General features: G+C 39.0%; 2 protein-coding genes across 3 annotated transcripts; both read right to left on the minus strand.

Moving 5' to 3' along the window:
- Positions 1 to 26318: 26318 nt before the first annotated feature.
- Positions 26319 to 50450, minus strand: ARL5A (ADP ribosylation factor like GTPase 5A). Of its 2 annotated transcripts, XM_039223895.1 has the most exons (6): positions 50104 to 50450; positions 38508 to 38568; positions 37705 to 37852; positions 35849 to 35932; positions 30389 to 30540; positions 26319 to 27286 (listed from the first exon to the last, which is right to left on the minus strand). In XM_039223895.1, exons 1-6 carry the CDS (start codon positions 50147 to 50149, stop codon positions 27238 to 27240), a joined length of 540 nt encoding a protein of 179 aa, XP_039079826.1. In that variant the 5' UTR covers positions 50150 to 50450; the 3' UTR covers positions 26319 to 27237. The 2 variants fall into 2 exon arrangements, with proteins under 2 accessions (XP_039079826.1, XP_039079827.1); XM_039223896.1 differs by lacking the exon at positions 35849 to 35932.
- A 10212-nt stretch (positions 50451 to 60662) lies between these two features.
- On the minus strand, positions 60663 to 96223 carry CACNB4 (calcium voltage-gated channel auxiliary subunit beta 4). The gene is made up of 8 exons (XM_039223897.1): positions 96167 to 96223; positions 94315 to 94395; positions 92965 to 93023; positions 83481 to 83590; positions 78565 to 78716; positions 76556 to 76651; positions 63526 to 63711; positions 60663 to 61060 (listed from the first exon to the last, which is right to left on the minus strand). Exons 2-8 carry the CDS (start codon positions 94357 to 94359, stop codon positions 60800 to 60802), a joined length of 909 nt encoding a protein of 302 aa, XP_039079828.1. The 5' UTR covers positions 94360 to 94395; positions 96167 to 96223; the 3' UTR covers positions 60663 to 60799.
- Between the last annotated feature and the right edge of the window lie 24500 nt (positions 96224 to 120723).

The raw sequence follows: 120723 nt of genomic DNA on the forward strand, positions 1-120723 counted from the left end.
CTACATGGCAATGAGAAACAATGAAATCTGGCCACGTGTAGCAACGTGGATGGACCTTGAGGGTGTTATGCTGAGTGAAATAAGTCAGGCAGAGAACAAATACCATATGTTTGCACGTATAGGAGGATTAGGAGGAACTTGACGGAGGAACAAGGGGGAGAAGAAGGGCGGAAATGGTGGGGGAAAGGGAGAGAGGCAAACCATGAGAGACTCTTGAATGCTGACAAAAACTGAGGACTGATGGATGTGGGGGGGAGGGGGGGAGGGGCATGGAGGAGGACACTTGTGGGGATGAGCACTGAGTGTTATGTGGAAACTAATTTGACAATAAACTATTTGTAAAAAAAAAAAAAAAAAAAAAGAATGAGGGGCCAGAAAAGGCCTTAGGGATCATCTAATGAAGTCTGAGCTTCCCATTACACAGATGGGCAAATTGACATAAACTAAGCCTAGCAATATAATGTCTTGGCCCGAGTAGAGCCAGAACTAGCAGTCTGTTCTCCAGAAACACTCCAAGTCCCTTACTGCTATTCCACACCAGTATGTGGAGGACCTTTGCTCTCTTCGCTAGCCTCCTCTGGTCAGCGGTCCAATGGAGGAAGGCCAGATCTGAGGAGTTTTCTTGCTAAACTAGTTTGGATTTTTGAAGACCTTAATTCTGAAATGGGAACCCCAGATTTTTGGCTTAGCCACCCTTTTCAGCCTTCAGCCTGGCCTCTATGGAGCATTCCCAATATCTAAGCCAACAAGCCATTTTCATTGCCACACCATGTTTACAGTTTGTTGTTTTGTGTTTTCTTTTCTCAGATCAAGTCCATGGACTAAATAGAGAGGTGACCTCAAACAGTTGGGCAAACACAGCTGTCAGAAGCCACCCCTGTGCATCCTGGGAAAGTGGCTGGTTCTCCTGCAGTAACACCCAGGAGCGGGCTCGCACTGAAAGGTCATTGGCTACCAAATAGCAAGCTTGCTCTGAGGCGCGTGAGATGTGACAGTTGTTTGGAGCCTACTAATGCTGGTTTTACTCAAGGGTTTGTTTTTTGACGCAACCAAGGATTATTATGACTACCACCATTTGCTATTTATTGAGTGTCATGGTGTAAACGGAACAGGGAATGTGTCCATCTTCAAGAAGTAGGTAACAAACACAGCACATGCGCTAGGAAGGGGACTACACTGTGTTCTGGCCAATCAACAGATGACCCCAAGCTGCCTGAGGGCCTCACGCATTACACAAACCTACTCCACCTGTACCAGCGTGGGTGCTCGGACTTTCAAGGGCAGAAACGTGTGTGTGTGTGTGTGTGTGTGTGTGTGTGTGTTGGGGATGGAGGGTATTGCTCGGACTTTCAAGGGCAGAAACGTGTGTGTGTGTGTGTGTGTGTTGGGGATGGAGGGTATTGGCCATAGCCTGAGCTATGGCTCTAACCTCTTTTATTTCCAGAGGGCCACATTGGTTTAAATCACAGCCAGGAAAGAAAAGTCCCCTATAATAAATGCAAGTAACCATAGACCCAGAAGGAGCCAAAAAAAATGCTCATTCTGAAAGACTGAAAAGTAACTCCAAACCCCATAGCACCACAGACATTATTGAGAATTGGAAAGAACTCCAGTATCGTCCAATCCAATCTCCCTGTCCTCCCCACAACATTCAGATAAACATTAGTGCCTTCTTGAAACGTTCCAGAGTCTGGGATTCCTCAACTTTGTGAGGCAAGTTTATCAGCAGTGCCCTACTTTGGTTCTGTAATTGTTCAATAGGAAATCTTTGAGTGGCAAGAGCTCAGTCTAGAGTAGAAAGAAAAGTAAGAAAGAATCAAATTCTGCAGGGTCTTGTAACTTAATACCATAAACAAAATCAAAAGAAAATAAATTGGTTTAAAAAAGGTGCAATAGTTATGCGAATGGGGTTAATTTCCCTCATATACAAAAGCACTCATGTTAACAACTTGAAAAAGGAATTCAATTTAAAAAATGAGAAAGGCTATGAATAGGCAGTTCAGAGGGAAGAAATATACAAAGGACCAATAAACAAATGAAAAGAGTTTATAATCTCATACATAATTAAGGAAACACAAATTGAAGCAATAAAATGTCATTTTTCAATGCTTGACTAACGGTAAATCATTTTATAATACCCAGAATATGGGAAAACAGGAACTCTTACGATTTTTGAAGAGGAATTTAGTTGTCTGTCAAACTTTAAAATGAACACATCTTTTGAAATTTAACTCAGAGATATATTAAACGACTTAGATGTCCATCAAGAAGAAATTAGGATAATAAACTAAAGTCCATCTAACATGGAATACTTACAGCTGTTAGACTGAATGAGGTATATTTATTTGGATGAATATCAAGAGATATCTAAGTTACATTAAATGAAAAACACAAGATGTAGAAATGAGAGGGTGTGCCTGTGTGTGTGTACATGCTTATACATTCAGAGAAATTTCTGCAAGAAGACACAAACTATTAGCAGTAGTTACCATTTATTTAAAATTCAAAATAAGCAAAAGCAATACTGTATTTCATCTATAGATACAGACACACACAGCAAGTAGAAAACGTGCAAGGAATGGAGACATAATAATATAGTTTAAGTTTACCAAAAAAAACGAATGAAATTGGTGAGGGGCCCCTAGGAATTTTTAAATATATTTTAATGCTTTATTTCATTAAGGATATATCTGTAATGTTCTTTACAAATATTTGAAGGGAAAAAAGAATTTAAAAAAAAGACTCATTTGACTCCACCTGTTAACCTTTATAAAATCTTAAAATAATCAGTGATACAGTAATGACTCATTTTATTTTAATGTGAAAGCCTGTAGTGAGTGGGGATTAACATTTCTTAGAGAAATTGGATCTACTCAGAACATTCTTGTTCTAATCTTTCTTGTTTACCAGATTTTTTTTTTTAATACAGTCTGAAAAGAACAGTTGTGCTTTCATAGTGTGTTTCTGTTTGTTGTCAAATAACAACTGATATTTTATCAAGTTAGTAGCATTCTTAGTGGCGGGCAAATCATCCTGGGAACCTCTTACCTTCCTTACCTCTGCCTTAGAAATCTCTCACCAAAAGTACTATTAAGTCATGGATCCCCAACAAAATATTACTGGCAGATATTCTTTGAAACCTTAGGGGTGGGGTCTTCATTTTCTGGAGAAGTCAAAATGTTAAAATTGTTCACTCTGAGCCGTGGGCTGCGTTCTTGTATCCGCAGTGAAGAATTCTCCCTTAAATATTCTAAATTCACTCCGGCTTACAGATACCCCACTGATGCTTCTGGGAACCCTCCATACAAAATGATATACCATTCAGATCGCTTCTAAGAGCAAAAAGATGGGCTTGGTAGTCATTGTCCTTTTGTCCTTCTGATTCCGGAATTCAAGGTTACAGGAGATAAAAGCCTTGAGCAATGAAACATAATCATTAGTCAAATGTGGGCAGGAGATAGTTTTTGCTTTGGATATAAGAGTAAGTGGTTTGTCTCTTTGAACTAAACACATTTTACTCTCATAGTATTGAAATTGAGTTTTAAATATACATAATGGATTTTTCTCCTGAGCACTGTGCCATGGATACAATGGTGAATAATGTTTAGTGAGTGACTCACATCTAAAAGTCACTTTTTAGGGGACAATTGCCTTCCCCGAAACCTGGGTAAAACTTTTTTTCAGTAGACAGCCTGGTTATCTAGTTCCAACTTCCGAACTGGAAGCATGGGAACAGGCTCCAAATTAGCCGAAGGAATTTTATAGAAGAAAAAAAAAAATCCATGTTACATATTCTGCCACCGACAAGCCCCAGGAACAGTATGTTTCTGCAAGATCTCTGCTGGTGTCTGGACGCGTTCCATTTTGAGATACTCTGCTGGCAGAGGCCTTCACAGCAAAGCCTCCTGCCCACTCTCTCCTCCCACTCCGGCAACAAAGCCTGTTGCTCTTTGGCTGGCCTCTGCTCTCCACGGGCATCTGGAAGGCAAGGGCTTTTGCATCGACGTCCGCCTCCCTCTGGGTCCGGTTGTCATACTCCTCCATCCAGGGCACTCATGGTCTCCCTGCTGTTCCAGGTGTTAACAGGTAAATGAAGCCGCATCCTGTTGACTTGACCAATGGGTACAGCTCTTTCCCCCAGCTCTTAAAATAAACCTTTCTTCTGAAGCTTTGCATTATGTTTATCCAGTAGCTACCATATATTGGCTGTTAGTACGCTCTAAACCTGCACTGTCCACAGAGAACCAATAGCCACATTTGGCTACTAAGCACTTAAAATATGATGAGTTACGGGGTGCGTGGGTGGCTCAGTCAGTTAAGCAACTGACTTTGGCTCAGGTCATGATCTCATTGCTTGGGAGTTCAAGCCCCGTGTCGGGCTCTGTACTGACAGTTTGCAGCTCAGAACCTGGAGTCTGTCTCCATCTCTCTGCCCCTCCCCACTCATGCTCTGTCTCTTTCTCAAATATAAACGCTGAAAAAATTTTAAAATAAAATGAAATATGACGAGTTCAACTGGAGTTGTGCCACTAAGTGTAAAATACACAACAGATACTGAAGACTTAGCACGAAAAAATGTAAAATACCCCATTAGTAATTTTTTCATTGATTACATGTTGCAGTGATAACACTTATCATATACCGGGTAGATACAATACTTTACGGTTTCTTTTTACATGCTCTCTCTCATGTGGCTACTACGGAACTTAAAACTACAGCTGTGGCTCACATGTTTCAATTGGATGGCATTACTCTGGATATGTGTTCATTCATTCATCCTTTAAATACTTACTGAATGCCTACCAGGGTTCAGGTACTAAACCAGGTGCTAGATGTACGGTGGGGTTTGTGAAATAATCAAAGCCTTTGTCCCCGTGAGACAGTAAATAGAAAACCAGGAAGATGAACAATCACAAAACCACATGAAGCGTAATGAAGAAACATTGCAGGGTGTTGCAGAAAAGGGTCAGAAAGTGAGACTTATTTATCTAGAGGGAGCAGGGAAGGTCCCACCAAAGAGATGGCATTGGTGCTGGGACTGGACAGTGCGTTCAGCCAGACATGCGCAGAATAGGAGGAGGAGAAGTTCAGGAACAGAGATGTGCAAGTCCATGCCCTGAAGCTCCTAGGGCACTGTTGGTGAAGGGGTCGCTGGGTATCATCTGCGATACCCAGCGTGAGGCTGCTCATGGGAGCAGGGGCAGAGGATGTAGATCTTCTAGGTGAAGGTAAGGAGTTGTGACTTTACTCAAGGTAGAATTGGGAAGCCAATGAAAAGATTTAAGAAAGTTGGAAACTTGGTCCATTTTATGCTTTAAATATGTTCTGGTCATTGTGTAAAGAACAGATTAGGGGGCTCCTGGGTGGCTCAGCTGGTTAAGTGTCCAGCTCTTGGTTTCAGCCTAGGGCATGATCTCACGGTTCATGGGATTAAGCACTGTGTCTGGCTCTGTGCTGACAGCACAGAGCCTACTTGGGTGGGATTCTCTCCCTCTCCCTCACTCTCTCAAAATAAATAAATAAACTTTAAAAAAAAAAAAAGGGGGGGGGGAAGGAACAACAGAGGATGCAGAGAAACTAATTTAGAAGCAATGGAACAGTCCAGACCAGAGAAGGCAGTAGCTGGTACTAAGGCGGTGGTGGGTGCAAGTACATTTCACTTGTCCCGTAGGCCCCTAGGCTTTTGACTTCAAAGGAATATAAAGACAATAAAACACAAATATATTAATAACCATATAATGCTAAAGGTATTAATAACTACAAGAGTCTGGCTCCCTTCCTAATATTTCTGAGTAGTGGAGGAGAAAAGTCACATTTTCCTGGCGTTTCATCTTGCCACTCACTGCTGCTCTCTGTACTACCCCAGCTTGCCCTGAACATGACCTTCTCTTGATTCCCCAAAGCAGTGCTAATATAAGTCTAAGGAAACTGTACAGCTTTGTAGAAGACGCAGGAAGCTCCAAAGGAAACGCAAACTTCACTTTATTATCCACTCTGCCTGTTGCAAAAGAGCACTCTAGACAAGTCCTCTGTCTGTTTTTCTCTAGTTCCAGGGTCCAAATACCTTTTTTGGGGGTTTCAGGGAAAAAATTTAAAGTACCGTAACTTCATTAGTTACAAGTTACCTTTACTACCCACTTTATCTCAACCTCTCACATCCAGGTGGGTGCTCAGCTTTGCCACTAGGAACTAAATTGTCCATTGATACCCGTTCCTAGGCAAAAGGGTACATTTTCCTCTGTTGAAGTCCTGTCACACAGGAGCACCTGAAATTAGGTTTTTAAATCACATATTCCTCCACACTTGTATGACCTTACTAAATCCTCATACAAGGTAGATGCTATTCTCGTTTGTGAACAACAGCAAAGCTAAAAGAGGTGGCTAAGAGAACAATTTGCTCCAAACCATATACAACCAGGAAGGGATGAAGAGAAGATTTAAAACTCAATCTAGCTGGAATGCTGGCCGCCACCAGCCTACAAGTCCCCTGCAGAGACGAGGTCATAGGGCAAGGTCAGTTTTCTCCACACAGCTTCACCATCTACTCCCCTCCCTTTTGGAAATCCACTTTTCACCTAGATGACTAGAAATTTAATAGAGAACAAATATTATGGAATCTGTATGAGCAAAAATACATTCCAATTTAGTGCATTCTCCTTCCTAAGAACAAAGTGGTGGCTGTTTTACCTCTCAAGGACAAATTCTGTGTGCCTAGAACTTATTCTACCTAAATTTAAATAAAAAGCAATCATCTCCTTTGGGGATCCCAAGTGAAATTATGCCAGATGGCTATTCCTTGAATTCTAAGTGAGCTTAAGGAAGGGTATGGTCACATTATGTGTATTGACTCATTCTTCACATCAACTCTAATAATTTGTTGCTATTAGTATCCCCATTTTACTCAATTTCTGAGAAGAAATTAAGTCTCAGAAATAACTCAACTTGCCCAAGTGTACAGTCTGCACTTTGTTTCAAAAATATGCAGACGGGGGCACCTTGCTGGTTCAGCAGGTAGAGCATGTGACTCTTGATCTGGGAGCTGGGAATTTGAGCTCCACATTTGGTGTAGAGAGTACTTTAAACAATAACAAAAACATGTAAACTTCTGAGGCTGTTTAGTAAGACAAGCTGTACAGAAACCTGTGTGAAGGTCAGTCCCCAAAGCCTCTTTCAGATAATAGGGCATCTCAAAAAAGCAAACATCAACTAGGTATTATTAAGGGTCGGTGTGTTGCACCATTTAATCATTGATGTTTTATTTAATTTATTGCAATTGAATGAATATGATTTATTCATTTGCTCATTTAGTCATTCACTGATTAGCTGATCTATGCCAGGTGGTGCAAAGCACTGAGGATACAAAGATTAATGAGAGGCTGACTTCAAGTCCACTGTCTTCAAGGGACAAGCCTGGCAGAGTGAGTCATTCTCCCCTCCCTGTCCTCCCAAGCCTGGTACTTCCAAGGCTAAGGTAAGAGAAGGGACCTTCTGTACTGTGACACAGACAGCCGTTCTCAGTGGCAGAAAGAAGGCTCGTGTCAGCAGGTGTGCAACCTTCTCAGTTTGTTTTTCAGATTTTCTTTTCTCAGGTCAGCCAGGTAGCGGTTTCCTTGCTCCTCTTCCTTTTTGTTTTAGGATCAGAAACTCCTCTAGCTAAAAGGAAACCTGAGGGGATCAGAAAATGGCAACTGATACTTGAGGTTACAGTGCCCCGAGGGGTGGAGAGGCTGTGAAGATCTAGGGGAAGAGAACAAGAAAGGAGGAAGAGACCATCCAGGAGGGAAGAGAGGACTTGAGAGAGGGGACACTCTAAGTTGAGTGTTGGGCGTGGTCTTGGAGAGTCTGCACCCACAGGTGCTTCATTTTCAGCAAAATAATATTATCTTGTTGAATTAATGTTGCTTATTTGCATGGTACTTATAGTTTTAAAATTGGATTTGAAAATGTATCTTGGTTTAAATGTATAAACAATAAACATCATTTATAAAGTTTACTTGATTTAAATGTGTACTGTTACGTGGAATTTTAATAAAAACATGGTTCATTAAATTATTTGATTTTCTATTTTTAAATTTAAGGCATAATTTATATACAGTAAAAATTCCCCTTTAAAAAAAAAAATTCCCCTCTTTAGTGTAGAGCCCTGTGAATTTTTACAAATGTATAGTCATGTGGCCATCACTACAATCAAAGTAGAGAGCAATTTCATCTTTCCAAAAATGTCCCCCATGCCACTTTTTTCTTCTGTTGCCTCCTGTGACTCTTGCTAGTTCCTGATATGTTTTGTCCCTTAATTGTGCTTTTTCACAAATGTCATATTAATGGAATTGGAACATTGGGTAGCCTTTAAAAATCATCTTTGGGGGCACCTGGGTGGCTTAGTCGGTTAAGCGTCCGACTTTCGCTTAGGTCATGATCTCGCGGTTTGTGGGTTCGAGCCCCGCGTCGATCTCTGTGCTGACTGCCAGCTCACAGCCTGAAGCCTGTTTCAGTCTGTGACTCCCTCTCTCTCTGACCCTCCCCTGCTCATGCTGTCTCTCTCTCTCTCTCCTAGAAATAAATAAAAAAAAAAAAAACATTTAAAAAAATCATCTTTGTTGAGGTATAATTGACATATAATGCATCGCACATATTTAAGGGCACAATGTGATGAGCTGACATATGTATAGTACATGCATAAAGCTATCATCTCTGTAAAAATAATGAATGTATCTATCATCCCATGATGCTTCCACATGCCACTTCATAATCCTGCCTCCCATACCTCCCACAGCTCCAGGCAACTACTGACCTGCTGTTACTATAGATTGCTTTACATTTTCTAGATGTTTATGTAAATGGAATCATGGAGCATGGAATCTTTTTTTGTCTTGGATATGCCAAGCACAATAATTTTGAAATCCATGCTCGTTTTATGCATCCTTTTTATTGCTGGGTAGTATTCCACTGTATGGCTAGAGCACAAGCTGTTTCTCCATGCATCTGCTGAAGGACATTTCAGTTGCTTCTAGTTTGGGACTATTGCAAATAAAGCTGCTTTGAACATTTGTATACAAGTCCTTGTACGGGGCATAGATTTTCTTTCTTCACTTGGGTGAAAAACCTAGTAGTGCAATGGCTGAGCCACACAATAAATGTAGGGTTAACTTTTTGAGAAACGGATAATCTATTTTCCAGAGTGGCTGTACTATCGTATATTCCCACCAGCAGTGTATGAGCTCAAGTTCCTCCTCATCCTTACCAACACTTGGTTTAATCAGTCCTTTAACATTAGCAATTCTGGTGGGTAATGGTAACTCCTTGTGGTTTTATTTTGCATTTTCCTAATGACCAATGCTGTTGAACATCTTTTCATGTGTTTATTTGTAATTTGTAGGTCTACTTTAGTGAAATGCACATTCAGATCTTTTGACTATTTGTTGATTGTTAATCTTGTTGAGTCTTGAGTTCTTTATGTGTTTGGGATACAAGTTCTTAGATATGTGATTTACAAATATTGTGTCCCAGTGTGTGGTTTTTCTTTCCCTTATCAATGTCTTTGAAAGAACAGTTCTCAATTTTGATGAAGCCCAACCTGTGAATTTTTTTCTTTTATGGCTCATATTTTGTTAATATAATCTAACAAATCTTTGCCTATCTCAAGGTCACAAAGATGTTCCTCTGAGTTTTCTTATGAGGTTTTATAGTTTTTTAAAGTTTTATAGTTAGATCTATATTCCATTTTGAGTTTATTTTTTTATAGGTCCAAATATGGATCAAATTTCTTTTAAAATGGTTCACGTGAGGGGCGCCTGGATGACACACTCAGTTAAGTGTCCGACTTCAGCTCAGGTCATGATCTTGTGATTCATGAGTTCAAACTCCACATCAGGCTCTGTGCTGACAGCTCAGAGTCTGAAGCCTGCTTCAGATTCTGTGTCTCCCTCTCTCTCTGCCCCTCCCCTGCTCACACTCTGTCTCTCTCTCTCTCTCAAAAATAAACAAACATTAAAAATTTTTTTTAAATGGTTCATGCGAACTTAAGTTTTAGAAACACTGTAATATATTTCTCCAGAGGCTTGGCTGACAAGGGAGGGAAGTGCTAAGTAGTTAACAAGAAGAGGGCATAAAGTCAAGAGACATTATAATGTTTTTATATTTGTAACAGGGAGAGAATTAGATGTGGTTTCAGATGTAAGGATGGAGCCATTCAAGAGAAAGAGGTTTACAATCTAATAAAGATCTTGTCAAAACTGACCATGACCATCCTGATAATCACATATATATTCCCAGCCTCAAGCACAGAGGCATGTGCATAGCAGGTTCAATAAAATGTTTTGGAATGAAGGAAGCAAACATTTAAGGAATAAATACAAGAGAATATGGAACCAAGAGTACAGTTATGGAAGGAGCCGTGAATCAGTCTTAGCGAGTAGAGGGAACAAATTCCCAAAAATAGGCAAAGGAAGATAAATACGTAGATAAGAGGGTAGGAAAATCAAGACGTTCTTACCCCAGAGCCTTGATTTTTTTTTTTTTTTTTTTTAATTATGAAGCAAAGTTCTACCCACTAGGGATAGAGAGAGGGAAGTGGAGATGATCTGACTGGTCCGCTGAAGTGTTGCAATACCCTCACAGGAGGGAGGAGGAGCACAATGAGCTGAATTAGGTGCCTTGTGAGACAACTCTGTTATTAATGCATCCACCGTATCAGGTAAGGATATTTCCTCTGTCCTCGAAGAGATAAAAACCTCACCCCAACCAACAGAATGACACTTTAATGACAAGCACTTTGGAAAGTTCTTGGGTTAGTGACGGGTTGCAGGGAGGCATTTTGAAGGAAGAACCCTTGCAGAAATGCCCCTCATATCACATTCTATAGGTAACTGTGTTAAAGTTTGCTCGAGAACTCGGATACTTTCCCCTTTTCTAAGCTGTTCCTTGGGTCTAACGAAGGCACTTGTAAAAAGTGCCTTTTCAGATTATCATGCCCCAAATTCCTATGTAGAAGCAGGAATTTCTAATTTCTAATTCTCTTTAATTTCTTTCAAACTTTTCCCAGAATCCTCTACATGGAGTTGTGGAGCCAGGACCTTCCACAGACTCCAAGAGAATCGGGGCACAGCCTGTGGGAAAAATGATGCCATTATCTTACACGAAAGAAACTTTACTGTTGGGGACCTCCCTCCACACAGAATCTTGGCTTGGCTTTTGCAAAACCATACCCAAAATGTTTCATTAAAAAAAAAAATTAAGATTAGCAACATTTGGTATTATTTTCTCATTCCGTTTTCTCCCTATACCTGTTGTCTTTCTCTATTTTGTTGTATATGAACTTGTTTTTCTCACCATGAGACACCTGGGAATATTAATTCAAATAAAGACATCCATGTAATTCTAAAATTATGAATTCCACACTAGTACACTACATTGATGTACCATTTAGAAAACACTGTATTTTGGGAAGAATATATTCGTTATGACTGAATAAATACATATGTCTTTGGTGAACAAAGATGTCATTCCCCTGCTTAAAATCTTCCAATAACTCTCTACCAGATTAAAAAAAAAGTTTTTTTTAATGTTTATTTCTGAGAGAGAGAGAAAGACGGTATGAACAGGATAGAAGCAGAGAGAGAGGGAGACACAGAATCTGAAGCAGGGTCCAGGCTCCACAGTTAGCACAGAGCCCAACATGTCCACTGGATTTGGAATAAATGCCAAAATCAACTCACAGTAGAAGGCCCTCGGTGATATGGCCTCTCTGTCTTTCAGACCTCATCTCCTCCCACATATGCTCTAGCCATGGCCTTCATTCTCCTCAGACGTACCAACTCCACTCCCACCTGAGGCCTCTGCACTTTCTGTTCCCTCTGCCTGGCATGTGGTATGGACCCTCAGAGGACTGCCTATTTCTCCTAGTTAAGGTCACATTTCATTCCCAACCTTGTGGGTTCTACATCTTAAAAATCTCTTGAACACACAATTTTGCCTTTGAACCCACACACTCTCTGCCACATCTCTTGGCTCACATTCTTACCATGGTTCCACGAACCAATCCACCTACATTGTACTCCTTGTATACCACTAATGAGCTATATTCCTTCATACTTTTTAGGCCAATCCACCTACATTGTACTCCTTTTGTAAAACTAATAAGCTATATTCCTTCATACTTTTTGCACGTATGCATACCTTTTGCATGTATTTTCTCTGCCTAAAATTGTTTACTCCTTCTTCACCTAGTTATCTTACCTGCTTCTTTCACAACACAGCTCAAATGCCATCTCCTCCCAAAAGTTCCTCTTGATCTGTCCCCAAGTAGGAGTTAACCAACTTAAATGTATTCTCTATTGTGGTATTGTAATCATGTTAATTTGCCCAAATGCCCTAAGTGACAGAGCGCAAACCAAACCACACACTTCCTGTTAATTAGGGAATGGTGGGAAGTGAGAAGTGGATACCCAGCAGGGATTACACTTTTCAGCCAACTTTGCATCTCAGTGGTGGCTACCTGGCTAGCTCCGGCCAATGGAAGGTGAAAGGAAATGAGGCATTCCACTTCTAGGGCTGAAGCCTTTAAGAAGCAGACATACCTCCTCCACATTCTCTGTCCACTTTCATGAAGGCTCAATGCAGATGACAGCAAGGCTCTCTGGATGGTGGGGTCGTAAGATGGAAGGACCTGGCCTTCACAATGGAACACCTGCCCTGGACAATTATGGAAGAAATAAACAACTTTAAGGAACCTCTGACTTATTTTGTTAAAAAGAACAGTTGTTAAGAAGACTATGCCAAAAATAAAAGAATTGGTTTATAGGTAAATATATGGAAAATTAGCCAGCTGAATTCAGAAGCATCTGATTGTTTTTGGGGGATTTTTGGTTCTTGATACTAAAAGATTCAATAAGCTTATTTATGCTGTTCCAATATTTGAAGGAAAGAATAAATGTTTCAACAGCTACAAAAAAATCTCTAAATACAGGTTAAAAGTTTAACTCAGAGCTATTCCCTATCCATTTGCTTTCGAACAATACCTTAGAATAGTTTTTAATCCCATTATTGTTGAGTGGCCATGGAATTCAAGGCACACATGCATTCGGAACATTAATTTAAATGTGTAATTACCGGAAATCATCCATTTGAAATAGTGAGGTAATTGTTCTACTAAGTCTGTCATTTAAAGTCTATTGATATACAGCAGTTTTGTAACACTGTAACTGACTAAATAACTTCACTAGTATTTTAAAAGAGCAAACTCGAGAGTAGAGTTTCATGAGTTCAAATCAGGACTTTCTAAAATTTGTAGGTTGGGACTCTGAAAGGAAAAACACTTAGCGGTAACAAAGGTGGAAGGAAAAAAGAGGGGAAGAAAGAAATAAAGGAGAGGTCATTCTATTTAAGGAGGCTGTTACTTACTTTCCAGGATTATGAGAAGATCAATGGTACTGATACGGGAAAATTGGGAAGGAAGCAGGAGGTGGGTGGTTCTGACATACACATCACATTTCAGACATCATCTGAACAATCACACAGCGAACATGAGTCAGTAGGTGACATGAGTCTAAATAAAGAACAAAAGGTCAAGGATGGTGAGGGAGGTTTGGTAAAACCCTGGACGACTTCAAGTAGCAGAGCAGTGCCATGTCTTGAGAATTGCCCACGAGGCAGGAGTGAAAAAGTCAGTAGACAACATATGAAAAAATATCCCAAGGGAAGAACCAAGCTTGTTAGCTTAGTACCTAATGAAAGGGAGATGCTCTGGCACAGATACACTTCTTACAACTCTTTGGGCCATTCCAAGAGTACATAGGTCAGAAATCTTCTAAATAGAAGCAGAAATACTTATATCTGTGGTTTTTTACACTGTACAAGCTATTTGTTCGTAAGCCTTTCCCACCAGACTAGGCAACCCTGGAACATAGGTGGTTTCATACATGACCCCTAAGTTTCTAAGACATAGTAGGTACTCAGTTATCTACTGAATTTTATTTTGCTACTGTACATAGTAACCCAAAGCGTATATTTTTGGGCATTAGAAAAGGGGAGTGAGGAGATACACACAGAATCAAAAAATCATCTACAGCTAAAATACTGTCCTAAGAAAATTAGATATGTACTTGACGGATTTTTGGCCAGGTCCATCGAATGCTACTCACTTCATTTGTTTCCTTTGAGCCAAGGAAGGTGGGAATTCTGACTCTGCTCTCATGCTACTGGGACTCATGCATTTAAATGCTTGTCAGCCTGACACTGTGAGGCAACAGATAACTAATGAATACCTCTGAAACACATTTCTTATATGTTTTACATGAAAGTAGCAATGTAGGTTTAAATTCCAGACACCTATATAATTCCCCACCCCCAAGGTCTTAGTCTAAACAACTTCTCCAAAAAGCAAAATTCCTAACACTGTCCCCTTTTTCTGAATTCCTAATGTAGTCTATGCAAGCTGCTTATGCTTACACTTTAAAGAGGCAAAAATATTTTAAAAAACACAAATACAAGGTTTCCTTTGATTTTAATGAGTAGACTTCAGGCTCACTTCCTTTAAAATATTGCCCCTGAATTGGAAATTACTTCATGGTCTTTTTTTAAGTGAGCTCTCATCCCAGACTGACAGAGCCAGCTGCAGCATTGTGCTGTCTATGGAAATGATATCATCAGCACTCTGTCCTTGAATAAGACCACAATCATTACATTTGGCTCCTTTTCACATAGCAGGAACTGAAGAGATGCTTGTTTATAGCAACAGTATTCAGAAAGTTATCATTTCTGCACTCTATCAGTTGGCAGCTTAAAATCAAAAGAAAGTTTAGCATGAATTACCTGAATCCCCTTTTAAAGTCAAAGTAGGTTTTTAAAAAATTTTTTTCTTTAATGTATTTATTTTGAGAGAGAGCAAAGGCTTGAGCAGGAGAAGGGCAGAGAGAAAAGGAGAGAGAATCCCCAAAGTAGTTTTAATTATAATACATTTAAGACATTTGAAATAATTACTGTTTAAAGCATTTGCTTGTTTTCTAATTTTCAGTGTATTAATTATAATTAACTTTGATACTAAGTCAGAGTAGAAAATTTTAGGAAATAATTTATTGTTTGCTTATATTCATTGTTCATTGAATATATTTATTTCTTATACTTCTGTGTTCCAACTTGTTATAAATAATATTAACATACTGTTAAATATTTGATACTAATAACACAGCATAATTTGATACTAATTATAACAATGTGACAATAATCAAATTATTAAAAAATAATTTAAGTTATAATTAAGTCATTTTTATACCTGATACAAAACTTAGACTGTTCCCACAATCCCATTCCTTAGAGAAAGCCATTATTAACCATTTGGGGTCATTCCCTTCTGACTTTTATTCATATTTCAATTTTGCTTTTTCACAGAAGGGCTCTTATATTCATTTTAAGAGGTGGCAAATTATTTTGTCTGAATCAAATGACAGTTTATTTAATCATCAAATAATAAAAGTAAAAACTAAATATTTGAGAGCCATATTCACCATGAAAAAATGTATAAATTTAAATCCCATCTTTTATTAAAAGTTCTCATCTGACAATTAGTAAAAGCAGTCCATTAAACTATAATTTTAAATACAAAAATAAGCAAGTGATTTTATAATCTGAAAAAAAATTTTACATTTTCTTAAAAAAAAATGACTACTGCTCTCCCTAAAGAACATCACTGAAGTTTTATTAACATAAAGCCAAAATGTTAGCACCATTTATATGCACAGTAAGACCATTAACTTCAAACTTATCATTTCTATCTTTAGAACGTCCATCTTTTCCATTTTTGCTAAATTATTTTCTGACTTTCAAAGACTGATTGTGAAACATTAATAAATTTAAAATAAATGTAAATATTTAATTAAATTTAGTTTTAATTAAACTGCTCCTATTTTCACCCAGTAAATATTATAACTGACAGAAAATGCATAGAAATAAAACATCAACGTTACCTGTTTTCTATACAAGGGTTCCACAGAATGACACTTGTAAAATAAAGTGGTATTGCTAAAAGGGTTTTTGAAAAAGGTGAAACTGAGGTCTTAGAGCACTGGAAAGATGCATAAAGTCATGCATACAGGGACAGGAGGCCTACGCTTACAACCCAGGCTTTGGCCCGAATTCCCTACTAGAAATAATACTTTTTTCTAATTCTCATTGCATTTTGCTTGTATCTTTTAAAAATAAACATCTGAGGGGCGCCTGGGTGCCTCAGTCGGTTGAGCTCCGACTTCGGCTCAGGTCATGATCTCACAGTTCGTGGGTTCGAGCCCCGCATCGGGCTCTGTGCTGAGCCCGGAGCTCAGCTAGCTCAGAGCCTAGAGCCTGTTTCGGATTCTGTATCTCCCTCTCTCTCTGACCCTCCCCTGCACACACTGCCTCTCTCTCTCTCTCTCTCTCTCAGAAATAAATAAAACATTAAAAAAAATTAAAAATAAAATAAACATCTGAATAAAGATTATCTGTGCTCAAGAAACCCTCAAAAGCAGTGAAATATCAAGATAATAAACTAAAACAGTGGTTAATCTTTAAAAAAATTTTAACGTTCATTTATTTTTGAGATTGAGAGAGCGTGAGTGGGGGACGAGCACAGAGAGAGGGAGACCTGAATCTGAAACAGGCTCCAGGCTCTGAGCTGTCAGCACAGAGCCCAAAGTGGGGCCCAAACCCATGAACTGTGAAATGATGACCTGAGCCAAAGTAGGACACTTAACCAACTGAGCCACCCAGGAGCCCCAGCAGCTAATCTTTTTATATCCACAATTGATGAAAATTTTGAATGATCAAAATCATTCAACCTTGCACTGGAGACTGCAACTGTTATTGTATTTGTTAATTATCTTTTTATTAATTATCTTGATCTCTCTTCATAATGTCCCCAAATATAGTATTAGATGAAAAAAAAGAAACAAAACCCAAGCATCTCATTTACTTATAAATGACAAATTATTTTTGCATTCCTTGCCATCAAGATGATTCTAAAAACAAAAATGACCCAATACTGCTTTCTAATTATCAATGTAATATGCTTGATATAGAATATTTAGGATACACAAAAGCATAAAGAATTAGAAAAATACCAATCATAATGCTATTGCTTTACAACAAATATTATATTTTCTTTCTATCTTTTTTTCTATACTTATTTTCAAACATAATTGAGATCATAGTAGATCTAAAAGTTTGTATCCATTTTTCCCACTTAACATGTCACAATCATTTCCCTAAGATATTAAAATCTCTTTGTAAAAACATTTTAATCATACATGTTTCATCATATAATTTAATGTATCCCTAAATATGTCAGACATTAATAGATGGACATTGAATGTATTTTTTGAATGAATTAGCATGGGACTTCCAACATTTATTTTTATATCTGAACTGTATTCAATGTAGGGCTTAGGTAGGATCTGAAAGAAAGGTAAAACCTTATGAAAACTTAAATCAACCATTTTTACTGATCCTGTCACATTAACTATAATCCATTTATTAAGAGAAAGTAAGGAATAGTCACTATCACCCACTCGGAGTACAGATAGCAATATTCTACAACCATGAGCTATGTTAGTTTCCATCTTCTCCACACAAAAATTCTGTACAAGAGGCACAAACATTAAAGAAAGCCTGACATATTCAACTAAAATTTTAAACTTTTATGAGACTAACTTAAGACACCTTAAAAAAGGTAAAAAGATTAATGACACATGGCAAAAGATTAACATTCTTTAAGAACTTTCACAAAGCCAGTGCACAAAGGACACAGAAATTTTTATATAAAATGACCAAAAATCTATAAAGATATTCAAACTCAGTTATAAACCACGGAAATGTAACTATACAGGTGAGGCATCACTTTTTACCCAGAGATCAGCTGAGACTTAAAAAAATGAAACAGGTATCACTCAAAATAAACAAAGATGTGTTCCTGCAACTTAATAATTTGTTCATCAAAAGCAATTATCCTGCAAGAGATGATGAAATGGGAATTCAGTCACACTTGGGAAAGAGTACAGTCTATATTATTAAATTGAATATGAGCTTCCTGTAAGACAAAGAACCTTTAACAGAAAAGTAAAAGAACTAGCATTGAAGGCTGAGAGCCGTCAGCACAAATGACAACTCTGCACAACAGGTTAAAGACCGAAGATGACAGAAACTTGCATTTTGCTGACTGGGGAAAACTGGTGAATATCCAGCACAACCTGAAATTCCCTGGGTAGAGTGTTGTGACAAACAGGTTAATGTAGCACAAACTGTTTTAATATTAAGATGACCATGTGTTTGAGTGGAGAGCTGACCAGGAAGTGGGGAAATGCTGGGGAAGACAAGTGGGCAGTATGTCATAATGTATTTTAAAAATCCATACACTTTGACACAGATATTCGATATGGAGGCTGAATGAAAACTAAATTCAAGTATTAATTGCAGTATTGTTTTTAATGGCGAGAAATAAGTAACAAGTTAATATACATCAACAGAAGACTGGTTAAATAAATTGGGATGACCCAAAAAGCAAATATAACATTAAAAATAATTTTTTATATGTGAAATATGTCTATAGCATATTGTGGAAAAATTACAGGGCATTTTAGAATTCTATGTTCAAAACACAAATTATACATATCGATCCCAAAATGTTGATACTGGTTTTCTTAGAATGGTGAGATGATGGATGACTTTAATGTTCTTTTTGCTTATTACATCTCTTTTCTGGTTTTCTTATGTGATTTTTATATTAATAAACATGTTTATATGCTATAGTTATAAAAATTAGGGGGCAAACTGGTTAGTCTGCAAAAATCATGATTAAGGGCTAATATATTTACTATTTAAAGGGTTTGACTGACTTATAATTAACTTATAAGAAAAGAAAAACTTATAAAAAAAACACTAAAATTCTAATAATGAAAAGAGTGAAAGAATACAAAACTGAAATACATAGAAAAATGGTATCAATCAATAATTAAGTGCAAAATAAGACAACATGCTTATCCTTTTATTTAAGTGGAAAGGGTTTTTGAAAACCCACAATATTAATTAAATATGAATAGGCACTCTCAAATCCCATGTCATTTAATCCAATAGTTGCACTTCTGAAATTCTAGCCAAAAGAATATTGCTAACTATGAAAAAAAATACTCTATGAACAAAGCTTTCAGTAGGATATGCCCATCACAATGTCCCTTGTAAAAGAAAATAATGAAAATACAGCGAATGTTATTTAGGAATCCAAAACATAGAAGCATCCAAACATTGGAACTGCTTCAAAAAGATTTCATCCATGTTGATATAGAATGATTCACTAAAATGTAAGGCATGTAGTGATGTGAATAACTGGTCATTGAGGCAAGTCAAAGTCAGAGAGTCACAAAAGGTTGGTACCAGTCACAAGGAACCAATTCACAAGGATGTCAGAGGCTATTTTATATTGTGAAAATTTCATTCTTTCATGGAACAAAGGTTACTTAGTAGCAAAAGGGGGACACTCCAGATGTGAAAAAGAGAAAAAGGGCATCAAGATCGGGAAGATGACATAGATTTTTTTCCGAAAGAGCTGTTGTAGGGGCGCCTGGGTGGCTTAGTCGGTTAAGTGTCTGACTTTCGCTTAGGTCACGATCTCGCAGTTCCTGGGTTCGAGCCCCGCGTCGGGCTCTGTGCTGACTGCCAGCTCAGAGCCTGGAGCCTATTTCAGAGTCTGTATCTCCCTCTCTCTGACCCTCCCCTGCTCACGCTGTCTCTCTCTCTCTCTCCTAGAAATAAATAAAAATGTTTAAAAAAAAAACAAACAAAGAGCTGTTGTACCATTTACCATTTCAATGCCTGTAGATGCTTACAATAAACTCTGGTATATTCCTGACACTCCTAGCTGTAGATCCATACACATTTCAAATAAATAAAATTTGTATACACTTACTGCACTGCATGATGTTTTTAGGTCAATTTTAAGGAAATAAATGATTTCTATCACAAAAGCTAATGAGAAAAACACAGTCCCTTTTGAAATAAGGCAGAATTAATAAGAACTGAGATAAGAATTAAATCAAGCATTATGTTACAATTACATAGGTAAGAAAAACCTATCCGTGGGGGGGGGGCCCACAAAATATTAATAGTTTGTTCATTCATTCATCGACACATATCCATCCAACACCTGTTACATGCTCAGCACTGTGCTCAGCTCGGAGGGCTATAAATTGGTAAACACAAGACTCATAATCACTGGCTGTTCTGGAGCTTACACTCCAGTGGAGGGGAGATAAGACAATTTTCAAATAAGCATATGCAGGGGAATAACTCCTCACCCCCAACTATTTTTTCTTCATTTTTCTTGTTTACTGTCAATCATTCTCATGAATGTTCACTTTAATGATACTCATTTTAAATGACTGGTCTTTTCTCATATTTTAAGACAAATTAATCATATAAACTGGTCATTGTTTATCTAATTCATGTCCAATTCAAATATCTAGATGAGGGGCACCTGGGTGCCTTAGTCGGCTGAGCGTTTGACTTCGGCTCCGGTCATGATCTCACGGTTCGTGAGTTTGAGCCCCGTGTAGGCCCCTGTGCTGACAGCTAGCTCAGAGCCTGGAGCCTGCTTCAGATTCTGTATCTCCCTCTCTCTCTGACCCTCCCCTGCTCAAGCTGTCTCTCTTCTCTCAGAAATAAATAAAAAAACATTAAAAAAAACCCCAAATATCTAGATGCAAAAGATAGAAAGCTCTTACTTATTATCTAAGTTCCGTAAGTCCCTAGAGAAGATGAGGACAGTCTTTTTGTCATTTGCATAATGGAGCTATCATATCTCTTCAATTGCCTTGGCAGATCCCAGCCCTGGCCAGTAACTAAAGCTATCAAAACTAAGTCTAAACACATTCAGAGAATAAATCAGAATAAAAACACTGACAACACAGATGTGTGAATAATAATTATAATTAACCCCTTCTAAAAGAAAAGGTATATGTAATAGTACATAATAGAGTAACAATTTAACCCATCTTCCCCCCCCCCCCCGTCTTTTCAAAGCATAAAGCAGAGGCAACACTTTATCCCAGGTTAACATGCAACTTAAAAAAAAAAGTTAAGATACATATTAAACATGGAAATTCAGCAGTAAAACCTTATTTGTCATTTTCCCCCCAAACATAACACGATTCCTTTATTTCTTAACAAACAAGGCCCTACCACTGGGCACCTGACCAATACCTTACATTTCTGGAGCCTGACAGTTTAGTGGACACAAGAACACTTTTATAAAGTATATTGAAGTAACACATCTGCAAAGCAGGTGATCAGACTGCTTTACCAATGGAGAGGTCTCTACTTCAATCTGCCACTACCTCCCAACCTCTGCAAAAATGTAAATATCCTCCAGCCATCCACGAAGTTTTCCTGTCAAGAAGACCCTGAAGCATTATTTCCCTAGGTATCTAACACATCAGCAGTGATGGAACTACAAAGCACCCACATGCTCTAAGATCCTTAGATCTTATTTGGAATATTCCTTGAGTGTAAAATTTTCTTAGGATTCAGAGAAACACATGTTCAAAAAAAAGATAAAGAGGTAAGACAAATTTTTTTGCCTCTTCATGCATGCAAAGCTTGACTTAAAACCTTTTATCATATTAGAAATTCCAATACAACAAACCTAAAAACTTTCAAAAGGTTCTCTAATTTCTTTGTTGTATTGAATGTGGCTTCAACTATGTCAATATATACAGAGCTCAATTTGGGTGGGGTAGATAGACTACTGAGAACATTATTTTCATCTAGGCTTCTTCGGAAAATACGATAAACAAGGAAGACTATCTGTAAGAATGTGTCATATTTAAAATCAATACTGTTAGTAAAATGTATTTTAAGCACCAATGAAAATTAGTGTACGTTTTTCTCATCTCTAGCAACCAAATGAGCCCTTCCCTCCTTAGACGTAATTATAGCTTCTTCCTCAGTGTGTTCTCTTGAACATTAACCCAGAAAATATCTTTAAAAGTGCTCTGCAGGTATCACCTCCTCTCAAAAAACCGTAGAGGGACATAATATAAGAAAAGACTACTCCAATCTAAATGACTAGTTTAAGCAAAAATAATTAGAAGAATTCTGTGTATCACCAATGTAAGAAGTTCTGGAGAAGAGAAGAGTATACAGTTATTTAAAATCATGTACACAGTTCACTTTTCCATGCAAGACGATTTAAAATATAAGCACAATGTAGTTGTAAATCACGGAAAATACAATCATGTCTCTGCCCCCAGGATTTATAGTTGCCACTCTATGGTCAGAAAAAAGGGAGGAAGGAAGGGAAAAGAAGGAGGGAAGGAAATATGAAAACATAACAGCAGTCTATCAAATATTTTAGTTTGCAAGCAGAATCTCAACAAAGAGGAAGGATTCGTCTTGATTGACAAAATGGATCAAGATCTAAATGGTAAACTCAAAATCACCAACCACTAAGTATGAAGAGAATTAATAGGCTATTCTTACACGACCAATAAACTTCTACTCAGGTTTTAAAACACACAATACAATCTTCTGTGTGAAAACTATTAAAAAAAAAGAAATAAGAGTTCAGTTTTCTAGCCTCTGCATTAACTAAAAGGCAGTAGAATATTTTCATTAGGAAAGAGAAAAAAATGGCTTTGCTCATGTTTCCTAAACTATGGTTTGTTATTTAGTTCTTTCCCCCTCCCCCAAATAAAGCACAAATTGTGACTTAGAAATCCTCAGGGCTGTGTCATCAGTACTCCAAGCACATATAATACCATAGAAAACACATATAATTTATTAGATGGACTTAAAAACCCACACAAATCAATTTTAGGCACTTCTTGGGTACAGACTATGGGAATCTTCTTTCAAAGAACAGGGTATCTAGCAGGCAAGACCATAAACTTTAGTTTCTGCAACAATACAACGACGACTAGACAACTGATTTAAAAAACTGCATAATTAACCGACTGTATCCTGTTACAATTTCTTCACAATTTCACACACCATGTTAGAATTTAGTAGAAACAGCCATTTTTTTAGCATTGAAGGTTTTAAAACTCTCTTTTCCTTATATCATCGATAGGGTCTTAAAACTATCATATATTCTTTGAGGGAGTATGATATAGAATTTCTTTTTTTTTATAAAGGTATAACTTTAAATTAGTATTTCCTATATTGTGTCTACATCTGTACAAAACCAACACACGATGGTTGATGATTTTGATGTCCTTTAAAGCCCATTTCAACAGGTTTATTTTGTAAAGACAGGCTTCTCCTTACTACTTCTTTTAGACATCCAATGTTTATCTGTGTTCTTTAAGTAAACATAAGGGGAAAAAAAGAATGTGGGCTATGGTTTTTAAGGATATCTTCAGGTTAAGTACTACATGTAAATTTGGTTTGGCATCTTTTTCAAATCAACTTTTGGTAATGGGAAGATAACATGCACATCATTTAATCCCTTCCATGACTAACTAGCAGCTTAAGGAGATGACAAAGTCTAGGTCATTCTGTTATCTTTTTGAATCTGCTTTTCAGCATTTGAAGCTAAAATTAAGAAACATTAAAATGTTAAATACAGTATGAAGGATTTTACTATTGGCTTTTATATGCTGCATATACAGCAAGCCAGTCTTCTGATATACCCTACAACCCTGACAATACACTATAATGAGCAAAGTACAAATCAACACATCAACCCAGTAGGGGGAGCCACAGCAAAGAACTAGAGAATCTACTGAGAAACTAGTGGTTTGAGGAACACTGGCTGTAAGGCAAAGTTTAGAATACTACCTCCAGGACTGAGAAACATACCTTCACTGACGGTGAATGAAGATACAGGAGAGCAAGGAACGGCTAAGCAATGGCAAAGATCCTGAGGCAGGAAGTTTTAGATTATGTTTGGACAGTTGGGAGGGGTTAAAGTTAAGTCATGCAAAGAAACCTTGCCTCTACCCAGCCTTGAAAGAGGGACTGATGCCAGGATACAACTGAGCAATTGAGACATGACCCCAAAGTCCACAGATAATCTGGGATGTGCTGCTATCCTCTCTATACAAAGTAGAACACACTACAGATATAGTCCCAAAAATGTCTGCAGAGAAAACTAGAAAGTTGTCTACAGTTTTTCTATTTACACTAATATAAACAGATTATGAGGCTGTCTGTACTGTATGTGGTTGCTGTAGTCACAGCAAGAAATGTAAAGTGCCTATGAAAGAGGACAATAAAATCCCATTTCCAGGCATCTTAATTCTAGACACTCAGACAATAAAGAAAAGAACATCTTAGGGACTTCCTGCCTTTACTCAAGCTCCCTGTACTTTTCTGTAACTACCTACTAGGCACTTCTTAAAAGCCAGAAAACACACTTTTCTATCTCATGCCATACTTTTAAAACCACTTTAACCATCTGCATTAAGATTGCCGGCCAGCAGTGCTAAAGCACTTTATTCTTCAGGCAAAATGTCATATTCCATACCCACCTCACCCTGTCCCCCAAACCACCTGCCTTCACTGTATTCTTTGCCCATCGTGAGTGCCGAAGAAGTTAGAAAAGAACGGAAAATTTTCAAACTAGACTTCTCAATATAATGTGTAGGACATACTTTATAAATGTTATTATCACAAAATTAAACACATTTAAATGCTTTTAGCATATGGTTACTTTTACCAAGATATCAAGAATATTTATATGACTTTCAAAATTAACATCAAACACAGGATATTTCATCCAACCACATGTACAGAGGTATGAAGCTCTGTTCTTCTCAGAGGTGAGCGCAGTAACTCTAAACAAGACAACTGTTTCCCAAAAAGTAAGTAGCATATTAAAAACCAAAAGCACTGCCCTTCGCTTAATTCTATTTAAACTACATATAAATTGCCAATATAATTATTCATAAGGTTCTACATCATATTTGGAAAGAATACTGTTAAAATAATCTTTATGTATTTTTGTACATGAATTAAAAAATTTTCCTCATTGTAATTTTGGTTTTCTGTACACGTATATAGGTACAACTTTATTTCTAATGGTTGGCCTAGAAAGGAAGAATGTAACAAAAAAAACAATGTTTTGTAAATGTAGTATAAGATTTCATGCATTCTCATGATGCCACGTCAGTAACCTACTACACTAAACCAACTGTAACAATGTAGTGCATGCTTGAAACATCCAATTAAGAATAAATTGTAGCCAACAGCTTGTCGACAAGGGAATGTGCTGGTATATTGCTGAACTCCTGTGGCAGCAACCCACAAGACTAAACCATGAAAACACAAATTAAAAGACAGAAAGGGTAAAAGATGTAGATTTGCTGGACCACTTTACAGAATATTTACCTCTGATGAAAATGCAACATCTGCAAAATAGATTTGGGTTTCTAAGGGAGTTTTTAATATAAAACAAATATCCTAATAGTGATTTGAAAAAGTATGAAAACATATGAAAAAATAAAGCTTAGTAATTTAGAATTTACTTTTGTAAAAGCAAGTTGACAAATATTAAAATGTTATACTTGCATTATGAATATTATAATATAAATATAAAACACAAAACATCCACTGTTAAACACTGATCTCCCATGCCTGACTTGGATTTAGATACTGAGTATCTTTTACAGAAAGAAACTTTTAAAGTTTTGTCAATGCTTGTAGTATATACTATTATTCCTCATCAAAATCTACACAAAATCCAAAAGGCTCGTATTAAAGGTGGTTACTTCTTTTCTTGAATATTCTAAAACATGCCAGCTTGGATCAGCGTTCGGATTTTCAGGGCATGAAACATACACAAAGAGAGTACCCAAAATATGTGTGAACACATTTAGGATAAGTCTGTTTATAATTACCACAAAAATACTTTCAACCTTCATATCTTTCCATTTTCAGTGAAAAACAAAATACCCTAAAGAAACATAAGACATTTGGGGCCAAGTTACTTCTTTGCAAAAATAATGTACCATGTGTTGATCAACTTTTAAACCAAACTCTTAAAAGCATTTAAAAATTGTATTTTATAGTTGTCAATGTATTCACGTTAGTTAGTAAGAAGGTGAAAAAAAAAGAAAAGTATAGAAACAAAAAATCTCAAACTATCCCAACTCCAGAAATAAGGAATTTCCAAATTAAGAAATAACCTTTGTTACTTAGAAAATAAGTTTTCTTTTCATCTCAAACTCACTCTAAATGCTTGACAAATAATTCAACACCTAAGAAGACTCTAGGTAAATTATGTGATAATATTTATAGTGTGATACTTCTCTGGGTAGACATATTTTACACAACAGCTTCCAATTAATGCTAGGGAAAAAAAATCACTTGATAATTTTAATAACAATTAATGATTGACTGATTAATGGATTAACAATTTTCTCAGTAATCCAGATGGCATAGATCCAATAAAGGTAACAAGAACTGCTGAATGTGAAATGCTGTCCGTTCATAACACTAAGCCAAAAATTTGCAGATACTCCACTCAGATTACATGTTTTCATGTATGTAATTTGATCAACAACAACAAAAATAGCTATAAAACATCGAGCTTTCTCCTTTTATCTTTTTTTTTTTTTTTTTTTTTTAACAGCAGCTCAATGATTTTGGGGTTTGGTTAGTACAATACAGAGAACACAGGGGAAAGCACAAAATGGCACTTAACACCATTGCCAGTACTCATCTCATTACGGTTATAACTAAGGATATTATTACTTTTTGTGTTATTTGCTTCTCTTTAGAACATAACCCAAAGCCATAAACTTGAACTTGAGGTATATACACAATAGATACACAACCTTATGCAAAATACTTTTCATAAGTAACATTACATTTTAAAATATCAGAAACTGAATATCTGTGCTGATTTGTATTTGACTTAATGGAACAAGAGAACAACATTCATCTAGGGAGGCTTATACTGACAATAAAGCTCTTAAAGTTAAAAATGTCTTCCTCTCCCGTTGTACTTACCGCAGGCTACACAATGGTCTGAGAGGATTCATTATGAGAAAAATAGCAATCACAGCTTTAAAGATCTTGCTTTGGAAGGGACTAATGAGAAAGCAGATTGGAAAGTGAGACTTCATCTTTGTTCTCAAAGAAGTGGTCTTAATTTTTCTTCTTATAGAAAAAGTTTAAATCAGTTTATTATAAATATATCTAAACCATTAATTTTTGCAGCTTTCAGGTAAAGTCCAGCACTTCGTTTATACAAAGTCTATGAGAAGAGGTCAGTAGAGATCATCTAATCTTAAGTCGTGACATCATCCATTCAAGTCCTTGGCATAATCTATAAAGAATATAAAATCACTTGATTAAATTCTCAACTAAAAAGCTATGAACAGCAAACTAAAAGAAGATACCATTTTTCGTTTACTTAAACAACGATTAAAAAATCAGTAATACTCAATGCTGGTGTTTTTGTGGTGAAGCCATACTCTCACACACAGTACATTCATGCTTTTTTTTGGTTCTTTTTGGTCTCTAGCACCTGGAACATTGCCTGACACATAGAAGGAGCTGAATCATTATACAATGAATAGCCAAAGAAATTTAGCAATATGTATCAGAAATACTTAAAACATCAATACTCTTACCTTTTTTCTACTTCTAGAAATATATCCTAAAAAAAACCATCAGACACAAGGATAGGTTGACATATAAGACTGTTCAAAGCATTTTTGATAGGTAAAAGTAAAATTTAACTACCCAGAAATTAAATTATAGAACATTCGTAGGATGAAATATTAAAAACTTCCTTTCAAAGACTATATTACAGTATGACAAAATGCTCACGATATAAATGAGGTAAAAGTGGCAGGATACTAAGCTAAACATGCAGCTGAGCTGCTAAAACAAAGTATACTTATAATATGTATATTTCATCTATATATTAACAAAACTTGAAGGAAATAAAATCTCTTATCACTAATACTAGTTACTGTGGAACAAGGCGTAATTGAGCACAATGCAAAATATAGAAAGAGACGTTAATTACGATAAAAGAAACTAAATGTTTAGCAAGAGGAAAATGTTTGTACATACTATAAGATAAAGACTATTATATCATTATCACCTATGAGGTTTGATAGGTATGAGAAATCATGCTACCACATTTAATTGAAAAACACCAGAACTCAGATTTTTGTGGAAGTATAATCTAATAATATAAAAGCAGAAAAAGAAGAAAATACAATGAGGTTAAAAAATGGTTATTTGTGTGTTAGCCCACACTTTCCCTCCTGTTATTAGATTCCTTACTTTTCAACTACTGATAGGAGGGGTGCCTGGGTGGCTCAGTCGGTTGAGCGTCCGACTTCGGCTCAGGTCATGATCTCACAGTTCGTGGGTTCGAGCCCTGCATCGGCCTCTGTGCTGACAGCCAGCTCAGAGCCTGGAGCCTGCTTTGTATTCTGTGTCTCCCTCTCTCTCTGACCCTCCTCTGCTCATGCTGTCTTTCTCTCTTTCTCAGAAATAAATAAAACATTTAAAATAAAATAAAATAAACTACTGATAGGAAATGGTGCAAAAAACAAGCAAACGACTCCAAACTGTTAAATAAACAGTAGTTAACTAATAGCAAACTAGAAACCATGCTAAACACTTAATATCCATTATCTTAATCTTTACAATGTTGAGACCAGAACACTTCCTACGCTACAAGGGGGAATCCAGGCTTAAAAGATGCTAGCAAATGGCAGAGGTGGGGGTCAAAATGCCAACCAATACTAAAACCAAGAATTTAGATCAAGGTGGCTAGACTGCAGAAGGAAAACATTTTCACCAAAACCAAACATTTCGATTTGATAACACTCCAAACGGAAGCCCACATAAACCAAAAACTGGAAAGATAAACAATCATTCATCTATTTCCTCTTTTAAGAATGAAATGCCAAGGTTCATATCTATCCTCATTAATGATATAGTTTCCACACAATTACTCAAAGTATATAAGTCAAATCATCTACCAATCCTAGATGATCCTCTTTGCTGTCAAATTTATTCAAATCAGTGCTTGTGCTTAAAGACCTTTGGTAGACAAAGACAATATATAAAGATATGTCTATAACTATAAATGTATCTCAACATGTATTAAAATATTTGACAAAGAAATATGTAATGGATAAGGCATTTTTTACCTAAATGAGTATGTGAACAACTGGTATTATTCGTAACTTTTTTAAATGAACATATTTGCTTTTTTGAGGTTCTACTTATGCTCTATCAAATGTCTGTCATCAGGTAATAGTGTCTTCTATTTCACTAAGATTCAGCTTCAGCTCCAATTTAATTCTTTTTTCTCTGCTTTTAAATACATACATGAGGGATTCTAAATAGAGGTCTTAAATTTGGGGTTGAGGTTCTTCTGATGTTAGGTAAGAGAAGAAGCTTGAGGCAGAGATAAGAGCTAGGTAAAGTGGGGAAAGTTCCCTTCCTCTTCCTCAGGGTGAGGAGTGAACCAATATAATGGGTTTCTGAAGCTATCTATCTATCTCTGCCCCGAGCGTCTGTCCTTTCCAAGTACCTGAAGAACTTCAACCTCAAATGTAAGACCTCTAATTAGAATCTTCATCTCCAGTTTATTTTTCACTGCTTTTCAACACATACAGATACACCGTATTTTGGAAAAACAACTACAACAAAAAGCTTAACTTCATCTTTCTGGCTCTTTATCCTATTTCTTACCTCCTTTATTCCGTCTCACCTAATAGCACTCTCTCCATCCTCCTGATCTTTGACCTTACGTGTGACAATGCTGACAACTCTCTTGAAGTCCTTTCATGTCTGAGCATTAGGGCAAAATTCTACTGTAGGCACCTACCTTTCCTTCCCAAACCAGGAACGTTCATGCCACACTCTCTCCAATTCTAACTTTTTTTTTTTTTTTTTTTTTTTTAAGTGCAGCAACGCCCTCTTGACAACACTGGTGGCAAAGTGAGTACCCTCAAATCAGTCTCACATTTGAATTCTTTGCTAGTTCAGCTTCTTTATGGATAAAATGCAAACTGAAGACACCTGGTCCACCAGATTGTTACCAGGAATAAATGATACACCATATGAAAAGCACTGGAGACACAGACTTGCTACAATGTTAAGTCCCAGGATCAGAGCAAGAACAGTTTCCTGACTTGTCCAGCTCTCCTTCACCCACATTTCTCTGAAGCCCTACAGCAACTCTATCATCTACATGTTCACAGGGATTTGTTCAGTATGTTCACATGTATTATGTGTACATTATAGGTTTTATGTACAGAACCAAGCCATAAACTCTTATATGATTATCCCTTACATTGTTTAATACATGGCAGCCTTAAATAGTTATTGACTTTCAGAAGAAATAAATACATGTTCCTAAACTAAACACATGTTTTCTGAAAGAAAGACCTCTTACCCTTCGCCAGTCAGAGCACAGCATGCCTGGATATGCCACTGGTGATCTTTAATAGAAGTTAGTTTCAAAAACTGGGAGATTTCTGCTACAGTCATGCATTCTTTAACATCTTGTTTATTAGCAAAAATCAGCAATCCAGCTTTCCTTAGGTCCTATAAAAGCAAACAAAACTGTAAAAAGGCCAGTGCATTTTTTTCATGGATTTCCCAACTTAATTAAACAAATACTTTTGACAATATTTTAACCTAGAATTCCTTAACTACCTGACATAAAAGCATCTCACGGCTCTGATGCTGATAGATGGTAAACTTACTATATGTGCTGCTGAAGCGAGCACAGATAGATGGTAAACTTAAAACTAAACATATTTTAAATAAACACATCTGTATTTGTATGGATTTACATATTTCTTATAGGCCCAAGTTACATTTCTTATGGTCCTAATTGCTATATTTAACAAGTCATGTCTTCAAATACATATTTACCCCTTCCCCTAACCCCAAGCTAGGTTTCCATGGCTAAGAGCTACTCTTTAGCATGGCACTCAAGAACTTTGCAAAATTTTACCCCCACCTCTTCTTTATGTACCCATACCTAAAGCTAGTACTTTCTAGGTGCTTAGGAAACAAACAATGTATGCCTTAGGGCCTTAGAATTTAATTCTCAGTTGAGAGGTGCTTTCCTAAACCAATCCTGTTCTTCTGAGACCTAGCTCCTCTTTGTCCATGTAGATTCCTTAGATTTGAATACTCAATGGGGTCATTTTGGACTGGCATTAAGCTTATTAAATTTCCAATTAGACATAAGTTCTACCACTTCTATGCTCTGCCTCTGAAGCAAATTCTTTAATCTTTCTGAACTTGTTCTTCATAACATTTGTCAAGTATCTAATCCGAGCAAGACACCCATTATGTTAACCATTTTCCAAATAAAATCTCTTTTGATCTTCACAAGATTCCTGTAAGGTAGGCCTTACTATCCCCATTTTATACATAAGGAAACTAAAACTCAGCAGTAAGTAACTCATACAAGATTATACAGCTACTCAGTAACAGAACCAGGTTTGAGCTGAGATCTTCCCACTATACCTGCTGCCCCTCATCTATAAAGTTCTGAGACTACCACCTACCTCCTGAGGATATAGTTTGAATGAATGAACTACTACATGAAAAACACTCAGTTTAGTACCTGGCTTTAGGTAACAGTTGAGTAAATGTTAGTTCACTTACTGCCCTGAAAATGAGGATCACCTTTACCTTTGTGCATACCCCAAACTGACTGGTCTAATGTTTTACTCACAAAGCAGGCCAATGGTTGGTTAGTCATCGCCTTTTACTCTATCCCATCCCCCCCATCCCATTTTTAAAGCTGAGGACTTCCTTGATAATCTATTGAAAGTTATGGACCCTTTCCTCATAAAAATGTATATATGCCAAAAAAAAAAAAAGTTTATATGTGATTTTCGGGTGTATAGATACTCTAAAGTCCACTCGTGGATCCGAGGTTAAGAACTCATGATGGATGCTCTCAACTGATAGATAAAACTCTCATAAAATTATATGTATATACACATATGTACATATATACACACATATACATACATATGTATGTATACACATATTATATACATGGAGAGATACTGAGAAAACGAAGGTTTTGGTGCTGTGCTTAAAAGTTTTGTCAACTGTGCTGAATGAATGACATCTTTATAGGATACTTTTTTTTCAATCATATGTATATGTATTTGAAACAAGAAAGTCTTTAGTAGATACAAACTGACATTGCTCCACATTATTCTTATGAGAACACAGTTTCAACAATTTTTATGATTTTATTTCTGAGGTCAATAAAAATATAAGTGGTAAATTTCTTATTTGTTAAAAGGAGTTGTGCAAAATGTTTTATATAACAATCAGGACAGACTTTTAGTCACAGCGCCCTCTCCAGGCTGGCAGCTATGCCACCATGGCTAATGACACCTGAAAAGCAGCGTCTGAAAGGGATGCTCAGGAATGTTAAGTTTTAAGATTTTATGTTCAATTTATTTCACCATGTTCGGTTCCCCTGTCTTATACACAAGGCAAAAAGTTGAAGGGATGGACTCTAACTAGGTCATTTACTATATTCATTATCAAGGATCAAGTACTTTTTCTCCTACCCTAAATGGAAAATAGGATACTTATCAATAGTTGATATGTGGCTGAATCACTGAGTAGATGGACTTTCCATGGAATGTAATTCCTATCTTCCTATCTTTCAGGTTTCAATTCCTCTTACTAGTGAATGCTGAAATCTTATATAGGTAAGGATTGCTACTGTTGGCTTGTTCAAAGAGCACGTTTCTGATATTAGAAATACCTGGCACGAGTGAGAGCACAAAGTTTATGCGATTTTATTTGTATATAATCTATACTCATCACTCTTAATGATGAAATTATTTGAAGAAGCCCCTGGACTAAAAATTGGAAAAAGAAAAAAAAAAGCCATTTATTGAAAGATTTAAAAAAATCGAATATAATTTTTCTACATTTCACAGGCTCTAATTTTTTTATTTGCAGTTCTTGTTTTTTTCATTTTTTAAAGTGTATTTATTTTGAGAGAAAGCGCATGTGCACGTGCACACAAGCAAGCAGGGGAGGGGCAGAGAGAGAGGGAGATTTCCCTGCAGGTCCTGTGCTAACAGTGCAGAGTCCAAAGCGGGGCTTGAACCCATGAACTGTGAGGTCACGGCCTCAGCTGAAACCAAGAATCTTAACTGGCTGAACCACCCACACGTCCCAGGTTTCTTGTTTTAAAAGAACAAATACATAAACAGCTATTTTCCCTATTTCTAAGCAGTATTTAGAAAGAAAAAAAATCTTCCTTTACCTTTTTTATAAAATAACCTCAGGATCAATTATACATTACACTAACAGAAAAGAGACATGCTGGATTAAGGGTGTTCATCAAATGGACTTAGCAAGAGGTCAAGTACAAAGTGAACAGTGGTGATTTTTATTTATTAGTCATTTTAAACTTTGAAAAACCCTCTGCTACAGATTATTGCTAAGAGTCTAAAAATATTTTTCCGTTTAGTCAAGAAGATGAATAACGGCAGCACCCCCAAGACATATTTACTTAGCATCTTCCATATGCCATATGCTATTGTCAATATGTTTCTCCAAGCTTCATTTGCGAAGATAATTCCTAGAAGCTGAGTTACTCCAAAGAAAACATCATATACCCTTTTGTGCTTGGAACAATTTTAAGATGCATGACCTTCAAAGTTTTGCACTTCATAAGATGAAGCTTTCAGAAATATTTAAAATCATTTCATAGTTTTGTATTTAGTAATATAGGTGAAGCATCATTATTAGTGATGACAATAAGATTTTGTTGGTAGCTATGGTATATATGAAACATCTGATTAACCCCATGTCAAAATTTGTCTTTCACTCATACAGTCTCATTCTTTGATCCATCTGCCCCTTTCCTCAATTCTGCCTATTTGGCTCTTCGACCCTATTAATTGGTTTAATCCAGCTCCCAACATCATTTGTAATTCCTTTCTTCTCTTGACACTCTCCCCATTCAGTCTCTTTCACTTTCCAACTAGGCCTTATTTCTGTCTTATTTTCTTCTTCTTAGCAAAGAGCCTGAATACTGAGAATACTTAAGTTCAAATCCTAGCTCTTAAAAACCTGGTCAAGTCAAACAAATTTTCAGAGACTCAGTGTACTCATCCATTACAGATGAGTAACATCCACAACAGATGAAGTGACCAGCTCAATTTAATGTCCCCAGCTAGTAAAATTCAATGACTCTGAGTCCTACTACTAAGCTCTTTGATCCTGCTATATATTGGCCAATGAGAACAAGGATCAAAGAAGAAGACTATCTGTTAAGAGAGTAAAGAACAGAGCCAAGATACAAATACATTTGTGTCTTCTTTTTCTCCTTCCTAAATCTTCATAGAACAATAATTCCTTGGTGTAAAATACAAAGGGAAAATTAAAACAAAAAGAAAATCCTTAGTCTTCTACCTTTTTTATAGTTTATTTTTTGTTTCCCAAACAAGAATCAAAATTTGTTAAATACATAAATAGCAACACGAATTATCTTTCTTAAAAACCCAACAAGGGGTTTAACAAAGCTGCCAGAGAATCAATCCCAAACAGTGGAAGGTGCATGTTGGCGGACGTGATCGCCACATGGAAAACAGAACTTGAGTTTATACAACCACTGTATTGGGTGTCCTTATGTCTTGAATGGATGCCTGAAACATTCCAAAATTCCTAATGCAAACCTCAAAAACAAATCATCAAATCGATATTAAAATTAATACAAAACTTCATTATAGAGATATGCCAGTTTTTTAAAGCTTTGTTAAAATTCCACTAAGATTAACAGTTACATATGTAAATCTAAATATTAATTTTTCTATTTCTACCAATAAATACGAGTGTACCTCGTACCTATAAATAAGAACGTAATGTCTGCGGGGCGCCTGGGTGGCTCAGTCAGTTAAGCGGCCATCTTCGGTTCTAGTCATGAGCTCACAGTCTGTGAGTTCAAGCCCCACATGGGGCTCTGTGCTGACAGCTTGGAGGCTGGAGCCTGCTTCAGATTCTGTGTCTCCCCCTCTCTCTGCCCCTTCCCCTGCTTGCGCTTTGTCTCTTTCTCTTTCAAAAAATAAATAAACATTAAAAAAAGAACGTAATATCTGCAGTGAAAGATATACAAAAAAATCAACTGCTACTACAGTAAATATTATGACTTTATAGTAACTTATTATCATTAATGATATATTGTTTAGTTTATTTCATTTTTAAATTATGTTACCCATAATATTTCTCAAAGACTAAGAAAGTGTGGCTAGTCATGTAGTTTTGTTTAGTCAAAGGGACAATATCAGAGAAACATAAGAATGACAACATATACCACTCTGATAACTGACTTATACTCGAAACTTACTAAGTGCCCATGAGACCTTAAAATCTCATTTCCAGTGATAACCTTCTGTGTAGTTACCTATATAAAATGCAAAATAAAAGCTAATTTAGGCCTTTTCACCCAGGAAAACTTCTAGACCAAATTAACCTAGGATAAAAGAAATAGAACTCTATAACTGACTCCACAATCTTTCTGTTGTTTCCAGATACACTTCCAATTTGGGAAGTGTCAAAATTATAAAGCAGAATGGCCAACAGATAAATAACTTTTTTAAAATTGTGAAGTAGGGGCACCTGGCTGGTTCAGTCAGTAGAGCATGTAACTCTTGATCTCTTTATCATGAATTCAAGCCCCACACTGCGCCTAGAACTTACTCAAAATTTTTCTTTTCAAAATTAGTTTTTTTTTTTAAAAATAACAGTAAGTAAATAAATAAACATTTGAAGTAGTATCATAACGAGAAGAGTAGAAAGAACAAATGTGATAGCAATATCGCACACACACACATAATGCCAGAATTCTACTTACCTCATGGGCTAACATTTTATAGAGTTCTTCTCTAGTTACAGAAATTCTTTCTCTGTCTGTACTGTCCACAACAACTATTACAAACTAAAATAATTACAAAGAAATAGTGATTACACAATTTGATATTTATAAAATTTATAAAGTACTTATTTGATTTAGAGACCACAAATACCAAGAAATTAGAACGTTATGCTGTGGTATTACTGGAAAACCAGAGGTAGTGTGAAGCCTAAAGGTTTGATCCACTTTTAATTCAAATATCATTTGCTAATTTTTAAAAGAAAATAAGAGAAATGAGAATACAATGCTAAGACTATTAGAATATTCCATTAGTATTCTAACCAATATACAACATGTTTGTTTCTAAATTAGTGTCTTGAATGTTAACGAGCTTGTATCCAACTATGTGCACCACAGTCAATATGAAAAAAATACAATGAAACGAATATAATGTTGTATGCTAATTAGACTTTTATAATACTAAATTTTAGACATTTCTGCAGACATTATTTATTAATATCAATTTGAAACTCTAAAAGGGATGATATGGGAGTAATGTGACAGTTAAATCAACTTTTAAAAATCAACAAATTGAAAGAATAAATCTATTTAAATCCATGCCTCTCTTGTTTATATAAATGATACTTGCTGCCTGCAAGCACAACTCTTTCTTAAACTAATGATGAGACTAGGGTCAGAAGATGTTGTGAGACTTGTAAGGGAGCCGAGCAGGACTGAGCTACACTGCGCCTCTTCCTCACCCCCACGAGCACCAAGAAACACCAGGGAAACAGGAGTCGAAATATTCGCTTTATGATGGCACTGGTGATGCCCAAGTTACCTCTAACTGCTTATAATGAATAAGCACTGTTTATTTTTTTAAAACCAGCTTTTCATTTCCAGATAAACCACTGTTATTAATTTCCAGGGTCTTTTTCACTTATCAGATGTCATTAACCATCGGCCGAAGGCTATGAGAACTGATACTTTTCCTCTTCTCTCACTTGACACTTACTGATATGTAATACCCTAAGACCTGTCCTATTTCAAGGCATTTTAATAAAACTGTTAATTTTTAAGATGTTATCATAAATTTAATACTTGCAGCATTATACATAGAAATACTAACCATATATACTTTTCCTTCTCCAAAAAACATGATCAAATGCTTAGCAAAGTTTCAGGGGATTAGGTCATTAGAGAAGATTAATAGTGTCTTAATGACATAATATTCATCTTTATATACATTTGGAGTTTTATAATCAGTACTACAAAAACAACTGTCATAGCCTTTCAATTTACAAGTTCTATTTAACAAAGTTCTCAAATGTCATAGGTCTGAAATTTCCTCTTGGGAAAGAATATGTAAATAAAAACATATGATTATATCTAAATTGCTTTATAACCAAAAGAAGAATTCTTTCATGTGCTATTGTGCTGCATAAAAAAAAAAGATAGTAAAGGTGTGGTGAGGATTCAAGCCTCCAGAACCCTCTCATTTAACTAGGATTTTCTGTATGCAGACAAAAGTACATACTAAGAGAGAAATAAAATGACAAACTGTGAGATGGAACTCACTAAAAACAACTATTTAAGATGAGTTCTGGGATCAATACATAATCAGACTCATCAATCACCCCTTCATTCCAATTCTCCCTATAGAGAGGTTCAATGAGAGTGGATACATAGAACAATAACCCTGAAACAGGGGAATCAAAAGTAGAGTTTCCACCATGTTTAAACTCTATTTTTATTAATATCCTGGGATACTTCAGATTAATTATAAGAGTTCACATCTAGAAGATGTTTCCCAAGCATTCTGTTCTTAGAAATTTTAGGATACTAAGAACCATTACCTCTGTGTTAGTATAGTAAGTGTTCCAGGAAGAACGAAGAGACTCTTGACCACCAATATCCCACATTAAGAAACGTGTATTATTAATCACTATTTCTTCTACATTACTTCCAATTGTAGGTGATGTATGTACAACTTCATTCATAGAACTAGGGGAAAAAAGTTCAAATATATTACGATTAGCAAGGAAGCTAGATTGTTTGAGTATTTTGCAATCAAAGGATAAATCAGCATCATGGGTTTTTATATTTTATATCCAATGGCCCTTTTCTACTAGCTCATAAGAGTAAGGTAAGGGTTGGGGTACCTGGGTGGCTCAGTCCTTAAGCATCTGACTTTGGCTTAGGTCATGATCTCACAATTCATGCATTTGAGTCCAGGTGGGCATGAGCCTTGTTTTGGGGGGAGCACGAGGCCCACTTCTCTCTCTCTCTCTCTACCCCTCGCTCACTTGCGCCCTCTCTTTCTCAAAAAAAAAAGGAGTAAGGTAAGAGTTTAACAGAGATGGAACTAGGTAGTGGACTATCTGGAATACTCTAGATTCAGTTCCAGAAACTATACAAACAATATTTCTCTACTTTCTATAAGTACAAAACTGAACAACATGTTTTATGTCATATAAATTTCTAGCTCTCCTAAAACAGTTGCTTAAGTCTGGCTCCCAGTTTAGTGTCAACCTGACTTCTTACAAAATATTTTAGGTTCCATATAATTATTTACTCCTTTTGTTAACTAAATATTACCCAGGCAGAAAAAAGTAACTATTAATGATAAAATAAAAATTTTTAAGTAGTTAATACTTACAACTGGTAAAGGATGGTAGTTTTCCCTGCATTATCCAGCCCAACAATGATAACTTTGTGCTCTGAAATAAAGAAAACACCAATCATTTAGTAATTAAAAACAAAAGTAGGCCATTTAAGTTCTAACCGTGAATTGTAGGCATCAACGGGGTATACAGTGAGGTGGGGTGAATTAAAAAGAAAAAAGGTCAGCCTTTAAATCTGGTTGCGGAAGGCCAGGTCTCATCATAGATAATCGTTAACTATCTGAGTACATTTAGACCACAGAGTTGTTCTAACATAACAACCAAATCTAAGGATGTACGGCTATGGTGGCAGTGACTCCCTCTCTCTGGGCTTCTATGACTCCACTTTCTCCAAGTTCTCTTCCTCTCTCTCTTGACATATATACATATATGAATGTGTATGTATGAATATATATATATATATTCATTCCCTCCCATGGAGTCCTCTTCCTTGGGTCTTCCTTTAAAAGCATTCATGTTTCCCAGAGCTATCTTCTTGCATTTTCTTCACATTTTAGCAAGGCGCTCTTAGGGACCGTCTATTTCTACGCTATCTAAAACTATTCCAAAGACAGTGGTATGTGGAAGAAGTTATTTCCAAAGACGGTGTCTGGATATTCATGCACCCGAAGAGTCTCCTCCCTTCCCTGATCCCCTGAGAATGAATCTAAGCTAGTCCTAAGACTCACTTTTATCCAAACGAATATAGCAGAAGTGATGCTCTGTGACTTCAAGCCTAGATCATTACAAACCTTACAGCTGCTGCCTGGCTCTCTTGGACAACTACTCCTGGAGTAAACCAGACACCATGTAACAAACCACTATACCCAAACTACTATACAGATCAAGTCACAAAGCCTAGCCTAACCATGTGGCCCGACCCTGTGGAGAGAGATCACCACATGGTTGCCCCCAGCCATTCCAGCTGAGATGCCAGACACACAAATAAAAAAGCCATCTTGAATATGCAGCCAGGTCAAGTTATAGATGCTCTAGTTCTAGCTGCTAACCGCAACCAAATGAGAATCTCAAGCTAGAACTTCCTAGCTGAGCTCAGTCAAATCACAGAACCATGACAGATAAATTATAAATTATTGCTTTAAGTCACAAAATTTAGGAGCAGTTTGTTACACAGCAGTAGATAACACAAGCACTATGGAAAAAGACATAATTATGTGATGCTGGGCAAATGACTTATTTCTCTAATCCCTAAGTTTTCTCACTATAAAGCAGGGACAATACCTATCTTTCAGAGTTGTATAATGATTAAGATAGCACATGAGCAGTGCCAACTACTAAGAAAGACCGCTCCTAATCCATGTTCCCAAATCTCTCCTAAACTCGAACCTATCTAGTGGATAGACACAGTGCCACTCAACATATCCCAAACCCAACATTCAAATCTTTTTCTAATTCTATTCTACCTAATTTGCTTAATGGCGTTACCATGAATTCAGCTGCCCCTGGTGCTTTTCAATCTTTCCCTCAACTCCAACAACTAATTTGTCACCAAGTTCTATGGATTCCACCTCAAAAACATTTCCTGCCTCCTTTTGACTGTCCTAGTTGTAGTCCTTCTCATTTTCTACTATAAAACCTTCCCTAAGTGGACTGTCTCCAATCCACCTTCCCACGGTTTCTACAGTAATTGTCCTATACTATAAAACTGATAACACCACTTTTATTGAAATGACAGCTCTCCATTTTGAGACATGGTACAAGTTCTCAGCCTTGTAAGTAAACACAGTCATAACTGACTAAGGTTTGGCTTTATCTCTCACCACTACCACCAGGTATCTAGGCTGAAATTCAAGCCATTCATTCTCCCCACATAAGCTGCCATATATCTTCACAGCAAACATTTCTCTACCTCTACTCCGTTTTCCCTGAGCCAGGATTATCTTCTCCAATTCTCCATTTAGGGAATTCCTACTAATCTTTTAAATTTAGTTTCCTCCCTGGCCGCCCCCCCACCCCCCCATCACTTTCTCATGCTTTTCCACAATATCTCTAACTGGCACTTATCATTAATTATTTACACATACACTAATCTTCTCAGTCCAATGAGGCATGCTTTAAGTGTGCAGATCCCAGGCTAATCATCTTTAAAATCCCAGTAACTACAACTTTTCCTGGCGGAAGGTACTCAATAAATATTGAATTAATTAATATTCATTCTATAAATAATAAATGTTGAGGATTATAACACCTCACAGTAAGGATATCTTTGAGAAAAAGCCTTTTCAATGAGACGGTAGAAGTTTTCTAATAGTTGCCATTTACCGTGGAGGGGAATTCCTCCTATTATATAAAAACAGGAAGATCAAGTAAATAGAAAAATTTAATACAATCTATTTTCTCCAATCACTCCTTTCTCTGAATAAAGGGCAAGCAGCTTAGGACCAGTAGCGTTCTAAAGTGACATGATCACATCTCACCCATATGGGTTCTGAAAAGCAATTTTAAAGATGCAACGATTTAATCTCTAGAGACGACTAGGGTAAAGGAACTGAGAAAGTGATCAGATACAAAGATGATACTTATTTTAAATAAAGAGTTAATAACACAGTGGGCATGCTAAGGGAAGTTCAACTGAATGACCACCAAAAGGCCTCATCAGGTGATGTGTCTCTGGTGAATTTACCTAGTGCATAGCCCTTCAGCGCCCAGGTCCACAAACTCAATCCTGCTAGTACCTCAGAGTAGACAGGGCTCACAGAAGGCAACTCACAGAAGTGACATATACACAAGAATGCCAAAGTGAGTAACATACAATGAGACCAAATGTTCAAAACTACCTGGCAAGTGCAGTCCCTCCCTAAGGAAAAGTAATAGGATGGCCAGATTACTTGGGGAACATGGGCTCCCATCAAAGGGAGTATTTTATAAGCTGTAATGACTGGAGATATCCATCTTCACATTAGGGCCATACCTGCAGCAGGGCCAGATTAGAGTTCTTGAAGCAAGGTACCTTTTTACCTGGAAAGTTTTTTAAATGCGTGGCAATTCTGACTCTCTAATTCTGTATTTTTCTATGTCCCCAAATTAAGCATTCTTCTTTTAATGGTGTATCTTTTTTTCACCTCTATTAATACAACCACCTATAAACATTTTAATTAAGCAGAATTCCCTGATCTCGGACTTGGATGAAAGTTTTTAGCTTTCCACTTGAATACTAATTTTTAATAATACCATTCTCAAAATGTCAAATATTTTTAGTTTCAGGAATATCATTTTCTAACCTCCTTAGTTTCAGCTGGACTAAATTTAGACAGACTTGCCAATACTCAGGAAGAAAATGCAATTAATCTGACCAATGTGAGAAATATCATTCTGAAAACAGTATAAAATTAATAGGGGCAAAAAGAAACAATACAAATATAGGCAAGAATCTATGACAAGTAACTGCAGACTGACTTAAAAAAAGTAGGTGCGTATAAATAACATATACAGTGACCCCAAATACAAAAAAGTCCTTCACCACTTAAAGAAGTTAAACTTTTATTCTAACCGTGCTTCCACTTTGCAAAGTATTTTGCTATACTTCCTTTGTAACTGCTATCAGGGCCTGTGGTACACTGTTTTGAGCATTCCTACTGAACCCCTTAACAGTTGAAGACCCCTTAACAGCTGAAGATGAATTTTATTTTATTTTTATTTTTAAATGTTTTATATATTTCTGAGAGAGAGACAGCATGAGCAAGGGAGGGTCAGAGAGAGAGGGAAACACAAAATCTGAAGCAGGCTCCAGGCTCTGAGCTAGCTGTCAGCACAGAGCCTGATGCAGGGCTCAAACTCACGAAGCGTGAGATCATGACCTGAGCCGAAGTCAGACACTTAACCGTCGGACACTTAACTGACTGAACCACCCAGATGCCCCGATGAATTTGATTTTAAAGGGGGATGGGAGCCACTTGGTATACCTGAGCCATAAAGTAAAAGATAGTGAGAATGAGTGCTATCTTTTTGTCATTAAATGAGGTGTGATACCTGAAGCATAAGAATGATTTAAAGATTTGCCTCTAAAAAATTCTAAAAGGAGTTTCTAGGGGCACCTGGTTAAGCGCTGGTTAAGCATCCGACTCGTGATTTCGGCTCATGATCTCGTGATCAAGAGACGCTTTGAGCTCTGCTAGGGATTCTCTCTCTGCCCCTGCTTGCTCACATGCGTGTGCACAAACACACTCTCTCTCTCAAAATAAATAAACTTAAGAAAAAATAGGGGTGTTGGGGTGGCTCAGTTGGTTAAGCATCCAACTTGGGCTCAGGACATGCCTGCAGTTAGTGAGTTCAAATCCCCTGTCGGGCTCTGTGTTGACAGCTTAGAGCCTAGAGCCTGCTTTGGATTCTGTCTCCCTTTCTCTCTGCCCCTCCCATTTCCACTCTCTCTCTCTCAAAAATGAACATTAAAAAATAGTAACAATAAATAAATAAAAGGCATTTCAGTACATATTTTGATAACAGCAGGTATATAGGTAGAAAAGCTCTCCAGTCTTCTAAAAAGCTTTTGGGGCACCTGGGTGACTCAGTCAATTAGGTGTCTAATTCTTGATTTCAGCTCAGATCATGATCCCAGGGTTGTAGAATAGAGCCCAGTATTGGGGTCTGAACTGAGTGTAGAGCCTGATTAAGGTTCTTTCTCTCCCTCCCTAAAATAAAATTATAAAAATAAATTCTTTAATAAAAGGAAAGAAAAGAAGAAAAGAAGAGAAGAGAAAATAATAGCTTTTAAGGTGAAAACTTACCTGGCTTTGTTTTTTAAAACAGTGTCCTTATTTTAGCCACACCCCATAGGACTTATTTCCTGATTCCAAACATAGTACTTTTCTATCACTTCTATAAAGCAAGACTAACTAGACAAAAAAAAATACTACAGAAAGGTTCTTTATCATACCTGACCACAAGTTGAACATAAGGAAGGTACAACTTCTGTGAACAAAACCCACTGTACAATAACACACAGACATAAACTGAGATAAAGCACATGGCAGAAGAGGCTCATACCAGAGGATTCCATCTTCTCATAACACAAGTTAGTTGCCTGCTGAGGACAGGATGAGATTTTTACAGCCACTGCATAGAATGAGCTAGAGAATCAATAAGATGAAATTAGATAACACATCCTGTGGTGGATAAATATTTAAACTGCTAGAAGTCTGTCTTCAGTAGTGCCTAGAAAAAAAAAAAAAAAAAAACCATGCCCGGAAGAGAGCGGATGGTGGTGGATAGTAACAGATGAGAATTCTTGTCTGACATGGTGGAAAATAAAAGAAAAGAGCATCAAAGATGGTGAGAGGGGAAGTAATGTAGAAGGTTAGACCATTCTCCGTACTGGAAACCTCCTTCTTCTATTTAATTTTACAACCCCAATAAATTCCTTTGTCACCTACAAGTACATAAATATGCAAACATTCCTCCAAATTCTTAAGACATAACAGATTTCTAAAGTCCATCAAGGGAATACAAGCTAACATAATTAAAAATATGAGGTTTTTTAAATGGTAAAAATATTTTTAAAAGAAAAAAAAAGAAACTCCAATCAAATGTGTGCAGCACCTGGAAAATCTCCAAGGAGCTGCATGTTCTATGGGGCAGTTTAAGATCTCTTTGGAGGGCATTCCAATGAGGAATCCATGATGCAGAAGACCTACCCCTTTTCATCCCACACGAACACCTACAAACCACATTCATCACTCACTTCTATCCACCCTTCTCCCCAAGATTTGTCTGCATGCTGAATTTTTATGTGTTTTTACAAGAAAGCACCAATGGCTGTTTAATTGTTTCCTAAGTCTAAGGTACAGCATGTGGACCACAGCGAAAACTACAAAATTAAGACATAACTGTGTAATTGGCTCAAAGATAAAGGTGCCAACTTCATGGTGAAAAGCCAGTTTACTACCAACAGTAGGGTCAGATTATTCAGATTTTCTAATACTGTATCAACTTTCTTCAGAAATTCTTATACTCCTTCACTACCCCAGCCTGTTCCTCCCATTACCAAGATGATCAGAAGTCTATGCAAAACCCAAAGTTGTAGCCAAAAATAGCCACTCCAACACAAATATTCTATAAAACCTAAAACATAACATGCATTGTAAGAGATAAGTTATTATGGGCAAATGCAATAAAATTTTGGCTATTCCAATTCTTTGATGCATGTGATTAATTACGAGTTTAGTGTTTAGTATGACTTTTCTTTTAGAGTATCTATGCCACAGAATTCTTACAGTTATTCAGATAAGCCAAAATAACTACACATGGTTAAAATGCTTGGATAGAATTTGGAATTATCATTTAAGCTTCAGTTTCCCAATCAATACTTTACTGTTTGTCATGAAAATTCTCCTTGTTTCTCCTTAATTTCCTTTTAACACACCCAGACAGCCTATCAGTTCCATTCATTGCCAGGTTCTAAAACTCAATTTATATGTATTCCTCCAACTACCAATCAGTAAATTAAATGAAAAGATGTCACTGTCATCCTGAGGGACTTACATCTCTGTGAATCATACCAAAGTCAAAAACCACAAATGCTAAGGCAGATAAATTGAGAGTCATCCTGACACTTCCTTTTCACCTCATTTTTACACTACAAGAAACCTTAACTCTATCTTACATAGAGGAAAAAATCCACTTGTCACGTTCTCTATCATTCGTTCTTCCAGTTCCTACCACAGAACCTGGAATAAAGCGTTTGCTTAAAGTATGAATGAACAAATAATCAGATCTGGAAGATATAAAGATTGGAAGAGAAATATCCGATCAAGCCACTTTGTATTAAAAGTTTAAGTTTCAAAATCTAAAAGTATCATCAAGAAATAGTCTGGTTTTTGTTTTTTTTAAATTTTTTAAATGTTTTATTTATTTCTGAGAGAGAGAAACCCTAAGCAGGGGAGAGTCAGAGAGGGAGAGGGAGATACAGAATCTGAAGCAGGCTCCCGGCTCTGAGCTAGCTGTCAGTACAGAGCCCGACACGGGGCTTGAACCCACGAACCGGGAGATCATGACCTGAGCCAAAGTCGGACGCTTAACTGACTGAGCCACCCAGGTGCCCCCCAAAATAGTTTGAAAATAAACTTGCTATTTCTAACAATGGTAATAAAGTTTGAGGGAAAAAAATACTTCTCTTTCAGACTAAGAGGTTGCTGAATGAAAAGCAATGATCATACGTGGCAAAATCAGAGATGCAATCAGGAAAGAGAAACCACATGGTAATCTGAACTTGCAAGGTTTAATATAAAGAAAATAACTGGGGCACCTGGGTGGCTCAGTCGGTTGAGTGTCTGACTTTGGCTCAGGTCATGATCTCACAGTTTGTGAGCTCAGCCCCACCATCGGACTCTGTGCTAACAGCTCAGAGCCTGGAGCCTGCTTTGATTTCTGTTTCCCCTCTCTCTGCCGTTCCCATACTCACGCTCTGTCTCTCTCTCTCTGTCAAAAATAAATAAATATTAAAAAAAGAAAAAACTATTAAATGGGATCAAAGTAATGAGGGCTTGGCTAATAAAAAATAAAGACTATTGGACTGACAAATATAAGGAAAATCGACTATAGTTACGGGCGGAGATAGAGCTTCCCCAAAGCCCGCTGGACTGAGATGCAGACCTCATTAGAAGCCTTGGTTGTGGCTCACTGAACAAGTAGCTGTGGGGGCCTGCCAGTGAATCTTGCTGGAAATCTTCCCTCCAGGGTGTTGGGGAAAAGTTCACTGAGAGGTATTCATTTTGCTGGAGGTCCTCCAGGATGAAATCAACTGAAGTGGGTGCTGGAAACAGCTGGTGATTGCTAACCACTGTGCAAGGCAGGAGCCAGTCACTAGGAAAGGTGTTCACACTCCCAAAGCAGAACTGAACCTGCTGAAAGCACACCGTACCCAGGAAGAAAACCTATTTCCTCCTTCAATGTCTTTCCAATACTTTGTCTACTGATAAAGTTTAATATTGTGCCAGCTGGCAAAAGAAAAATATTTAAAGGATCCAGCTCCATATCTGGAGTGCGCAAGAACGATGATTATGGAGCTAAGTTTTATTACCATAGTTCATCTCTTTGACCATCGAGCTTCCATATATGTATGCTTTTATATACTCCCATACAAAAATGCCCAACAGCAGCAGGGGTGGCTTTCCGGGCACCAGGCTCCAGCAGCATAGGCAGCTTCATCAGCATTCATTCTTAACTTACTCCTTTCCTAAGAGCCAGTCAGAAGAATATAGGCTATCAATAAGGAAATTTCACAACTTAGTCATAGTTCACACAAATGACAAAGTTCTTCCGTTGAGCTAACATGAATCCTTCTTACACAAAGGTTTTTTTTGTTTATTTGTTTGTTTTTAAAAAGCACTTACTATGGCACTAGATGATCCTGGTTAAAATCCCAAGTCTCATAACTGTAGTGCCTTAAGGAAGTTACTTGATGTTTCTTTGTCCCTATAAACTGGGGAGAAATCTTCCTCCTAGGGTTGTTGTGAAGAGAAAATCAATTGCAATGAAGACGAAATCAACTAATCTGCATCGAACCAAACCCTGAAAAAGTCAGCAAATGTTAACTACTATTGTTTCATCTCTAGAGACGGAGTTAGCTTATATTCTGTCTCCCCACATCAGAATGAACCCTCCATAAAGGCAGTGAGGATTTGTCTGTTTTGTTCCCTGCTTTGTCTGTACCACCTTCAACAGTAACTGGCACAGGGGCGCCTGGGTGGCTTAGTCGGTTAAGCTTCCGACTTTCGCTTAGGTCATGATCTCGCGGTTCGTGGGTTCGAGCCCCGCGTCGGGCTCTGTGCTGACTGCCAGCTCAGAGCCTGGAGCTTGTTTCAGAGTCTGTGACTCCCTCTCTCTCTGACCCTCCCCTGCTCATGCTGTCTCTCTCTCTCCTAGAAATAAATAAAACATTTATTAAAAAAAAAAAAAAAAAAAAAAAAAACAGTAACTGGCACAAACAAGTGCTCAAAAGTATTTAATAAACCACTGATCTCAAAACCTTCTATACTAAAAGACACTAGTGACAATTCTCCAGAGTCCTAAGGTTATAAAGAATTATAGTTTAGTAACTGAGAAACAATTAATGAGGAGGGGAATCAAAGAAAAAAATTATGCCAATTTCTCCTTTAATCAGACACATACCTGTAACATATTTCTTGTGTTTTAACTTGGCATTTACCAGCAGCATGACCTAGGAAAATTATTCCACTGGAACCTCAATTTTCTCTTTTGAGGGTAAAAGAATAACTACAAAGAACTGTTGAAACATTTGTTTTTCCTTTAAATAATGTATACAACATCTAGGACAAAGTTTCTATTCTATTGAATTTAAATATCACCTAAAGGCAATCTCTGGTTTTTCAAGTTTGAGCAGTATGCAATTAGCTCTCACTGTGCACTCAACCAAGCTAAGCTTAAACTGAAAAAAATTATTCTAAAGGTGTTTCAGAAAAAAGGGATATGGCATAATTTAAGTTCCCTCAGCATGGCCAATTCTGTAATCCCCTAAAATCTTCCTTCCAAGAGTTTATGTGAAAAGAATATAGAACAGTGTTCTGTACCTTCTGAAGGTAAAATAAAGCATCCAAAATCTAACATATATATCATAGCTCCAATTTAAAAGCATCAAAAAGACCACCAAGTATCTGGCATTAGATTTAATGGTGAATATTCTGAAATATGACCCTACTAATTAACAACCACATCACTCAGCAGAATAGTTCATTCACATTTTCAAAATATTTTGACATCTAAATTCCTAAAACTTAACTTCATTAGTTCCTCTTACTATTAATTTCCCAACACTGTAATAAGAGTCCAGTCAAAAATAACCACAAAATACAGGGAACAAGAACACCACTATTAGCAACTTTTAGTAGCAACAGTGCATAACACCCTTATTGTTTACTACTTGCAGGTAGCTGTTGGCAAAGCTGTAATTCATTCTTAAATTACAGACACAATTTTATCACTGGCTCAAAATACAAAGTAGAGATACTTCATTTTTCTCGCATGACTAGAGCTCAATCAACGGGCAATATAAATCTCATAGCAGAACTGAAATACTAGCTTTGCTTAAAATAATACAAAAATTATGGAGGTTAAAACTAGAATAGATCCCATCTGCTAGAAACACTACCAATTTTATAGCAATGTTAGTTCCCATTCTTGAGACCTAGAGATTACCTTTTCAAGATCTGCAGGCTCCACAGATCTTGACACTCACTCATTCAAGATCCCTGGTGTTCTACATTGAGAGTATCTAGACCCAAGAGGTTAAATGACTGTGTCTCACTTCCCCTCTCCCAACAGAAACAGCTAACCAGAGACAATGCAGATTAGAATTAGTTTTCTCCATTTGAAGAAAACTTCTCGTATCAGAAAAATCATTTGAAATATTGCTCTTCCACCAAGTGTCATGTGATCTACACTACCATTTTTTTTTCTTTTAAGATACACAGCAATCACAAGTTCCAGTTCTGCTCCCTTCCCATCATCTTCTTATAGGAGCAGCTGGGTCATGAAGGAGGAAGTGGGGATACATTGGACATAATAGATGTCACCACTCATTCAAGTCTTTATTGGAAAACTTTGGGATGTGACATCACCACCAGCTCACCCAAAACAAAAAAGCAAACTTAAGTTACTGACAGCAGAAATGATAAATCACCTAACTGGAGTTAAAAAGAAACAAAAAGAACACCACTGACTACGTATAGTGTATCTCACTGACTATGGAGTCTTTCTGCAAAAGTTGTATCATCTTTCCTCAGTTTTAGACACTCATCTTGTAACAAAGCATTTCAAAACAATGTTTCAGTTTAGAAGAACAAGCATCCCTGTATGATGATATATTCTGTATGTAGTAACTTGCTAGTTACCTACATAAGCAAATGTTTCATACGGCATGTTTTCAAACGCTTTCAGTGAAACACTTTTAACATTTTTCATCCAGCCAAAAAACCCCTAAACCCTCCACTTAAATAAGGAACACAAACAGGAAAATGATCTTAAGCCTAACCTTAAACACAAATATGAATATGGGAAGCGGAGAGAGGTTCATCACCATTCGGGATGCACTAGTCTCCCCAGAGAGAGGGATGGAGGTACAGGGAGACCTCATAAATCGAGGTGTACTGGACAAGTTAAGAGCGATCCCTCATGTTTTCCGCATTCTGCAACCCTCCATCGCTCAGTGGTGCGGCTCGGGCCATAACCTATAACCTTCATCCCAGAGGACCCCAGCATTTCTACGTGGTGTCCAAACCCAATTGCTGCAAGAAGAAAAGCTACAAGACAGGCCAGGCCGTGCCACTAAGGGACGTGGGGGGGGGGGGGGGGCGAGCTTTTCCTTTCCAAACCGAAATCGGAGCAATGGGTGCATTTGCAGAATGGATATCGTAAGAAGGTCTCTCAAGAAAAAAACATTCCCGAACTCGGGAGTAGAGACTGAAAGCCCCCCGGGCCAGCATCCACGCAGCCCGAACGCGGAGCGGAGACCGCACGCAGCCGTACCGCCCACACTCCGGAAGTATTCGGGGACCCCCACCCACCCCGCCAGGGCTGACCCACGCCCCCACTCGTTAGCCCTTGGCCCGCACCCCTCACCCTGGTGATTGAACAGTCTCCATATCCTGGTGAAGAGAATTCCCATTCTTGGGCAGCAGACCCCCCTCCAGCCACCCGGGCCGCCTGGCCTGCCCGGGCTTAGGCTGAAGGGGAGGAGAGAGACGCGCCGGAGCCTCCGCCTCTGCTGCTGCTGCTCCCGCGCTGGCCGCCAGCTCGCTTCCTGGGAACCGGAGGGAGGCCGAAGCCCAGGCCGCCCTGCCGCGTGCGAGGCCCCGCCGCTGCCGCCGCGGCACTCGCCTGGCTCGCGGACATCGCCGCCGCGTTGTCTGCGACGAGCCTCGCGGGCCACCGTCCTCCCCCAGCTCCTCTCGGGCGCCTGCGGTGGCGGCGACCACGCGGGCGGGGGAGGAGAGGGCTGGGACGAACGGGACAGGAGGGCGCAGGCGCGCGGCCGAAGGGGCGGAGCCTGAGAAAGGGCGCCCGCTTGGCGGTGTTTTACTTGCTTTTCGAAAAGACCTGTAGCCTGCGGGACCGAGCCCGGGGATCCAGGCAATGCAGGCTGCGGGTCGTGACAGATACCTCTTATCTGCTTGCTTTAACGTCCTTGCCAGTTTCATGTTTTTCCTTGCGTTTCCTGGACAGAGCCGTAATGCAAATATGTTGAGTGCCTAGTACCAATCCGCAGTTTTTCATACACACTACAGCGAAAGTTCCACGTCTCACCTTTGCGCAAAGACGTGGTGTTCTGGGAGGGAAGCTTAACATCTCTCTCTCTCTCTCCTCTCCATCCAGCTGAAGCCAGTGGCCTTACCTACAGAATTACTTACTGCAATTAAGGTTTGCGCCTCAGGGCTCTTCCGTCTCCAATCTCCCTCCTCTTTTTTTTTCAGTCTAGCCCCAAGCAACGATTTTGTTCAAGTCCCTCCTAGGTTAAAAAATCTGCCGTAGGAACTAAAACTGAGCAGCAGAGTCCAAATACCTCAGATGTTAATTTTTCTCCAGAATATGACCCCAACTAGCCTTTCCAGCTGGAATTTCCGTTATTCCCAACTGGCTAAGCAGCCGGTCAAACGTTTTCCTCTGCTCCTACAGTCTCCTTGCCCGGACACCTAGAATAGCTATGTCCCATACTGTGCAAGTGTCACATTGTATTTCATCAACCTACTAGTATGGGATATTTAGTTCGAAACTAGAATAAAAGTGAACCATTAGGTTACTTGATAGCAAGAGTTCTCCTTCCAGGTGTTGTCTTTTATCTAGGTAAATTGCTTAATCTCTCCAGGCCTCACTTTTCACATATGGAAAAACAGTAGGTTTGTCCCTAAGGTCTTTCTTTGATTCTTTCTATTCTCCTTAACTTTGGTTAAGAGAGAGAGAGAGAGAGAGAGAGAGAGAAGAATATGGGAAATCTATAAAAGGCATTTTGAACTTCTGCTCCTTCATGCTCAAGATCTGAATGAAATTAAACCAAATCAACAATAAACTACGTCTTTCCACCTCACATCTACTAGCCGTACAATATCTTATCTCGATATAGCAAAAAATATTAGTAAGACCTTGACAGTCTACAGTTCTTCTTAACTGGACTAAAAAATTTGTACTGTAAAACAACGAGCAGCATAGAGGACTGAAATGTGTTTCTTTTTAAACAACTGCAAGATAAAAGTCCTTTGACTTCTTTGGGGGCTTTTGGTTAAAAAAGCCAAATTCATTTTCTTTTTTTAATTTTTTAATTTTATTTTAGAAAGAGTGTGTGTGAATGGGGAAGAGGGGTCCCAAAAGCCAAATTTAGAAGTGACATATGAAAGGAAAGAAAATTACGAATCCATTTTATGTTATGCTTATATTTACATAATAAAGTACTCTCTAGGTTACTTAGAAAAACAATATTTTTTGCATAGACAATTTAAATTAACTCTTAACATTAATATTTCCATTCTTGCACACTGTTGGTGGTACTTTTGGCAGATCTTAAGACATTTTACAAACTCGCCACACATCTCTTTCCACGTATTAAATGGTTATCATATCCATATTTACTTGCAAAGTTAGGGCTTAGTCTGCCAGATTATTTCTAAGTGGCTCTCAAAAAAGAAGAAGAAGAAGAAGAAGAAGAAGAAGAAGAAGAAAAGGGAAATTTGCCCAATACAATATTGTCCAACTATAGGACCTTTGTGTGAGATATAAATTTGGACCACTGTGTAAGTACAGTAATTGGAAATGTTTGTTGAGTAGTGTGAAGCTATTTGTGAAAACAAATTCCTTATAAAATCTTTTAAAGAGTATCCATGATTACAGTAATGTGCAAAATGTCACGAAAGAGACTTCTGCTTCCAGGTATGGGAAAGTGGGATGGTCTAGAATTGCCCTCTGTTATCATTAACAAATAGGAAACGAGACAAAATGTGGAAAACAACTGTTTTCAGATATTGGATAACATACAGCACAGGATTGAGGCATGAATGAGGTGAGTCTAACCATTACCTGGATTTTCTGCCTGGAGGCAATGCCTAGCCAGTGACAGTGGGGGTGGGAACTCAAATTGAGTCTAGCAGTCTCCTTGAGTTGAAGACAAAGATCAGTGTTCCAAGGTATCAAAGTAGCTAGAATCAAGCAGACTGGCTAAAAGGAGGGAGCTATACAGAGAAAAGCTCCAGAAGCCTGCTTAAGTTGAGCTACTGAGTCTTTGGCTGTTAATCAACCTGGACCGGTGCAGAAACCCGAGACTAGCCAGTAACAATTTCTGAGAAAAGAAACAAGTACCAGGGAGCTGTAAAACATGTAATTCTCAGAACTTCCTAAGGACCAGGGATGATCTGAGTACCCATTCTGTCAGTCAGAGTGAAGAGAACTCACTAAATATATGGGACATTCAGTAGACACCCCCAGAGACCTTGGAAGAGAAGCTAAATAAGCCTATGAAGAAATCTCACTCTAGACCAGTCCTAAACGAGCTTAAAAACAAACCTTGAGAGGATCAAACTAATCTACAATTGGCTGTCAAAACAAGTCCAGCATTCTTTTGGAGGAATATAAGGTCAAGTCATCCAGAATGGAGTATTTCCATTATCTTGAATCCAATAAAAAAAATTACCGAAACTACAAAGAAACAAGTGACGGTGACCTGTAACCAAAAGGAAAACTGCTTTACAAAAACAGATTAAAGTACAGGCAAGTTAAGTGATTGCCCCAAGCTCATAGCTGGTTACTGCCAGATCCAGGCTTTGAACACAGGCAAGAGTTATGGCTTACAGTTTAATCACTATACCAATCTGCATGTTGTATGACAGGACAAACAACATGTTTGTCCACAACCCTTCCTATTAGTAGAGGTTTGTTGATGACCAAAGAGGTGGCTTCAGGCATATGGCCAGTTTAATGGAGCCATTGCACTGAGCTGCAATTATTCTATTTGGGAATTCCGGATTTTTGGTTTAAATGCCTTAATAGATAGGACAGCCCTACATAATATTTCTCCACTAATTTAAGTACCATTCATTCAGTCAACATTTACTGTATTCCAGCATTGTTTTCTGTGTTTCAAATGACTACCAGCTTAAAAGCTTTTGATGTATGTATTTTTTAGACAAAAGTACTTTGCAGAGAAAAGTTACAATGACCTTTGTTTTCCTCATTTGTAGTTGGGTCTAATAATCTATGCCCTGCCTATTTTCCAGCGTGGTCAGATGGATTAAATGAGATAATGCTTGTGAAATAAGTTGGCGGCAATAAATCACTGTGTAATTCTACTGCATTGATAATAATCAACATAGTGTACATTTCTTTTGAACTTTTTTGCTCACTACAACGAGAAAAAAGTCAAATGCCAATCAAGTCACAGCGTGGTTGACTGACACAGGGCACATGAAATGTCAAGTCATAAGCTATATGCCATCAATGGAATGCTTATGGATGGAGACAAGATACTTTTGGAAACTTCTGATAACTGCTACGTTAAAGTAATCATTTAGGGATTTCTCATGAATAATAAACTTTATCTAGTTTATTTTTCTATATTGTATTCAATCCTACTTTACACATATATTGTAATATATTCTGTGTGTGTGTGTGTGTGTGTGTGTGTGTGTAAGCATGTAAAGGCTTACTTTACATGCTGTCTCCTAATATAATACTTCTTTCGTAATAAACTCCTATACCCTAGCAGAGTATTCAGGAAATCGTCATTTAGTTGAATCTGTGTTGTGGAGGTAAATGTTTAAGACTTTTTTCTGCAAGAGGTATAGGAACATACCTCCAGAATAATATAAATATCTCTAGAATAATATAAAGGAGAGGTATAACGCTGATTTCAGTGTTTTCTCATTTATTATATAAAAGAAAAAATTAATGCAGTTGATTTGTACACATTTAAATTCCATAAAACAAATCCATAGAAATTAGGATACTCTATGCATGCACTCTGCATTTTCTGTTAAATGTTTTTCTTCACAAAAATAACAACACATTTTTTTCTTTAAAGCCACTAAAGCAGAGGGAGAACAAAACATGCAGCACTGAACACATTTGCATAGTATATTTTACCCAGCATGCCTTGTAGAATGCTACACATTTACCTATATAAGAAAAATAAAAGGGGATAAATTATTAAAATAAATAACTAAAATTTAAGGAAAAGAAAACATTATTTGACAAAGGCAATTTTTTTTTCCACTTTGTAGCTGGAGATATAGCAATAGCTTGGGATATCAATAGCCCTCAGAGTAGTGGGGAAAATCTTTTTACATCAATTTGCCATGTTTAGTTTTAGTATTAATAAATTTATCTGTTTTTCCCTCCCGCCACCCCTTTAAAAAAACAACTAATGGTTTTAACTTATGTTTCAAAATAGTATTCAGTACAAAACAAATTGAAGGATCCCTAAGTACTTTTTTGTTGTTGTTGGGACATCTGTATTTATCGTTCTGACTTTAGGCTGTGAAAAACAGAAAACATTTCAAATATGTCCAAAATGCAGAGGAGCCCTATGAGCTCACTTGCCATACTTTTTGTAGTTGTTACTGAAGGAGCAGAAATAAGAACAGTAAATATAATGTGAGTCTTATCACAAAATAACATTTAATAAGTTTTATGCAAGGGAATAAAATAAAAGAAATTACATCCACAGGTTGCAAGGCTATGAAGTAAATTGCTGGAAAAGTATCAAGCAGCAAGTTAAAAAGATGGCAGATGAAATAAATCCGATAAAACTTAGAATGAAATCTATATATTTTTAAAAAATACAACTGCCAGATTTAACAGTGGATTTTGTTGTTAAGTTTGTGCTATAACAAATGTGCTTCTTTCTCCTCAATCTATTTTCATATTATTGGCAAAATATATATCTTTTATAATTTTGTACTGTACAATATATGGTTTGCTACATTATTTATTTTTCTACTGCTAATGCAGATTAGAAGTAATAACATAGATTTATTTTGGCAATAAAATGATTTCCTTTTAATAACGTCCCAGAAAATATCGTAAGGCATATGAAAAATAGTATGCAACAATATAGCATTAACAATCCTGCATCTTTAACACATCCCTATGCATACAGAAGTCACACTGACTTCAGTTAAAAGTGTGTGAAAATGGCATGCAAGTAGGGCAAGAGTGGCCCTTACATAAATATAGACATAGCCATTTGTTAAGAAATTTGAGTGTTCAGAACATAAGAACACTTATGAAGTATTGAAAAGCTAGAGGCCAGCCACTTTGGGTTCTCCCATAGTTCACATTTTAACTCCTTCTGATTTTCAAAGAGGATGCATTAGTGCACTCCCCACACCATTCTAAATTCATCGGTAACATCTTCTACCATGTTTCGGCAAACACTTTACATACATCACAAGAAACAAAGAAAGTTTCGTATGTAACCGTGACTCTCCAACAGTCTTGTTATTCACTCTTACTTAAATGCTTTTCATGGTACACGGAAGTTACAGCCCTTGTTCAAGAGTATCTGATGAGATATTTTCTAGTTTTCTTATATTGTCCCTCAATTACAGGAAGCATTTGGGATTAAACGATCCACAAGTAGATAAAGATAGTTGCTGTAAGAGGATGTATTTCACTGGAGAAAGTTCATTTTAATAAAAGAAGAAATCTTTAAAAAGTGATTTTTGAATGCTGTAACTCTCTGCCCATATGAACCAGTTTCACTATTTTGACTAACTTGACTCCTTAAGTCAACAACAAAAAAGTTATCCTTATTGTCTGCAGACAACTATCTTATTGACTGGTTTGATCATAATTATCATTGAAAAGAGGAGGCCTGTTCTTTGTCCTATAGACACAGTTTGAGTAAGTAACTTAGTAACAAAGTATTAAGAATATTTAAAGATATGAGGAACTAATAAAACAAATTTTATTACATAATCTGCTATGTTTTCATTCATACAGTCATCCAAAGATGAGTTTTATATAATTAAAAAGAAAACAATAGGCAACACTGTCATGAAACACAAAGACAGAAATATAAAAGAAATAAGGTACATTCCCATTAATTTAAAATATTTGTACGGAATTTGCTCCAATGACATGGGAGTCCAAGATAATGCATACGTTCACCTAGTAAATGGCTGTCCACGGGAGACATTAAGGATCAACAAAATTTGAATATTCAAACCAGCTGCACATAAATTTCAAGCCTCTGAATCTATCCTTGCAGGCTTAGAGCTAGATATTATAACAAATTGCACACAATGGCAATTCCCTTGCAGTTTGTTTTGCTCCCTATGATGACCGATATCTTAAATTAACCTGTGTGTGGGTAAACTGTGAACCAATTCAAAGAAAACTTCACTAACATGGAAGAAATGAAGGGTGACAAGAGTATTTGGGATACAGTTTAAAATTTAAAGGGAAAGTATATTTTAAGAATTTATGCATTTAGTTTTGCAGCTGGGTCAGCAGTTAAGAGTGACAAATTTGATCACTACTTATTGAAAAGTGTTTTTCTCTTTAAAGACAGATTGTCTTCTCTAGAGAAGAGGTAGTATAAATATTAATATACAGGGCAACTTCTATAGTGGCATTACATCATTTTTATTTTTTAGCAAATATCAAAGTAAAATTGTATAACTGAAAACATACACTAGCATGCAAATTAAAGTTGCCTAGAAACATTCTTAACTGACATCCTGGGTCTCAACAACATTTTATGATATGTTCATTCAGAGTTTAAATTTGCAAACCACCTTTTGGCATAATTTCCTTCTCTCCCTCCCTTTCACTGACCTAGCTTCCTAGTATGAATTTTAAGGCCCCCACACAAAAGACAAGTTCAAGTATGCAGGTATGAAAAGAGGTTAACATTCCAAAAATACATTTTGCAAACAACAACAATAATAATTAAAGTAATTAACAAATTACTCAAAGGGAACAAATAATTTTCTTAGAATTTGTTATATTAAAAAAATTTCATTTCCTTAAGGACTAAGTGCAATGACATATCATCACATAATTAAGACTCTCTTATTAGGAAAGACTATCAGTCTAAATTGTTAATTTCAATTTTCTTTCCAATAGAACTGTATAAAGAGAGAATAATCAGTCATTTATAAACATTTCCAAGTGTTGCTTTAAATATTGGCGTAAACAAGATAACATTGTTGATTATAATATTGGAGTTACATTATAGCCTTGAGAATTAACATCAGGATTGACAAATTGCGTTCCCTTTTTTCCAGAACTACATTTCCACATTGTCACAGGTGTCTACAATGTCACATGTTTGCAGACTGAAATTACAGAATATGTAACTTACATATTCTGATATTATATATACTGAAGTTACAGAATATGTGATTTATACTACAAGTTAAAATAGCCTCAAAACATTGTAAGACTTGTTCCTCCTGCTTATCATTTGCTCTTTTGAAATGAAGTCAGTTAAAAACAAAGTATTTGAGAAATATGTATTTTTCAAAGGTGCTTGATATGCTTGGCAAAAATAAAACTTTCATTTAGTATACATGTGTACTTAAGTATCATTTACACAGTAAACTCTACACTTAAAAAAAAGAAAATGCATATTTCTTTTTCATTTGGAGAAGATAAACCTATTAATTACAAAAGAAATGGAAAAGAATATGCTGAACCAAAGTAAAAATTTGAAGATATCCATCAAGAAAATATACATTATACCCTTTCCAAGATTGTTAGCTTTTGATTAAGAATGCAAAGCAAAACAGGTACAGACACTTGATGGTAAATGACAGGTTGGTTTTGTGCACAGATATTGAATGGGCCCCTCTCTTTATCAGCATGACATGGAAGACTTAGAAACAAGGCTTTGAGAGGCTGTTAAAAACAAGTGATTTTTAAAAGGTGAAAGAATATGGTAATCTTGCTGACTAGGAAATATATGTAAATGCTGTTGCAGCTACCTGCCATAAAATGTAAATATCTTAAAGTAGTTAAATGACCGGATTGCTAATGCTACTACAGAAAAAGCTGAACAGCTGTCTAGTCTAAATTTATCACCTTGATGCACTCTTTGCAATTAAATACTTTAATGCGCACAAACAAGAAACCAGCAGAGCATATAGAAAAATGTTTTGGCTAATGTTCTTTTTCTCATGCAATATGTGCTGTACATGTAATAAATATATTTTCATTTGCTGGAAAATGCTCTTCTGTGCTCTAACGAAGTATTCAGTAATGGCAGGTTATATGTTTATTAAAGTGCCTAATGGATACAGCTCTTTTAAATGTCTTAACTGAAAGTTCTGTAAGCTTCATTAGATGACAAAAGAACCTCACGAGCCAATCTTACATGGTAACTTTTAGAATTTACTGAGCTCATATTTTAAGTTGTATCAAATATGTGAAATAACCTACATAGTTATAGGCATCCTCATCACCAGCAAAACAGGTTCATAATGGAGTATGCACGGTGAACAGGAGGGGAGCGAATGTGGGAGGTCACCACGGGTATGAAGAGATATATAACTAATCAAGAATTTGGAACTTATTTTCATGATCAGGAAAATTATTAAACTGGTGCATGCTTTGAAAGCCTAAATATTGAAAAGCTTGGGAGGAAAATAAGGTAATAGAAATCAATGATTACTGTTTTCAAAATGCAGGCTTCATGACATGTACCAGTTAGAAAGGGATTTTTATGCCTGGTCCTCCGGGGGCTTTAGAAAAATGCATGCATTGTGGACTTTTAGAAACAAGAGGCTCTTCTGAAAGATATTTGTATACTGTATAAAAGGGTCAATTTTCAATAATTCCTTGGATCATAGTGAATCTAAGGCTTCCTTGATAATATAAGACAGAAGGTCACTAATTTTGTAATTACAACCACTGGAAAAATTGTGAAGACTTAATAGGTGAAGAGGAGTGTTCATTAGAAATAAGGCAGCTCAATCTCCAAATTCTTTATAATTCTTGTCAACAAAATTGCTATAATTTTAGTGAACAGATATACTTCAAATCCGTGAGTTTGCTTTATATTGCAAGGCTTTAAGTTCATCATTTTTGTTTTCACATTTTTCATTTCATCATTTTGTATAAACACAGTTTTCGATCTCAAAATTGAATGCTTCCATATAAAAGTTCTTAGCAAGATTATAAAGAATTTGGGGGAGGGCTAGAACATTCACAGATTGAAAGACAGAGACTGAATGAAGCAATGAAGCAATGGAAAGATATGCAACTGTGCTGGCAGGAAATAAGGGCCCCGTGTTTGTGGTTAGTTGGACAGATGAGTTCCCATCTGGAGATGTTTAGCTTCGCACTCAGGAGGCTCTGTGCCCATCCTTACTGTGTGACTTCAGATTCCTGCATGTTGTTGTGTATGTAGTTGTACTCAGATTGAGTAAAGGGGAGACAACACCCCTTTTTCCATTTCCCATGACCAGCTATGATTGGGCTTCTTTATGTTATTCTCTCTCACTGCTAAAGAAATTTTGAGGTGTTTTTTGTTCTTTTGTGGGTTTTTTTTTTTTTGCCAACTTCAAACAAGCTTAACAGTAGTGACTAAACAAAAAGCAAAACACTTTGAATACAACAGCTGTGCCAGGAAAGAAACAAAAATATTAAAATCTGAGGAGAGTGAATAATTTCTGCATTAATTGGAGACCTTTTTTTTTTTTTGGCACTGTCAATACTTTTGGTAAGTCTGAAAAGCCATTCCAGCAACATTAACATATATTAAAATGTTTATACATTCCGACTTTAAATGTAAATTTAGCTTCCATCAAATACATACCATACCTGGATTTTGCTTCTTTTGGAATTTTGATTTTCTTATTAATTAGGTTTTTGGTTGTTTTTTTTTTTCAGATTTTTAAATTGACTACAACATGCTCAAGTAGACTTTCTAGTCGATTCACCCAAATTCCAACAGGAATTGGATTATAAATTGGTTCCAACTGGAACTGGTCATTTGGAATTTCCAGCATGGGAAATTATTTTATATGTGCCTTGATAAGTACCCTAAATTACAAATCGATGTGTCTAAATCTAATGAAGAAAACAAAAGGTACTGTTATGTAAATGCCGAGCTTAAAAATATCTATATGACTGGGCATCTAATAACCATCTAGACTTAAGGGCATAATGTACTTTTTTTTTTTTTTTGCCCCTTACCTAGCATCAAATGACAGCGGCCCACAAGCACAGTTAACACTGTGCTGTACTTGCCAAGTTAAGATGATTGGTTTATCCTAGCAGTGCTATGGCAAATTGTCAACAGATGAATTTTTTGTTTGCTTCCGCAGACTCAAAGCCTATGTCGGGAGTCATGGCTATATCCCCCAGGCGATCCTCGGTTCCTATGGGGTTTGTAAGTGTCCTGGTATGAGTCAGGGTAATCTTCTTCCACAAGAGGGTAATGATCTCGGCTGTGCTGGGAACTGGAAGACAAGCGGTTCCTACTCTTCCGAGCCCTTTCATTGTGATAATTTTCATCAGAGGTCATTAGACTTCGTCTTTCAATTGGAGAGTTCTCCGTGGAGTGGTTGCTGTGCCTCATACGCTGACTCTATATAAATACCAGATAGTTCAGTGATTAAATCATGTCAGCCTCATTCATCTCATTCATATTTATATTTAAATATATGTACAACAGTAGGATATGTACAATAAAATTCTGAATATCAGGCTTCATAAGGCATTTTGATGCACAAATGGTCTGCTGAAATGATCTGGTCTATTTCATTTGGGACACAACATTGCAAAGACACTAAAATGCTGATAGTTTATGAATTTAACTACATGATGCTACATGACTATGCTGCCTATTAAAAGTAGAGAATTGGAAGTTAATTGCTGAATGGAACTTATTATATCTAGGAAGACTCAATAACTCCACTTCTACTGCAAAACTGAGGATTATTTTCCTATCGGGAAATAAGTTAAAGTTCAGAATAGCATCTGCTATTTTCTCTCTTGAACTGATAAAATCTTTCTTCTCCTAAAGTCACACATTTCACCTTTATCTAGCTGAATGTTCCTTGTACCCTAGAAAATATTTTCATGAAATTATGATTCGTGCTGCCCATAAAATAATGTGTTTGTTTCTTCATCATACATAAATATTAAGTCTCTCAGCAATATTCTTTCCAAAGGAGTGTACAATAATCATAAGGAGCTGGCTAACTGATATTTGCACTTCTTGCTTCCTCAACTGAAATGTCCTGCAAAAATTATCTTCAGATATAAACTAAATTCCTCTAATACCATTCAGTATCTTCAGACACTTACTTGATGGCTCAGAAAATGTTATTCAACATTTCTCTTTAAATCATGGGAAAACATGTATCATAGCTGTGCCTGTCTACTTAGGTAGGTCACCTCTGTTAAGAAACAGGATCCTGGGGCGCCTGGGTGGCTTAGTCAGTTAAGCGTCCGACTTTCGCTTAGGTCATGATCTCACGGTTCGTGGGTTTGAGCCCCGCGTCGGGCTCTGTGCTGACTGCCAGCTCAGAGCCTGGAGCCTGTTTCAGTCTGTGACTCCCTCTCTCTCTGACCCTCCCCTGTTGACGCTGTCTCTCTCTCTCTCTCTCCTAGAAATAAATAAAATATTAAAAAAAAAAAAAAAAAAAGAAACAGGATCCTGATGAAACCAAGGACCTAGATACATTTCCTCTAAGGGACACTCATCTTCATGTGGTGGGAAAATCATTCAATAGGCAGAGCCTGTGTCTTTCACCCCGGCCAGGAGGCTGACAATTGAATACCCTTGGTAACTAATAGAAAGAAGAGGCTCCTGAATAAAGGGCACATTAACTCAAGTGAAATGTCCACTCTAGGCAGATGTCTTAGAGTCTTAGAGTCCAGAGTGTTATATTCATAAATAAAGTACATTTCACTTCTCCTTACATTATAGAAGCATATTGCTTAATGCATCCATTTCTCACCCCACAGTATACAATTTAGATCCGACCCAAACTAGTCAGTGGATATGCCGGATCAGCACACGGGCAGTGAAACCAGGCAAGAAACAGTCCTGGCGCATACATATATATGTGCATTGCACTAGTACATTTCCCAGGTTCCTTTTCCAGCCTCAAAAACTATTCATTTATAGGGCAGTTTTCTGCTTATAAAGATGAAGTTTTGTAGGAGAGTAATACAGTTATAATACAGCATTTCAGAGAGGGCCCTTCCTCTCAGACTTAACTTTACATGGTCTATAATTATGATTATCATTATAACCCATTATTATAAAACTAGTCATGATACAAGAGAGCTCAAATGGCTAGATGTACCTCAGCCAGCTGTGGGTTGGGCTCCACTCCAGCAGCTTCTTGATAAATGATAAATAATAATTGATGTCAAAAGGCAAAATTCACTTTGTATCCTAATGCCTCGGGCTCCTCACATCTAGCCGAGTGCAGCACTAGAACAGCAGAAGAGCTGCATCTGTCCCCAGCTTCCCTAAAGGACACCTACCATAGCCACTGACCAAGATGGGTCCACACCCCCCCACCCCCCAAGAAAACTCAGGAATCTGTCACTCTTTCCAAACAGAGTGACTCTACTCATGTGCACATTCTGTGTTGAGGAAGATAGGGGACAGGCCCTATGGGGCACGATTAGTTAAGGGCAGTCAAAAGGTCCATCTGTCCCAAAATATCTTACTTAGCTTGCCATGGTACCTTACATTGCCACCAACGTATCATCTTTAAGAAGTGACCTGGAGAAGTAATGGACAGTTGTACTGAGTAGGTAAGAAGCGTCCTGGCAAGGTTTAGACACAGGAGGGATTAGTTTGTCTAAGCAAAAGGCATACATGTTAACTCAGAGCAAAGTTCTATGGACAGTGCCTCTCTGGGGAACTCTGCCTATGGTAGATCACAGAGAAGTTTGGATTTGTTTTTTAAGATAATGCCCACATCCGTTTCCCTCTTCAGATTAAGGATAATCCCAGTCTTCATCCCAATTAAGTTCTCTGCAGAATCTCCAGTGTAAGACTGTAAAAGCATGAGTGGAAAGTGGCAGTACCTGTAACCCGGAAATTGCCGTGGGATATGGTGAGAGTGCAGTTGAGCCCAAATTCCTTCCGAGCAGGGGGGTCATGGGGGTGCTACTGGTTGTGTGGGTAGCACGCCAGTATGCTTCGAGGTACTCTCCCAGATGTTCACATGCATCCTCCAGCTGATTTTCATCCAATATAACATCAAACATTTCCTGTAGGTGACAAGGCAAATCCATTTTGCTTATACTTCAGGTTCTAAGCAATGAAACCTAAAATTCCACTTAATGCAGATAATAGCATCACGAAAACATCTACTGGCCTATACCAGATTTGAGAGGCTACGCTGGCACTTTCTAGAGTTAAAGTCCAGTGAGGAGCTACACAGTTAACCAAGCGCAAATTTGGACATGGTCACAAAAACGGGAGTGCTCATTAAATATTTAGATCTTTCATTATTTAGAAGAAAAAGATGACGTGACTGTAATAGTGTTATAGCAAAAACATATTCATATTTATCCATATATTCCTATAGAACTCAATTATACTTATTTCAGAATATTAATGGCACTAAAAGAGGCGTTTTAAAAATATTTTGGGCAACGACCATATCATGGGAATAACCATTTCACCTCCCAAAATAACTATGTTGAAGGGAACAACCTTTATTAAGGTACTTTTCAGGGTGTTTGTGAACATGTTATCCGTCTCATGATAAAACAATATGGAAAGAAGATTCAGGATGAATACTAGAAACGCCCATTACAGTGGTTTCTGCTACCGAAAGATGATTGTGTGAAATGGTTAAAAAAGAATAAGGACCAGGAATATTTGATTGTGGGAGGGAAGGGGTGTCACACAAGAAGTATTTGGTATCCATGTTTCTGTCAGGAAGGACTTTGTCCAACATCTGGCCTGTAATCAGGAAGTGTTCTTCCACCCCAGGGGAGCAAAGTGGCACTTCAGTGCCCCTGCAGTGTGGCTGGGAACGCACACAGGATTTACCCCGGACGCAGATTCCCTGGTGAGACAGTCAGAAACCCATGGCACCTCATAAAGAGAAAAGCTGTTCCACAGCTAAGTGAAACCACACCCCCACGTTTCAGCTGCTGCATTCACACCTTCCGGCTCGCAAAATCTCCACCACTACCTGCCTGCTTTCACAAGCTCATCTGCCGAAGGCAGATAAGAGCCTTTCACTAATGAATCAAATACAGGGTTACTGCCATCAGCACTGATACGGCAGCTAGACTGTAGGCTCACGGAAATTGGACGACTATGAGGTGGTGGGAGGTCAGCCGACTCTCTCTCAACTGTGTGAGGCTTCCCTTAAGCAGAAGGCACCATGGAAACAATCTCCCAACATTTAGTATTGGGATGTTTTCATCACACTGATCTCTGTTGAATATTTGGACCCTAATTTGCAAAGCAGTTTGCAAGTCTTTGGTGCAGTGAGAAATGTGTAGCAACTAGGCAAAAAATAAGGTGACTTCAGTCCAAACTGACTGCTGTTTGAGAAGACTCAGCCAGTTCAACTCATGTAGAGATTTTCCTCCTTATTAGTAGATTTCAGGTGGGTTTTTTTTTTTTTTGTATATTTTATTTATTCATCAAATATTTACTCAGGACCTATATTGTGCTAGGTATTGTAAGTATACAGCAGCCAAGAAAACAGACATCATAGCTCTGCTTAAAGAAGTTCCCCTCTTCTAGTGGGAAAGCCACATATTAAATTCCTTAATACTCCAAGTCACACTGGGACTTTAATTTAGAACAATATAGAGACCGTTAATGTTCTGAGCTGCAGCTTCAAGTTCTGAATTTAGAAGGAGGCCCAGAGCCACATGTGAAAGCTGAATTTATAAGGGAGGGGAAATTATGAGTAAACCAAAGAATTCTAGCTGTAGAGGGAAGAGAATAAAACAGAGAAGAAGCAACAGAAGAAAGAGACTATGTGGCTCATGACAGAATGGAAAAACAGCTTATTCCTACCGTGTCAGTCAACATATATCCATATAATAAATCCCTGGTTCCAATAAAGTAACTCAAAGAAATTTCTGCCTCTTGCAATCAAAAGCCCCTTCCCCACATTAATGTAACCCATCAAATGTCAAATCTGAGAAGTATCCATACTGCTCTGATAGGAACTTGCATTCTCCGACAGCTTTGCAGCACTAACTTGAGTGGGACAAGAACAGGCTTACCCCAAAGAGTGTGCACAGACTCGGATGGAAGGCACGGGGAGAAGAAAGTTGAAACTGGGCAGCCCTGGAACAAAGGCCCACTCTGCCAGCCACTCCAGGCTAACACGGTTTTCTAAATCGTGTGTGTGTGGAGGCTGCTGTTTACGTAACTTCATTCATGTTAATTGAGTTACTTACATAGGTCTCATTCTATAATGTGCGTTCTCAACAAGGTGTGGTCTCAAAAACTCAACTGTTCCTTTCATCGAGTCCCAAGTTAAAGAAGCTCCAGGGACACCTTAACTGAGGGTCCTGACTGTCACAGTCAGGACAACAAAGGCCAGAGAGAGCAAAACCAGGTAAGCAGCCCCCACGAAAGGGTATTATTTGAATCAGGTTTATGTCCGCTTGGCTGTACCACAGGCTACACAGTCATGCTGCAGATACAATTAAGTATACACTTTATTACAAGTAATTTTAACAAAGTACTCCTCTTTGCCAGTGGACAAAATGTGTATCCATCAGCACGCTGCTGTTTGCTCAAGCCTCAGTCATTTCTAGGAAACGATGCTTTTGCACCTGCTAAACAGACAGCTATATGATGGAAGATGATTTGAAACTGCTTTTATGCTTTCAAAAGCACAGAGGAAAGCAAATTTCAGCTTCTGAATGAATACTGACATATGCAGCTTATTTTCAACTAAGAAGAATTTCACAGCCTGTATATCTGTGACAATTTTTCTTTTCAACCGTTGAGGAAATAACACAGCTGATTAGACCAGAGTGTTAGAAAGTGAGTATAAGGGCATAAAATTTTTAAAATATTATACATGAAATTCAAAGAGAAGCAGCCCCATGAATTATGCAAACCGGCTTTGCCAATTTTTCAAAAATGATAATGGCTCAAGTCTAATTAGTTCCTTACTGTGCAATATGTGAGGCCTCCAATGTGGGATATGGATTCAGAGAGTTATCTCATCAGCAGAAGAGGGTGTGGGTAATGGGACAGTAGTCACAGGCAGTGAAGAGGGACTCACACAATGATACCATGCCCTTGATGAGTGCCAGAGATAGGGTACCACCAAGCTTTTGAAGCTCTGCCATGGCAAATGCCTCTGATAAACTGTGATGGGATATTTTCTTTAGATGAAGTGGGCAAAAATAACGTGGCTGCTAAAGTAAATACACAGTGAGCACAGGAGTCAAAACAAACCATTGGAAAACCAGGCATAGTAGGTCCCTTTTCTGGATAAGCTCGTACAGGCACATGAAATATTAAAGCATTATCAAGAAGAAAAGTGAAAACCAGGCCTCCAGCTCACCCAGTTGCTCAGAGAATTAGACAACAGGGACTAGAGAAAGGAGGAAAATACCGATGCTGAATTGAATGGAAATGAAGAAGACCTGCAATATGTTTTTTTGTTTTTTTTTTTTAGTTAAGTACTTAACAATGATCTGTCTGGTTCTCCAATGATCTGTCTGGTTCTCCACCCACAAAGTTTCCTGAGAGGCACCTGAATTAGGGCAATCAACTATTTTCATGTGCCCAGGGCTGACTGTTTTTGGGTACTTGGGACTATCAGTGCCCAAATCTGGGAAATCCAGGGGGAACTGGAATAGTCGGTCTCCCTAGTTTGTACAGAACATAGAGCATTTTTCAGTTCCTACACTGAGAATTGGAGCAGGTTCCATTTACTTCTGGTACATTCTTTGGAGAGAGGAGATACAGAAACAGAGTCTTTCGGACTATGAAATTCATCCTTTCTAGCATAGACGGGAAAGTCTCATTAAACCTAACATGTAATTTGTAGACAGTTTCACCTAGCAAGTTTAGCAAGTCGCTAAGCATTTTCTATTAAAAAGTTTATAAAACTTAGAAATTAATTTTGCAATTTAATTTTAACTTTTTTTTTTTAAAGCTGGTGCATGACGTAATACTAGCTAGTGAGGAGATTAAATACCAACTCTCCCACGGTATATACATTGCTTTACATTTATTTGTTGTACATAGATAAAACCTTATGTGGGTTTTCTATTTCTAGGAGGAAAAAAATAATAGGGGTGAGTACACTTATCTTTCTTTGACTCTAGAATACAGAGATCCTGAATCTGCCACCATTAAAAAAAAAAAAACAGCTGGAAAATACTATTCAGTAAAATAAAGTGGCTGAATGATGCTAATTATAAAATAACTAGCCAATGTTTCTTTCATATCACAAGTGCATTGTTGATATTATTAAAGCTTTTGAAGTCCTGAGTACTGAACTCACTGGCCAACTAGTGATGGGAAACTGGACACTAAATTCAACAAATCTTGAAAGATTTAGGAGGTCTTATGGGGATAGGAAAGCCTACCAATATTGTGGGGCTCTAGCAGTTCATCTCAGGCATAGTTTCCAACTTTAATAAGCTGAACAGGAAAGATAATCAGAAATCTTGCCACTAATTTCAGGGGCAGGGGACATGAGGGCAAAGAATATCAGTGGCTTTGATCCTTTGTAGTTCCTGTCTTAACAATCGATGACGTTCATTAATGGACTCACACACATTTCCTCACCACCCCCTTCCATCCTGTCCATTCCTATCCTTCAAAGGTTATAGCCACATCTGCCAGTGTTATCGTCTGAGGAAGAAGCACCCAGTGTTTTTGTTAAGTTCAAACTAATCCAATGCTTTAACTCATAGCACTGGTGGGAGTGAACTATCCGTAACTCCATATATCCAAGTTGGGCGGCTAAAATCCCTACAAGAGAAGTCTCCTTTGGATTGAGAGAAACTAGATCCTCTGTGGCCTTGTTTCATGAAGGAAACATCTCAAATTGATTACTGTCTTTTTGAAAAGCAGTATTATGAATTAAACTGTGGGTGTCCAGAGGCTCTGTAATAATGAAAGCACCAATGGCAACAGTACTTTAAGTAGATGGATGAATCCACACGATTCTAAATAATTAACATAAAATGGCTGGAAGAGGGCAGTGGAAAATTACTACCATGATAGCAATATGATCAAGGATACGGGGCACCATTATTCACTTCAGAGTGCTTGTATTTAATAGAACAAATCTGAGTCTGTTCAGCAGTGGAAAATAAAGGTTGACAGAAGAGAATTCCTATCGTGACTGTAATGTTAGAGGTTTGCAGGACACCGTGGGGACATGAGCTCCCCTCTGGCAGAGAGAGCGATCAATGTCATTTTACACGCTCAAAAAAATTACTCAGCTCAAAGAGCCACAGGGTCATCTTATGGCAACACAAGCCAGCTTGTAACTAAGTAGGATTAAGGGATTACATTTCATTTATATATTCAATTGTCTGCCTGTCTGCTTTGCTCACCATGTATTATGTAGCTTTTAATACTACAGTACTGGGCCAATTTGAACTTTGGCCTTCTTAAAATGTACCATTTTCAATTTCTCTGAAAAGGACCAGGGTACCGATACCCAGTGAAAGCAAAATGAAGTCTAATCAGGTAGTGTATAGATGAATATTCCAACTATAAATTCAGGCCAGTAAGATTTTTTTTAAAAATGGGTCCTAGCTTCACTAGCCCACCTTTTGTCTGCATCCCACCTTTTCTTCTGTGAATCCAGGGCAGGCAGTGAAGCAAAGTCTTTCCTCTTCCAGAGTAGAACTGGGCTGTGGCAGATTCAAAATGGCCGCATATTTTTTGGTGCTCCCTGCACTGAGATGGAGGATTTATCTCCTATCTCCCTGAATCCGGGCAGCTTCTGTGACTCTTTTGCCTGGCAGAACACTGTAGAAGTGATGCTGTACTGTTACCTAAGGTCAATAGCTAAGCTTAAGAGATTGGAATGTGTGGCTTTTATAGCCCTGGGAGCTGCCATGTAAGAAGCCTGTCTCCCTGTGGGAGAGAGCCGATGGGGAGGCCCTGAGACTATGTGGAGAGAAAGAGGAGCTGGCTAAGCCCAGCCTTCCAGCCACCTCCCGGAAGGAACCATGCCAGCCACCAGCTGAGTGCCACCAAAGGCTCATTGTTTGAAGTCACTAAGTTTGAGGGAAGTTTATTGCACAGTCATGGATAAACAAAACATCCTAGAACAAGGGTGGCAACTTTGGTGCAACTTTGGTGGGGGTGGCTACAGGCCTGCCTCCTGCTTCCATAAACAAAGAGTGACTGGAACACGTGCATTCATTTACACGTTTTGTGTGGCTGCTTCCCTGCCACCAAAGCAGAGTTGGGTAGTTTTGTGAAGAAGACCATAGGGCCCACAAAACCGAAAATACTTACCTTCTGGCCTTTACTGAAAAAGTTTGCTCACCCCTCTCTTAAATGAAGCTTCATCAGGGTGCCCAGGTGGCTCAGTAGGTTGAGCATCGGACTCTTGATATCAGCCCAGGTCATGATCTCATGGCTTTGTGAGTTTGAGCCCTATGCTGGGTTCTGTGCTGACAGTGCAGACCCTGCTTGAGATTTTCTCTCTCTCTCTCTCACTATCTACCCCCCACCCCCAACTCAGACTACCTCTGTCTCTCTCAAAATAAGTATATAAACTTAAAAAAAAAAAAAAGAAGAAGAAGAAACTTCACCTGTGAAACCAAAGCTTCTCTTTCTAGGAGAATATATAATAACCAGTTTGTGGCCATTCACTATCTGATGCTGACTTTGGCCAAGGCTTATGTTCTTTGGAAAGCCAGTTCACCTCTCTCGGTCTCAGTTCCCTCCTTTAATAATGAGGAGGTTGGACTGGATCAATCCTCTAGAAGTATTCCGCGAAACACTAGATCTACAGGATGCTCTATGGAAAAATGGTTCCACACTCACAATTTAAGGGAAACACTGTATACTATCCTGATGGAGATATAGAATACTCATTAGTATATTAAGGCTTCTGCAGTAGAGAAATCAGTTCATCTTTGTTTACAGAAGTGTTGCCTCAAACATTTTTGCTATCAGAACTCTCTCTCCATAGCACCTGCTGACATCACATGGAGACCATATTGGGAAGAACACACTCCAGGAAATACTACCCTGGCTGCTCTTCAAGGTTCCTTTCTGCTTCAACAATCCCTGAGTCTAGGATTCATTTTTCTGGCTACAGAGAGCTGAGTTTTTTCAACACTATTTTAGACTTCCCTTTCTAAAGACTGCTGCCTTTAATTTCTCAGCAATGTGCGACTCTGCCAGTATAACTTGCTGACTTTTCAGATTGGAGATGTAGTGGCCAATTAAGCAAGTTGTAAACTCTCCTAGAGGAACTAAAATGACATAGTGATCACCAGGCTTTCAGGGACAATTATAATCATGGTCTTAAAGCAAAGCAGGGACACATGCAGACACAGTTTTAGATTACTACTAGTTTTTATAATCCAAAGATTTTTTCTCACATGTGCCAACATAGCGTGTAAAATTCCTTCTTAGCATTACAAATGCTATTCAAGCAATACCAAATGAACATGTTTAATAATGTAAACCATGTTTAGAAAATATTAAATACAAAGTAGCCTTACTTATTCAGACTGCTTGTTTAATATTTCAGGTTATCTGATCAATTGCATAAAACAAGAATTTGCTGCTGAGGAGAGCCTGGGTAGCTCAGTCGGTTGAGCGGCCCACTCCGGATTTCTGCTCAGGTCATGATCTCACAGTTCATGGGTTTGAGCACTTACAGTACGGAGCCTGCTTGGGATTCTCTCTCTTCCTCTCTCTCTGCCCATCTCCCTAATGTGCACGCACGTATGCCCATGCTCTCTCTCTCTCTCTCAAAATAAATAAACTAACAAAAAAAAAAAAAAAAAGAATTTGCTGCTGAGACATAGAGCAAGGCTGTCTCCCAAGTGCATGAGGCTGTGTGAGATTCATGACATATAGACAAGTCCTAAGGCACCTCACAGTATTATTTGCATTTAAGTGTGCACCTATAGCTTCTTGGTTCCAGCCATTTTAGAGGTAACAGATGCATTATATACACAATTATTCAATTGTCAGCCCTCTCAGAAGCTAAAATGCCTCAATTTTAATAGGACATGAGTATTTTCCCTAATAATTATGAGGAATAAATGTTAACAAACTCATTCGCATAAAAAGCTCAAACTAAAAAGAAACATGTTTAATTCACCTAGAATGTATCTCAAGCAATCACTTTCTAAGACCTCTAAGGGATACCTGGGTGGTTCAGTCGGTTAAGCGTCCAACTTCAGCTCAGGTCATGATCTCACAGTTCGTGGGTTCGACCCCCGCGTTGGGCTCTGTGCTGACAGCCAGCTCAGAGCCTGGAGCCTGCTTCAGATTCTGTGTCTCCCTCTCTCTCTGACCCTCCCTTGCTCACGCTGTCTCTATCTCTCAAAAAATAAATAAAGCAAAACAAAACAAAACAAAGCAAAACAAAAACATCATTCACCAAAACTTGTGTATAACCTAAACCAGTGGTTCTCAACCAGGAGTGATTTTTTTTTCCCCTAAGGGACATTTGGCAATGTCTAGAGACACTGTTGGTGGTCACAGTTTGGAGTTGTTACTGGCCAGGGGTGCTGCTAAACACGTAGGACAGGTTCCCATAACAAAGAATTATCCAACCTAAAATGTCAATAGTGCTGAAGTGGAGAAACCCTGATCTGAACCACTTTTTTTGGCACAGGTGGAAGCACACGTGACTCCTGATCTCAGGGTCGTGACTTCAAATGCCACATTGGGTGTAGAGACTACTTAAATAAATAAAACTTAAAAACACCACTATTAATCTGTAAGAGATTTACAAAGTAGTATCTGTAAGGATATTTGTGACCTACCAAATTGCCTGCTAAGAGCTGATGTAGTCAACTGCTATCTATTTTTTAAAAAGTGAAGTGTAGTTGACGTATCTTATCAGCTTCAGGTGCCGGACATACTGATTTGACAATTATAGACATTACAGCATGCTCACCACAAGTGCAGTTACCATCCGTCACCATACAAAGCTAATACAAATTATTGACTACATTCCGTATGCTGTACTTTTCATCCCATGGCTTATATTTATTTACAGCTGGAAGTCTGTACCCTGTAATCCCCTTTACCTATTTCACCTGCATCCTCTCTGGCAGTCTTCAGTTTGTTCTCTGTATTTGAGTCTGATTCTGCTCTTTGTAGCCGACTGTAATGTTATTAGATTGTACAGTCCTTGAAGGCAGGAACATGCCTTTGAATCCCTAACAAGGTAAAAGGCCTAATCCATAAATAATACTTGCTACATGTAATCCTTGCAGGTGAGCCACAATGAATTGAGATGACCAAATATTTTGAGTTTGTCTGATTTAACCATATGGTGACATGGATACCGTGTCCTCAGACATGCTCACGGATAGTTCTGGAGAAGTATCTATCTTAATGACATTTTGAAACCATGAGGATATCACCTTCCTTGACATATATTCTGCCTTTTTTTTTTTTCTTTTTTTTTAATACTCTCTTCTTCCTTGGGCTCCATAGCCTTCATGGTTTCCCTAACATCTCTACACTGATTACTTCCAAAATCTAGATAGAATCAGTCTTGCAGTTGAGAAGGGTCTTAGACACCATGTCCTTCAGACTTCACCAGAAGAGATTCCTCCCACATCTTGACATCTGTTTCTAGAGGCCACTCCACCTCCACCCTAATTCCAAATGAATTCAGTGAGAGACTAGGAGCTCAGTACTTAGAAAGTCATCCCATTCTTCCTGGTGTTTGCATTTGAGTAGACTTGTAAAAGATCTTGCTCCTGGTGGAGGAGTCTGCTCATTCTGTCCAGTGAAATTAGGCCTATCTGCTCTCTAGTCAACACAGATCTGCTCCCAAAACTTCTGCAGATCTTGGGGCCACCTGAGGGTCCTCACAGGACTAGGCTGCCTGCACAGTGTAGACCCTTCTACACTCTACTCTGTGAAGGTAGATATGACCAATTTTGAGATATTAATCTGTGTTTTCCCTTTCGTATTTTCCCCCTTTCTTTTTTACCACTCATGCAGGTGGCAGGGTCTGGGCTTCCTTGCTCAGGGCGGAGGATGGGGAGGGCAGGGGGGTACTACGGCAGGAAATTGCCAGCTCTCCATTTCCCTTCCTGGGTTTTGTTTCCCAAAAGCCTAAATTGGTTGGAGAGGGGCACTTGGGTGGCTCGGTCAGTTAAGCATCCAACTTTGGCTCGATCCATGATCTCATGGTTTGTGGGTTCGAGCCCCACATCAGGCTCTGTGCCGACAGCTCAGAGACTGGAGCCTGTTTCAGATTCTGTGTCCCTCTCTCTCTCTGCCCCTCCCCCACTCGTGCTCTGTCTCTCTCTGTCTCAAAAATAAATAAAACCAAAAAAAAAAAATACAATAAAAAAGGACTGGATTTAAAAAAATAAATTAAAAAAATAAATTGGTTGGAGAGATTTTGCTAACTGACTCAGGAAACAAAAGAAGGCGGGGATGCTTTTAGATACAACAAAAGCAAAGAGGAAGTTCCGTTAATAGCAACAGGAGGGGAAAAGAGGGAGACACCTCCCCTCACCCAGACACAGAATAGGAAGGAACTCTCTTGCCATGTCCCAGAGAGGAGGGGCTTATCTAAAGATTCCCTGTTCCAGATGAGGTTTGAAGCAGAACATCCAACCTTAAGGGCCACATAGACATGGCCAACAGTTGTCTGAATTGGAATTCTATCCCCCAACTCCCTCAACTTCCTCATCAACCACTCCCTGCCCACCCCCCTGCCCAGTTCTTTGTTCTGCCCTGAAGAGATGTCTTGTACAGCAAAGTTGGCACCAAAGATTCATCTACACTACACAGCTCTGTGTAGAGTGGGACAACAAACAGGTTTGTTGGAGTCAGACAGATCTAGGGTTGAACTTGGGCTCATTTACTAATTGTCACCTCCAACAAGCTTCTTGATCAGGGACTTAGCTTTCCCTTCTAGAGAGTAGGGATAGTGTTATCTACTAGGGTAGTCTTAGAGGTCCATGCTCAGATTTCCTGGAAAACTTGTAGTCAGCAAATAGCCTGGGGCGGGGGTTAGAGGGCCGTGGCACCTTCCAGAACCACTACAGTATTCAGGTCAAGGCCATGCTCTCCACAGGCTGCTCCTAGCCAGTGCCTGAGCACAGCATGGGGACTAGAGCCTGGACATTTCTGCCAATGTGTGACAAACATGGAAGAATGCTGCATCTCAGTCTGAGACTCCTTCTCTCCATTTCTCCTTCCTTCCTCCTTTCCTTTCATGAGATCAGACTTAACGTCTGGTTGGAAGGCTTTCCCGGCTTGTTCTGCCCCCTTTCTCAGGCACTTTCTCCAATAAATTTGCACTTCTAACTCTATTTAGGTGTCTCTTCCCAGAAGGCCCAAACTGATGCAAGTCTCTTTATAAGACTATTCTAAAAATTGGAAACAATAGCATAGTTCCTAGTTTTTGGTAGCTGCTCAATAAAGGTTAACTTCCTTTAGCTGATAAGGATGATAGAGTTGGGGCTGGGTAATACATTCTTCAATACACACACAGTGCTTTAACCATACATTCCATTTTGCAAGTGGGCTTCATTCATAGGCCATGTGTAGTTACACTTCTTAACATAGCACTCCAGACTCCAAGCTATCCAAATTATCTGTGGACCAGTAACCAGGTGTGTGTACAGGTGGGTGGACTGTGAGGGCCGGAAACTGGCTTTGAGGCCAGATAGATCTAATCTAATCCTAATTTGCTGTGTGACGTTAGCAAAATCATTTAACTTCTCTTCAGTCACCTCATCTATGAAATGGGGATAATATTGCCTAACCTTACTAGATAACGGTGTAGATTAGAGATAATCTATGTAGCATCTAGCATAGTATCTGGCCTATCCAATAAAAGGATGCAACATATTCTTATCACCTTTCATTTACTCACTCATCCAAAAAATATTTACTGACAGGTTAGGCATGGCACAATGCAAAGTACATCCAATAATTATAACAGAAACATCTACATGGTTCTTATTATGTGCCAGTTCCTGTTCTTAGAGCTAAGATTCACCCGTTGAATCTTTATACCAAGCCAGTGAGATAGGTACTTGCTGAAGATTACATAACTAGTGTGTATTTGAACAACAGGCAATTTGGCTCCAGAATCCATACTTTTTACAGCTCTGCTGTCTTGTCTCTCTAAACATCCGAATAAGATTTTATGCTTCCACAGAGCATAAATGATCCTTACACAAGTACATAAAAAAATCTAGTGAATCAACTCAGTAGGAAAGACCGTTATTTCCTTTAGAGAAACACAGGCACAGAAGTAGTAAATCAGCAGAGCAGGTGTAGACACTGATCAGCCCCTGGTGACCCATATGATAGCAGTTATCTCCCCCAACACCCACCCAAATCTCTGCCATTTTCTTGGCTTCCAACTCAGCAGCTGTTTTCTGGCAATGGCACTAGGAGCAGAGTTGCTATATGATTTTTCATCTTACTTAACCCTGACCTCTTCTTTATCTGCTATAACCACAGGGCTCTTCTTGTTCCCATAAATTCTCAACCTGTGAGGTTATATCTTTTCTGCCTACTGGAACTTCCTGGCTGAAAAGTTAAAGAAAAGTCAAATCAGTATGTTTTATTTTTCTTCTCTTTTCATAAAAGTGTCAACATGACCGGATTAAGCAGTTTGCTGAGCGTATGCAAGGTAATCAAGGTAGCAGGCAAGGACATCAGACCCTGAACATCAGGTTAAGTTCTTACTACATGGCAGACACCACTCATTTCCAGATGCCTGAGTGTAGCCAACATGACAGCAGCAGTTAGTTTGAAAAATGTTTATGACAACATGTCATCACCATCATTCTAGAACAAAAATGACAACGGTAATATGAAAACAAATAACAGCAACAACAACAACAAAAAACACTACTGTCTCCTGTCTAGGCAAGAATGACTAAGACAAAAAATTACAGTACTTACTGGGGGACACTGTGCAAGTTTATCAGCTGCCACCAGTTGAACATTTAAGTGTTTACTTTGGGACTTCCCTCTAGATTTAATCAACCGCTGTAAAACCTGAGAGAAGAAGCCATAAATCAACAAGTTAAGAGAAAACTAAAAAAAAAAAAAAACAACCCAAGATCTTTTTTATAGTCTGTTTAGCTCTGAGTATTAATAGAGAGGAAATACAATATGAAAAACCATATATGTAAACTCTGTAATGACATCACCCACTTACACTGGCTCTCAGTTATAGTGGATTTGACGTGTTCATCCTACTCTCGTTCTGTGGGAGGGCTTGGTGGGATCTTGAGTTCCCGCCCTAGATATTACCCAGAGATTTCAAAGAGAGCCCTGCAAACGTGTAGGAACTGATCTGTACCAGGTCATTTATGTCCATATTCAGTTAAGTAATATTTTAGTCCACTATCTTAATGTCAGAAAAAATATCAGTCATTAATATATTTGGTTCTTTTGGTCATTGATAATTATTAAGGTGTTCCAGTTTAACTTTACATTAATAAGATGATATTATGATAGAAATCTAGGCAAAATATTTGTACTGGCATACTGCTACATACAAACCAGTGAAAACCTGTGTCATTTGGGCACTGTTATAACTGCATTTGCCATATACTCCCCTCTCCCTGACTTTTTTTTAGCTGAAACAGGGTCCTCCCCCCAAAACAGTACTAGTCAGTGAGGCTCTATGATACCTTAGTGTATATGTCCATAGATGCTCCTGTTCCTACACTTAATGACCCCCTAGTGACTGGGGCAGGGGGTGATAGAGGTCAAAATCTATTCTACTGCAGTGAAGGGTGCTTGAATCTCCTTCAGTTCTGGACCATATAGACCTCCGGGTGGTCAACGCAACTTCAGTCCATTATAATGGTTCTCCAAAGGCCCAGGTTTGGTCAGGATTCCCAAATTCACTCCGTGCAGAATCAGTGCCCAGAGAGATGGAAAGCTGAGGGGTTAGGGAAGGGCATAACTTTCTCCACCTGTGAGAGATGACTGGTTGGAAGCTGAACTGGCATTTTAGCACTAAATTGCACTCTTGGAGGCACTGAAAATAAGCAGTACCTCTCTAGAATATCTATTTCATATTAACTTATTAAAATATCATCACTTCTTAAAAATGAAAGAACACTCAAATCAAAAGAGACCAGTTTGAGGCTGTCTCACTTTTATTTTTATCTACCTTTGGGGCATACACATGGCAGATATCCCATTATATTTAATCACAGCATATCTTCTTCCTTAAAGAAGCCAACCCAAGCATATATATACACATCTGTTACTTTTCCATAATAGATTCTATACAGTAATGTTTGACTTTATATATGATAAATATAGATTCCTTTCTTGAACTATCTACTCTCTCAACTGGGGAGAGAATATAGGTGCTACAAGAATCAATATTACCCAAGACATTTACTAGGACAGAACATAAAGTCTCTGAAAAGCCATACTTCACTTTTTCTCGCCTTTCTTAATTTTTTGTTTCTATTATACTCTTGTAAAACCGCCCGGTTAGGGAACCACAACAGACAGGGATCTTCTTTAAAACAATGGCTATTCTTGGGGCGCCTGGGTGGCTCAGTCGGTTCCGCGTCCGACTTTGGCTCAGGTCATGATCTCACGGTTCGTGGGTTCGAGCCCCGCGTCAGGCTCTGTGCTGACAGCCAGCTCAGAGCCTGGAGCCTGTTTCAGATTCTGTATCTCCCTCTCTCTCTGACTCTCCCCTGCTTGTGCTGTCTCTCTCTCCCTCTAAGAAATAAATAAAACAAAAAAGTTAAAACAATGGCTATTCTTTATTTGCTATCTTTGGATTTTTAGAAGCTGTACAGACTGCAGGAATTAAAAGCTGCCCATTAAAAAGGGTTTCAATAAGGTATCCTCCTTACTAACAAAAAAAGCATAGAGCAAAGAATATATCGAAAGAAATGAGCTTCTAATCCTTAAGGAAGAAATGAGGTAATTACCTTTGGAGATGAAACTTTGACATGAACAATAATTGGTGCTAAGGAAGTCTTTATAAGTTGTGCTGGGTGATTGATGGTGTCTGCATCAAGAACAACCAGTTGCAAAGATCTTGCCAACTCAAAGATTCTTTCAATTTCACTTTGTACTTCCGCTAAAATGAGAAATTATACATAACAGGACACAGTTATTTTTATTAATTAGTTCTTCTACTTAAACCCATTTAAAACCTTTTGGATGTTTGTCTATATTGCACAACAAGGACATTCTGAATTTCATACTTCTATTAACTTAAGATCTTTCCTAAAGAGAGGGAGATGGGTTGAGTTTTCCATAAAACCAAAATATTGGTGGAAAAAAAAAGAGATGGCTCTCTTGACTCACTTCTTACACTTGCCCTGATGTTTAGCTATTTATATAACTATGTTGTTTTTGATTGTTGCTTTATTCCAAAGAACTTTTATTGTAGCTAAAACCACAATTAGGAAAGAATTGAAATACATGCAGAGCAACATTGCATGGAAAGCAAATTACACTAAAATATTTCAGCTAATCAAGAATTTATACATTGATATTTTATGACTTTTTTTTAAAAAATCCCACAATTCATATATTTTGACTGATATGCACATTGTTGTATCCAGGGTTAAGTGTTCTGTTACACTTACATTAACATATTGCTATGCTTTAATTCAAGTATTAGGGCCAGTACACTGTTCTAAGGCATTATCTTCAGTATTAAAAAGAAAAACAACTAAGGCCAATTATATTATAAATGCTGCCATGCCTTGAGAATGCAATCTATTCAACTGGTTCTAATAACCAAGCAATCCAAATCTCTGTGTGAATCTGGTCAAATAAAAAGATCTAGTTATTTGTCTGAAGCACTCGAGCTATTTTTAAAGCAAAACAGATTACCTATATAAATAATAGGTAATATGGTTTCTAAAACATAAAAAAGCTTTTTCACATATATTTTATAAATCATTTGATTTATTGGGTCATGTCCAAAGTCTGAATTAGACTACTTAATTTTCAGAGAGATGATCTTTGGTTTGCTCTTTACCTATTTTTATTTTTGGCCTATTTATTATAGGCATGATCCAGCAATGTGGTAATCTCATTTAAATTACACAGGACAAAGTTACCTAATTTAAATTACTTCAAAGATGGTCCAAGAAACAGGTGATGTTGCTTTAAATATACTCATTTGCTTTTACCAGAATGTCATGATTTGTTTTGCTTATCCAGTATACATTCAAATTCATGTCACCCACCAAAAGTTTCTCCCTTCCATAACCAAACATACGGACAAGGTGTGTGGGACCATGGATGTTCAAGACTATCATGCAACTCTAATTTGGAAGGCTCTGCATAAGAGCATAAAATTCTTATTTCCCACCAAATCACTGATGTTTAATGCATGATTTGTATTAGAAATATGAAATCAGAGAGTCAACATAGCTATCATTTTTCATAGTATCCAATTCCAATGGTCTAAAAGATTTCACGTTACTTTTGAATCGCGACTAGCTCTCAAGGTATCTATGTAAAGAATCTGGACAACTAGGCTTATTTGCAAAATTCTTCTGAAGTCACATACTACATTTGTCAATAATAAATAACATACTTGTCCTTTTTTTCTCACATGTCAAAAACATTTTTTTTTAAAAAAAGACATCTTTTTTATGAGAGAAGTTTGGAAAATAAATTTTATTTTTATTGTAGTAGATTTTGGCCTCAGGCTATTGGGGTGTGTTCTCCATTTGTTGTTGTCACTAAATGGCCAGTAGTTTAAGGCAAACTCCTGGCCAGGACTGTTGTACAACAAGTCTGTGCTGCTTTAAGTTTCAAATCTGTATATAATATTTTCTCAAGTAGCAAAAAGGCAGTAATGAAAACTGGATTGCTCTGGTATCAAGAACCCTTGAGGCACATTGTGTAAATAACTCAGAAATGCCTGGGCCTTATTTACTCTACACCAGCAATGAGGTAAGTGTGGTTTTTGACCTGTGCAGAGGGCAAGCGCATCTACTGCTTAGCCAACACAGAACTCTTAGACAATAGCATTCCAGCATGAGTGGAGAGTTGCTCGGCAAGCAAGCCAGGAGGCTGCAAGGCGCTGTACTATATACTAGAGTGGGTCCATATTTGGATAATAGGTATATAGAATTCAATACATAAACTGTCTGAGAAAGAGAATGGCATATATATCTACATAGCTCATTTTCTTAAAGAAAACCTTGAGGCAAGCCCAACAATCCTGACTTTCCATGCTGATTCTCAGAAGGTTCCAATGGAAGTCTCACCATGATCTTATTCCAGAAAAATGGGGCTCTGAGAAATTATGGACTATAGTGCTGGAGGGACCTTGATGAACACTTCTATAACTTGACCATAACTGATCTAGACCCACCTCTCTCTAGCACCTCTGACACCTGGATCTTTCTTATATCCAAATGCTTAAACTACTTCAGTGGCTCCTTTGGGTTCAAAACAACGTTTCCCAAAATGAATACCCTGGAACACTAATCCCATAAGATACCCTAAGGGGAAAAGAGACTTTTTTTTTTTTTGCAAGCTATAATAATTTCTTTTGGAATTTCAAACGTGCATTAATTACCCTTTGTATCTTAATGGCTCTTCGAAGTCTTGCAGTAAAGAAATCTGCCAATTGTTTAATCCAAATTTCCAAACTTATTTGACTAAGGAAAACAGTTTGAATGTAACAACAATTAGAATCTTTTAGAATCCACATTTCATAGAATCTACCTTGGAGGTTTCTTTAGCAAGGCATACTAGAGCCCTAACAAGCTGGCCTCAACCCACTTTTTCAGTCTCTCCCCCTGTTACTCTCAAACCATGCTCCCCACTCTCCTTTTTTAAGTGTGCTGTGCACAAACTACTTCTTTATCACCTATGCAGTGTTTTTGTACATGCTGATGCCTTTGCACATTCTTGTCTTCCATGAAGAACCGGCTCAAACAGAACTTCTTCGAAGTCTTCTCTTTCACCTCTTACTCCCCACCCTTCTTTCTTTATACCCTTAGCTCTTTGTTCATAAATCTATTATCAGACCGTATTTTAACCATCTGTCCTTTCTTTATTTCTGTTGGCTTATGGGTAAGATACTTTGTCTTTGTTATGTTTGTACTTACTAAGTCTGGCATAATTCATGGCATATAACAACCACCATGTGATGAGGAAGTCTACAAATGTGGATAAACAAGCAGGCAAATGGATATAAGTGGCTCACATAGTGATTATTATTACAGACTCCCATTAAATTAATTCCGATGGCTATAGGTATATGGATTTACAAAGCCAAGGGAAAAAACAATGAACTGACATTCACCTTGTTTCTTCGTCAATATTTATACTAACTCCATTCCACGGACTGAAACAGGTGACTAGATCACACAGAATGACTTCAAAGAATATCCATGATACCCTTGACTGGTGTAGATGGTTAGAGTCAGGCAACCTTGCTTATGCTTTTAAGTGTTTTTAGTCTCTCATTATACATCTGAGGAAGGAGTAATTAAAAGTCAAAGGCACTTCGTGGAGCAAGGAGAGTGGAAGACGTAAGAACAAAGAACAGATGCTTGTTTAAGAAATCTTCAATCTAATTTGGCATCCTTGTCTCCCACAGCATTTAACTTTAGTCACCTAATCTGATTCATCATCATCAATTCTTCCATTGTTACCTCCTCAAGGCAAAAATTACTGTCTTAGAGTGTTTCACTCCATATGTGAGGGTTCTAAATACAAGACTAAGGAAAGAACCACTGATGTCCAAGCTCTTGCCTTCACACAGACTAACGACTATTCATTCGGTATGTTTAACATTCTTTTCATAAAGCAATCATGCAGCAAACATTTATTGAACAATTACCATGTGCCAATCCCATGCCAGGTATATACAGAGGATACTTTCTAGCCTCTTTCCAATTGGTACAATTCTTAGTGCAGGGTCAAGGTATAGCCTTCGAGAAATTCTTGATGGAACGTTTAGGCATGCAAGCTATCTTGGAATTTTTTTGTGTCTATCATCACCTCAGTAATTTAAGAAAATGTAGTGACATAAAGGCCATTATCTTTCCTACTTTGCTCATGAGGGAGGAGTCAGTAAAACAAACTGCCCTCAGAATGTGAATGCAAAAGACTCTCCCAGAAATTTATAAGCAGACTGCACCACTCTTGACAATCATAGCGACCACAAACAGGCTTTTGAGATGAATGTCACTATTCCCCAGCAATGGGGACTTGTTTCTGTGGATGGTGATTCCATCTTCCACAGCCCTGCTCATAACATGGCCATTACGTAGCTAACCACATAAGGCATTTTTCCTTTCTCCATCATGGTGAATTTCCATCATGGTGAATGCTTTCTAACTACTGCTCCAGGAAAGACACATTTAAACTCCCTACATGTTATTCATGCCCATTGCTATTTCCACTTAAAGTTGTGACTCTTCTGGGTACTATCAGCTAGCAGCAGAAGCAATACTAAGACACCATTATCTAGCTTTCTTCTAAAGATCTGAGAAAGTTGAACATCTCATTTCTTTTCACGTGAGCTGTGAATCAGGTATGATCTATCATTAGCCTCATTGAGAAGCTTGGGCAGAGTAGAGATGAGTGGTTTCACGTGGTTAGGCAGTAACAGACCAGGGGAGCCCACTGAGGATCCTCCCACCAGACTACTGATTCACTAATTGACTAGAGCTGAGAGAGAGGAGGCTCTGGCTGTTGAAGGGTTTTGCTCCCTTCTCTTCCATGGATAGCATTCTCTTCGGTTAATCAGCACTTCCCCATTCAGAATGGGGAGCAAATTGGAAAAGACATTCACAAGGAAACATGTGTCATCCCACTCTGAAAACATAGCTTGGAGAAGTACCATATTTGAACATCTTACCTAAGCTGGACCGAGTGTTTGAACGTTCAATTATTGCTCGCTTGCTGGGATTATTTAGGACAGACCTCTTAGCAAGAGAAATGTCAGCTGTCACTCTTGTTATTGATATCCTATGAATAGGAACACAGAACAGAACAAGCCAGTAGAAGTGTTATGGGGCTCTCAAGTGATTTATAACCACAGTATTTAATAACCACTCTACATACTGCATTGTAACCTCAGTATAATGAACATTTGCCACAAGTATTTTAAACAGGCTTTGGCTAGTATTAAAATATAAGCCAGGTATAATGGAGGAACGTTCAGGCTATTTAACCAAAACGAAAAACAAACCTGTGGTTACAAACAAAGCCCTTCTTCCACTACTGTCTACCTTGCCATATTCTCTTTATAACACACATTGCACCAGGAGGGAATTAAAACATGTGAATAAACCGTGCTCTTTCCAGGAAACCGCAATACAATTTCCCTACAATTCAGTCACTTTGCTCTTGAACAAAGCTTTCAGGAACTACAAATGTTCTGCCCAGGCGTATCAACCAGAGGGGAAAACCCTCTTTGTTTTCACCGACACTCAACCAGTCGGTAGTGATGTTGCATTCCTGGTGCTTTACAGTTAATTCATGATACAAGAAGCATTTCTCCACGAGCCCAAAGGAATGTTTCATTTAGAAGAATATGGAAAATAGGACTTCTGCACGCACAAGATCTGTCAGCATATTTGCTTAAGACTTTGAAAGCATAAAGTGGGAAGCCATAAAACACTGTAGTTGAGGGCAATGTGAGGATTGTGCCAGGATTCTGGCAAGTCAGAAAGTTTCCTGCAGTTATTCAAGTGAAGAATAAAGCAAAGACGTTGCAAATGAACAGAGAGAGGAGTCTATCTGCATATGATTCATCAAATAAGAATCTCTGGAATTTACAGTCTTAAATTTCTTCTTTCAAACCGGGATTGATCAATTTCAGGCTATTATCTACCTGTAGAATGCAAAGCATGCCTCTCTAAGCCAGTTACTGCCACCGTGGACCTTTCTCCATTCTCATTTTCAGAGCTTTGGCAGAGTTCTGGAATGGAGACAAGAGAGTAGTGCCCCTTCCCTCTATGCTCAGTGCACCCATTTGCCTTCATTTTTATATTCCTTTAGGAACTGGAGCAGGGAAGAGGTAGAGTTGTTATCCATTACTGAGTCATCATTTTGGTAAACTATTAGCACTCTCAGGAGACTCTTCACCTGACTTCAGTGACCCAAAGCCTTAAGGAAAACTTAAAATATTCCTTTTCACAAATGGTTGGAAATTGTTTCTTTAAAGCCACAAGCTGTCCAAAAGTTCTGATGCCATTTTAACAAAAGCACCTTCTTGTGTCATTGTATTGGATTTATAAGCTGTAGATGGTCGGTGAGTTTTAAATTCTTAAATTTTTTAGAATCTTTAATCACTAGTACATTATTTGAGGCATCTTCATATTATCTTCTACAAAAACGAAGAGTTTTGTGAAATACGTCCAGGTCACCAAAAACACTGAGGGGAGGCTGAGTTGACAGAGCTCCACCGTTCCTACCTTCCATGTCAGGCAAACACCTCTGCATTTCTGTTTCCTACATTGGGGTTTTATATATGATTTCATGTAAAAAACTGTTCAACTGCTAAAAGACATTGGGAAACACTGGTCAAGTACAACTGCTTCATTTTACCAAGAAAACGGAGACAGAGAGGAAGTTCCACATGATTAGTTACAGACTAAGAAGACCTGAAACACAGGCCCCCAAGCACCAGGCCAGTAATTAGTCACCTGACTGATAAGTCTTTTAGAGTTTCAGTTTTCTTCTCCAGACACCCCAAAGCCCCAGATGCATGCCAAATCATCAAGCACAGGTGTCATCGATCTTGGGCATGAGCAGAGAATTGGTCAGGACTTCTGTGAGGTTAAAGTCAAGTGGACCCCATGTCTGAGTCTGCATTACTCAGTTGGCCTTCAACTTGAGGTGTGAAATCTCATAGGCATCCTGTGTTCACAGCTTCTTTTATTTACAGAATAGAGATTGTTCATTTGTGTGTGTGTGTGTGTGTGTGTGTGTGTGTGTGTTGTTTTAAGGAGAGAGTTGCTGGTTAGAAACATACAAATTCCAGAGCAATTCAAATTTATGACTGGAGATGATGGGTTAAATGAAAAGCAGAATCCAACTTTCTAAAATAAAGACTTCGGAGGGCCCCAAAAGTCTATTCTGCTTATGGGAAATAAAATTTTCTAGTTCTTTTTTTTTTTTTTTTAAATGTTTATTTATTTCTAGGAGACAGAGAGAGAGACAGCGTGAGCAGGGGAGGGTCAGAGAGAGAAGGAGTCACAGACTGAAATAGGCTCCAGGCTCTGAGCTGGCAGTCAGCACAGAGCCTGACGCGGGGCTCGAACCCACGAACCGTGAGATCATGACCTAAGCGAAAGTCGGATGCTTAACCAACTAAGCCACCCAGGCACCCCTAAAATTTTCTAGTTCTATACAAGCCAAATAGTGAGCCTTGGTTCTTAAAATTTGAAAGGATTACCACCATACCAACACATAAATAGTTTTATAAGATTTTACAAGTTTTACAAAAAAGCAAACAATAGCACACGTGCACACACACACACAGACAAATACACACACACACACACACACATTCATACCTGCTTCATATAGTCTCCAAAAAGAAAAAGGTATGCACAATATAGGGTACTTTTTCTTGTTTTATTTGTCAACAAAATACCAGCGAATTTGTTAATACAAGTTATTTCTTAATAAAAGTACACATGCATGCATGAAGGAGCTCAGGACAAGTTAGACACAGACTTAGAAACCCCTTTGGTAAGAAAAGGCAGAGGCTTCTGTTTTCTGTTGCAAAGATACTTGCTCTTATCAAAATCAAAAACCAAATCCAAACTATTTTTTTTTGTAAAGACTCCTCAGAAATATAACTGCTTTGGGGCGCCTGGGTGGCTTAGTCGGTTAGGCCTCCGACTTTCGCTTGGGTCATGATCTCGCGGTTCGTGGGTTCGGGCCCCGCGTCGGGCTCTGTGCTGACAGCCAGCTCAGAGCCTGGAGCCTGTTTCAGTCTGTGACTCCCTCTCTCTCTGACCCTCCCCTGCTCACGCTGTCTCTCTCTCTCTCTCCTAGAAATAAATAAAACATTTAAAAAAAAAAAAAAGAAAGAAATATAACTGCTTCTAGTTTATATACTTCAAGTTTAATATATTTTAAAAATATACTTTATATACTAGTTATATATTTTTATTACTTGTTTAACTTAAAAAATGCCCTTTCTACTTCTTTTCTTGCTGTGCTCATTCCTTCCAGTACTTCCACGCATCTTTTTTGATATATGTTTTCACAAAGTTCCCTAGGAAACTTTTCTGGGAGGCAGTGTTAGTAGTTACTGGCTACTAGATTAATGCTAACAGAAGTTCAGCTCCTCAACAAACTGGGTTTCGAAGCAAATGTCACTGAAAACTAACAAAAACTGTTCTCTAACTCTAGCAAACCTGAACCCCAACTGTTCTTTATTTCTGTTTTCAAATTCATCATACCTGATGCAATCTATCATGACCTATAAGTATTTGTTTCTTGTGAAAAGATATTACTTTTAGTTGTAACATAGCCATTCAAAAATAATTAGTACTTCAGGTCGGTTCAGAACAGCTATCAGGTCCTTCTATACTCTAAGCTTGCTACATCTAGTATGCAACACTGTTAGTGCGCTAATTATAAAGACAACAAAAGCAAACTTTTAGTATTCACAGAGAAGAGTATTCCAAAGAACAGAACAGTACACTGTCAAGAGGACTGGGATGGAGGCTATACATAAACCTGAGTATTCTTCCTGGATCTTGCTCTAGCTGGTTGTGTGACCATGGACAAGTCAGATTAGCATCAGAATCCTAATCAATAAAATGGTGATACTGATCAGAATGACTAAAATGAACAGCTCAGGAAACAACAGATGTTGGCAAGCATGTGGAGAAATGGGAACCCTCTTGCACTGTTGGTGGGAATGCAAACTTGTGCACCTGCTCTGGAAAACAGCGTGGAGGTTCCTCAAAAAATTAAAACAATAGAACCACCCTATGACCCAGCAATAGCACTACTAGGAATTTATCCAAAGGATACAGAAGTGATGATTCATAGGGACACATGTACCCCAATGTTTATAGCAGCACTATCAACAATAATCAAACTATGGAAAGAGCCCAAATGTCCATCAACTGATGAATAGATAAAGAAGATGTGGTTTATATATACAATGGAATACTACTTGGCAATGAGAAAAAATGAAATCTTGCCATTTGCAACAACGTGGATGGAACTGAAGGTATTATGCTAAGTGAAATAAGTCAGTCAGAGAAAGACAGGGATCACATGTTTTCACTCATATGTGAAATTTGAGAAACTTAACAGAAGACCATGGGGGAGGGGATAGAGAAAAAACAGTTTCAAACAGAGAAGGAGGCAAACTGAAGGTTGAAGGGGGAGGTGCAGAGGGGAAGGGAAAATGGGTGATGGGCAATGAGGAGGGCACTTGCTGGGATGAGCACTGGGTGTTGTATATAAATGATGATTGATGGGAATCTACTCCCGAAGCCAAGAGCACACTGTGTACACTGTATTTTAGCTAACTTGATGATAAACTATATTTAGAAAAAATGAAATAAATAGAATAAAATAAAATAAAAATAAAATGGTGATAGCAGCATTGCCAAACTATCTTATGGGGCTGCCAGCAGGGGCAAATGAGGCAAAATATAAAAGTGCTTTATCAAATAATTATTCATAGTCCCCTGTGTTTGATAGGCACATACATAATATATGCAAGACAATTACTAGAGATGTGAACACTTGAAGGGGACAGTTTCTTTATATCCTACCATCAAAAAATGGCAGTCCACCACGAACTCTCCCACCACCAGAGTCAATGGAATTTATATAGATTTTGAGGGGAAGAGAATCAGGTCAATAGGTTGTAATCAAAACCTGATAATTTAAGTATTCATGTTTGGCATTAAAGTGTTCAATTACTTATCTCTAGTGTTTAACCACCGATGAGTCTCCACTTAGAATGGTAGAAGAAGATGATAAGAGGTAATACTGATTTTGAAACAGAAGGCGCTGTGTTGCTCTTTTCCATTTGCTGACGGCAGCTACAAGTTGTTTTCATTCTGCCATGACTTGGCTGCTCTGTGAAAGCATCAAGGGTTCCCATTGCTGTTTATAAATAAATACTACCTCTCCGAGTCTCCTAAGTTGTATTCTCAGCCTCTTTTCTTCAAAGTCTCAAACCATTTTTTAAAAAGTATCTTCCCCCTTTATTTTTACTTTTGAGAGAAAGAGAGAAAGAGTACGAGAGGCAGAGGGAGGGGGGAGGGAGAGAGAGAATCTCATGCAGGCTCCACACCCAGGGCAGAGTCCTGGCACAGAGCTCAAACTCAGGAACCATGAGATCATGACCATAGTCGAAATCAAGAGTCAGACACTTAACTGACTGAGCCACCTAAGCACCCCTCAAACCCTTTTTTCCATTGAGTGGCCTTTGGCTAATGACTTCCTTTAACTTTAGATCTTATCTATAAAGGTTACAGGATTTTTGGCCACAATCACGTTGGTTACAAAGTTTTTGATAACTGCCATAAAGCTGATCTGATCTTGTCAAAATGCCTACAGCCAACAATTTTATTGGAGTTTGAAATGATTAGCGTAGTTCAACAAATGGCAGCTGGTTCGACTGCTTGCTATTCTGACTATGAACCCGCTGTTTTGACTATGAACGTATATTCAACCAGCTAAGGAAACCTCGTACCAATACCTCAACTTTCCCCAACAAATGTTTGTGGTAGAAAGTGAAGAGAAAAGCTCCACACGCTTGTGAATCCTGCGTGTTCACCAGGCTGATGCCATTGTACCAGCTGGTTAGCCTCATGTAACTTACGATCTGTGCAGAGGCACTGTCACCACATGTGGATTATGCATGTGGATGAGGGTTCCTCAGGAACTATTTAGTACTATGCCTTTCATTTTTCTTCCACGTATTACAGTTAGGCCCTACAGAAGCAATCACATAAGTAAAAATTGGGTAATAAGCAGCTCTCAGTTGACTCAAATAATTTCTCAGGTATCAAAACAGGGCAAGTATATGATTTTGTAACAGTCAAGCTGCTGAACTTTAATCCAATTCGTTGAATGACTATCTAACCAGGATCTGGAAAACAGTACTGAAGAAAGCCTCTTAGCCAATGGATCCCTTTTTTGCTCTTTCTGAAAAATAGTAAGACTTTCTCTGGACTATTTTGTCTAACCGACTGCATTCATAGCCAATGAAACACGGATTAGGTTTCCATTAGAACATACTGTTTATGCTGTATCACTGTGCTAAAGCCTTCTGTGTAATTGTTCTCTTGGCTGGTTTCGGTTAAAGACTACTTGTTGTTTTCACTCTCTTTATTAATTGGTAAAACAGAATACAGCAGATTGCCTTAGCTCAAAATGTAAGCTATTTCCCACACAGCAGATGTGTCAGAGTCGGCGTGAAGCTACAAGCACATGGCTTCTTCCTTATCAGAGTCTACGTACCCTCAACTAATAAATTCATCACTGGTTTTTCTGCAGCACTGCCCTCTTATTATCTGACACCAAGTCCACTTTGCTACTCCCACCTTTCCTGTCTATCTTCTTTCAACTCTGCCATAAATCAGAGCTCTCCAGCGCCGACTCTCTTTCTCTGGAGATTACTTTTGCTGCTGTTTGAATCCTCCTCTTACCTCTGGATCCTCTATTGTGCCATCAGACCATACGGAATGCTTGGCAGTGACATTTTAATTCTATTTTACTAAAACTATCTTCAACAGTGTGTGTGAATGCTTGATGTGGCAACTTTACTTGACTCAAAACAAATCTCTGCTGTTACAATCAAATGCACTTCCTCTTTCTGGGCCTGAAAATTGAGGAAGGACCTCAGATGCTTCATTTTTGAAAGTAGTAATTAAGCCATTCACTTTCTTTGTAACATTTAAAAAATTCCCCTCTTCTGTTCCCTTAGGTCCTACCTTTCAGACAGTTAAAAACATTGTTGTTTACAAGGATGTTATGTGGTGACGGAAACAATCTAACACAAACTGGCTGTGTTATGGGATGGGATTGTTCAGCTTGAGGACTGTTACAATGGTCTCAGCTCAGAGCTTCCTTAGCTGAAGACACCAGGGGCTAAAACCATGTGACTTGAAGCACAGTTTAGGGAAGTGAGTAAGTGTGTGAGTGTGTGTGTGTGTGAGTGTGTGTGTGAGACCAAGACCATAGAAGACTGAACCGTGAATGTTAGCTGTCAACAAAGCACAGACTGCTGCATGAAGGTAAAGGGTAAGGCCCAGTCATCAGAGGCAAGACCGAGACCAATGCTATTAAAGTAGAGCTGGGAGTTCAGCTGTTCTTTGCAATGCTTTTTCAAGAAGTTAATTCCCAATAACCAAATATTCTCAAACAGGAGCAGTTTATCCATCTCTTTGCGGTTGCTGAAGCAAAGAGATTAGAATAAAAGAACTTTTACATTTCTTTCCAACCCCCATATTCTGGTATTCAGTGCTTCATTTGTTTTCTTTGTGACCACCTCATTGTGTATCTTCTTTTTTAAAAATGGGGGGAGGGGAGAAGGAGGAGCAGGATAAACCCAAGGCTTTATTAGTAAGCCTTTTGGGTGCACTAGATGAATGTGGCAGAGATGGTTATTTGTTCAGCAAAATCTATTTCCTCTTCCTCCTGAGCCATGGCTAGACTGTATTTCCTAGTCTGTTTTGTAATTAGGTGTGACATGTGACCAAGTTGTAACCATGAAAAGTGAGGATCCATGTGCGTCACGTCCAGGCTGGCATGTGTCTCTCCCCACCAGCTGACCAGAGACCCACCCCCCTAAGGCCAAGGGCCCCAAATGATGGGTGGAAGAAGCTTTCTGCCCAATCCTCCTCTCTCTCACTCTACGCCTTCCTCCTAGCTGAGGGACACCTGTCTCAGACTGTTAAATGAGCAACAGTAATCTCCCACTGTGTTTAAATCAGTATGTATTTGGGGATCTATTTATTAAGGCAGACTGGCACTGTATTAATGTACTCAGCCATTCACATAATGGCTCTGAAGCATTCTGATTTCTTGAACTAAAATCTCAGTTTCTTTGTATATAGTCCTAGAAGCTAATGAATATTTTAAGCACAATTACCCAGAAGGCTCTTCCTTTGACAAATGTATACAGTTTGTACTCAAAGCACTGTTTGCTTTTTTCTTAAAAATACGATATTTTTCTTTTTTCTTTTTTTTTTAAATTTTTTAATGTTTGTTTCTTGAGAGAGAGAGACAGAGACAGATGTGAGTGGGGGAGGGGCAGAGAGAGAGAGAGAGAGATTGGGAGTCACAGAATCCAAAGCAGGCTCCAGGCTCTGAGCTATAAGCACAGAGCCGGAAGCAGGGCTTGAACGCACGAACTGCGAAATCATGCCCTGAGCCAAAGTCGGATGCTTAACCGACTGAGCCACCCAGGTGCCTCAAAAAATACCATATTTTTCAAAATGCATTTGATGCTCTTAAAAAATACTTGGTAAGTTGGATGCGTGTACCATACTTCTCAGTACACACTATGTACCTTTTCTTCATTTCTATGAAGTCTTTGCTATTTGCATGTGGTTATTTTTATAAGGAGTACGTTCTGCATCGTGAAGGAGCTTAGTACTTAGTATCAAGTCAGTATAGACTTTTTTCCATTTTTCTGCAAAACACAGGAACTCTTTCTAGACATTTTTCACAAAACTTAAATGACAAAAGTATTCGATGGCTAAAGAATGAGCCATATGAACAATAGGATACATGCAAAATACACCAATAAACTACAAGGTGATTTCTGGTGAAATGAACCCAGAACTAAGTATCCAAACAAGTACTATGCTCTACAAAACAGTCATTTAGGGAGGCTTATGAAAACATTTCTTGCACTCTTCTTTTGAGAAAATGCAGCACTTTTATACCTTCATGTGATACACGTGTATGCATACACACACACACACACACACACACCCATGTTCACACACACACACACACACACAGAGTTCCCAAGTGATACTACCAGCTTGACCGGCAAGTCACGATATTCATCAAAATATTCTATATTTTCGTTAATATATTGCATAAAAATAGGTTTGGTATGAATTCACTAACAAGAAGGAAATAAAGACAAACACATACATTTAATTAAAACAAATGGGTTATTTTCCTTCTCAAGGTCCTTTCTCCCTTGGGGATTCAAGTCTATACTTCATAACTTCATATCTTCAGAATTCTTTCATTGTATTCTTCCCTGAATACTGAGTTAACTTTTAATTAGAGAACTTCTGCAACCGCTGGAAACACAGATCCACAAATCAATTTATCATACACGTTCGGTTAAAGGAAAATAAAAATACAAAAACATCTGTATGTCTCACCTCCCATCAAACCTGTGCTTCAGGAAATCAAAGAGGGCTTTCTGCATCATGTCTGTTACCTTTGCAGAGGTGAGAAAAAAAGAATGAGGCAAACACACGCAGAGAGACAGAGAGAGAGAGAGAAGTCAAAAGTGGGAGAGGTGGAAGGGAAGGGCACTTTGAACAAAGACCTCACACAGCCTGTTGTCTCGGAGGGATAGGGCAGGTTATCCTGGAAGGCTTTTTCATGCCTAACCACTTACATTTGCTCAAATTTCCCCCTTGGTTGTCCTCTAGGGTGCTGAGGAAAGAGCCAGCAGTGTTCACTAGACCTAAGGCCGACTCCCTTCCCTTATTAGGTTTTAGAAGTGCAGCCAAGAGACCACAATAGGCTGGCTTTACTCGCAAGTGCCGCCTGCCCTTGGTTCTCCTGAGTGGTGCTTGTCTCCAATGAGGAGCAGCTAGAGCCCTTCCCGCTAGCCCTGGGCTCAGCCACTTGCTCTGTGCATGTCGGTAGAAATTCTCCATTTCTATAGATCACTCTCCTTGCTTTTCCTCTGACATTCCCCACTGAGAGGCAAAGGGGAGGGGGAGAGGAAGGAGGGAGGCAGATTTTAATGTCCCACCCCACTGAGTGTTATCTATGCTAGTGAGAAATCAAAAAGGCAACATCTGAAATGTAGTACATCTAAGCCTTCTCTCTTTTCCTTCTTACGTGGTATTATGTAATCTCTGAACAAGTTCATTAATGCTTTTCCTTCTATGTGTCCTTGAGATAAATAAGAGAGAAATATTTGGTGGGATATGCCATCATCTTGAGCACCCAGCAAGGGGAGTTTGTTGGTGCTTTGAAGGTTTAGGTTTGCTGGCAGGTTGCCTACATTGTTCTCTTGTGTTGTTCACGCTCAATTATTTATTTATTAATTATTATTATTATTATTATTATTATTTTAAAGTGAGCTCTACAACATGGGGCTTGAACTCACCACCTTAAGATCAAGAGTTGCATGCTTTGCCACTGAGCCAGCCAGGCACCCCCATACTTGATTATTTCTAAAAGTAATGGGAATGGTTGAGACACATATTCACTTTGGATTTAATGCAGAGCAAACCTTGACCAGAACTTTCCATCATAAATGTTTTAAGGGAGATATTTCTAAGCAAAATGATACATATAAAATAAGAAGCCTGCCAGAAAGGGAAGAAAGAGTGAAGGGCCACAGGAGCCCCACACCGTGCCACCCGCCTTCACATTTGGGGAATTGGCTCCATCGGTACCTCTATGCAAGCAGACCCCGGAGGAGCAAGTTCCCAAGGCTGCCTCCTAGGTTCTTGATCAAGAACTGAAGCATAACAGACTGGTATTTGTACCTCATAACCCTTCAGTGACGGCCCCACTAACACCACCGGACGCATGGACGGCACAACATCGTAAGGAGGGATGTGCTCCGTCTGAAAAAGATGATTGGACAGCGTGACAAGGTGAGGCTAAGCAAGCCTTCTCAACAGCCATAGCAATCGTAATTCTCACGTCAAGTGCAAAATGATTACCACAGGTCCCCACCAAGGAGGCTCATCCCTTATTCTATAGCCATTTGGGTCACTGAAATGGAACATGGCAGGCATGTGCGGATAGGAACCTTAAAGCAAGATGTAAAAAGGAAACACAACTTACCACTTTTTGCTTCTGTTTTGCTAAAAGACAACAATGAGAGCCATATCAAAATATGTAATCTCTGTAAATGATAGCACATGATTTTAAAAGATGGAAGGATGTACCAATTTGTCCCTATAATTCTCATCATGTTACTATTATCCACTCTGTGGAGCACTACTCTATTACTTCATTCTGCATGAGACAATTTTGAAGACAAATGAAAAAACAGACAACTTCTCCCCGTACGAATGACCTTATATCCTGATTTCATGTTGGGTGTGGAGGGTGGACTGCATGAAAACACTAGAAGCTCTGGGCAAGTCATAGGCCATACGTCGTTTCCTGCTACACACAGCATACAGTGTGGCCGAGAACAACTTAGAATAAATACAATTTGATAAAAAGGAATTAATAACAATGATTGGGGTAAAAATGATCACTTTAATCACGAGTTATTTTTGGATTTGTAATTTTGATGAACCATGGGAAAATTCTGCAGTCGTTTGTATGTTCATTAAGGTTTTTGCCTACTTTCTGGGATACTGACATACTTTTCCTACTATGCTGTTCTTAATTTCAAATACATTTCTAACCAGTTACTCCTGTTCTTTCTTGTCTGTGATAGTGCCATGCTGCGATGACCTAAATGTCCAACAAGTGGGGATGAGGCAAAACACGTTCGATACCTGATTAAACTGGTTTTGTTTGGCCATCAAAGTGGGTCCAGTCCATTTGTGGACAACCCAGAGATCTAGTTCAGTTCAGAACCCAAGATATGAGGAAGGAATCATCCAAGCAAGGACCCAGCACTCAGAACTACGTCAGAACCAATCACGTTTCCTGCAGTTATGGTAGGAATGGGCTAGTTATGGGCTAGACGTTACACTTGTCCTTCTGAGTTGGTAATACTGGATGCCCTAAGGCAGCATCAATTCTGGGCCAGAACAAATTAGACAATAGGAGTCAGGGAACGTGGTAGAAGGAAAATTCCTGCTTGAATGTCTCCATAATTATCAAATATATAACAACTCTTGATTGGACCACCACTGTCCCTTCATTTCCATGAATTCTAGAGCTTGGCTATCTGCTTTCCAAATAGAAATGAGGTCATCTGGACCCGTTTTCTGCTTCAATTTTCCCAATCTCCACAGCCCAGGCTATACCATCTTAAAGTTCCCCAGGGAGACTGAAATAGAGCATTTACTTGAGAGTCTACAACTTTTTTTTTCCTTTTTAATTGGCTTTCACCATCTTAAAGTCTGTTGGGTTCTTGGGTGGAATAATGAACTTGCTTCAGATTGGTCTGCACAATGGACAGTTACTGGCTGTGGGGGGTAAACAAGATTTTTCAAAATTAGATTATAATGATTTGAATTGTTAGTATCACAAGTACCTTTTAAATCAAATCATATTACCATAGAAAGCAAATGAGCAATGAAGAGTTAAGTAGAAGAATCTTTAAATCAAAGCCTTAAGTTATTTCCAAATTAGTAAAACTACTGTATGTATGTTCAAATACTAAGAAAAAAGACATTCCACTAAAAGAAAAAAACCTAAACCTCTCACCTGTTGATGTGGGTGTTGCTCGAAATGTCCCTGATACCATTTCTCCAAGACTTGAAGAAGAATTCCCACTGGATTTCCTAGGATATAGAAAAGGAACTTAGGACTCATTCCCCAGATTCCATGAAAATAGAACTTGAGAGTACAAAGCTTTATTTGGCCTAAATTCTACTAAATAATTCAAAACACACCAAATCCTGCTTTGGAGAAGAACTTCAAGAATCTGTCCAAATGTTGTCTTTGACCTATTTCTCAGAGAAAGTGAGGAACAAACTGGGACCTGGAAATACTTTGCAAAAGTATCTCTCCTAGTTATTCAATCCAGAAATTAGGCAGAAAAATCACTGACAGAGATACGCTTGTGAACTGATGCTTAAGAGCAGTCACCAGTGCACTAGTCGGATGTCAAACACAGCTCAAAACAGCTATAAGACCTAGAGGAAAATTTTTTTTTAAAAGTGACTTTATGGGTGGTGCCCAGGTGGCTCAGTCGGTTAAGCATCTGACTCTTGATTTCGACTCACATCAGGATCTTACTGTTCCTGGGTTCGAGCCCCATATTGAGCTCCATGCTGACAGTCAGTGTGAAGCCTGATTGAGATTCTCCCTCTCCCTCTCTCTCTGCCCCTCCCTTACTAACAGTGTCAGCTCTCTCTCAAAATAAATAAACTTTAAACATAAATGGGAGTCAGAATTAAGAAAAAATGGTAAGGATTTGGTCACAAAAAATATTATTGGTGACCCATTGGGCAATTGTTCCGTTGGTCTCCTTGTTGCTTTGGAAGCTTCCCAGGAGCCCACAGAGGCCCTTTGGGAACCCACCTTCCTACTTCTCCAGTGCTCTTCACTTTCAGTGCTTGAGAGTATGGTCTTTAGGGTCAGAACTATCTCATTTCTCATCCTGGCTTTGCCACTTACTAGTTGTGGAAACTTGGCACATCATATTCCATATTCCATATTCTTTGAGCCTTAGTTTCCCTAGCTACAGAAGTTACACCTCACAGTATTGTATAAGATCATGTCTGTGAGCTCTTGGTTTTACTCCTGGCCTGTCACACACACACAAAAAAAGCTTTTATTTAAATGTACATAATAACATTATGAAATAGTAATAATAAAATAACAACTTTGGAAATGATATAGTTCATTTATTATTTCATTCAACAAATATTTATTGAGTATCCACTGTTCTAGAAGCCAGGAATACAACAATAGGGGCAAAGACAAAATCCCTTCCTCACAGGGACAGATTTTTTTTTTTAATATTTTTATTTATTTCTAGGAGAGAGAGAGAGAGAGAGAGAGAGAGAGCGTGAGCAGGGGAGGGTCAGAGAGAGAGGGAGAAACAGACTCTGAAAAAGGCTCCAGGCTCAGAGCAGGCAGTCAGCACAGAGCCCGACGCGGGGCTCGAACCCACGAACCGCGAGATCGTGACCTAAGCGAAAGTCACCGACTAAGCCACCCAGGCGCCCCTCACAGGGACAGATTTTGCTGCGGGAGATATCACTATCAAACAGGTGAACAGGTAAGTACATAGTATTTCTGACAGTAAAAACTGCAATACAGAAAACTAAGTCAGGAGAGAGATAGGAAGTAAGGGAAGGGAAGTGGGTACAATTTTAAAGATGGTGGCAGAAAAGGGGTCACTGAAAAGATCGTATTTAACAAAGATCTGAAGCAGATGAAGGAGTGAGCTGGTGGAAATATGAAGAAAGGGGTTCCAATAAGAAAAAACTAGCAAGAACAAAGGTCCTAAAGCAGCAACATGTGTTCGTCGTGTATTTAAGGAGTAGCAACAGAGACAAAACAAGAGAAGAAGGGCTAAGAAGAATTAATAATTAATAATATTATAGGCATGTTATATACTAAAGAAGATTGATAATTAAAAGTGGGGCTAACTGTACCTTTGTGATGTTTTACCACTATTTAAGAAGTTCCCATGAAGACAAAGGCAAAAGGGCTCCTCTAAAGAACAGAGGAGTTTTTGAAGCAGAAAAAGATCCAATGGAAAAAGGAAGTGAGAGTCAAGAGAAAGAACCGCTTCTATTTTAGGTCTTTCAAAAAATGGAAACACATATTAAATTCATGCTTCAATGTAGCTTCTCAATATATGCAGGTTCAGGATGATTCTGATTTCTTTTCTCAGGCTTTGCTTATATCTTTGGGACCTACAAACACCTGCACTCTGAGATTTTTGCGGCTATTTCGTGAGTGTACCACAGGTTACATCTGAGGTTAGACCGAGTCTAACCATGATCAAGAGATGGTAGGTGCCGTGATTGGAGGCGATGTCTCTAGTCTTGGGATGGCGCCCCATGTACCACTGCATTCCATGCCCACTTGAGAGAGTCTCTCTGAAAGTTAACCAGGAAGAGCCCTGATGCCAGATCAGGTCAGGTTCCCAGTACTGGGAAAGAATGCCCCATGATCCTCACCGAGGAGAGCTTTAATTTCCAGGAGGCTTTGCTGAGGCCACAGACAAGTCTCCACTGTGGAATTCATGTCAATGCCAGTGATGTCAGGCTTTAGCATGCGGTGGGGAGAGTGAACTCTCTGAAACCCCTCTGTGTCAATGTCAGAAACACCTCGTACACAGAAAAGTACCTTTTACCCTCAAAGCATACATATTTAACCTAATAAGCAAACTTGAAAACATCATCTTATTTTTCTACTCACCTCCCAAAATAAGTTTGTAAGAAGGAAGGAGCCTTACCCTCCGTGAAAACGTCCCCTTTTCTGTTCTTGCTGAATCCGTATGTTCTCCAGTCTAAGTGGACTTGGGATGAAGCCAATCTCACAGCCTTCTTTTACCAGCCTTCCTATCCACCAATCATTGTTATATTTCTGGAATGCAGAAATAAAACTGTTATCAATAGTAATTCACTTATCTTCACATCCCATTAATTAATTTCTGGGGGTCAGAAGAACCAAAAATACTGTTTACATTATAGTATACTATATTACATATACACACTTTATATTATGTTATGTTATGTTATGTTATGTTATACATATCTGAACTGTATTGAATAAAGCCAAAGTCTACAAATGTTTTATCTGAAGGCCCAGATAGTAAATATTTTAGGCTTTGGAGGCCACATGGTTTCTGTTGCAACTACTTAAATCTGCTATTGTCACATGTAAGTGGCCACAGACAATAAGCAAACAAATGAGCATGGCTATATTTCAGTTAATCTTTTCTTTCCAAAAAAGACAGCAGGCTTTAATCAGCCTGCAAGCCACAGTTTGCCAATCCCTGGAGTAAAGTTGGGTTCTAATCTTTGGATTCCTTTGGTCCTTGTCAAGAACCCCTAGCCACTTCTTAAGGAATAGATAGTATAAGGAAAATTATGCATCAATGTAACTGGAACCCTGGAGAACAAGACAGACAAGTCTGAGATGAAATACATTCAACTGTCAGTTATTTTTCAAAAGCTCTCAGGTAAAGATTCCACAATATTGCCTGTAACCTACTCTCATTGGAGAATTGCAATCTTCCAAACACAGGTTTACAAATTTATTTATTTATTTATTTATTTATTTTTACAAATTAAGGTCCATCTCACTACCTGCTGAAAAAGAAGCCTACTCTTACAAAAGAAGTATATAGTATATATGTGGAATTTTTGAAATAATCTCCAATGGCCTGAAGTCCAATAGAAACACTAGGATTTCCATTTATATAAAGTTCCATGACACATAAACTCAGAAAATAAACCCACACAACTTCTTCAGCCAATATGAGGTAAGACTCTGTGAACATGATCCTATTCAGCAAAGTTGCATTTGGAAATACAGATTTGCTGATGCCTAGATGAGAAGGTGTATTTAATCCAAGCCACCTGCCTCAAAGGAAGGTTTCAGGTAGATGATTTTTAGAATGCAGGTGTCAGTCCTATTGTTTACAATCAGAGATGATTCCAAAAACTCTGTCTTCATCAGTGTGGGGCAAAGTAATTCTCTCTCTTTTTGATCCAAAAAGTATCTGCTTTTTCTCAAAATGAAAAACTATATGTAGTACACTTTGCTTAGGTCAGAGAAAAGGGAAATTTATATGTATATGACATTGATACACTGTGAAGGAGGAATGGATGGTTTCATTAACTCATTGCAGCATGAAATTCTGCATAGCTTTGAGTAACTCTCAGCAACAGCCTCACACTTAAAAGCAAAATGATATGCTTTAGGGATTTGGCCTTTATTATGCCCCCAGCTCCTACACAAGCCATGCATGGCATGTAGTATGAGGCTGCACTGAAGAAATGTGAGTTGACCTAATATAAAGTCTTGAACAATCTAAGTCATGGTTTTTCCGTCTTCCCATCTTTTATTTCAGAAAAACAGGCCTGAAATAACAGGCCTGTTTATTTTGGATTAACAAAAGGCAAGAGAGCCCTTTTAAAAGCCTTGGTGCACAGGTCTCGAGTTCAGATTTTATTGTGGGGACAAAGCAGACGATGAGTCAGAGTGTCCTAGGGATTAAGTTACTTCCTGAACTTTAAGTTAGCCCACTCGAACACTAATTTATTAAATGGCACCCAAGTGACCTTGAGGGGGGCTTCCTGAAAATGGTTAATGGCAGCTTCCCAACCTGTTTCAGCCTAGTGCTAGGAAACAGCGAAAGTTCGGTGACAACCGGGCTCAACGTAAATGAAAAGTTCTTTGAGTTACCCTGCAGGAAGTTGCTAAGTACGTTCAGGAGCTTAACACATTTGTCATTTGGTATATGTGGTAAGCAGAACTGTAGCTTTTCTCTCTGGTTAAGCTTCTCATTACTGAAAAAAGTGTTTAAAACGGTGCATGAGATGGCCTTTTAGATGACAGATGAGAGAGGAGGCTGCAACCTGATTACAGAAATGTGTGCAAATGCTGATGTTCCAGGAGCGTGTGCCAGTGTTCTGGGAAGGTCACCTTAGTGTTGCTCCAGTCCTCATTTTCATCTCCCTAACACGATTAGCACTTTCTCCTTCTAAGATGTTTTATCCGTTATAACAAGGTCTGAAAACAAGGGGCTCTAATCCACATAGGATTACCAGCTCAATACCATTCATCCACCTGCCGGTGTGAAGAGAAAGTCACTGATCAAGGGACCTGTAGATCAAAAAAGCAACCAACAGCACAAACAGAATATTGGTGGAATGGAGGAAAGCAATAAAATACAGCAAGACTGGAATGAAAGTGTAAGTGGGTACGGATAAAATATGTGAGAACTTCTCTTTTTAAAAAATTTTTAAAATGTTTATTTATTTATTTAGAGAGAAAGCACATAATCAGGGAAAGGGCAGAGAGAGAGGGAGACACAGAATCAAAAGCAGGCTCCAGGCTCTGGGCTGTCAGCACAGAACCCAGTGTGGGGCTCAAACTCATGAACCATGAGATCACACCCTGAGCTACAGTCAGACGCTTAATGTACTGAGCCACTCAGATGCCCCTAGAACTTCTCTTACCTTTTAACGTTCTGCTTCTCCTTGGAAACAATGAGTGTTAGTGACTAATGAACGTGGTTTGGTCAGTTTTGATGGAAATGGTGAGACAATCGACTTAACTATTTAGATGCTGGGGCACATGCTTCAAGCTGAGAGTCCCTACTCTACTTGGCAAATGTGGATATCCTCACCGTACACACCTTGAGAATGCAGAAGCCATCAAGTCAGTCCTACCCGAGCTTCCTGTTACCAAGGCTCTGAACTGTCTGTGCCTTCACCCATCCCTTCCCTGGATGTTACAATAAGAAAGTGGTCCCCTTGCTGTCAAAAATCTCTCCCCCCCACCTCATTCAGGGTCTGGATCACACCCTTATTACCTACCCCAAAACCTTACTCCATTGATTATTTCTCTTTCCCATCAACCTTTCCCTCTCTCTGTCTGTTAATATCAGCCTGTGCAAGTGCTCCAAGAGCTTCTCTTTCAAAGAAAACCTCTTTTGACTTCATATCCTCCTCAGTCTACTACCTGGTCTGTGTCAGCTTCCTTGAAAGCATGATCTATGCTTACTAAACATATTTCCTAACACCCTTCCCCTTTCATTTGGCTTCCAGACCATGGTCCCAGTGACTTCCATGCCACTGACCACCATGTTGCCAATCCAACGTCCATTCCTCACACCTCCTCTTAGGCGACATGTCACACCATTCACCACAGCTGACTTCTTCCTCCTTTATCCACACTCCTCTCTTGATGTCTATGTATTGCTCTGTCCTAGTTTTCATCCTATATCTCAAGCTTCTCCTTTTCAGTTTCCTTGTTTGTTGAGTGATTTCACATAGTCCACCTCTGCAGGATGGAATTCCTTTGGGTTTGATGCCCAGCTGCCTTCTCTTCTTCCTCTACTCTCTCTTAGGTGACTTTGATCATTACTACACATAAACTAATGATATAAATTTATATCTTTGGCCCAACTCTTTTCCCCAGAGATCCAGATTCTTATATCTACTTTTATTTGATATCTCCATTGAGATGTCCACTCTCCATCTGTCCTCTCCCCACCTTTGTCATCTCCATCCTGATTGCTCAGTTCATAAACCTTGATTTCCTGGAGCATGCTGGCTTTCTCCCTCAGTCTTAGTTTTTTTTAATTTTTTTTAAATGTTTTATTTCTGAGAGAGAGAGAGAGAAACAGCATGAGCAGGGAAGGGTCAGAAAGAGAGGGAGATACAGAATCTGAAACAGGCTCCAAAGTCTGAGCTGGCTGTCAGCACAGAGCCTGATGCAGGGCTTGAACCCACAAACCGCGAGATCATGACCTGAGCTGAAGTCGGATGCTTAACTGACTGAGCCACCCAGGCGCCCCTCAATCTTAGTTTCTACATCTGACTCATCACCAGCACTCTTCACTGAATGTCCGCAACAGATCTCAAATCTGTCTACTTCTTTCCATCTCACTGTTGTAATGCTCGCTCAATTCCATGGTCTCTCACTGAGAATGGTTCTAATGGTCTCCCCGATTCCATACTTATCCCACCCCAATCCATGGTCTATAACAATCAGAATAGCTTAAAAAATAAAAAATTCATCTCATTCTTCTGCTGTTAAAGTCTTCAGTGGTGGAACACCTGGAAGGCTCAGTCTGTTAAGCATCCAACTTCGGCTCAGGTCATGATCTCACCGTTCATGAGTTTGAGCCTCGCATCCACCCTTGCAACAGGCTTCTGACCTCTACCCTTTCTGGCAAGCTGTAAAACGGGCCTTTGTCCATCATTCCTTTCTATTTCACTTTCTCTGATATCCCCTCCCCATGTGAAGTCTCCCAATCTTGTCTGTCTGCCTCATCATTCTCCCTCCAAGCTGCTCCCTCTCTCCAGCCTCTCTGCTGCAACCTCAGTTTACCCTCTACCACACTCCCTCGACCATCAGAGTTATTATGCTAAGATACAAGGCTGGTTGTAACTGTCCATTATTTGAAATTCCTCTCCAGCCCACTGCTTGGTGATACTTGGTGACTTGGTGACAAGTCTAGGCTTCTTGTCAGGGCCAAAGAGGTCCTTTCTTATTAGGCCCCTGCCTCTGGGACCTGGCCCACCCCCTGCACCACTCCCTACTTACCACCCTCCAGCCACGCTGCAATGCTGCTGGCTGTCCCTTCCACCTGATGCTGCCCCATCCCACTCAGCCCGAACTTCCTCAAGCTTCACCACTTCTATAGAGCTCTCTGGCCCTGTGATCCTCCTCCTCCCCAGCCAGGTGGTCCCTCCTGCTCCTTCTTCAGGCTTCCTCAACACCCATTCAGTTTTACTATTATAGAATTTGTCATCCTTGGCAGAAACTAGGCGCCTGTCAGTCTTTTCCACCCAGATTCAGAGCTCCCTGGCAGTGGGGACAGCGGGCCTTCATCTCCAATCTCCCAATACCCAGTACAATGTCTGAGATGAAGTAGGATTTCAATTTAGGTTGACTAAATGGAAGTTTTTGATGTAATTAGTCCGCCTTTCAAGGTGCAAGTTCTGAAGTCCTCCTCGTACTGCTCAATCCTTTAAGCTTCCTGTTTCCCAAAGTCCTCTGCCCTCTTCTTAGGTTTATATTCTCTACTGTCAGTTCCAAGGTCAAGGTCCACAGGATTACAGCACAGATGTTTATAATTACAATATCCGTTGTAAATGGTGCCTCGTGAGTAGGGTGCCATGCCACCAAACTCCTGTTTCCCTAAGTTGGATCTATAGATCTGTGACTCTGCAGTCATACAAGGTGATTAAAAGGTGACTAGGGGACCACAGGTGTGTCCTAAATCCATTCTATGATGACAGTGATCCAATATATTCAAGGTGTGATAATGCAAACAATGATCTCAGTCTTCTAAAACTCAGTGAGAATGAATGGATTTGAAAAGCCCAGCAAATTAAATGAGGTAACACACTGGCAGTTCCTCAGGGCTCCTCTCTAGTTTGGCTCAGAGCTGATTCAAGCTCTCGCCTTCCAGCAGATGCAGAGAATCCTACATTTACCTCTTTAATGTGGAGAAAGTCCTTGGCATCAAAGGAGATGGCCGTGCTCGGAACAGGCACATCCTCATCCAAGGCGCCACAGTAGCTCACGTTCGTCTTCACAGCAAATGCTACAGGCTTGGACTGTGGGCAGAGCCATGGCATAGGGAGAGGGGAGGAAGACAGAGCAAGATTTTTCATATTGGAAAGTATAATAAGTGGCAGTACCAGGCTCTTTCCAAACAGGTGTCTCCAGTGGGTTCCCTGGCAGCACAGAGAAATCTGGAGCGATGACTCTAAACGTGATTCAACCAGATCAGCCCAACCATTTCCCCTCTCCGTGGTACTTTCCAACATCCTAATGAAAGAATCCTACCCTAAGTATTGCGGACAGATGGAAAGATGGGAAGAGGCTCTCTGCTCTTTCCTTTAGTCCTAAAACTTATATTTTTTATTTTAGAGGATAACAGATGTCCCTTGGGATACAGGAAACATGTGCTAGGTCTTCCATTAAAAGGTGGCGGTAGGAGTAAAATAAGTATTTTTGAAATTGCCTCAGATTTCTGCAAACCTGGGAGATCCCACTCAGTAGAACACCTTGTTCTGCCAGGAAGAAAGAAAAGGCCAGTCAGGGTAGACAGGAAGGACAAACCTCATCTTCTCCTTAGGTTACAAAAGCTGGGTCTGAAACTCTTTTGAGACAAATTCTTCCTCAGCAAAGTGCTTGGGCCGGTGCAGCCTTGCAGAGGCTATGCAAACCAAGAGCCCAAGCTAACGGCGCTGTGGCTGCCATTTGGGTGACCACAAAGACACCCTGAAAGAAAACTAAGACAAAAATTAGCCACAAATGTGAACACAAGGTTCCTGCAATCTGAGGCTACCTTGTCCGTGGCTCATTTGTTTGTGTGCTGAGAACGTGAGTGGGGAGCAACAGCTGAGGCGAGACCCCAGCTAGGGTCTTACTGACGCCCCTTCACAGGCACCGCCTCAAACCCCCTTTGGCCAACGGAGGACAGACAGCACGGGTGTTGCAGCAAATGGCGATGCCTCATTCTTGGCATCATTCTCTCTTACTGCTCTTATAAAGATTGGATTGTAAAAACAGAGAAAGGAAGGAATTCATATTATTTGAGTTTCAGTTTTTCTTCTAAAAGTTAGAAAGATTGGACCAATATGCTTTAAGGGGTCTGTCACAGAAGGCAAGGAAGAGAAGCTGGCCGTGACCCCTGTCTTATATTTTGCTATTATGCATAAAACCTCATCGGACAAAAGGAATCTATGCTAAAAAAACAAAAACAAAAAGTCCGAAAGACATAGAATAGGAGGTCCCTAGTGACTCTTCCAATTCTAAGATTCAAAAATGCAAACTGCTCCTGCTACCTCTTATGGGTACAGAGTTGGGGATGGAGGCTGGCGGAGGTGGGGGGTCGTCCCTTTGTATAATAGCTGAAGTTCTATTTTAGCAATGCCTTTTACTGCACATCTTTGTTGAAATGCTAATAGTTGTCCAAAGCTCTGAACTTCACCCTGAACTTGAGATAGGAAACTGAAACCAAGAGGCAAGCGGTAGAGAGACCAACAGGGAGATCCACAGAATAGGGCACGTGTAGCCTGTAATGAAGGCTGAGGTCATGGACAATGAGGGGTCAGGATAGAGAACCTATACATTAGGAGGCTCTCAACCAACACTGGGAGTGGCAAGCTTAGTATTAGCCACAGCTGTGAAGTTGGAATATAGCCAATAATTCACCCCCAAACCTAACACAAAGGGTGAAGAAGGGTCAGTGCCTCAGGAAATGGCCCCCTGGGAAAGTTACTAGCCTCTCTTAAGGGGATGAATGGATCAGGGAGCCTTGAAATCTGGTGCCTTATTAGGGTGATCCTAAAATGATTGTTCCAGAGGAATTTGAGGCAGGGGAAGAGCGGCTGATACCTGCTGAGCCAACATGCCACTTTGGAACCAAAGAGGGGCAAGAAAGTCACCTTTGCTCTCTCAAGCTGGATAGCGGCTTGTTGCTCTCTCTCTTGCCGAATCGCTTCCCGATCCTCTTCCAAAGAGACATCGGAGTCAGACGGCCTGCTCGTGTAGGAATCCGCTGAACCCTGGGAAGGAAAACCCACAGTGGTTTAAATGAGGTGATGTGGCGCTTCTAAAACTGTCACATCGTAACAGCATCCTGGAGTGAGTTCTTTTCGCTGGCATGGGGTTTGATGCACACACTCGGTGCCTCTGCTGCGAGTATACATTTAGACGGCAGAATATAGAGAAGCAGCTGAGTAATTTGGAAAGTAGGAATGTTGTGAAGGAAAATATTTTGACTAGATTAAGCGCTAGGAAGTGAACTGCAATGAAAATTATGTGATATTGGGTCCCAATTCTTCTTGTTTTACGCTTGGTTTATATTAAGCTCACATTAATTTGTAGACCTGAAGTTTCATTCCATTCTCTCTTTTATATATACATCTAAAGGAAAAAGAGACTCAGCCCATGATGAAAGCTAAATTCTACCTGTATCTTGGGCTACAGAAGATAGATTTATCTAAGACTGCAACACAGGAAACCAAAAGCCTGGATTACTACATGAGTTCCGGTATCCACACCATCGGATATTAAAATTTCAGTTATTGTCCTATAGCAGCCATACTTGGTCACTATGGCCACCAAGCCATGAACTTCAAGGATGAAAGGACAAGGATGTCCTCAACTGAAGCTCACACCTAGAAGGGCTATTTGAGCAACCCTGAAATCCATTCTGAGAGAAGTGACAAGGTACTAGGGGTGCCTAACATCACTCAGTACTCATGCTGTAAGAGCTGAAAACTACGGCAGCTAGTTAAAAGTTAAAAAACCAAAAAACCCCTTTGAGTTTGCCTCTGATTGCTAACAGAACATCACCCTTACAATTTCCTTAAGCTAGCATTACCAGCTGATATTTGCATAGATGATGGCCTTTACACAGCAGAGGTATTGATGGAAACGGTGTATTTGGCATTTTTCATAAATCATGCACAGATTTTGAGAAGCACAGCCTAATCCATATAGCTGTGAATTTGCTATCCACTGCAAAAAAAGAACTCTAAGAATGGCTGACCGCTGAAATGGATCCTTTGAAAGTTTTTCTAGGGGCGCCTGGGTGGCTTAGTCGGTTAAGCGTCCGACTTTCGCTTAGGTCATGATCTCGCGGTTCGTGGGTTCAAGCCCCGCGTCGGGCTCTGTGCTGACTGCCAGCTCAGAGCCTGGAGCCTGTTTCAGAGATGTGACTCCTTCTCTCTCTGACCCTCTCTTGCTCACGCTGTCTCTCTCTCTCTCTCTCTCTCTCCCCTAGAAATAAATAAAACATTAAAAAAAATAAAAAAAAATGAAAGTTTTTCTAAACTTAGAAATGTTAGCATTAGCACAGATTTTCCTGATAGTCTAGAACAGTACTTCCTGGTTAGAGGTTCTATCAGAATGCCCAAGAGACATTCTGGTTCTAAATTCTGCCTCTGCAACTTACTTTTGAAAACCTGATGCAATCAACTTCAGCCACTCCAGACTCAGTCTCTGCATACGCACAATGGGGACACTGCTTACTTCAAAGAATTAAATGGAATAAGACATAATAACAGCTAATGTTTACTTAACTCTCACCATCGTAGCCACACAGAGCTAGCTGCTTATCTCTCTGAATCCTTGTAGCAGTGTAGAAGCCATGATTCAAACTTGGGTATTCAGCCTTCAAACCAGCAGTTTCAAACCCTACATACACTGAGTTGCACTGGATATTAAAATATTTACTCTAGGATCTGGCACGTGGTTAGCACATAATAAATGGCCATTCTCATTCCTATTTCCCGGTCCTGACAGCTCTACATTGATTAAAAGTTAACAGATTTTAATCATTCTTTCAACTCACTTGTAATCATAATAGCCCATCTTGAAATGCATCCATTTTTCTTATTGTATTTGTTGCTAAGAAAACACTACAGTTTTTCCCCAGCTTTGTTGAAATAAAATTGACATGCAGCATTCTGTAAGTTTAAGGTATACAATTTTTTAAATTTGATATACTTATATAACTGCAAAATGATTACACTTTAAGTTTGGTAACTACAATGTCCCCAAATCCATGCACTTTTGAAAGTGCCCTTTATGCTTGTTGAGATGAGCACTGGGTGTTGTATGGAAACCAATTTGACAATAAGTTAATTTAAAAAAAAAAAAGAAAGTGCCCTTTATGGAGGAAATGGATTTGTTAACCATATTATAACCAAATTCTTCTGTGCTAATCTACTGGGGAAAAATCTGGACCTACAAAATGGATAAATACAGGGTGACTGACTATTCTACAGATTCCTCATTACTGGAAAAAAAAAAAACAAACCTACCTTGAAATCTTTAAACAAGTTCTCTTGGAACACATCTTTTGTCCAGATGCATAAAATCCAGAGTTAAGAGAGAAAGAAAACATTTCTAAAACATATATGAGAACGGTTTTGAGTTAGTTCTAGGTAATGATTTGCTGCAGTGTGATGTGTGCAGTAGATCTTTTTAAGATACTGGGCTGGCTACATGAAGATGTCTGGATCATAACATAATTATGATGCAGGAAGTCAGGAAGGAAGCACTTGCCTTGTTTTGAAAACATGTGCTGGGAGGCTAATAATGACCACAGGTCACAAGCAAGCCGGCTGCCTGATGGAACAGTAAGGCAAATGACCAAAATACACAATCTGCTGTTGACACAAGGAGATGGCTAATTCCTGAAACAACCTTAACGACTTTTCAAATCCTGGTGTTCCATCATCTCTGAGCACCCAAAAAGCAACTCAAGGATTCCTGCAAATGAACTTTATCTTGAAATGTGAACAAGGCTGTGAAAATTTCAAAATTACTTAAGTTCTACTATTGCCAAATGTGTAAAAGCAGAAACTTCTGTTTACTTCCCTATTTCTAAGAATACCGGTTGAAGGAAAGATAAAGCACTAGGGTATCCATTTGCACAATTTCAGTATTCGGTCATTTCAGCATTTACTTTTCTTTTTCTTTTTCTTTCTTTTCTTTCAATGCCGGCTACATTTCTGAATATAGAAATCATTGTTGCTGTCTCTCAGGATCCTAGGGAAAACAGAAGTCCAACGTCAAGAGCCCAAATTTGTCCCATGGATGTTTTCTGCCAGCTTGGCACAGAATTGGTTTCTTGTTTTTATTATTAGTTTTGTCTTGTTTCAGCTGGGTGAAAGAAAGGATAGACACATCCCAGGAGAAAGGAAGGAAAAGAAAACGAAAAGGATCTGCGTTATTTATAAAGACTCAGACAGAAGAACAATAGAGCCACGGAGAGGCAAGAGGGGAGTGCCTGGGCCAGACCAGAGGAAGGATCTGGAAGGGAAGGGGCTACAGGAAGCTTGGTACAACTGAGGGTTGGAGGGCGACTGCCAGAGAGCTGGTTAAACATTTGTGATCAGGAAGATCCTGATCCTGGCAGGAAGAGAACAATGCTAAATGCTAAGAGGATTTAAGTGAAGACGTAAAGGTTACTAGGTCTGGCAAATGCTGGAAAATGCTGCCCCATCACCTTTTCACTTTCCAGAATTCCATTTCATAAAATAGGCGAAGAGCAAGCTAGCCAGCTTACTAAGCGAGACGAGCCTGTGCAAGAGGCACGACAGAGGCCTCAAAAGTTCCTAAGCAGACACCACTGCAAGTCACATCCCTGGAGTCTCCGATGAACCAAGTAAAATCAGGAAAAAATGCATTCCAAAAAATGGAAATGCAAATCTCTTCATAAATATCATATGTATACATGCATATACAGGTGTACATGCATATGTATATATGTAATTTTAAAAGCATCCTAGCGAACATCAAAAGAAACGCATTATCGGGGCGCCTGGGTGGCTTAGTCGGTTAAGCGTCTGACTTTCGCTTAGGTCATGATCTCGAGGTTAGTGGGTTCAAGCACCGCGTCGGGCTCTGTGCTGACTGCCAGCTCAGAGCCTGGAGCCTGTTTCAGTCTGTGACTCCCTCTCTCTCTGACCCTCCCCTGCTCACGCTGTCTTTCTCTCTCCTAGAAATAAATAAAAAACATTAAAAAAAAAAAACGCATTATCTTTCCATTAACCTAAGGCTTGGCGTCTCCCCCCCCCCTTTTATTCAATATTGAAAATAGATTCATGCCTTTCACAATCTTCTTGAGTACACAATACAAAACACTGATCGAAACATTGGAAAATCGGTTTACTGTTATCCTGGAAGAAGGAAAGTGATCTCAAGTCAAGTAATGGAAGGGCTTCTTTTCATTCCCAGAGCAAGGGTACGATTTAGGGGAGAGAGCTGCCACATGCTGGCGGCCCAGCTGGTGTTGCATTTGACACCCTTGTCAGATCTTGCTGGCTGTGGATCGTGGGCAATTTGCTTTAACTTTCTGACTCTCAGTTTCCTCCCCTGTGAGATGAGGATAATAATAGACACCTCGCAGAATTTCCCAGTGTTTGGTTTGAGATGGAGTATCACCTCTTTTACCATCAATAGGGAAATTTAGGAAATGCAACCAACTCATCTTCAACTCACTAAAACTCTGGGCGGCTTTCAACATTAAATTTTGGGCCGCCCTAGAGTTTTAGGGTTTACATCTTGTTCTTCAAAAACAAAAACAGCATTTCTAAGGCATAGTTTATCTATACCATTAAATTCATACATTTTAATTTTAAATGTACAATTCAATGATTTTTAATGAACTTACAGAACACAATTTAGACCACAATCTAGTATTAGAGTATTTCCAACACCTCTAAAGAGACCTATGCCATCTAAGCATCCACTTACTTACCATGTCCTTTTATTATTAATTTTTAAATGTTTATTTTAAGAGAGATTGAGTGAATGTGCACTTGCACACATGCAGGAGAGAGATAGAGAGAAGGAGAGAGAGAGAATTCCAAGCAGGCTACATGCTGTCAACACAGAGACTGACGCCAGGCTCAATCTCACTAACTGTGAGATCACGACCTGAGCTGAAGTCAAGATGCAAACGCTTAACCAACTGAGCCACCCAGGCTCCCCTTACCTTGTCCTTTTAAAACTGAAATATACTTTCCTTCTTTATATGTAACTTTGGTATTTGTATTTTATTATTTTATTATTTATAGCTTATGAGTATTTTACTATTATGTCATTAAACTAGAGTACGAAGGGAGAGTTCACTAATGTTTGATATAAAATGCACTAATAGTGGAACAGAATCCTGTTCTTGCTGGAACTTCTCAGCTTTTGGGTCAGACAGTCTTGGGCCTCTCACTTGGTAGCTCAGCTCTTTGTTTACTGAACCTCTGGTCAGGTTTTGTAGTGACCACTGTGTGAGAGGAGAACAGCTTAACCTTCTGAGATTCTTTCCTGGTGCAAAATGGAAATGAAACCCTGCAGGGTTATGTTGGAGAATTAATAAGAGACGATAGCACAACATAGTGAACAAGCACAACAATGGCATATACTAAACCCATGATGCTAAGAGAACTTTCCGCAATGATGGATGTTTTCTGGATGGGTGCAATCCAATATGGTAGCCGCTGGTCATAGGTGGTTATGAAGCATTTGAAATGTGACTAGTGACACCAACAAACTAGATTTTTCATTTTATTTTTAAAATGAAAATAAAATTTTTCACTTTTAAGAATTGTGGTTTTCAAAAAAAATAAATTTTATTTCAAATAATTTATATTTAAATACCCACATGTAGCCGGTGGCTACCATGTTGAGCTGTGTTAGAAATAAGCCCACCAATCCAATCAAAGGAAGGAATGGAGCACAATGAAGCAAGGCTTTAATCAATGTTCTTGCAAGAGCAGATGTCTGGTGGACAGGCACATTCAGGGAAGTTACAGCAGGCAATTTATTTCTTAGTACGCAAGTCCCTCCCCTGATTCCTCATTGGCTGAGTACTAGAGGTTACAGCCTTACCTGGTGTCGCCTATGCCCATGTAAGGCAAAATGTAATCTGACTGGAACAAATGTACATTCCTTGAGGGGATGCAGAGACTTTAGTTCTTTGGCGCATGCTCATTGCAAAGCCCGCAAAATGGAGAGGGTAAGAACCGGGAAGTGAAGTGTCAGGGTATGGGGCTCCATTGTGGAAGGGCGGGGCAGGGAGGTGGTTCATGCATTTTCCAATAGGTTGTAAACCTATTGTTCATTAGCACAGCTTTTATTTGGTACTTCTAAAAATGAATCATCTCCCTTCCTTCTCACAAGCTGTGCAGACGCAGATATTCCACGTGTCAGTTTCGCTTCCAGATCAGATAAGTGAATGTTCAACCTGGTGTAAAGTTGGTATGTGAATAGTTGCACTGTGTGGACTGATAGTGGAATGTCCGGAGAAACCTATCACTCCCAGAAGATTTGGTTTGAGCTTGTTTCTCTCCAACGAGCTTGTGATGACTGGGACAATGCATTTTTCCACACTGCAGAAGAACAAACCCTTTCTGGATTACTGTCCCAGATTTCCCAGGGTAAAAGGGAAAATAGCCCACTCACAAGGCTGCCCTAGGCAAAAAGGTCTCTTAGGCATCCCTTATGTTTACAACCCCTCCCACTTTCTTACAGATGCTTTCTTCTCCTTTACCCCTTTCACCCTTGGAGACCAGGATCCAGGCTGCATCCCCAAGTACACAGGCCTTGTCAGTGTCTGGCACACAGCAGAGCCCGAGTTCTGTTGAAAGAAAGACACTCTTGCTCTCATCAAAATCTATCTATTCTTTATTCCATGATTTTAAGTTCTAAGATAGTTGATTAATTGATCAAAGTTTATGCTTACTGGGTGTGATGTTAATTGTTAGCAATCACCCCAAAACCATGAGATTGATTTTTTTTTTAGTTTAATTTTATTTATTTTGAAACAGAGGTAGAGAGCAGGAGACAGAATCCCAAGCAGGCTCTGCACTGTCAGCACAGAGCCTGATGTGGGGCTCAAACTCATTAACTGTGAGATCATGACCTCAGCCGAAACCAAGAGTTAGATACTTAAACGACTGAGCCACCCAAGTGCCCCAAGACTTTAAAAAAAATTTTTTTTAATGTTTATTCATTTTTGAGAGACAGAGAGACAGAGCATGAGCAGGGAAGGGGCAGAGAGAGAAAGACACAGCATCTGAAGCAGGCTCCAGGCTCTGAGCTGTCAGCACAGAGTCTGACGCAGGGCTCAAACCCACGAACCACGAGATCATGACCTGAGCCAAAGTTGGGCACTTAACCGACTGAGCCACCCAGGTGCCCCAAGACTTTCTTTTTTTTTTTTTTTAAGGATTGTGGTTTTCAATGCCTTATGGCCATTCCCAGCACTTTGGCTGAACAAGGAACTTTTGAAACTGTATCTTAGAGATGACAATTTAACTCTGCTTTAAGGTACCTTCTGCCATTTCTTGTAATTAGGAGGTAGGTTGAAAGGATAAGGCAGCTCTGCAGCCCACTTCTACTTGACAGAAATCCAAGCTTCATTTTGGGGCTTCAAAGAGCAGTCAAGGGCAGCAAAGCAACAGGACGAATGGTTACTCAATCATTATGTTGAAACAGAGAAACTGGATGCTCCCCCCCCCCTTTTTTTTTTTCTTCACTCCTTTTCCAGCTTCTATTCTTGTTAGGGCCTGCATGCCCACCCTACTCTACATAGGCCTTGTAAATGCAAATAGCATATGTCTCCCTTGTAAGGGACAATGAGATAATGGTATCTTTGGAGTCTTTCAGCACTCTAAGGAGTGACTGGGTGGGGTCGTCATAAATGTTCTCCAAGACCACTGACTCCAAACACCTGACTTCTGGGAATGAGCAACTTATGAAGGACACCTGTCCTTGCTCTGACCAGTTCCTGGATGCCTAAGAGGACATGAGCCCAGACCATAACCATCAATAAAAACCTAGACTCTAAGATGAAACTCATGCTCTTTTCCTTTCAGAGTCTCCCAGATGCTCTGTCCATATATATCTTCAGTAAACTCTGTTTTCACTTCCTGCTGGCTCACATTTGATTTCCATCTTGCGTAATGCCAAGGGCCTTCTTGGCTAGTCCAGTGGGGCCCCCTTTCTGGGTCCTTGGACCCAACCTGCTGGCATCAATGTGAGTTACTAACTATGGACTTTATATTATCCCATCAACCCTATGAAGTAGGTGATGATTATCCCCATTTTACATATGACGCATCTGAAGCTCTAGAGAGGCAATAAGAAACTTCCTCCGTGCCACGATCACAGGGCACTGTGCAGGGGGCAGGAGTGTGGGTACAATCTTTTAAAAATTTTTTCGTCCACAAAATCAGATGCAAAAACTTATGTCCAACATTTTAAGTTGCCTTCAGTAAACCAAAACAACATTCTGCAGTATTTTAATACTGATCATATACTAAAATTCACTATTTAGAATGACAGAATGTAGGTAAAGAAATGGGAATCTGAGTCATAGAAAGTGAACTGAAGGCTACTTTTCAAAAGACATGTTTGCTAACTCCACACAATATCTCTAGATTATTATGGTTTTGGTTGGTGGATTTCTTTGAGCATCTGCTATAATGACAGGATTTTGATGCTGCATTTTAGTTACTGGTAGGAAATTTCAAAATACCTTTGAGCACTTTCTTTTTCTCTTAAATGATAACTCCTCCAATTGTGTTGACACTACATATTTACAGACTATTTCTTATAATTAAATTATAATTATATATAAATACATAGTTAAAAATAAAGTGCCAGCTTTGTCTGAATGATTTTATTAGTGGAATCCAAATTAATGGGTTCTAATATAACTGTTTTACATAATTTATTTAAAAGGAAGTAATATTCATTTAGAAAACTTAACCAACCTCACCCTCCTTGCTATGCTGACTAGCTTAACAATTGCTGTAATCGCCTAATTTCAGATTGCTATTTCTTTCACTGCTGGCGGAGAAGACCCATTAATGGAGGTTCAAGAAAAACAGAGGAATGTCAACTGACCTCACAAGTACAAAGAGGGAAGTGACAAAAAGGCCCAGATGGAGATGGATGGGAAATCTGTAAAAGCCAAAGCCTTTTAGGTGCTGTGGGAAAGGAGAATTGAAATGTGGGCTGAGAGCAGATTTGCGAATTAATCACTGGTGATTGTGGGAAGCAGGGCGGCAGATACTTTTTATACTGGGCGACTCTAACAACTGCGATTTCATATGGTTCTCCTGGAGATACTGGGGAAGATCAAAAGACAAAGATTACTTCCATAAAGGTATGGGCAAAAACTGTTTGATAATTAGCACCTAATATTGTATACGTATGTAAGGAGTGTTGCATCGATGAACACAATTTAGTAGTAGATCAAATCCCGTCTGTGAGACTGAAGGGTAACGTAACTTGAAAAGGTCATGATCAGGGCTTTTGTTTTTTTGTTTTTTGTTTTTGTTTGTTTGGCATCCAATAAGAAACTGTATCCTAAAGGTGGGGATGGTGAGATTACGGGGTTCGTTGTCTTTTTGGGAAAGCGGAAGTGATCACCTTCTGGGAAGGTGGCCTCCAGCAATCACACTTTACCACGGTACAGGCCACAGAACAACATCATGGGACACTGAGCAGCCACCCCAGGAACCAGTCCTGCCTGGTCAAAACTTAGCGAGAGCTTCTGACCAAGCCACAGGTGAGTGCCTTGGCAGCTTCACCTGACTGATCCCAGTGCTGGCACCTGTAAGCAGTCACTGCCGCACAAGGTCTTCATTCAAGGGCAGCAGCTAGAGCAGTGCTAATCTAGTCGCAGCTGAGATGTTACAAAGGCAATGGCAGTATTTGCTCAGGAAATCCTGGATATGTTGCTGGTGGATACAGACCTGCATACCGATGAGGCAACTAATAGTTTCTTGTCAAACTATTGGTTTCTTCTGTGGCCCTTCTGGAAGTGACTGACTGAGAAGGGCCTCCTCATGCTGCCCCAGAGTGGTGTGCAAAGTAGCACACAAAATACTATTTATATTGTGGTCTATTTTTGAAAATCATATTAGAGTTATGATAGTAAATATGTTTCTCCTAAAAGTAGCTCCAGGAGTCACAACTTAAAAAAAAAAAAAAAAAAAAAAGACCTTTCCTTCTGGCATATAAAGGGAGGGATAATATAGGTTGGTTTAGAAGAGAAGAAAAAAATATGGAAAGGACTTAAACCTCTCCTGTATATTATTTCTGTAGGCTCAGAAATTGATGAAAAATTACCTTTGAGTCTCTGGAAATATTTTCATTCATTAAATTTCTCATTGAGTGAATGTGTGTTGACCACTTAGGGATCTGGGTGTGTCATCAAGAGGCAGAATGCTTCCGGGGCACCTGGGTGGCTTATCCGGTTAAGCGTCTGACTTTCGCTTAGGTCATGATCTCGTAGTTCGTGGGTTCGAGCCCCGCGTCGGGCTCTGTGCTGACTGCCAGCTCAGAGCCTGGAGCCTGTTTCAGTCTGTGACTCCCTCTCTCTCTGACCCTCCCCTGCTCACACTGTCTCTCTCTCTCTCCTAGAAATAAACAAAAATATTAGAAAAAAAAAAAAAGAGGCAGAATGCTTCCCGAAGCCACCGGGAAGCAGTACTTCATTTCAGGTGGAGACCACGTCTTACCAGCTTTCGTTGTCCTCAGAGTTGCCCAGCACAAAGCCTTGTACCTCAGAGGAGCTCAAGACCACTTACCGAATTAAAGAGTGCATTACCCTTAAATGGTAATTTTGATAGGCAACATTAAATATTGTAGTATTACAATAGTAACCAATAACATTTGCTAGTATAACAATAGTAGCCAGTATCATTTGCTAGCACTCACTACGTCCACATATAGGTACTATGATTAAGGTGAAGCACTTTTATTAACTGTGGTCTTTGGAAAAGAATTATACCTGTGTAAAGCCCCAGCAAAGGCTAGATTGGTAGGAGTTTTTTTCTCTTTGATTGCGAACTCCGTTTGCGAAGCCTGTAGGTCTTAAGCTAAAACAAGATGATGTAACTTCGTGGATTGGTTTACACTTACGTACAAATTCTATTATAAGACAGTGACGGATTTGAGGGTATTTGAGGGGTGGGCTGGGTCCCTTCTCTTCAGGCAGAACACTTGCCACGTGAGGTCGGAGCTGTGTCAACCTCTCCAGTAGCTTAATGTCGCAGAACTTGGACCCTAGGCCACCGTATTCCTTACACATTCGTTATCCCTCTGCTCTTTGGAGCCTCGATAATGACTACACAGTGCCCAGCCCTCCTCATCAGCGTGGACCAACAACCCATTTGGAGTGGGGAGTGGCCAGAGCACACACCCTTCCCCTGGGGTAGTGCCCTTCCTCCACAGTGGTTCAGAGGTGGGAGGAGATGAAAGTAAGGCTTGTTTTTTGACTCCCATCTGATAATTCTGAGTAGAGCACATGAGGTAGAGGAAAAGGACTTATTCTTAGTTCAACCTTTGGAACCCGGAAATGAGGCTTTAATCAGAATAAAACATACAGATGTTATCTAATTTAGTCACCATAACAACTATAGGAGACAGAGTTCATTTTCTGCCCTGAAGTAAACATGGTTAGAGATAGACACCAATAATATGCCCAAGCTTGCACAGCTGGTAGAGTGTGGTGAACCTTGGTGTGACCAACCCTGAAGTCTTTGCTAAGAGCTAATAACTAAGCCCAGCAGAGGCGCTGGTAGGAACTGCTGGACAATCGGATCTTCGAGGCTCCAGGCTTTAAAAAAAAAAAAAAAAAGTAGAGTCAATTTCTTTCCTTTTGCATTTCAATTGAACTAATAATCCTAGGATGGTATGTTCTCTCTAGCACATTATCTTGATCTCTCTCCAAAGTTCTTTTGAGGCCTTGCTGACAGGTCAGGCTGCATGCCTTAAGTCACCCAGCCGTTAGCTGGGGAAGCTGAGACTTGCATTTCAAGCAAGAACATCTCTTGGATGATCTCTGAGATTCCTCTGAGAACTGTTCTTAAGGATGTCTTTACAGTGCCAGGAATTAGGTCTTCAAGTACTTGGAGATGGCGAGTTCATTTGCATTGACATCAGGATACATATAATCAATCAACTATTACTACGGATGTGACCATCAAACCTGCGGCCTTTCTCTCCCCTTTCTTCAGGTCTATCCATTAGCTCATTGATATACCCAGAGTGATCAGAGAGAAGATCAATAGCTACTCACTTTTTGTTGGAAACTTTTTGGGAGCAAAGAAACAAAAACAAATTAAGAGACAAAATTATTAAAAAAAAAAAGATTAAATTATTGATGAAATGAGACTGGAAGAGATACTCTGATATAATTTAATCATTTTTAAGGTTTATTTCTTTATTTTGAGAGAGAGAGAGAGAGAGAGAGAGCGCGAGCATGTGCGGGTGCACTCAAAAGAATACATGTGCATGAGTGGGGGAGGGGCAGAAAGAGAGGGAGAGACATAATCCAAAGCAGACTCCAGGCTCTGAGCTGTCAGCATAGAGCCCAACGCAGGGCTCAAACGCATGAACTGTGATATCATGACCTGAGCCAAAGTCGGTACTTAACCAACTGAGCCACCTAGGCGCCCTTAGACTTAATTTTTTTAAAAATCACCAAGTTAAATGATAAACATCAGCATACAAAATTTTTACAATAAATGTACAAAAACTAAAGTATTAAAAATAACAGGTACCATGTATTGCCTACTCTATTCCAACAACTTTTCAAACCATCTTATTTGATACCCAGTGCCTTCAGGATGTTTTAGTATACTGTTTCATAAGTGGACAGAGTTTGTGTTAGAGAGACACTTTAATTTACTGTTATGGACTGTATGTGTCCCTGCAAAATTCACATATTAAAGCTCCAACCCCCAAAGTGATTGTATTTAGCCTTAGAGACTTTGTGGAAGTAATTAAGATTAAATGAGGTCCTAAGGATGGGTTTGCCTGGCTTCTGTTTCCATGTGGTGTTGGGTTCTTCACGGTGGATCAGCTCTAGATGCATACCTAGTCCCAGGAGATATCCTGGCACCACGTGGAGGCCAGGGGCCCTGAGAAGGCTTAACGCCTTTCAGAGTCCTCTTTCTCCCCATGGGCTTCTTCCCTAGAGTGGCTTCTTTCTGAAGGAAGAGCTGGTTCTGTGAGAGCTGGTGCTCACGTCTCATGGGATCTATGCAAACAAGGGGGTTGATGAGATGGTCTGGCTCCATGGGACTATCTGGTTCAATGGCCTGTCTCCTTACGATACCCATCTGAGGCTTAGGCAACAGTGAGTGAATGCACTTGAAGTCTTTGTTTCTCTGAGAGGAATCTGATCTTCCTGCTGTTGAGTTCTTTACAGCTAGCTCTGGAAGTCTGAAAACTAGGACGTACTTCTTAGAGATCCTTCTAGGAAGAGAGGACTGAGGGTTGGGAGAATGGAGGTGTCCACAGAGTTGTGGCTGTGGTTCTGATGTTAGCTCTCAGATGTGCCTTCCACCAGGCAGAGAAATCTCTTTCTACAAATATATATGTATACATGCATATACTTGGCTATCCTCATACACTTTTCTACAGTTGCATAGCTAAAAGGTGAAACAGGAGAGAAGCAAATTCTGACTCATCTGATTCCAAATTTCATGTTCTTTCTTATCGTACCTTCTCTAAAACATTTATCAAATATATAAAATGCTACAGATAGTAGTAGAAACAGCAAAATAATATTTCATGAATAATTACAAAAGAAGAAATATGATCAGGAAAAATACAGTTTTGTGTGGGCATGCATATCAATCACTTCATTAGTAACAACAAAAAATTACACAAGAACAAAGACAAAATAAATTAATTAATTAAAAGGGTGGGCAGGCAGCAATAGCACTGCTAGGAATTTACCCAAGGGATACAGGAGTGCTAATGCATAGAAGCACATGTACCCCAATGTTCATAGCAGCACTCTCCACAATAGCTAAAACATGGAAAGAGCCTAAGTGTCCATCAACGGACGAATGGATCAAGAAGATGCGGTTTATCTATACGATGGAATACTACATGGCAATGAGAAAGAATGAAATCTGGCCACGTGTAGCAACATGGATGGACCTTGAGGGTGTTATGCTGAGCGAAATAAGTCAGGCAGAGAAGGACAAATACCATATGTTTGCACGTATAGGAGGATTAGGAGGAACTTAACGGAGGACCATGGGGGAGAAGAAGGGGGGAAATAG

This window comes from Hyaena hyaena, unplaced genomic scaffold (genome assembly GCF_003009895.1).
Source record: "Hyaena hyaena isolate Hyena2069 unplaced genomic scaffold, ASM300989v1 scaffold_1494, whole genome shotgun sequence".
Lineage (NCBI taxonomy): Eukaryota > Metazoa > Chordata > Mammalia > Carnivora > Hyaenidae > Hyaena > Hyaena hyaena.

What these genes read in the sequence shown, in the direction of transcription:
- CACNB4 (XM_039223897.1), bottom strand. Translation starts at nt 94,359, where the DNA reads ATGCGTCCGGTGGTGTTAGTGGGGCCGTCACTGAAGGGTTATGAG. An exon ending in CGTCACTGAAGGGTTATGAG is followed by an intron (nt 93,024 to 94,314) that starts GTACAAATACCA and finishes ACCTCTGCAAAG; the next exon opens with GTAACAGACATGATGCAGAA. An exon ending in AAACACTCGGTCCAGCTTAG is followed by an intron (nt 78,717 to 83,480) that starts GTAAGATGTTCA and finishes TTCTCATTTTAG; the next exon opens with CGGAAGTACAAAGTGAAATT.
- ARL5A (XM_039223895.1), bottom strand. Translation starts at nt 50,149, where the DNA reads ATGGGAATTCTCTTCACCAGGATATGGAGACTGTTCAATCACCAGG. An exon ending in ATAAAATGTTAGCCCATGAG is followed by an intron (nt 30,541 to 35,848) that starts GTAAGTAGAATT and finishes TTGCTTTTATAG; the next exon opens with GACCTAAGGAAAGCTGGATT. An exon ending in TGTGCTCTGACTGGCGAAGG is followed by an intron (nt 27,287 to 30,388) that starts GTAAGAGGTCTT and finishes TATTCTTTATAG; the next exon opens with ATTATGCCAAGGACTTGAAT.